The 144,179-nt window shown below is 35.1% G+C and overlaps 3 protein-coding genes and 1 non-coding gene across 11 annotated transcripts; 3 read left to right on the top strand and 1 right to left on the bottom strand.

Annotated features, from left to right (window-relative positions):
• The first annotated feature begins 28,424 nt into the window (after positions 1–28,424).
• LOC136798957 (intraflagellar transport protein 122 homolog) lies at positions 28,425–57,926 on the top strand. 3 transcript variants are annotated; one of them, XM_067055640.1, is made up of 46 exons: positions 28,431–28,517; positions 28,756–28,822; positions 29,463–29,547; positions 31,243–31,321; positions 31,547–31,623; positions 31,809–31,875; positions 32,150–32,216; positions 32,306–32,379; positions 32,506–32,578; positions 32,777–32,869; positions 33,235–33,333; positions 34,543–34,619; positions 34,990–35,100; positions 36,027–36,088; positions 36,396–36,454; positions 36,858–36,932; positions 37,138–37,206; positions 38,480–38,523; positions 38,832–38,925; positions 40,333–40,418; positions 40,666–40,744; positions 40,970–41,197; positions 41,416–41,457; positions 42,075–42,152; positions 42,401–42,478; positions 42,725–42,765; positions 43,216–43,315; positions 43,641–43,694; positions 43,920–43,982; positions 44,653–44,706; positions 47,712–47,851; positions 48,667–48,738; positions 49,239–49,410; positions 49,810–49,845; positions 50,057–50,123; positions 50,452–50,530; positions 50,659–50,732; positions 51,743–51,843; positions 52,165–52,265; positions 52,492–52,573; positions 52,956–53,039; positions 53,406–53,517; positions 53,875–53,917; positions 54,279–54,364; positions 55,326–55,576; positions 57,107–57,270. In XM_067055640.1, the coding sequence occupies exons 1-46, from the start codon at positions 28,459–28,461 to the stop codon at positions 57,179–57,181; spliced, it is 3,909 nt and encodes a 1,302-aa protein (XP_066911741.1). In that variant the 5' UTR covers positions 28,431–28,458; the 3' UTR covers positions 57,182–57,270. The 3 variants fall into 3 exon arrangements, with proteins under 3 accessions (XP_066911743.1, XP_066911741.1, XP_066911742.1); XM_067055641.1 differs by lacking the exon at positions 34,990–35,100; XM_067055642.1 differs by lacking the exons at positions 34,990–35,100; positions 40,970–41,197 and having other exon boundaries at positions 28,425–28,517; positions 57,107–57,926.
• On the bottom strand, positions 55,858–55,929 carry Trnap-ugg (transfer RNA proline (anticodon UGG)). Its single transcript has one exon. It is a non-coding gene; the product is annotated as a tRNA-Pro (tRNA).
• Positions 57,927–58,554: 628 nt separating the features above from the next.
• On the top strand, positions 58,555–66,804 carry LOC136798955 (tRNA-dihydrouridine(20a/20b) synthase [NAD(P)+]-like). 4 transcript variants are annotated; one of them, XM_067055638.1, is made up of 11 exons: positions 58,555–58,710; positions 59,011–59,037; positions 59,412–59,506; positions 59,934–60,009; positions 60,331–60,510; positions 61,011–61,125; positions 61,396–61,489; positions 64,281–64,366; positions 65,093–65,180; positions 65,448–65,549; positions 66,736–66,804. In XM_067055638.1, the coding sequence occupies exons 1-10, from the start codon at positions 58,640–58,642 to the stop codon at positions 65,522–65,524; spliced, it is 909 nt and encodes a 302-aa protein (XP_066911739.1). In that variant the 5' UTR covers positions 58,555–58,639; the 3' UTR covers positions 65,525–65,549; positions 66,736–66,804. The 4 variants fall into 4 exon arrangements, with proteins under 4 accessions (XP_066911739.1, XP_066911740.1, XP_066911738.1 ...); XM_067055639.1 differs by lacking the exon at positions 66,736–66,804 and adding an exon at positions 65,888–66,330; XM_067055637.1 differs by lacking the exon at positions 66,736–66,804 and adding an exon at positions 65,772–66,330.
• LOC136798954 (uncharacterized) lies at positions 66,759–139,577 on the top strand. Of its 3 annotated transcripts, XM_067055633.1 has the most exons (5): positions 66,759–66,844; positions 85,481–85,541; positions 85,975–86,075; positions 135,556–135,718; positions 136,495–139,577. In XM_067055633.1, the coding sequence occupies exons 4-5, from the start codon at positions 135,650–135,652 to the stop codon at positions 138,949–138,951; spliced, it is 2,526 nt and encodes an 841-aa protein (XP_066911734.1). In that variant the 5' UTR covers positions 66,759–66,844; positions 85,481–85,541; positions 85,975–86,075; positions 135,556–135,649; the 3' UTR covers positions 138,952–139,577. The 3 variants fall into 3 exon arrangements, with proteins under 3 accessions (XP_066911734.1, XP_066911736.1, XP_066911735.1); XM_067055635.1 differs by lacking the exons at positions 66,759–66,844; positions 85,481–85,541 and adding an exon at positions 85,595–85,723; XM_067055634.1 differs by lacking the exons at positions 66,759–66,844; positions 85,481–85,541; positions 85,975–86,075 and adding an exon at positions 109,559–109,611.
• The last annotated feature ends 4,602 nt before the right edge of the window (positions 139,578–144,179 follow it).

The raw sequence follows: 144,179 nt of genomic DNA, 5'->3' as shown, positions 1-144,179 counted from the left end.
CGAAAACTATGAGAATTTTGTCCACTAGCCTTAGTAACTATGTTTTGTTTCACTTGCAAAATCAATGATTGTGAACAACCTTTATGGTTATTTTATATTATTCAGACAAAGATATATAAATATAAAACAATTAAAAAGATAATTATAATACAAGTTACTTCTGATAACCTTCCTAATAGTCTGATTTGATAATGGGCTTTTCCAGAAAAAGTTTTAATGGAGGATATAACATTTTTTGGAAATCTACCATTGTGACATTGAGACTTTTGAACCCCTGGACAGCAGGTCTAACCCCCAGACAAGCATCAGTTGATCCCACAGACAATCAAAATTACCCTCAAACATTACCCCCTAGACAAGGCACATTTTGTAGATTTTTCACAACGGATAATTTCTGGAAGAGCCCAATGATGATTGTTCCCATATCTCAACTGACAGTGATAGTGAAATTAGGTATGGTAAAAAGCTTTTGCAGATAATTATGTAAAATATGGAGGTTTTTTAACATGTACTCCGTATTCATTCAATGCAGGGCTCAAATCATCCATTGATAAAGTATATCTCTTATCTTTTCCTGATTTACGGGAGCTCTGTCCACTTTGACCACGCATTTTACAATGTTGCAACGCATCGTGAGCAATGTCTGATACAAACTTTTGAGATGCTAATGATATCAATCTTACTATACGTGGATCAATATTCTCAAAACCAGCTCTTTGCATATAACTGACAGTGACTGCATCTGGCACTGTTGGTACATAATCTTCAAGCTGGTTAACAAATTCTGATAAATTGGTTCCACTTGTTGGCATCTGTTCCTCTTCCTTCGGTTCAACCTTCACTGTAGCCGTGGGAGTAATTGGACCGGCAAAACTTTGGGCAGTTTTAAGTTGTTGTGTTAAGATATTGATATCTGGTTTCCTGTCTTGCATCTGGTTTATTGGTGTTTGTGACATTGTGATATTATATTTCTAATCAAATGTTATGAAAATATTAATATGCTCTTACATAGCTATTGACTATGAAGCCAGTATCATATCACCAAGACTGTCTGCTTACAAAAGCTTGCATAGTTTGATAAAAATTTGCACCCCCAGTCAAGAACTGATTAATTTCCCAAGAATTATAAAAACAATCGAAAAAATTGTTTTTCGCAGGAACACTTTTTCATTATTTGCTAGGGATTTTTCAAAATTTGGTTGCATAATGGCCAATTTTGTAATTTGCGGGTTTTCTAAATTTCAGGGTTTTGTTGAAAAATTGCAAAAAAAGTGGAAATTAACAGTTCCCTTTAAGGTAGTACGTGAGTAGAGAAAAAATTGTAATCATTTTTAATAGAAAAAAGAAGGTGTTTTACCAGGTTTTACTTTTGAGAAAAAGCCTGATGGAGTTTTGAAAAAACTTTGAAAAAAACAAACTTTGAGAGAACACACAAAAATGGACATATCAAATTAAACAATTACCGTATTACTTTGAATAAACATTATTTATTTATTTCTCTTTGCCTCGGTGCAGTTGTTAAAATTCAAGTTCTGTAGGTTGTGTCTCGAGTTTTGCTAAATTAATTCTATCCTAATACCAACTTATTAATCAATCCCCTTGTTCCTGTGTCTGGTCTAGTCAGGACAATCTTAAACTAATAAATCCAGGTTTTATATACTTTTTTATAAAGACTTTAATACTAATTGATTTTAACATATTTATACAATTACTTATTTTATTCGAATCATGCAATAAATATCATCCATTTATTTATATTTTCATAACTATCTTATATTTTATTTTACAATTTTACTAAGTCCACATCAGTATTTTACTGCATTGTATATATTACAAAACTTAGAGACCTTTTTTACCAAATAAATTAACAATAATAATAATAATAATAATAATAAACACCCCCTTCTTTTAAACGCCCCCTCGAATAAACGCCCCTCCTAAAAGGAAAATTATTTCATAAACGCCCCCCTCAAATAAACACCCCCTTCGAATAAACGCCCCCTCTAGGGGAGGGGGGTTTATTAAAAACTTGTGACTTTAATACTTCAGTACCAGTATTGATTGGGTTTGAAAAGGAAGATTTTAGTCATTTCTTGTAACCTGACAGAGCAGTTTTCGATGCAATTTTATCTGTTGAGCCTAAGAAATTTTGAACTAAAATCCTATAATCCAAAGGATATAATTGCTCTAAATATTTGACTTTTTAAAAATAATTTAATAAACGCCCCTTCTTTTAAACGCCCCCTCAAATAAACGCCCCTCCTAAAATCGAAAAAATTTAATAAACACCCCGGGCGTTTATTCGAAGTAATACGGTAAGCATTGATTGCACAACATGGCACAGAATGGGATTTCCTAATTTTGATATGTTAAAAAACACTGGGTTAAATGCCTGAAATGTGGGAACATTTAACAATTTACCGTCAACTACTCTAACTTGGGACTATCTGACAAAACATGGGATGGCAATACACAGCCACCATTTCATCAAACCTCCAAAGGCATTTGATTTGAGTTAATGAACGGTGTATTAAAAAATACACAATTTCTGTTTCTCACCAAGTAGGCTTTTAAATAGCAATATGAAAAAAATCCGTAGTGGAACACACCCAAGTGTCTTGAACGAGAAAGACCAAATAAGTGGCAAAACAAAAAAGTTAAAAAGGGCGCGCTATCAGTAAAAGTTATCGTGACATGTTATGACAGAAAGTATGATTGATAAACTTAGTGGAGTTACAGTTAATCACACTATAAAATCATGCTTTCAGAAAAACAACATCTGTCATCTACAGGATGTATTTTCCAACAACAAGGATGAGTTACCTGAATCAAGTTCAAGTTCCTTAGACAATTAATTAAAACTTGTAAACTTAAAATGATATGTGGGTAAAGGCCAAATTTTTGGTACACTGTCCCTTTCGTTACGTTTTTAAACTTATTACCTAGTCAAGTTTACTTTTTGGGCCTCTTCTTGTCAATTTATCATTGGGATGTTCCTAGATTCCATTTTCATGCTCTCATCTAATTTCTAAGCTCAGTTTTTTCAAAAATTGTGCCTGACATGGAAGATGGTCACCAAATTTGGCCCTTCCGTTACGCATGTATAATTTGAAATATTTAGTCAACTGATTCGCAAGAATCATTTTCCTTTGGTGTATATAGTTTCTATACCCATAGGACTACTTATTTTCACAAAAGCATTTCTGAATTAGAATTTGTCTCCAATGGAGATACTGTGAAGTGAATCTTGTTGTCCCTTCCGTAACGAATGTCCCTTTCGTTACTGCATTTTTTTATAAATGCTAATATAATAAAAATTCTGAGACTTTTTTGTTTTTTCTGTTTTCAAAACTAAGGTATTTGAAGACATTGCAATGTGTCTCGAGCTGAAAAGGTTTGAAACACTTCAATGAAATTTGATGAAATATAAGCAGAAAAGTGTCCCTCATCCGTTACGCTTTTATCATTTAGTTGGTAATTTATGATAGTATTTACAATTTAGTAATCATAGTTTTGGTAGATTTGTTAGACCCTTTGATTAGCTTCCTTCTACTATACCCAAAAAAGATATTCCATTGTTAAAAAGAAGTTAAATATAAAAAAAAGACATATTACAAAATAATTTACACATCAACTGATAATTTGTCCCTTCTGTTATTCAAAATACACCCTACCGTCAACTTGAAAAATATTTATTCAAATTTTATTTGGAGCTAAACCTTAGCTCAGGTTAATTCCAAGTCGAATGAAGTACATCCCGCCACCGCACCGAGGCGGCTATGAAATAGTATATTTCGGCTGCCGGTTATTCTTTCCTTCGCCTATATATATCCTACCGTCAAGCCCCTTTCAGCGCAGTTCAGCTCAGTCTCAATTGATCACAACTTCAATCTTTCATCATCTGAATAACGAACAACACGACGAACAACGACCACCATTTCAGCCATTTTGCCGCTATATCTGCTACACGTGTCAACAACAACGCTGGTTGTCAACCAGCGTTGAATCCAACGGCTCGCCCAAACTTTACAATTCCATCAACAGTGCCAGTTTCTTCAGTAGGCGATGAAACCAATATCCTGGTAACACTATTCGAAAGCATCCAGCGAGCTGGCTTCGTCCATCCAAATAACGAACGAACTACAACCTCTTCACCCGCTACCGCCTCAAACGCCCTCACAGGAGCGATCAACAACAATAATGGTAGCCTCGCTACGAGTAAAAACGTCCATCAACTCTCACTGCCACCCCTCCTTTAATTTTCGGTATGATATGAATCTTTGTATTGTTTTCTCTTTTCGTCTGGATTTAGATAGTCTTAAAAGGCTGGTAAAGTTATTGAGGCAAGTTTATCAGTATTCACCTGAATATGTGGCATTTTAAATTCAATCTTTGACATGATTGTTTGCTTCTTCTGGCTTTTGTTGTTCCTTTGGTTTGTTTTGAGGAGTCGTGTCGGTCTTGAATCAAGATAATTTCTGGCACTAGAATTTTGTTCAAGGCTTAAAAGATTTTCCTGCATTCTGAGTGATTTGTGGCTGGAGTGACACTTGTCATCGTTTCTGGAGTTGTGACTGTTGGTCGTTGTGCTGCTTCATTTAGCCTTTTGAGAGTTGGGGATAGGGGCCTGTTATCCAGTGTTATGGTTATGTATTTTTTATTCATAATTGTTAAAAATTAACCGGTCAATGAGCTATGAAACAATTGTCAAGTTGTTTTGGGATTTGATATGATGGGACAAGTTCTTTGAGAAAGATGTCAGATTTAATGATTGTTTTGATTTTGACACGTACGTGGTATACAAGCCTGGTGCAATTGAATATTTGTATCTGCTTTCTCAAAGTTGAAATGACAAATTGGTGTTGTTACTTGTGACTTGAAGAATGAGGGTAGTGATCCAGTTTTTGCTTTTCGTCTTTTGCTTTAATAAGATCAAATTAAATGCTTGTTATAGTGGATTTTTGACTGGATTGATGTGTCATTTTGCATGTGTTTTGATTTTTGAGATGTTGTCATAAACTTTTTGCAGTTCCAAAATCACCCAAACATTTTCTCTTCTTGTTTTATTATTGATTTAAACGACAGCGAGTCAAAAAGGAGGCTGTTCTCTAACTATCATTTCTTCCATTGTTCTGGGGACTGGTCGGTTTTTATTTAAAAAATTTTCAATGGCCTGAATTTATCATTCTTAACGTTTAACTAATATCCTACATTTGAGGTAACAACATTTGACCTTTTTAAGCAAGGGTAGACATTCAGGGTAAATTTATCAATTCTTTGCTAATGTTTTGAAATTATATAATCATTTTATAGTGTTGTGTCAAATTTGATTGATCGATATTCGTTGACTACTATCGGAAGTGTCTATCCTTTTGGGACAATGGGTTGAAACTTTATAATAAGGGATAAGAAGACAAGTTTGACTGGCAGGTTCACTGCTCCAATTTGCAGCCAAATGTTTTGTGACTAAATGCTAAACAGGTTTTTTGGAAATACTTGATAAGTCAAATTATTTTCGCTATAGGAGTTGACGGAGAAAAGGGCTTCACAAAATGACTTAGTCATCCAGTATCTTAAATGGAATCACAACCTAACTGTAATGGTATGGAGTACTTTGAAATTTTAGTGCTGTGCTTTCGAGACAAATACTTGCAGAATTTGTATTAAAAGCTTGTGGCTCCTGAGTAGCTCAACAATGATTATTGTTTCAACTTGATAGAGTCAGTGGCTAAGACAATGACAGTAATGAATTTCAATAGATTTCTCGAGCATGGATACTTTTGAATAATCAAAGGACCAAGTTCAAGTCATTTATGAAAATATTATAAGTTAATGGCTAACAGATGATATGTTTTGAACCGTTCGTAATCTCCAAGTTTAGTTTGCAGCGTACATTCACTACAAACCAAATCTTAATTAGGATGTCTTATTTCCGTTTCATGTCACATATCTGCAAGAGACTTGAATCACATTGTACAGATCTCGAATCAACAGCTTAAATTCAGATCTTTTAAAGCTCTCTTAAAACTCAAATTTAGTTCTTCAATTTTCCACATGATTGTATTTAGTTTCCCAGCTGATTTTCTTAATGCTGATGCTTTTTGAATATTTTCTCTCTTTCTATTTTGTTGCTGTCATTATTTTCCGATTTTTTTTTTATATCTTTGTTTATAACTCTTCCTACTCCTTTTTTTAAATTTACAGACTACAATTTCTAAGACACATTTCTTCGTAGAGATTCCTTTTCACAATAATATATGGAAATTCATGGATGGCAAACTTATATTTTGAAGGAAAGTCCATACCCTGCTCAAGCTCCTTCCTCTTGAACACTGTTTAAATACCCTAAGTTTTTGCATGGGTGGAGCCTCCGCTGCCCTCTCCGCATGTGTGTCTGACTCAATGATACACATTATGGGTAGACAGTCTAGGGATTGCTATCTTAGGTATCTCAAATCTCTGACCAACATATTTCTAAGTTTAATTCTAACTTGGCCAAGGTAAAATTTTACATCACTATTTGCAACCTACCTAATGTCATTATGTGTCTAGAATTTCCTCAGATTAATCTCTTTACCCTCCTTTTAATGTTATTCTTTGGATTTGGGTGACGTTGGGGTGTAGGGTTACTCCGTAACCGTTGCATGTCAGTAGTCAGTTACTTAGATTAATCCCCTAAGGTCAAGGATCCAGTTAGATCTGGATTAGGTTCGCACACTGTAGTCCCAACGGTGTTAAGGTTCGCCAGGGCAACCTCCCTGTTTATTTTTTAGCCTCCGTCTTATACGGGGCGTATAAGTCTCCGTCATCAAAACGGGGCTTATCAACCTCCGTCATCAAAACGGGGCTAGGCGACACCTGTCATCAAAACAGGCTAAGTAAGACCCCCGTCATATATAAATACGGGTTACACAGGACACCCGTCGTCAAAACGGGTTAGGCTCTCAGTTATATATATATCTTGATGCATCCCCAATGTCATCCCAAGTTCTATTATACATTTTCGGCATTCTTGTTTACGTTTCGAAATATACTGTTTCCATTACTGCACACTTATGTCTCTATACATTTCCTCTGTTGCTCATATCCTTTGGTACCTAGATCAGTGTATTTCGACCACTTTCAAAAACTTCTCACCTTGCCTCCTTAGTCTGCCTTTTTTGTGTTTTTATTCCTAGGGCCTTATACTTTAATTGCATCTGAGACGTGGGAATTAATTGGAGCTAAACCTTAGCTCAGGTTAATTCCAAGTCGAATGAAGTACATCCCGCCACCGCACCGAGGCGGCTATGAAATAGTATATTTCGGCTGCCGGTTATTCTTTCCTTCGCCTATATATATCCTACCGTCAAGCCCCTTTCAGCGCAGTTCAGCTCAGTCTCAATTGATCACAACTTCAATCTTTCCCTCCCACCCTCTCCTTAACCCCTGTATTTTGGTTCTGCTTTCTGCTTCTTCCTTTTCTTTTTTTTAGTTACCAACTGCGTTCTCATCCAAGCGTGGTGATTGCTGCTGCGACGGATCCTGATCTCGTGGTTTCTCCTGGGCAAGGCTGTTAACCAGAGATTAGGTCATTTGGGATGCATCATGATACGTTTAGTTCTAGTGTAGGGTTACTCCGTAACCGTTGCATGTCAGTAGTCAGTTACTTAGATTAATCCCCTAAGGTCAAGGATCCAGTTAGATCTGGATTAGGTTCGCACACTGTAGTCCCAACGGTGTTAAGGTTCGCCAGGGCAACCTCCCTGTTTATTTTTTAGCCTCCGTCTTATACGGGGCGTATAAGTCTCCGTCATCAAAACGGGGCTTATCAACCTCCGTCATCAAAACGGGGCTAGGCGACACCTGTCATCAAAACAGGCTAAGTAAGACCCCCGTCATATATAAATACGGGTTACACAGGACACCCGTCGTCAAAACGGGTTAGGCTCTCAGTTATATATATATCTTGATGCATCCCCAATGTCATCCCAAGTTCTATTATACATTTTCGGCATTCTTGTTTACGTTTCGAAATATACTGTTTCCATTACTGCACACTTATGTCTCTATACATTTCCTCTGTTGCTCATATCCTTTGGTACCTAGATCAGTGTATTTCGACCACTTTCAAAAACTTCTCACCTTGCCTCCTTAGTCTGCCTTTTTTGTGTTTTTATTCCTAGGGCCTTATACTTTAATTGCATCTGAGACGTGGGAATTAACAGTGGGATTGATTCAACATCTCTGAAGTTAAGCATTTTTTGAAAATTTTCTTGAAATTGCAATATATAGGGAGAAACACCTAGTCTCCATTGGTTTATTGATAAGGGTTTAAAAACTTGACCGGTTGGCAATTAGAGCTACAAACCTTTTATAAAACAATGTTATTGAGGGGCACGCAATTGATTATCATGGTAGAACCATTACTTAATACAAATAAATAAGTTTAGAAGCTTTTTGAGGATAAATATTTTTTAGTGTAACGGAAGGGACAGGTGTACCAAAAATGTGGCCTTTACCCATGTGTATCAACCAACCAAATTTTGTCATTCAATTCCTGACAGCGCTTCGATTTTTTAAAGCCTTGTTTATACGCTAAAGTAAAGTAATTCCCTACATGTAAATGGGTCAGTGTTTGAGGTCCGGCAAAAATTTCCAGGAAATAGTCTATCTGACGGTGCGCGGATCTAGGTAGGTTCCGTCTCCCTCGTAGATCTTTTTCTTGGGTAGTTGATCTTCAAATTTAGTTTTCAAGTTTTGCTTGGCTCAAATTTTTTCATCTATGGCTCAAATTTTAGGCAATTTCTCATTGTTTTTGGAAATGTTAATTTCATTAAAAAGCGCCAGGTTATTTTTTCATGAATCACTACAGTGCTTTCATAGCATTAATCTTTGATACTGTATGCATTTCGACGGGACGCTAGTGTGACTTAACTGAGTTACCAAAACAAATTTGTTGTCAAAGAGATTTAAGTAAAAATACAGGAAAGAATATTAACAGTACCATGTTTCGACCAATCGTCCCAACATCCCAAGTTAGAGCAGTTGATAGTAACGCTTTGTAATCTCACTTATTTTATATTTAGATACTCTAAAATCTCTCTTTACTACAAAATACAATGTATACTATAAGGGAACTAATTTTCCAGTAACTAATTTTTGCAGTAACTAATCTGAACTAATTTGTATTTTTGAGTGTGTATAGCAAAAATAATTCATCAAAAAAGAAAATGAAGATTTTGAGCAAAAGCTGAGTGTCAACTGCAAAAATTAGTTCCGCAAAAAAAACACCAGTTTTATATACAGTGGTCAAAGTAAGATTTTTTGTATGAAACGGAAAAGGACTTTTCTGGGCGTCATCCGAGCGGATTTTATCTAAACCGCCGGGATGTGCGTCCGGGCGGCATTTTTCATTAAGCCTTTTTTACGATCTCGGTCCTAATTCAGATAAAAAGTCATCTAAAATAACTTAAAATCAGTTTTTCTAAAGAAATTTATTTACTGGAGAAGTGGACATTGTTAAGTCGTTAAGTGAACTCTAGCTGCATAACTTTTTTGTGTGTTTTTCGAGGGATTCCAAGAATGATTCCAAGAGGAAATCACGCACTGGATAAACACTCCCTTGTGTGTAATGTCAGGACCAAAATATCTTCGAAAAAATCTGGCTTTATTTTATTAAATATATAAAGCTCAAAAACATCAAAAAATTGAAAAAATTGAAAAAAAGATACAATAAATTTACAACTTTAATCAAAATCATAACTATAATTGTCTTGATACAAAGTTAGCATACTGCACAGGTCTTTAATCTTATTCAATGTTGAGCGCCTGGTTTCCACCCGGCACCCGGGAGCAGTGTGTGTGTCCAGACGTAATTAATCGAACCAATCGAACCGTATTTTTAATCGAACTTTGTCGAACTTAATCGAACTTTGTTGGCCGATTGATGTTCGACTAAGTTTGGTTGTTGAAATTTAATCGAATACTCACAAATTTCTCAAAATACAAAGTTCGATTAATTTCGATTACTGAAATCGAACTTAATCGAACTTTTTTTAAAGAGACCTCGACAGTTCGATTAGTTCGATTACATTATTCGAACTTAATCGAACTAGTGTAATCGAACTTTGTCAAGTTTAATCAAACAAAAATTTGAGAAAACCCGAGCAACTGAAGGCCGCTCCACTTGCGCGTAATTTGATTGCACTTTTTGCCGGCCTTTGACGACACTTTAAGCAACTTTGAAGCACTCCCGCTGGTGCAGGCGTGTACCCTCACATCCCCCTGACCAGTGGGCACCGATCAAACCTCCCGGAACCCCGGCCGGGACCCCCAGGGGCCGTCCACGGTGGTACCCAAATGATGAGGTCATTTTTCCCAATTTTTCCCAATTTTCCCCAATTTTCCAATGTTTGCCGGCTTTTGACGACACTTTGAGGAACTTTGAAGCACCCCAACCGGTTCAGGGGAGTACCTTTACATCCCCCCTAACCATCGAACTCCCGGAAATCCCTGTCGGGACCCCCAAAAGCGTTCCACGGTGGTACCCGAAGGAAGTCATTTTTTCAAATTTTGACCGATTTTTGCCAATTTTCAAGCATTTCTGAGCCTTTTAAAGGCTTCGGAGCACTGATGGAGGGTGCTGGCATTGAGGGAGAGCAAGGCTGAGGGTATCCGAAGGGGTCCGAAGGGATACGGGGGGCTGTGGAGGGATGCAGAGGCCTCAATCGGTCCTACGGGCGAATTTTGCTGGTGAGAAAGGGGTGTAACATTCTCAATTGAGGAGGTCGTTTTCGGCAATTTTCGCCGGCTTTTGACGGCACTTTGAGGAACAGCGTGTACTCTCACATCCCCCTGACCAGTGAGCACCGATCCGACCCCCTGGCACACGTCTGCAGTGGTACCCAAAGGAGGTCATTTTTTTCAAATTTTGACCAATTTTCAAACCTTTCCGCCTTTCCAAGCCTTTTATAGGCTTCGGATGACTGATGGAGGGTGCTGGCTTTGAGGGAAAGGAAGGCAGAGGGTATCCAAAGCGGTCCGGAGGGCTGTGGGGGGCTGTAGAGGCCTCGATTGGTCCCACCGGGGCCGGTACCTAAAGGAGGTCATTTTTCGTAATTTTTGCCAGCTTTTGACAACACTTTGAGGAACTTTGAAGGACCCCCAACGGTGCAGACGTGTACCCTCACATCCCCCTGACCAGTAGGGCACCAATTGGACCCCTCCAGACCTTGGCCGGGACCCCCAGGGGCCGTCCACGGTAGTACCCAAAGGAGGTCATTTTTTGTTGTCAAACTTTATCGAACGGAGTTTTTTGTCAAATTTGTCGAACCTTTCTTGTTGTCGAACTTTGTCGAACTTAATAGACCTTTTTTCAAAGAGGCCACCCTGTTGAATAATTATGTAGTCCAGCAGAAAAACAATGATACACCCATGCATAAATATTACAATATGCATGAAACAGTAATTATGCATTGCTGTATCATTGTTTGTATGGCTGGACTACATAATTATTCAACAGGGTTGCCCCTTTGAAAAAAGGTCTATATGTTTTGTCGAACTTAATCGAATACTCACAATTTTAGCAACTTTTGAAAAGTTCGATTAAAGAATTTAATCGAACTTTCGTCGTTCGATTAAGTTCGACAAAGTTCGATTAGTTCGGTAATCGAACTGTTAGATTAATTACGTCTGGGTGTGTGTGCGTGTAGGCAGAAAAGGGGCGTTTTCAACCTTTAAATTTTTACCGCCCGGAGATTGCCCGGATGCGTCTGAGCGGAGTGCGGGTGGTATCCGGGCGTTTTTGACTATCTATTTATTTTTTCCACCCCGGTCCAGACGCACCCAGAAAAATCTTGACGTCACCGGGGGTCCTAACAGAAAATGGAATTTACGTATATTCTTCGAATCAAGCACATTACTGTGTCTTCAATTTTTGGTAAAAGATGTAGAATTCTGAGCCTCTTCATATAGAAATCCTTCTAAGTAAGTTAAGAGGGAAGAACTTTTTAACATGGTATAATACACTTGCCAAGGCTGCAAGGGCAAGGCAAAAATTAGCTCCAACTTCACTTCTGAAGAAATTTTAGTTCTTGCAAAAATTAGTTCCCTTTTAAGGTAAAATATCTTTCAAAAATCCAATAAAGTTTTCTACCTTTTAGTTTTAACAAATATCCAAACTCCAAACAATTGCATACTTTTGTATTCATACATTTTCTTCTTTCGCCTTAAAAATTCTGGAATGGCTCAAAGTACAGTACTTTTAGAATAGAAAAATCAGTCAGTATTTTACAATACCTATCCTGAAGCCTAAATCCCTTTTCAATAGCATAGCAAAAATACAAAGTCTTTATTCAGTGCATGTTTCGTGCTTGGAACGCCGCCATTTTCTTTATTTTGATCCGCTCGGCCATCTCTAACCGCACACTTCGCCAAAAGTTCGAATCTGAAATGGCAGACCATGTAGTGAAGCGAGAAATCGCATTTATTTTTTGTCTCGGTTTCCCAGTTTTCTTGTAATAAAATAAGTCAAACTGCCTCAACATTTTGCTTGGGTAACAAAGCTAATTACTAGGGAAGCCACAGGCAAGAATGTGGAGTTTTTTTTGAGAGTGAGCCATGTCATTCTCTTCTTGTGCTGTTGGATTGTTGGTATTTCACAGTTAAGTTTTCTATGAAATAAAATGTAAGAGTTTTTTTTGCAGTCCCTTTTTATATATACCCATCATTATAGACCTTTTTTCAAAGAGGACGTCCTGTTGAATAATTATGTAGTCCAGCAGCCATAAAACCAGACGATCTCAATCGAACGGAATCAATGATCGAACCAGTCGAACCAAATCGAACGCAATCGACCGATTGAAATTCGATTGTCGAACGCAATCGAATCTCAATCGAAGGTTAAAATTCTGGGTAATATTCGATTGGTTCGATTGTTGTTCGACTGGTTCGATCGTCGATTCCGTTCGATTGAGATTGTCTGGCTTTATTCTTGCAGCTTCCCAACATCCAAGATCTCAAACATCACAAGCCAAATGAAATTACTTTCGATTTCCCGTAGAAATTATGCGATGAACAATCCGGGGGTCAATGAATCGACGATCGAACGCAATCGAACGCAATCGAACATCAATCAAACGCAATCGAATATCAATCGAATCTGAAAATTGAGGTAATATTCGATTGAGATTCGATTGCGTTCGACAATCGAATTTCAATCGGTCGATTGCGTTCGATTTGGTTCGACTGGTTCGATCGTCGATTCCGTTCGATTGAGATCGTCTGGATAAAAACAATGATAGAGCCATGCATGATTACTGTATCGTGCATATTGTAATAATTATGCGTGGTTTTATCATTGTTTTTCTGCTGGACTACATAATTATTCAACAGGGTGGCCTCTTTGAGAAAAGGTCTATTTCCCAGAGGTAGCCATTCCACAGGGTCAAATTGAAACTATTCTGGTGGCAATCAAACCTAGTTCATCTTGTAGAGCTTCAAAAAGGAAAAAAAATGAGGGGTCATATATCTCCTAATGATAAGCAGTTCCGGAAATATTGAGATTTTGGTTCCGCTAAAATAGCACCTTTTTAGACATTTGAGGTTGAAAATTTAGCCCAGAAATGGCATATAAAATGGCACCGAAATATAAACTTTTTGATGGTTTTCCAATTTCAAAATCCAATAAAAATAATCCAGATATCTTCATTGTGACTGCAGACTTTTATCAAATTCTTTTTGTAACATGGCTTGCTAACACTTCAAGGAAGAAATGAAAAGACATTCTTTTGAAAAAGAAGACATTGCATTGCAAAAAACAATAAAAACGTTATAAAGCGGAAGTTAAAATTGCTGAACCTACCTAACTTTGTAATGAAAGCGACGACCCTTGACATGGCCCGAGAATTCTCGGGCCAAAACTTTTATTGGAATTCGCGTAAAGCCCGAGTATGGCCCGAGAATTCAGGCTGTGTTCGGGCCACACGCGGGCCACGCACGGGCCACACTCGGGCCAATTTTTGAAAACATGACTTAAACAGGCGTGTAATTTCAGGACTGAATTTTTTTAACATTTTCTTTGAGAAAAACTTGGTTTCTCTTAATTATATTAAATTTAAATATATGAATGTTGTAAATTCATATAAATATTAAATGTCTTATTTGGTATGAAAACATAGTTATAAATATACTTAGGGTGGAAATATTTGCTAGTAAACTGGTCCTGGTTTTAAACTGAAGCGTGTCCACGGGAAGCTCGTAAAAATTTTTTGAGCGATATAAACAAAACAGACAAATCTTATTTTGTGGACAGTTGTCAATTTCATGGCATGGGTTGTTTCTTGATTTCTTGAGTCTTTAAAAGGTAGGAAATAAAAAACTTGAAAAGAGCACCGCCCTCTAAAGAGCGCCGCACCTAAAATTACGAAAATTTTAAGAGCGCCGCGTCGCTTAGTTGAGGAAATACGGTACCTAACTTTGGAGTTTACTAGGCTGCTGGCACCCATTACAGTAACAGATTCGATTTGAACGATGTGATAACGATTAGAATCTAGATCAAAACATTGGAAAGAGAATTCGTCACTGTGATGTCTTCAATTTTTCTCAATCGAATGCGAGAAGACAGGATACCGTCTATATCGCACCTCAACGTCTTTTGACCAATTAAATCGCTAGAATCTTACTGACGCGCTGTCTTAATTTTTCATCTTTAATCTGCTCTTCCGCAATCGATTGAACTCATCGTTAATCTATAAGAGAAAAGGTTTATAGGATTCAGTACTTCGCCCCTACTCTGTACTTAGATTAGACTCAATGGACCCAGCCAGACAGGCTTAAAAGCGAATGAAAAAGGAGGCCCAAACATGGCCCGACACTGCTGTTATGGTGTCCATTCCAGCCAAGCCATATTTTATCATTCTACAGAAATCCCCGCTTGAAAAATCAAAATATTGATATGTGGTCGAGTTTACTAAACTTTGCCGAATTAAAACACGGGAAAATATCATATGACGTATGACCATGGCTTCCATTCACTCCGATCATGATTCTGATCACGTGATGTTTTGACTTTTTTAAACCAATGAAATCATTTGTTTATACCGCACTAAAGGCCTTTCTAGATTACCGCGCAAAAAAAAACGGGGGTCAGCATGAACTTTAAAGCCTGCTGCGGGAAAGGGAAATGGTTTTGAAGAACCAAATATATGCAAAAAGGTTTTAATATTATCCAAATATTACAAAAACAAGTGACATTTACATGGCTGATCTTTATAAAGTTTGATCTGATGGTTTGTTGTAAAAAAAGTTCGATTTCACGGTGGGATTCAACTTCGTTGGAGATTGGAAGCACCAGGTAGGAATAATGAATAATAAAATTTTGCCACATCAAATATTTTTTGAAACGCGACGGTAAACAGAACATCAAATTCCCATCGCCTAAAGGTCAAAAATGGGATTTTTTACAACTTCTATCAATCATTATGACCAGACGATGTCAATCGAACGAATCGAACGCTGAATCAATTAACGCAATTGAACACAATCGAATAATTGCAATTCGATTGTCGAACGCAATCGAATTGCAATGGAATATTACCCAGGATTTGCCGTTCGATTGCTTCAATTACGTTCGATTGTATTCGATTGCGTTCGATTGTATTCCATTATGTTAGACTGATTCAATAGTACTAGATTTTATTCACTTTCGTACGGGACTTAAGCGCTCGGCCGCCCACGCTAAAAAGCTCTAACGGGGTAATCCAATTTAATTTAATCGCAATCAAACTCATCGAACATAATCGTAATCGAACGAAATCGAATGTAATTGACAATCAATCGAACCAATTGAATATAGTCAACTATCAATCGAACCAATCTAACCTTACTCGAACGCAATCGAACACAATCGAATATTACCCAGGATTCCGCCGTTCGATTAAGATTCGATTATGTTCGACAATCGAATCGCAATTATTCGATCGCGTTCGATTACGTTCAATTGGTTCGATTGCGATTTTTGTTCGAAGTTGTTCGATTGACACCGTCTGGTTATGATTTTTCTATGTGAAGGCTAATCAAACAATTCTTTTTTCAGTTAGTAGATACTGTTGTGCCAAACATTTATCAGAAGAATGAATGGGTTTAAATCATTTTTTTCATGAAAATAATTATCATTGAATGGAAAAAAATTGCTGTTTTCTCAATTTTTTTTTGCCTTTCTCTGGTCACGTGACACGCTGATGGATGATTTTGCAAATTTCTTTCTATCAAAGTGATCATCACACACACTAAAAGTGAAAAGGGTTTAAACTTGAGAGGCCTAGGTTGTTAAGTTAATGTTTGAATCTGTATATATAAAAAAAAATTTAAAATCAAAACAAAACAAAAATTTTATAATTTATGCAATTTCAGTAAAATCTATTCAATTTAATTTAATTTATTCATGACATCATAATTTATTTTCATTAGCTAATTATTTATACTAATTTATTCATTACATCATAATTTATTTGACCTTTGACCTTGACCTCACTTCTTAGGCTACCATTATGATGAGTCATCATGTTGGAATTGGCATGCCAACCTGTGCCAACATGGTAGACTTATGCATAAAAGGTGTGTCTCAAAGTCAGTCTTGCTAATGCCACTAGACAGTAAGCATCATGCAACTTAGTCATTCATAAATTCAACATGGCTACCATTGTTCCATGTGGCACTCAGTGAGCACGCATTCAGTCTCAGCCTCTGCTCACATTTTGATTTGGATTTGATTTATTCATGGTTCATTCTGTTTGTTTAGGGATCTTCTCAAAAATAAATTCGCTTAAATAATCGAATTTAAGCGAAAAATTCGCTTAAATAATCGAAGCACTTCGATTATTTAACAATCGAAATTCGACTATTTAGTCACCTCAATTCGATTATTTAGTCCCCTCGGTTCGATTATTTAGTCCCATCGGTTCGACTATTTAATCTTATTATTCGATTAATTAATCCTTTTGATTCCAAAATATAATCGAATTTTCTCCAAAACATAGTCGAATATCGGTTATTTTTCTTACGTAGATCGAAAACAGCGCAAACAAGCCTTTGTCTACTGTGGATTTGAAAGACAGAAGAAAAAATATTTTCAAAAAGCCGTAGTCAAATCAACCAATGACTGCATAATTCTTCTTACCTTTAAGGATTTTTGATCTACCAACGGGGCATCATAAATTATGAAATGATAGAATAATCCTTTTGCGAATCACATCATCGCATCATCTTTAACTTAAGTTTCTTAATGTTTGGATAACAATTCCACGATCTCTCCACGATAAAGTACTTCTATCTTTTTCTATCTTTTTAATTTCTACACACTTTCCTCTGTTATCAACCTCTCAACACAGTTGCTTCTTTGTTATTGTTTTTCGATTCGAAAATAGCACTCCATCGTTGTGTTCATGTTCAAATCAAAAAGGGCAAAACAAAAAAAAGATAAAAGGATAAAAGGGAGAGCGCTCACAAGATCAAGAATACGTCATTACGTCATATAAAAGCAGGAAGAAAGCATTCTTTTGCTCTATTGTTTTGTTCGCAAACGTCAATCATGGCGTTTTGATTGGTCAATGCAACATTTTTTTCTTACAAGTGACGTCATGCTCTATTATTCTGTTTGCAAAAATGGATTCAAATTTTACATTCAGGTTTTTTTTAATGGCTAGATAAGAGATCGAATCATCGCACAGAATTGATGCTGCACTTTTTTTCATCTAAAAAATGAAGTCGTTGCATTGTTTTTCGCGCGAGTCCTATTTTCTGCAAATCAAATTGCGTCACGCATTCGAAAGATTCGAAAATGTTTCAATCAAAACATTGAATTCATTTGTGATTTTGGTTTTGAGAAGAAAACATTTTCTAAAAAAAATTAAACCTAAAATATTGTGATCTTATTCATATTTTGAAAAGACTTTGAAAACAGAAAGTTATGAAATTTATTACATTGAGATATGGTTGTAAGAGGTATGTATGTGTGGAAATGGAATGCTTTGTTTGCTTCAGTTTTCACTACAGACTTTCCTCCCTTCGAAATTCAGTTTTCGATGGGAGCCTTATTTATCTAAACTTTGTTTTTATTAATGGTGATTCATTTTTGGATATCAAAAACTCCCAAGGATAACCAGTAAGTTTTATTTATTTTGGAGGTAAAAAATGCTAAAGAGAATGAGTAGATATGTGTCGGTGATTTGTAAAATAAAGGGATTCTTTTTCGAAATTGCGCTTATTCCATTGAAACGTGAAGTTAAAATTGACGTTACAGCATTTGAAAAAAGATATAACTTCAAGGCAAAAAAATCGGATTACAACCTGTACTTTTTTATATATCATTTTTTAGCATTTTTTATCCTCTTTCACTTGCGATGGGTGGGAAAATTGTCCAAAACAAACAGCCGAATTTAACCGAAAAACATTTTACCGAAATTCGGTATTTTTGAGAGGATCCCTAAGATATAAGCGAAAAAGGATTAATTAATCGAATACAAGGATTAAATAATCGAATAAAGGAGATTAAATAATCGAATATAGGAGATTAAATAGTCGAAGCTATTCGACTAAACGACGGCAGCTATTCGATTAAATAGTCGAATCATTAATCGAACTTAATAATCGAAAATCGATTATATTTTTGAGAAGATCCCTTATACATTTTGAGCTTTTCATTTACCTACTGGCATCATTTCACAGCATCCACATTTGGCCAGCTGGTAAGTTTCTTTGACTGAAACACCTTAAGTTAGGACTTTTTTACTTTTGTGACTTAGATATTATTCATCTCAGACATTTTATTTATTTCCTACATAATTATAGATTCACTCATAGACTTAGGCTTATTTTCTTTCATTGTCAAACTTTATACTTACGCTATTTTCATTTTACATTATTTAGTTTGGCGGTTTATCAATATCAATACAAATCGTACAAAACTCGCCTGATTAATGCCCGCCAGCACCGGTAACCCCACAGTCAAACAGATCCAATCATCAAGGCGACCAGACAATCAGACCAATTCGTCATCCATCACTCAGGCAATCAGTCATCACTTATCAACATCAAATGTCCTTACGCAGATCGACTAGAAAGACCAAAAGAATATCAGACTACAGTCTATTCAATTCACTCGGAAGGTCATCACTAGACGAATCACTGGAAACATCCAAACAACTACTGGACACATCTTACTAATCACCAGACACATCCGACAAATCACCGGACACATCCGACAAATCACCGGACACGTCCGACAAATCACCGGACACGTCCGACAAATCAGCGGACACGTCCGACAAATCACCGGACACATCTGACAAATCACCGGACACATCTGACAAATCACCGGACACATCTGACAAATCACCGGACACATCCGACAAATCACCGGACACATCCGACAAATCACTGGACACATCTTACAAATCACCAGACACATCTGATCGAAGTCAAGAGGATACCTTACCAACTGAATCATCCAATCAAGTTGACATTAAACCAAAGGTACCCCATTCAACTCAATCTGATATCAAGCTATCAAGGCACATCATGTCTCCCAAAGCTGAAGTGGAGGCAGAAATACTCCTCGAAGAGATCACGGACCTCATCATCAAGAATCCAATTTCATCAGACACCATAGCTGAGAATGACGCTATTGTCACCCAATTGCTAGACTTACGAATTCCATTACGAAACTTCAAAAAACTCTTTAAAACTGAAAATCTGAATAAAGAACTTATTGAAGGTATAGAAAAGACCCTTCAAGACATCAGAGAGTACTTCAAATTAGCTCGTGAATTCAAGCAAGCTGCGACAGCTGCTCAAGTAAAGCAAACTACAGATGCTCAAAAACGACATACCGTATCAATGGAGTTCACTGTGACTGAGATAATACGCTTGTTAACTGAACTTACCACATACTTTCAACAATCACTAGACGACATAACCGATGCTGAGCTAATCGAGATAAAGAATGACAAGTCACACAAAACAGACATCATCAACAAAGTCGTCAAAAAGTATGAAATTATTTTACAAACTGAATTTACAAAAACTGAAACAAAAACTGTAGTTTCAAATATTGGTGTCAATTACAAACTTATGACATCTTTGAAAAGTACCTTTTATGAATCACTGGACAAACAAATCAAAGATCGAGATGTATATAAGCAAAAACTTTTCAACAACTCAAAGCTCAACATCACCCTCCACAAGTTCTCTGGTGCCGACACAGACGATTTCTACACATTCAAAGACAAATTCAACAAATTGCACCTACACACGACACCAAAACACCTTCTACCAGAACTCTTAAAGAACAACTTCCTTAAAGGACCAGCACTGAGTATGGTCAAGAGCATGAACGACATCGACAACATCTGGAAGCAACTGAAGTTCGCCTACGGAGACGTCAAGATGATGCTATCAAAGAAGATCAAATATGTAGCTTCAATGGAACCATTATCTAAAAGCAAAAATCATGAGTTGGCACATTCACTAAGCCGGCTCATCACCGCCATCAAAGAGATCATCCAACTTGCCGAAATCCATGGTATCGAACAACATCTCTACTACAGTGAAGGCTTAAACCACATCTATAGTCTTCTCGGTGAACCAACACTTACAAGATGGCTACGCAAAAGTACAGATGAAGACTTCACACCAAGACAATCATGGTACCATTTTGTCAAGTATCTCGAGCAAGAACAGAAGCTACAACAAACCAAATTGACTGTCACCCAGACGTACCTCGACAAACCCAAACCACCCTGTCCCAGGACTGACAGAGGGCCTAACGGCAAAGGCAGATCAGGCTACTACAACAACCCAGACAACAGACTGTGCAATATCTGTGACTCCGAGCCTGGACAAGACAATCACCTTCCATCAAAAGGTCCAGCCGGAAAGCAAATCATCCAATACCACACATGTCACAAATTTGCTGAGTTGAGTCCTGCCAACCGTTATGCTGTTCTCCAAGCAAAAGGATACTGCTATCAATGTCTCTTCCCAGGAGCAAGCATCTCACATGGGCGACACAAAGAAGGCAAATGTCAACGTGACTTTGCATGTCCGCACGCATCACATCAAGACTACCCATGTAAACATATCCTTGTCTGTCACGATCACAAAGACACGGATGCAAACAAGAAACTCCTCGAGAAATACAAGTCGAAGTACCTGAAGAATCCAAACCTACCACCATTCACAAAGAACATAAGTCTTTCATTCCATTCGTGCTTCAAAACAACGCCTTCATCAAATCCATCCACTTCACCAGACTATCAATCAACAAGTGACGATGAAGGCATCTACCTACTTCAAAACGTTGTCATCAACCACAAGGTATTCACGATTTTCTTCGACAGTGGTTGCAGTGACTTTATTGTGAAACACAGTGCAATCAAGAAGCTTGGTACGAATGTCACTCAAGAGTCATCAGAGATCACATCAATTGGTAGAGTTGGCACCTCGGCACAATCAACACTTGGAACATACAACGTCCAGATACACATGATTAATGGCCAACTAGCATCCCTCAGAGGCGTGTGTATGGACCAGATCACATCAACCTTTCCACGATATCCATTGACTGAAGTATTCCAACAAATCTGCAAGACGTACTCAAAAGATCCGTCAACTCTTCCAAAGCCATCAGCCCATGTTGGTGGAGATGTTCATCTGATGCTTGGTATCAAATACAACAGGTATTATCCTAAACTTATATATCAACTACCTTCTGGTCTGGCAATCTATCAATCAGTCTTTCGCAACAGTGATGGAGGTTCAGGAATCATTGGTGGTCCACATCAAATTTTCACCGCCATTCACAATCAATTCTATGGCACCTCTAACATGTCAGGATTCTTCACCCGTCAATACAAAATCTACAAAGATGGAATCAACATCAACCCAGATGCATCTCATCTCTCATTTCCATCCAGAAGCATCAAACACTTCGAAACATCTGAATCAACTGGCTCTGAAATTACTTATCGCTGTGTCAGTTGTCGAAATTGTAAAGATTGCAAGAATTCAGAACACCAACGTGAAATCAGCATCAAGGAGGAAGTTGAACAGAGCATCATTGACGCTTCACTTGACATCAATCTGGACACCCAAACGATAATAGCTAAATTACCCTTTATCGACAGACCATCAAAGCTCGCTCCCATCAAAGACATTGCTTCTCGCATCTATTATCAACAACTGAAGAAACTTGATCGTCCAGAGAACAACAAAGACAAAGCCGACATCCTTGAATCGGAAGCCAAGTTGCTAAAGCTTGGGTACGTTGAGTATATCGAAAACCTTACACCTGAGCAAAAATCAACACTGAGGGAAACAACCAACCAAAATTTCATTCCATGGCGTGCAGTCTGGAAGGAGAGTTCTGTCAGCACTCCATGTCGTGTTGTATTTGATGCATCGCATCCAACATCATCTGGTGTCAGCCTCAATGACATCCTGGCCAAAGGACAAAACAACTAAACAAACTGCAAAATCTTCTCATCCGTTGGTCAACACACCTGATTGGCATCCACACTGACATCCGAAAGATGTACAACACCATTAATCTACATCAAGAGCACTGGCAATTCCAGAGGTACATATGGCAAAAAGACTTGGATCCATCAAAAATCCCTAAAGAAAAAATCATTAAGACGCTCATTTACGGAGTCCGATCATCAGGAAATCAAGCGGAATGTGGTCTGCGATCCATTGGTCAACTCTTCAGCAAGGAGTACCCTGAAGTCAACCATATCATCAAAGAAGACGTCTACGTTGACGACTGTATCACAGGAGAGTCATCCACCAAAGAAGCATTCAAACGTGCAGATGAATTACAGGCTGTCATCAACAGAGGAAATTTCACTCTCAAAGGCTTCACCTTCTCTGGAATGAAACCAACCGAAGACTTATCAGAAGACGGTTCAAGTATCTCTGTTGGAGGAATGAGATGGTTCCCTGAAACCGACGAACTCACACTCAGTATCTCAGACCTCAATTTCTCCAAGAAGAGGAGGGGAAAGAAATCTTCAAAAGCATCTAACATCATCCCGGACAAGCTAACACTTAGAGATTGTGCATCCAAAGTTGCAGAAATTTTTGATCTGACAGGGAAAATGTCACCACTCGTTGCTTCAATGAAACTCGATCTTCACGAATTAACAGCACAACAACTTGACTGGAATGATATCATTCCTGATGAACTCCGTCAAACGTGGTTGGACAACTTCAAAATGATGAAAGACCTCGGAGAAGTATGTTTCAAACGCGCCATCGTACCAGAAGATGCTCTCAACACAGACATACACACATTGGACTTTGGCGACTCAAGCAAATCATTAATCTGCACCTGCATCTATGCACGATTCCAACGGAAAAATGGTTCATTCTCCTGCCAACTTGTGTTTGCAAGAACACGCACAGTACCAAAAGGACTCTCATTGCCACGTGCTGAACTACTTGCCGCACTTATCAACACTCACACTGGTGAAGTAGTTCGTAGATCATTTGGAACACTACACAAGTCCTCACTCAAATTCACAGATTCACAAATTGCTCTCCATTGGATCTCCAATGATGAAAAGCCACTGAAGTTGTGGGTCAGAAACCGTGTGGTAGAGATCAACCGTTTCAAATCAAAAGAAGACTTGTTCTACATACCAACAAACAACATGATTGCAGATCTTGGAACCAGACATGGTGCAACCATTGCTGATGTCAGCCAAGACTCAAAGTGGATGAACGGTATGGACTGGATGAGACTTCCATCAACGGAATTTCCAATCAAATCTGCTCAAGACCTGAAAGTAACCGACTCGGAAATCAAAGAAATCGACAAAGAGAGGACAATTCTTGTTCATCATGCTTCAAGTACACCTGATCCAATTCAACTTGCAAAACAGAGGTATCAATTCTCCAAATATCTGATCGACCCTAACCATCGTAGATTTTCAATCACTGTTTGCATCTTGGCATATGTTATTCGATTTTGCAAAAGTTTCATATCAAAATGGAAACAAAAGAAAAGGTTGATTGTCCAAACTTCCAAACCACTCATCCTATCAAATGAAGAAATTATCAGAGCTGAAAAGTATTTCTATCAAAAGGCAAGGCTGCAAATAAGCGTCGGTCATCGGTCAATGTCCGACTGAAAAAGCCATTTGACCGACTGAAAATCTTTTGTGTCGGTCATGATGTCCGAATGAAAAAAGGAATAAACCATTAACTTGAGAGTTGAAAATAGATCTCTTACACCCCTGTCTCTTACTTAGCCTATTCTTTTAATACTAGCTTCCTTTGTGGCTTTCAGGGTGTTTCTAAGTTTTTTTACTTTTATCGACTTGCTTTCTTCCAGTTTCTTCATTACTTTCTTTGTTTCTAAGATCACTTTTATCAACCCGCTTTCTTTGTAACTTTTGAGGGTGTTTCTAAAACTACTTTTGTCAACTTGCTTTCTTCATAACCTTCTTTGTTTCTAAGATCACTTTTATCAATTTGCTTTCTTTGTAACTTTCAAGGGTGTTTCAAAGTTAACTTTAATCGACTCGCTTTCTTTATAACTTTCAAGAGTGTTTCTAAGATCACTTTTATCAATTCGCTTTCTTCGTAACTTTCAAGGGTGTTTCTAAGATCACTCTTATCAATTCGCTTTCTTTGTAACTTTCAAGGTTGTTTCAAAGTTAACTTTTATCGACTCGCTTTCTTCATAACTTTCAAGAGTGTTTCTAAGATCACTTTTATCACTTCGCTTTCTTCGTAACTTTCAAGGGTGTTTCTAAGATCACTTTTATCAATTCAATTTCTCTGTTACTGTATATACAGTACAAACTGTTCCAAGGTAACTTTTATTTTACCTACTCGCTTTCTCCGTAACTTTCAAGACTGCATAATTAAAAAAATATATACACTGAATGACCGGCAGGATTTTGAGTTTGACCGACAGGATTTCATATCTGTCGGACATGATGTCCGATTGACTAAAAATATTTATTTGCAGCCCTGAAAAGAGCACAATGGAAGTACAACATTTTTTACCAAAATCAAAGTATGACAAAATCTCACAAGTCAAGGACGACATTCTGATGTACACTGGCAGAATCTTGCCAACAACACAAGTTTCTGTCATTGGACGTTACACTGACACCTTGAAAGACCTCACATCAACGACATTTATGGTTCCAATCCTAGACAACAACTTACCAATTGCTTACAGCATTGCTTCAGAAGTTCATTGGCACGATCCAAACACTCAGCATTGTGGCATCGAAACAACTCTACGACACGTTCTTGGATGATTACTCAACAACACCCTTCATCCAAGCCATTACACGCTTTGCTGCAGATCATGGATTCCCAAAACGACTAATGTGTGATGAAGGAAGCCAATTGGTTAAGGGCTGCAAAGAAATGAATATCAACCTACTTGATTTGCAGCACCATCTCAGCAAGACGAAAGTCGATTTCCAAGTATGCCCCGTTCAAGGACATAATATGAATGGGAAAGTTGAACGGAAGATACAAGAAATAAACAATTCCATCAGTAAATCACTCAACAACCAAAGATTATCTATTCTCCAGTGGGAGACATTAACAGCTTCAATTGCTAACCAAATCAACAACTTACCCTTAGCTATTGGAGATGTCACCGGAGATTTCGAATGCCTAGACCTCATTACACCAAATCGATTAATGCTAGGCAGAAACAACGACAGAGCAATCGACGGGCTCATACTATGCGATCATCCCACCAAGATCCTGAAGGATAACGAAAAGGTATTCGATACATGGTTTGACGTTTGGCTCACCGTTCATGTTCCAAAATTGGTCAAGCAAACGAAATGGTACGTAAGTGATCAAATTAGTGTTGGAGACATTGTTTTGTTCATTAAACATGAATCATCATTATCAAACAAATATACATACGGTTTGGTAAAGGAATTGGAGTTTGGAGATGATTTGTTGCCACGAAAGGCAAAAATTGTATATAGAAACGAAAATGAAACTGTTATGCGAGAAACCCATCGTGCTGTACGTGGACTGGTAATAATTCATCATGTAGATGAATGTGATTATTTACATGAACTTGGCATACTAGCCAAAAATATAGACTTCACTTCCAAAGTTTAATTTTCATTTGGGGGAGTGTTAAGTTAATGTTTGAATCTGTATATATAAAAAAAAATTAAAATCAAAACAAAACAAAAATTTTATAATTTATGCAATTTCAGTAAAATTTATTCAATTTAATTTAATTTATTCATGACATCATAATTTATTTTCATTAGCTAATTATTTATACTAATTTATTCATGACATCATAATTTATTTGACCTTTGACCTTGACCTCACTTCTTAGGCTACCATTCATTATGATGAGTCATCATGTTGGAATTGGCATGCCAACCTGTGCCAACATGGTAGACTTATGCATAAAAGGTGTGTCTCAAAGTCAGTCTTGCTAATGCCACTAGACAGTAAGCATCATGCAACTTAGTCATTCATAAATTCAACATGGCTACCATTGTTCCATGTGGCACTCAGTGAGCACGCATTCAGTCTCAGCCTCTGCTCACATTTTGATTTTGGATTTGATTTATTCATGGTTCATTCTGTTTGTTTATACATTTTGAGCTTTTCATTTACCTACTGGCATCATTTCACAGCATCCACATTTGGCCAGCTGGTAAGTTTCTTTCACTGACACACCTTAAGTTAGGACTTTTTTACTTTTGTGACTTAGATATTATTCATCTCAGACATTTTATTTATTTCCTACATGATTATAGATTCACTCATAGACTTAGGCTTATTTTCTTTCATTGTCAAACTTTATACTTACGCTATTTTTATTTTACATTATTTAGTTTGACGGTTTATCAATATCAATACAAATCGTACAAAACTCGCCTGATTAATGCCCGCCAGCACCGGTAACCCCACATAGGTTTAGTGATTCCAAGATTTTGAAGCATAAGTAAACGCATTCAAAAACTCATTTTACAGCTCTGGGAATGTAGCTGTGAAAACTCCGGGACTGAAAGGGTTAAACCATGGCTGAAAGAGTTTTAAACCATGACTTACCGTAAGTTGGTCTAATATCAACATCCTTCGTCTATTTCTGACACCCTTTTTTAGAGACAGGAATAATATGAAAGTTTGAATCACTGATTGAAAAAGGATTATTCCTCTGTGACCACTAAGCCAAGAAAAACAGTTTCAACCTTTCTATCAATTTCAGCTGATAAAAAGGGTGTCGGGATTAGAGGAGGGATGTCAACATTAGACCAAGTTACGGTAATTTGTTGCGAATAAATTGTCAACTAAGCTTTGCAAAAATCCTTGAATAGAAGACAAATATACAATCATTTTATATTTCTATTTTAAAGAATAGTCGTTTTGGAGAATGACAGTCTTTTGAATAACTAATTACTCCAGGAGAATTTTTTTCGTGACTTAAACGTCGTATTATTGATTTGTCTTTTATATACAACAGATAATTTATCTGCTTCAGTAATTTGTTATTCAATAGGCCATCGTGCTCTCCCAATAGTCCATTTCCATCCGCCATGTTGAATTGTATGCAATAATACAGGTACAAAAAAGTTGTGGTTGGATTTAGTTGGAAAGCAGGACTCGAAATAACAGTCCGACATCGGACATTGTCCAACCCAAATAGCTTCATGTCCAATCGAATAATGATATTTTTCAAGCTAAAGCAACCCTGATCGGACATTTTGTCCGACCCACTTGAAATCGTTATTTTGAGTCTTAATTGAGTTATTTTGAGTCTTGGAAAGTATGCAAAACATAATACAAGTTTACAAACACAAAGTTTAAAAAGACAACAAAGCATCTTATTAATAAATATTAGGCAAAGGGAAGTTAGGTATTAGATTACCGTTACAATGAATTCAAAATTGGATGCAGCAAAATTAATTATTCATTATTCATTATTTTACAGCTATACAAACCTCTAAAGTAAAATGCCATTGGGTTTTTCCTATCTGCCATTCTGCCTTTCAAAAGGTGTTGGGTGGGTATTGGGTACCATTACTAGTGACTGCTAGTGAAAGTTATGTTTGGAGCTTGAGAGTCACTTAAATAAAGAACCAAAGCAAAGGTCCTCTTAGGGGCACTCGTACCCAGTAACTGTGGAGGTTAGAACATAATGATATATCCTGCTAGTTGAAAATTAAGATAATTTTAGGAAAAAGAATGACTGACTGGATTTTGAGTATGATTAGGTGGATTTGATTTCAGTCAGACATAATTGTCCCAATGACTAAAGATATTTATTTGTATGTAGATGACTCTTTTTCTTTCTTTTTCATCCCTAAAGAAGGATGTTAGAATTAGCAGGGGGTTGTTGACATTAGAAAAATATCTGGAATGTAATGCATCTTTCTAGATATAAGAATTAAAAAGCCAAGCAAATAAAATATGAGATCCACTCCTACTTGGGTTGATAAAGTTCATGATAAAGACCAAGTTCCTGTTGTGTGAGTTTAAAAAAAATATATCAGTAGATTCTTAAATTTAATTTCTTTACACTTATTCAAAATCTTTTCCCTTTAGTAACAAACTTTTCCCCGTCTGGCTCTTGTCCTTTTATCTAAGCTTAAAGGTTTAAAATACCTCAGTTCAAAGAATTTTTCAAAGATTTTGTTTTGGTATCAATACATATATCATCCATTTCAATATTTTTGCATCACTTCCTTCATTTTCTTTTATTTTTAGTATTTATGATCTTGCCTTCAGTCCAGATGGGGCACAGCTGATTGTTGCTGCTGGAAACAAAGTTCTTGTAAATACAATCCTTGAAATTTTATCGAGCCATTTTCTTTTCATAATTAGTTTCCCCTCCCACATTCTGCTAGGGGTATAGGTTCAGCTGCTTTCCAAAGAGTAGAAAAATATAAAAAAAATCGTTTGAAAAGGAACCAATAAATCTTATGGGGATTTTTCCGAAATTTAAGAAAAGTACAAAATAATTTAGAAAAACAAATGTTATGTCAAAATAGACCTCAGAGTGGAGCAACCCATTGTAAGGGAAGAAAATCCTATAATTCAATTAAAGATGCCAAACATTTGTTTTAGCTTATGCTTGTACAGTAAAATGTTTTAAGAATATTCTGCTAAGTTTCTAGGGGGGTCAAGAACTGCCAAAGGTAGGAAATCCCCCTTACTCCCTTATAAAAATTCGTTTGAAATTTTAGACCCCCCCCCCCATGAAAAGTGCACATTTTGAAAAGTGCACACCTTCTTTAGCAATAGCTCCTTGAAGAAAATATGAAATCAAATAATCATCCTTACAATAGAAAGGTTTTTCAAAACCCCTGACCCCTTCCTCCCCCAAGGCTAGGAAGTAAAACTCTATTTACTCTGTTTATTTTATATGTAGGACTTAGAAAATTTATTAAATCATTTGTTTTGATATTCTCCAGGTTTATGACACTGCTAATGGCTCACTTGTGCGGCCACTTAAAGGACACAAAGAAAATGTTTACTGTGTGGCTTATGCTAAAAATGGTAATTGATCAAGTCTTTCTTTACTCAGGCATTCTACAATTGTGTCATCACACTCCTTTTTTTACTAGTTTATGGATGTCGTAGAACGTTCAGATGTCTTAGAACTACATTTTTCTTAGGGTCATGATAATGCTAAATTTTTGCCATATATTCTGAGCCTGCTTATAAATGCACTGCTAGCAAAAAAATCAAAAGGAAACATTTATATTAGGGTGGGGCGTCAAATGTCAAAGTCAAAGTCAAAAAATTCAAGATGTGTGTGACTAGATGTGTGTGACTAGATGTTTTTTTATGAAATTTCTTAACCTATTGTGAGGCATTCTGCGCAATTTTTAAGGCCAGAAGTCCAAAATTGGCCAAACCCCCCTGGGGGTTCAGAATACTATCACTACTATCGCCCAAAAGATTTTGATTTCCCTGGAGTATTTCCAGAAGGCTATCACTGCAAAAAGATTTTAGGTTCATGTTTATTGCCATTTTTAAGATTTTTCCATTCAAAAATAAGATTTTTGCCTGAAATATTGCGTTTTAGCAGGAATTTCAATTCCAAAATGGTTGATATACCCAAATCCCCAACCCAAATGACTTTGATTTTCCTGCAGTATACTATCATAGAGATTTTTTCAGTTCAAATTTGGGTTTTTGCCTGAAAAATGGCTCTTACAATAGCAGGGATTTTATTTCCATAATGGCGGACATAGACGCATCCCAGACCCAAATGATTTTGATTTCCCTGGAGTATCTCCAGAATACTATCACTGCAAAAAAAATAAAATCAGTCAGCATTCAAACTCAGTTTGTAGAAGCTTGCCTTAAAAATGCTATTTTTTGATAAATATGATTTTTTTTGCTAAAAAGCGATTTTTTAAAACGCCATTATAAATTTATGAAAAAAGAGAAAAACTTGAAATTCATTTTGCTTAAAGACTTTATTGAAGACTTCCATCTCTGAAAATTCCAGACATGTGAATTAATCAGTTTAAAAGTTTATGAACTTGCAAAATTGGCCTTTAATAAAAGCATTTTGCTACCCAAAATTGAATTTTTTGACTTAGCACCAAAAATGACTGTTGACGCCCTACCCTATTTATATGCAGTATTGTTTGAATATTTTAAGTCATTTAGGCCATTTTTTTCCTTTCCAAGTTCTGATATTATTTCATTGCTGTATCTATATGATATGTGACTTCCCAAGCAATTTAATGTACCTGAAAATCAGACCGGTCTTGGTCCTGTATTACGAGCGGTCTAGTAGCGGTCAAATTTTTGTTTTAGATCGGCGTCCAGACTTTCTAGAAACGTGATCTCTAACGGTCGTGGTCGCTTCTAGACGCTCGTGGCCGATCGTTAGACCGGTCGTGGCTGCTCACTAGACCGGTCCTGACCGCTCGTTGGACCGGTCCGGGCTGTTCGTTAGACCGGTCCAGGCCGCTAGTTAGTGATTTTTAGTAACAATTACATCAAAAAAATGTTGTAAAAGGATGTCAACCGAGCGATCGGGGCCGGTCCCCTAAACTCGTAGTGGCCTTTTGGTAAATTTTTACCGGTCATTTACCGGCCCTTAAAAGACCGTCTATTTTGGACCGTCTAAAGACCGGTCCCATTTTCAGGTACTTTACATCGCTTGGGGAGTCACATATAGTCCAGGTAGACAGAAGAGTGCAAATAACTAACTGTTTTGCTTAAAATCTGCAGGAAAAAGATTTGCATCTGGAGGAGCCGATAAATGTGTGATCATATGGACAAATAAATTAGAAGGAATCTTAAAATACACGTAATAAGCTGTTCACTGTTTCAATTTAAACCTAGTTTTTAACGCTTTTTCATTTTTTATTATTCCCTCAATTGCGTATGGTACTTTTTAGGCAATTTAATTCAAGCTTTTAAGCTACATTAACAATAATAATTATAATTTTGACAAAGTATCTACTCTAACATAATGTTAAGGAACTGTCTTACCTTCAATGAGATTGTATAATACACTTTCTTTAATTTTTAGACATAACAGTGCAATTCAATGTGTTAGCTATAACCCATTCACTCATCAACTAGCCAGTTGTGCTGCAGATGATATAGGTGAGCCTTCTTCTTGATGCAGTTCTATTCCAAAATTATTGTTTCCATTTTCTTTGATATTGTTACTGGTCAAATGATAACATTTATTTAAAATGATATTTGAACTATAATATTCTTGTTAAAATTAAATTTTGTCATTTTGCTAACCTTATGACCTATTTACAAAACAATATCTCTCCTCGTAGGATTATGGTCTACGGAACAAAAATCAGTATCAAAACATAAAATACCCTCCAGAGCTTTATGCTGCAGGTAATATTTTTAATAACTTGTAGAAAGATTTCTAACCTTTAATTTCAACTCAATAATTTTGGTGATCAATCAGACCCTCTGCATTCCACCTGGTTAGAATTTTGTCTTGTGTGAATATAGGCTGAGTTTAGTGCCCTGTTTCAACTTATTGCTTTGAATCTGAGAACAAAATTTTCAAAGTAAAGTCATCTTTATCGATTTATTTGGTTGATTGATAATGTTATTTCATTTTAAGCTTTTTCTTGTACACATGTTTATTTTTATTTTTGTGTAGTTGGACAAATGATGGACAGTACATTGCAGTAGGTTTGTTCAGTGGGCTTATCACTGTTCGAAATAAGGTAGGTAACACTTTTTTGACAAACATCTTGATAGTAAAATTGAAAGATAAATCTGATAACTTAAATTCAAATGTATTTCCTTTCCCTAGCTTGGAGAAGAAAAGATGAAAATAGACAGACCTGGAGGACATCCTGTATGGACACTAAGCTGGAACCCTGGAGCGTAAGTCATTTGAAATTTTAGAATTTGAAAATAAATTGTAAAAGCCGGTCAGTCTCTGATTTCGAAGTTTTAGCCAAATTTAAGAAAGATATAAGAAAAAATGAAATTGTTTATTAACTTTTATAGAGATGAAAATGACATTCTTGCAGTTGGAGACTGGGGACAACGTTTATCATTTTACACGTTAAATGGAAAACAGGTAAGTTTATATGTGACATAAATATCAAAGCTCAATTTTTACATAATTGTTCAAGGGTATGGCGTTTAACAATTCAGGACGCGTTTCCAACAGCAAGTTATTTTTAATTTTTTGGGTTTCCTTCCTAGTTTCAGTTTCAAGTCTTTCTCTCAGAAATTTTAAATACTGACCCTTATTCAAAATTTCATTTCTCCATAGATTGGGAAAGACCGCTCTTTAGGATTTGATCCCTGTTCACTAAGCTATTTCCCTCGTGGTGAATTCCTGATTATTGGCGGCTCTGATAAAAAGGTATAATGCCATTCAGCTTACTTTTTCAGTAACTGTTAGAATAACAAATAAACAGTGTTGCAATTTTTGCACTGTAGCAATATTTTGGTTAATTTTCTAAAAGTCTTTGTCCCAATAGCAATCTATTTTCCTATTTTTAAAGCTTATTCTAGACATTCGTTTTAAACTAATCAGTATGTTTAATTTGTATAGTATTGGCCAAGGGATGAAAAGAAATTCTACAGATAGTAGCACTTTTGAACCCCATGAACCTGCATTCTAAATCGTTTTTTGTGATCTAATAATTACATGAGGCTTGAAAATTTTGGCCAAACGTTTCTAACCCTTATCGCATTTATGTTTAACACTTTCCTACACATTTTTAGTGCTACTTGTACACAAAAGAGGGGGTTCGGCTATCTGTGATTGGTGAACAAGATAGTTGGATATGGTCCTGTAAAGCTAGACCTGAAGGAAATTATGTGGTATGCTTGTATTTTTTCAAATTATTCTTTATACCTCAAATGCAAATGTGCTTTATGCTGCAAAAAAGGCAGGCTCATAAATTCATTTGCAATTCTTTCTATAGATGGTAAGTGAAAAGTGTCAGAAACACACTTAAATCTATGAACCAAAGTTAGATTTTTGGACCTACCTCCGGGTGCCCCGGTGGAGGTCCTATAAATTAACCCATGTCCGTTCGTTCGTTCGTCCGTCCGTCTGTTACCAGCTTTTCTCAGGATTGGCTCATTAGTTTTTTCTGATTTTTTGCACAATGATGCAAAATGGCAATGCCCAGAACGTGACGGAGCCCGATTTTTGAGAAAAAAATTATTTGGGCAAATTTGGGCCAAAAACTACCTAAAAATAGGGTTTTTTGGACTTTGTGCAAAATCCTGTCATTACTTTTTCCTGATTTTTTGTACAAAGATGGAGGGCAAGATTCTCTAAAGAATGGCTGAAGTGGTTTTTCCCGGAAAATTCTTATTCGCCTTAAAAACGGATTTTCGTATTTTGGGGGAAATTCCCTTTAACCAAATAAGAAAATATACCTCTTAACAATGTTGACTCATAATTTTTTTCTGATTTTTTGCACAATGATGCAAAATGGCAATGCCTAAAATGTGTCGGAGCCCGATTTTCGAAAAAAAATATATTTGGGCAAATTTGGGCAAAAAACAGCTTAAAAGGTTTTTTGGGCCTGAATGGTTCAAGTGATTTTCGTATTTGGGGAAATTCCTTTTTACCATTTTACATTATCCAACACACAAGCTTTATTTTTCCATTCTGAATTTTTGTACAATTATTGTCACTTTTTTCTTATTTTCATCTGATGTTAATCATTAGGTAGGTCCATTCAGCATGTTGCTTGTTATTTTATTTTTTGCACTGGATATCCTCACCTTGGTACACAGTATTGAAAAAAATGGCGTTTTACGTCACTAGTGACGCTTATCTATTATTAGTCACTCACATGGGTTTAATTTCTAGATCATCTTTGTACTCACTAGAAGCTTTTTAGAACACATTCATCATAAAAAAAGAAGTAAAAACGAAACAAAAGTGAAAGCAAAACGCTAGTGTTAAACGCCATTTTTTATACCGAAGTACCAAGCTTTAATAGTCAATGATTTTCTACTAAAGATTTGCTTTTAATCGACTGTATTTGCAATATTTATTGTTCCTTTTTTTAGGCTTGTGGAAGTCAAGATGGTACAATCGCATTCTATTTGCTCATATTCAGCACTGTACATGGTCTTTATAAAGACAGGTATATAAAAGAAATATAGTCTATTGATTAGTTTACTGTCAAAGAGACCCTTTTTTATCAAAATATTTATAATAATTTTCCCTCAGTCTGTTAACTCCTTGGCTCAAAAATCAGCCAGCAATATACCTTTTCTTAAATTACGGTACAAACATCACTTGCCTCATATTCAAACAATTTCCATGGTGATCTAATCCCTTGAGATATTAAATGATGTTTTTATGAATTGAAAGTAGTTCTAAAAAAATCTGCTGGGATTTAATCACCATGGCAATAATTTCAAAACGAGGCTAGTGATGTTCGTGACGTAATTTATGAAAAGGTCTATCCCTTTTTTTTTGCTCTTAGAGTTTCGATCTAATTTTTTTAATAGGAGTCACAGTTTTGTAAAGACTTCAGATGTAAACAGTAGACACCAGTTAGATGCAGCAGATCTCTATGAAAGTGATGTTGAACAGCTGAAATACCAGCCAGGACACCCAGTGTATTTCTTGTCTTATTTTGTTTTGTTTTTTTGTATTTGTCTCATAGGTTTAGCAATATCAGATAATCCCTCCCTTTCCTAGAGTCGTAGTGGTATAGTGGTTATTATCCTTCACTCCCATCTGGGAGGCCCGAGTTCAATACTCACCGTGTCACTACGATTCACTTGGCAAGTGAATGTAACGTCGCCCGGGTCAACCCATGCCATGTGAGAGGAAGTAGGTACCATTACTCTGATACAAGAGTGTGGGTAGATTAGACAGGCATTGTGACGTGCTGTGGCACTCACGAGGCTCATATCTATCTATCCTAGGGTCTTTCTTGATCAAATTTTAATTGGTCAAAATTTACAGTTTTGCAGAATATTCAATTATGTCTAGAATCTTAGCAAGATAGTGCTAGCTGTGTTGATGTTTTTAAAGCTTTCAAGGTAGGAGACTTGGATATCAATTTTGTTAATTGTCTTGTTAATGCTTCAATAGGAATAAGCAAAATAAGAAGGAAATTTAAGCCAAATATTTATACTTCTACCATACATTAATTATAGTTTCTATGATATGAGCATTTGAACATTTAAGTCATCAAACAAAACGTTTCCATTAAAATTTTGAGAAGCTAATATACAATGTACAGCAATGTGCCCTCCCGGTTATTTACCATAATGGCTTTATGGCAACTCCTGAACTTGGGCACAGGATGTACGGTTACACATTTTATGGATTGTATTGTGGAGTCACAAGAGTGCTCAAACTGCGAGCAGCGAGCAATGCATAATGCAAATAGTGAGCGTCTTAAATGAAGACTCTCCACCCAATCCGAGAGTGCTCAAACTACAAAAGCAGTGAGCCAATAGAAGCTAATATATAAATACTGACGAAGAACTCTTTCCTTAACAGTTTCTAGTTGAGAATTGAATTTTTTTTTTAGATATGCATATCGTGATAACATGACTGATGTTATAATCCAACATTTAATCACTGAGCAAAAAGGTATATAAAAAAGATTTGTTAATTATTCTGCTTACAATAGTATGTATGGTGACAAGACATAGTTAGTCCGCAGATACTCCAGGATTTTCAATTTGATAAGAAACCGTCATCCTTTTGGCTTGTTGATATGAAATTAAAAGAAAGAGACTTTGATTTATTATTTAGAACTTTATAAGTTTCATGCCGCTGTATGGACGACGATCATCAGCTAAATGATGCTAATACTATGGCTTGATATATAAAACTTTGATACAGTATAATGAAAACAATACCCCTTTTACTACCAATACCTTTTTTTCCATTTTAGTTCGAATCAAATGCAGAGAATTGGTCAAAAGGATAGCCATTTACCGACACAAGCTTGCAGTAAGGCTAAAGTAGTTATGTGGATTATGCTTATAATCATGCTAATACTGTGCTTTGTAGAAAATAATTTAATTTTCAAATGTTGTCTTTTGTCCCTTGCTTTTCGCGATTAATGTATTCTCACTTTGCTGATTGTTTTTTGAGAGTAGATACCAAAGATTCTATAAAGCCCGAAGAGCTTGATGTCGTGCTTTAAGCTATCGCAGGCAAAAAAATTGATTGATCAAGCGCTGAAATTCTAATTTAATGTCACGTAACCTAGGTAGGATTTCCTACTTATAACCACGGCACACTTTTCAGCCTAAGTACGACGTCTAGCCCAATCTATGGTTGATACCATCAAAATACTTTGAAAATATATTACTTCTCGTTTAAAACTGAATTGTTCTGTTTGATTTTGTAGGTTCAAATGCCAGAGAAAATATTGATTTATGAGATTTTCTCCAACGATTCTTCTGATATGACTTACAAAATCAAGGTATTCTTTCAAATTCTATATTGTTTGTTGTATCCATTGTATCAGTGGTAAGTGGTAAATCATTTACAATAAAATAAAAAAAAATCCATTTGAAACTGTTCCTAAAAGGTAAGGTGCCCCAATTGGGGCCCCATTTGGGGTCCTATCTTTTTGGAACACCCATTCGAAACTCTATTTGAAATTTTCTTGTTTCTAATATTCACAGGAAAAGATCAACAAAAAAGTGGATTGTAATTTACTGGTCGTGACTGGGAATAACCTCATCCTGTGCCAAGTAAGTCACACCCTGAAGAATTGGGTGTCGTAATTACTGGTATAAAAATATATGAAGGGTAAATTATTTTGATCAGCATTGAAAATGGTTCCTTTTAAAGATAATGTTTGGGATAGATAGATGAAAGCCATTTATTTACGCAAAGATATCTTCCAAGTAAAATTAAAAATTGAACTTTGTTTTCGAGCATTCGAAAAAGTGTCGGTAAAGGTTCCTTTGTGTGAGAAATTTTTCTTTATTCAAACCTTTTTCTAATCTTGTTTCATGTGTGCTTTTTGTTTTGACCTGTATAAATTTATCGATTTTTACGATTATTGTAGCGTAGTACACTCTGTGTGCATTGTCTGTTTGATAAGAAATTTCCTCTGCGATGAAGTATGATTTTAAAATTAAATGGCAGCCAAAGAAAGGTACGACAATTGTAAACAAAGGGATGGGGTCTATGATTGAGGGTCACTTTCTAAGCATGTTTTGGCTGCTTTTTTAATGTTTTTGAGCCAAACTAAAAGCTGAAAAGTAACAAAGACATATTCAAAAAATATACAGAAAATTATTTTCCCATTACCCTATATTTTCCATGTAGTCCGCCAAAGACAAATATAAACATTTTTTACAAAAGTTATGCCAACAAAACAAACTATTACCACTCTACATAGATCAAATGCAGTAAAAAAATACTGAATTGGAACATAAAAACATACAGAGATACTCTGAGTATGTTCTTTTGCAAAGAGCTGAAGCTAAAACCACTTTAAAAACAAGATTCAAATCAAACAACTTCTTTCTCATGTTCGTGAACTCAAAGATCCAAAATGTAAACAAAAAACATTCGATTGTGCAAAAAGAATTATTTTGCAATAGAATGTCTTTATTTGGAGCTCTCTTTTCCAATCATTAAAAAATAAGAAGCCAGTTTTTTTAATGAAAACATTTTTTTTTTCGACAAACTTCTATATTTCTGACAATTCTGACGGCCATTTTCTCTTATCGCCTCCGATTTCTCGTCAAACTCCAACAGCACTCCCTCGCAGCGGTTGGTTTGAGAAATCTCAAACCAGAAAAGACAATGACAACAGACCCTCTACGGCAATGAATTTTTAAATTAGCCGTAGATATCGGGTTTGTGTACAGACAAGTATAAATTGGCCTTACTGTATATGAAACTGTGATACTCCATTAAAAACCGTAGAATCAAAATAGAACTGAACTCACAATTCTTGTATTGTATGCGATTATAAACATTCTTCACTCGAATATTTTGTTATTGTTATAGGAAAAACGTTTGCAATGTCTTGCATTTGATGGCACTAAAGAGAGGTAAAGTCTCCTTCATTTTTCGGTAAAAAATGTATCCTTGATGAATCAATATTTTTAGTTGTACACAATATGTTCACACTTCACTGGATTCGAAGTTTTGCCCCTTTCGTATTTGGTGTTTAAGTTTTTTCGTATTTATTCAGAAAGAACAGAAAGATGAATACATGTTCCTTGCTTTTCAATCTATTTTGTATGATAAAGCTGATACTTTTTAGTGAATAAAAGCCAAGGTCAACTTCATTCATTTATCATATAACTAGACAACAACACTGAACAACATTGTTATTTTATCATTGCTCTTTCTATAGAGAATGGGAAATGGAGTCGTTGATTCGTTACATCAAAGTCATTGGTGGTCCCATCGGACGTGAAGGCCTTCTTGTTGGTCTTAAAAGTGGACAAGTATTATACTCATATCTTTTTCGTCTCGGATAATTTGATATCAAAACAATTACTGATATCTCTAATGTGCCTTTACTTGGAAATGAAACAAAAGCTTTTGGCTGAAATGATGCATTATTAGCATGTTCCTATAGTTGGTCTTGTCACCTATACAAGACATACATTCCTACAATGTCTCCCGGTTGGTTGCTAGTGATTTGTTGGGTAAAAAAACAAACCAAAAAAGCTACATAATATCTTGAACTCGTTGGAGTGCTATGGAGTGTAACATTAATACAATAATGACCGGTTAGTGAGGGCTGTACTAATACAATAATGACCGGTTAGTGAGGGCTGTACTGAGAAATATTGCCCGAGGTCAAGTAACGACCGAGCTTGCGAGGTTGTTGCGTTGACCGAGGGCAATATTTTCAGTACAGCCCGAAAAAAACCGGTCATTATTGTATTTGTTAACCGTTTCCTTCAACTTTGATTGATTTTTAGCGCTTTATCCAGGAAAAATAGCGAAATAAAGCAGAAAAAAACAAGCGAAAAGAGATAAAAAATTGCTATAATTTCTGACGTCAGAAATAAAAAATGAGAGAAATGATGTCAACGCATTGTTCATTTTCCTTTGAAAAAGTGACGTCACAATGAATTTTCCTAACGACGGGCAACTCTGGACAATGTAGGCCCGTCGTCATGCAAAAAGAACCAATTGCATTGCGCAAAAAGCCATGTAGCCCGCTTCGAAAAAGTAACCGGTTAACAATGAGAAATATTGCCCGAGGTCAAGTAACGACCGAGCTTGCGAGGTTGTTGCGTTGACCGAGGGCAATATTTTCAGTACAGCCCGAAAAAAACCGGTCATTATTGTATTTGTTAACCGTTTCCTTCAAGCTTTGATTAATTTTTAGCGCTTTATCCAGGAAAAATAGCGAAATAAAGCAGAAAAAACAAGCGAAAAGTCATAAATAATTGCTATAATTTCTGACGTCAGAAATAAAAAATGAGAGAAATGATGTCAACGCATTGTTCATTTTCCTTTGAAAAAGTGACGTCACAATGAATTTTCCTAACGACGGGCAACTCTGGACAATGTAGGCCCGTCGTCATGCGAAAAGAACCAATTGCATTGCGCAAAAAGCCATGTAGCCCGCTTCGGAAAAGTAACCGGTTAACAATGGAGTGTACAAGTTTCGTCGCTGAAATAATTCATATTTTTAAGCATCGTCGCTTAGTTAGCTATTTTGATGTATATCTATCAAGGTTTTTTACTGATTTACTATACAAGAACTGGTGCAAATTCATGTTAGGAGCCACCACTATCTTCTTTTCGTGTGTGTGATGTTGTTTGCTTGAGCGTTACAGTCTTGTCAACTGCCTTTGCCCCTTCTCACTATGTTTCTCTGATTTTTCCTTTTGTAGATTTTGAAGATTTTTGTCGACAATCAGTTTCCTATTCCAATCTTGAAGCAGCAAACCAGCGTTCGCTGTCTTGATTTATCTTGCAGGTAATTTATCAAAGGCACTTGATTCAGTTCCATTTAAGTAATATTTGTCTCGTGTATTGCTTTGATATATTATTCATTAATAATATATAATAAACGGTAAATGAGTAATCTGCACATTTCGTCTCTCTGTTCGGAGGCAAACTTACTGGACTTCACATAAGATAAACCTTGGTATCAGATTTAAAAAGACTTGGCTTACGAATATCTAATGTTTTGAAAGCTGAAGAATTGTCCCTTCATTTTTCAGCCGTAAGAAGATTGCAGTGGTTGACGAAAACAATACAGTCCTTGTTTATGATGTTGATACGAAGGAACTCCTATTCCAGGTAAGATAGGAAAACTAAAAAGGCAACTATTTTTATCTTTGAAGAATATGTTTTCAAGCTATTTTGATAGAGAAGTCAAATTTTCCTTCTGAAAGATACAACTACGTATCAACCAACCTAACATCATTATTAAGATATAGATTGATAGACTAAAACTACTGTTTTTCTCTATCGACTTTAAAGTTATTTCTCGATGTTATCAAATTGCGTGTTTTTGTGTTTCAGTGTAGAAAATGGGAGATTTGTGATCCAGCAGATGCCAGTGAGGAGATCTACATTTTTGATGGTCCAATCTCGAACAGTTACAAACAGACTAGAATGAAAACTCCGACAGAGAAAGCCTTACAGTCTCCTCTTTCTAATATAGTATGCTCAGAAGAGTTAGCTTCTAACAGTCAAGACAGGCTAGATTTTTACCAAGGTTATTTGTTCAAGCCAGATGATTTTATTCCAGTAAGTATTGTCTATGCTAGTTTGAATTTATGTATGCTAATTTATTCTCTTTAGACTAGACTAATAGGTTAAAGGCTGAGAATATCATTCGCCATTTCTATTGAACTGATAAGTTGAGGAGAAAAACTTTCGGAGAAAAATTAATGGTTTTGTTCAACTTTCGAAAAATTGGAATTGGTGGAATTTTCCCTAAAGAATATTTTCTTTTTTTTCTGAAGGAACCAAATGGAAATAGCGTCGCATGGAATACACACAACGACGTAAGTTTATTTCTTCGTTCTTCGTTCTTTGGTTGACTAATATTTTTCACTATATACATACATAACACTACTACTACAAGTTGTTTCATGCTGGTGCAATTTTCAGGCGATTTAGTGTATTATTGACTCTATTTCAACATATACAAATTGTGTGTGTCGTTTGTATTGAAATAAATCTACAATACACTGCATTGCCTGAAGAGGTTGCCAGTATGAAGCACTGAGAAGCAATTGTAAGTTCTTAAAATTCTCGAAATTCTCGTAAGAATTCTTACTGATTTGCTTGAGCATTTTTTTGTGATTCTATTTACCTCACTGTAACTACAATCAGTCATTGACTTTTTCTTTGAAATATAGAGGTGTGACATCTCGACATCGTTTTGAATGCCTATTAAAGAAAACGTGTCCTTTAAATGGGCTCTTCCAGAAAAAATTTGAATATGGGGGATGGATGATATAACGTTTTTTGGAAATTTACTCCCCGGACATTGTGAATTTTGACCCCCCGGTCACTCAAAATCACCCCTAATCAGACAAGTTTGCCCCCACTACCCCCCGGACAAAATATCCTCCACCGCCCACCCAATGTTTGGATTACTTTTCTCTTTTTTTTACAGGATATGTTGTGTTTCTCTGGCGCTGGTATGTTGAACATTAAGGCTGGTAATTTCCCTGTCCATCAACAGAAAGTTCCAGTAAGTGTTTGAACGACGAGATCGATTTGTTTTCATAATTTCACTAAGTGTACTCTTTTCGATTAAGGAACTTTAAATTAACCAGAAAGGCCTCTTTTAGAAAATTTTCTTACGCAAAAATTTCATTTTTGAAGGAAAGAAAACAAGTTCTTTAAATTCCAATAAATCAGAATGAAAATTTAATTAATTTTAACTTTAAAGAACTGTATTTTACAATAAATTATTTTTTCGTCTTATCTTTTTCAAAGGGGTTCGTTGTTGGGTTTTGTGGATCGAAGATTTTTTGTTTACACGTTTACAACATGAGCTCCGTCGAAGTTCCACAGGTAACCCTGACGCGCGCAGTTTCAAACCACATCGTCTTATTTATTTATTACTATTAGAGCAAACGCAAGCTAATTTTCAAAAATTGGTCAATTATTTTAAAGGTGTTTCGCTGCCTTTGCGGATTGAAAATTGGCTCTCAAAGTCTCCAAACTAATATATCCGCTTGATATAGCAAACTCCAGCTTTGAAGATGTTCGCTGCCTTGTAGGCTGAAATTTAGATTTATCATCTCCCTTTGTTTTTAGTCGACACCCATGTACCAATATTTGGAAAAGAAAATGTTTCAGTAAGTTTATCAAAGCTCTGCAGATTGAAAAGGAATTTCATGTCAACCAAAGTCATCTTAAAGTAAAGTCTGTCTCAATATAATCTTTAGCAGAGACAAAAATGGCTGTATTTTTTAATAGAATATGAAATAGATAGCGGTTTTGCTCTTGCTTAGCAGATATTGACAAAGACTTTACTCTGTTTCCTTTCTAATCCCGGTGCTGATTCCAACACCCCTCAAACGTTGCGTCTGTAGAGCATTCCCAAAGCGTAAGATCTTTCTCCTCGTCCTTCCCTTCGAAAAAATGTTCCTGAGGAAGATATCTCAATTAACGCAAATCTCTTCACCCTAAAGCCACAACAAGTTTGAGGTCCCTAATGTAGTTTCAAAACTAGTCACTGTGAGTAGTATTTGTAGTAAACGTCTTGTATTTTGCGTGAAATATCATATATACAACATTTTTTATAGAGAGGCATATAAAGTGGCGTGCTTGGGCGTAACAGATGGTGATTGGAGGGCGTTAGCCATGTCAGCACTTGAAGGACTCCAATTCAACATAGCGAAATTGGTAATACCTGGTGTTGACTGTTGTATTCAGACCATTTGAATTGTTGTTTAATAATAATGTTCTTTGAATGTCCGCTTAATCTCCATAACCCTTTTGCGTTTGCGTTTTTATGTTCGAGTTTACCGAGTTGAGTGGTGTCGATGTCTGAACTTATTGCATTTACGCGTTCACAACACAGATATTTCATATAAAACACTACTCCGTCCCTTGCTGAAATAAAATATGTGCGTTTTTTCGACCCAAGTATACTCGAACCCAACCCCTTTTATAGAAACTTTTTTCAACACGGTTGACAGGTTAATTCGTCTTATTTTTGTTGTTGTAGGCGTTCGTTCGAGTTCGTGATCTGAGGTATCTGGAACTGATTCATAATATTGAGGTAAGAGTTGTCCATAATGATACAATTAACAGACCCTTTTGCTAGATCAGCAGGGTTTTGCTCTTTTTTGATTGGCCTGCGGATTCAAGATTATCTCCACCGAATGATAATGTTCTTAACTCGCCAATTCTGAGTGTATTGGTTTCCATCAATGTCAAAGGCAAAAAATATTTAGACAGCGAATTTTCCTGATTTGAAAATTCCCTCTTTTTCTTTTTTTACTAGGAGCGCAAGAAACGTGGTGAAAATATCAACCATTTGTTTTTGGCTGACATTTATGCATATCAGGTACGTCTCAGTGAAATAAATTATTAAAAATCTAGTAACTTTTTGTTTTGAATTTCGTGCCGTTTTAACAGTACACAACTGACCTTTATATATCCCTTGATAATGCTATATTCGCCATCTTTGATGGTCCAGGGTATATAAAGGTCAGCAGAGTACACTATTGTTTCTTTCCTGTGCTTCCAATGAAAGCTATGGTTCTTGGCAGGGCACGTGGCATGTTCAGTAATTGCAGTGATATTTCTTTATCTAAAGCAGAGATAGTTAATGTTAAATTTGATTGTAACATTATTTTCAGTTTCTCTCTATCTTTCTCTTAGTGAGTCTTATTCCTAGAAGTATAAGCCCGAAGGGCTAGAATCGAATCTCCTTGGTAGGATTTGAAGCCAACAAATTCTACCAAATTTTCGCAGCCTAGCGCAGCCCGCCTGGTTTTTACACAAATTGTAGATTGAAACTAAAATTTACCGCTAAATTTCGAAAAAAATACCAATTGTAAACAAAAGAATTGCTACATTCAATCTGCCGTCGGCGTCGGCGCATATTTTAAGGCTTCCCTTTTTCTTGCCTGGGAGAGCATAGAGATCCGATTCTAGCTCTTCGGGCTTATACTTCATTGGTCTTAGTCCCTTGTCTCACTCTCTTCAAGCGAGTATGTTTTCTTTGTTCTTAGGGACGATTCCACGAAGCAGCAAACTTTTACAAGAAGACAAATAACGAAGATAAGGTTTGAAAATTAATTATTTTCTTTTTGGACCTACCCCGGTGGAGGTCCTATAAATTAACCTTTGTCCGTCCGTCCGTTAGTTACCAGCTTTTCTCGAGATTGGCTCATTAGTTTTTTCTGATTTTTTGCACAATGATGCAAAATGGCAATGCCCAAAATGTGACGGAGTCCGATTTTCGAAAAAAAAATTTTGGGGGCAAATTTGGGCCAAAAAACGGCTAAAAAACGGGTTTTTTGGACTTTGTGAAAAATTGGATCATTAATTTTTTCTGATTTTTTGCACGAAAGTAGGGTACCATCATAGGTATAAGATGGCTTAAGCAGATTTTTGCAAAAAAATTTGTTGGCTCAAAAAACGCATGTTTATCTATAAGAATCACTATTAATAAGCATACATCAATGTTCTTAGTCAAATTACTCAATTTTTTATGAGATAGATGTTTTTTTCTGCTCAAGAGGGCTTACTTTTGAAGAATATGTGTGTTTAGACAGGAAATTTGGGTTGCTTGGCGTTTTTTTATAGAAAAACTGGCCAAATTCGATATTTTTTATAAGCACATTATCAATTACTTAGGTATTGGCTTTTCTCGAGATTGGCTCTTTCATTCTTTATGATTTTTACACAAAGATGCATAACTATAAACCCTTGAATGTGACAGAACCCGATTTTCGAAAAAAAATGTTTTTGGGCAAATTTGGGCCAAAAAACGGCTAAAAAACAGGTTTTTTGGACTTTGTGAAAAATTTGATCATTAATTTTTTCTGATTTTTTGCACGAAAGTAGGGTACCATCATAGGTATAAAATGGCTCAAGCAGATTTTTGCAAAAAATTTTGTTGGCTCAAAAAACGCATGTTTATCTATAAGAATCACTATTAATAAGCATACATCAATGTTCTTAGTCAAATTACTCAATTTTTTTATGAGATAGATGTTTTTTTCTGCTCAAGAGGGCTTACTTTTGAAGAATATGTGTGTTTAGACAGGAAATGTGGGTTGCTTGGCGTTTTTTTATAGAAAAACTGGCCAAATTCGATATTTTTTTATAAGCACATTATCAATTACTTAGGTATTGGCTTTTCTCGAGATTGGCTCTTTCATTCTTTATGATTTTTTACACAAAGATGCATAACTATAAACCCTTGAATGTGAAAGAACCCGATTTTCGAAAAAAAATGTTTTTGGGCAAATTTGGGCCAAAAAACGGCTAAAAAACAGGTTTTTGGACTTTGTGAAAAAATTTGATCATTAATTTTTCTGATTTTTTGCACGAAAGTAGGGTACCATCATAGGTATAAAATGGCTCAAGCAGATTTTTGCAAAAAAATTTTGTTGGCTCAAAAAACGCATGTTTATCTATAAGAATCACTATTAATAAGCATACATCAATGTTCTTAGTCAAATTACTCAATTTTTTTATGAGATAGATGTTTTTTTCTGCTCAAGAGGGCTTACTTTTGAAGAATATGTGTGTTTAGACAGGAAATGTGGGTTGCTTGGCGTTTTTTATAGAAAAACTGGCCAAATTCGATATTTTTTTATAAGCACATTATCAATTACTTAGGTATTGGCTTTTCTCGAGATTGGCTCTTTCATTCTTTATGATTTTTTACACAAAGATGCATAACTATAAACCCTTGAATGTGACAGAACCTGATTTTCGAAAAAAAATGTTTTTGGGCAAATTTGGGCCAAAAAACGGCTAAAAAACAGGTTTTTGGACTTTGTGAAAAATTTGATCATAATTTTTTCTGATTTTTTGCACGAAAGTAGGGTACCATCATAGTATAAAATGGCTCAAGCAGATTTTTGCAAAAAAATTTTGTTGGCTCAAAAAACGCATGTTTATCTATAAGAATCACTATTAATAAGCATTCATCTATGTTCTTAGTCAATTACTCAATTTTTTATGAGATAGATGTTTTATCTGCTCAAGAGGGCTTACTTTTGAAGAATATATGTGTTTAGACAGGAAATTTGGGTTGGTTGGCGTTTTTTATAGAAAACTGGCCAAATTCGATATTTTTTTATAAGCACATTATCAATTACTTAGGTATTGGCTTTTCTCGAGATTGGCTCTTTCATTCTTTATGATTTTTTACACAAAGATGCATAACTAATAACCCTTGAATGTGACAGAACCCGATTTTCGAAAAAAAATGTTTTGGGCAAATTTGGGCCAAAAAACGGCTAAAAACAGGTTTTTAGACTTGTGAAAAATTGGATCATTAATTTTTTCTAATTTTCTGCATAAAAGTAGGGTACCATCATAGGTAAAAGATGGCTTAAGCAGATTTTTGCAAAAAAATTTGTTGGCTCAAAAACGCATGTTTATCTATAAGAATCACTATTAATAAGCATACATCAATGTTCTTAGTCAAATTACTCAATTTTTTTATGAGATAGATGTTTTTCTTTTCTCACGAGTGTTTAGACAGGAAATTTTGGTTGTTTGGCATGTTTTTATAGAAAAACTGGCCAAATTCGATATTTTTTTATAAGCACATTATCAATTACTTAGGTATTAGATTGATTGGCTCTTTCATTTTCTACGATTTTTTGCATAAAGATTCATAATTATAAACCCTCAAATGTGACGGAGCCCGATTTTTGGAGAAAAAAATTTTGGGGTATATTTCAGCTAAAAAAACGTGACCTAACTTATAAACGTGTTAAATGCATAATCCAGGTAGGTCCATCAAAGTATCACTTGTAATTCTGTGAAATCGCCGAGAAGCTCTCACCCCAGCCTTCTGTAAATGGGTGGTCGGTATTGAATTGAGGTAGTTGGCCTTCTTAAATAAACGCAGTATATTCGACTACAGTTTGTCTTCTTTTTCTCTATGAAGATATGATAAAATACCCAATTTTGAAAGCTTTGTTGCTCCTTCAACCTTGTCTGAAAAACAGACAGCAAAATCATTTATCAACGAATAAACAGCTATTATTTTGATCATCGTACGTTTTAGTTACGTTTTCAACGTTTTTTGCTCCATCTTGTATAGGCATTGGAGATGTTCACAGACCTCCGTCAATTCGAATACGCGAAAGAGTTTTTGAGTAGCAGTGACCAACGTAACGTCAAACAATTGATCAAGAAACAAGCAGAATGGTGTCGCACAACCAACGACCCGCAAGCTGCAGCGTATGTCTCTATATAGCATTTCACTAGTCTCTTGAACTGGTCGCTAAAAAGATTGAAATTACGCCGAATTACATTCCCCCTAAAAAGGATTTTTGACTATCCGCCCAATTAAAATCCTGTCAAAATTTCTTCCTTTATAAAAGATATTATACGAGGTTCAGTTTGTCACGCGGTTAATTCTGTATTAAACTTTTTTCCCGCAAGTATCAGAATAACCCAGCAAAGTGGTTTCTCCGCATCATTGGAATTGACCCTTTCCCCAAAGAAGCTGCTAATCCTTAGATATAGGGAAGTGTTTGTCATAACATTCTTGAAGTCTGTGGCGTATTGGAAAAGATACCGGAGAGGCGGAAGAGCATTGCGTCCGCTCAAGTACTGAACAATTAGTTTTGCGTCACCATCCGACACAATGACGCTCTTAGTATACTTCCCCGTACTCCTGTGTAAGAGTATGTTACCCAATTCCCCTTCCGAAACATAGGTTGACCCGGGCAAAGTTACATTCACTTGCCAAGTGATTATCAGGAGTGAACGAAAATCGAACTCCGCTTATCTGCACGGTTGTCAAGGATAATAACCACTACACTACTGTACTACTGCAACTTTATACTTTTTCGAAATCTTAGAAAGTCTACTTACTAGCCTCTGTGAATGTGTGATTTATACTGCTGTTCTTATAGGAGGGAGTTTTTTTAAGTAACTGTAAATTATTTCTGGTGCCCTCTGCTGCTATTTTTATTTTATAATGTCAAAATTTTACGATTAAGCAACTAATTTAAAGTCAGTACCAAGGCATTTTTCTTGTTTCATTTTAGTGACATGTACATTGCAGCTGGGGAATTCATCAAAGCTATTGAGATCCTTGGTGATAATGGATGGGCTGAAAAGTAAGATTCATTAACTTACTCCCTGGACACCAATAGTGTCTTTGACCTAAACTGACCTTTATATATCCCTGGACCAAGCTACTCAATGTCGGCCAAGCAAAATAATATAATCGGAGTTTTTATGAAATTGATAACCGTGGAGAGATATAGCGCCGTTTGTCTGTAGGCAAAGTTTCAAACACTACAATGGCTTCTTTACGGGTACCAACTTTCAAAAAACTTCTATCAAAGATGGTGGATATAGCTTGGTCCATGGATATATAAAGGTCAGTGCTTGTACCAGACTCTTCTTCAAAAGAGCACTACCGTGCACCTGTTTTTCGACGATTCTATTTAGACTTAAGGGATGGGGCAGGCTAGTGCGACTTTGAAGGGACTTTTCTTACACCCAGCCCAGCTAGCACAATCGTCTAATCATGTTTTCCTGTCCTCCACCAAATCATGTAACAGATGATGCCAGCTAGGAAGCACACATCTACAATTTTCTTTACTTCTTCTAGATTAATCGAACTTGGACGAAATTTGAACAAAGCAGACACAGAACCGCTTGAAAAGTGTGCTCATTACCTTACAAAGTTACAAAAGTACCAGATGGCTGGAGAAATTTTGCAAAAACTTGGTGATAACAAGAAATTGATCAAACTTTACGTTGAATCACAACAATGGGAGGAGGTAAGAATTTTTTTCCAGTTAATATTTCTATCTTTTTATTTGATCCTTCTTTGAACATGACCCAAGAATTTATAGTAAAGGGCTTTTCCGATGCTTCAGACTGTTTTTCTTTGCGACTGTTATCGAGGGGGACTGAAATTCCCCCTTTTTAAAGGTGTTTTCTTCAGAAAGGTCGGGGAGGTTGGTGCTCTCCCCCTGGATTCCCTCGCTTACCCTTGACTTATCACCTCTATTGTTGAACATTTTTAAAAGCAGAGAGCTTTAATTACCGTTATGAGCCAGCTTTAGGGTAAACTCACAACCTCATGTACTGTATTTTCATGCTCTACCTTGTAATGCTACGATCATCTCGATTCATTTCTTATTTTAAGAATAACACTACCTTTCTTCTCTTTTTAGGCGTTCATTCTTGTTGAAACACATCAAAACTTGAAGGTTTAATCAAAAATTTATTAACTTTCGTGTCTCTATTAGCGCATCCTGCCTATTTATTATACACCTTCCCATTGTTTTCAAGGTCTTGAAAATCCACATTCTTTCTGAAAATAGTTCCTAGCGATTTCAGTATATCTATCTCAAAACTAACATTCTACAGAGAATAACGGCTGCAATATTTTTTTCTATACAACCGAATATTTATTTCTAGGATGAAGTCTACGTACCATATGCTAATTGGTTGGCGGAAAATGACCGCTTTGACGAGGCACAAGAAGGTACATAGCATAATTGAATACCATATTAGAAATGTCAATGATTATAAAATAACATGAACTAACCCTCATGATCCGTAAAATCTCTCATGGTAACAGACCACTTGTGGTTTTGTTCGATAAAAAAAGAATAAACTTTAAGACTTATTTAACAATTCAGCTTGGCAAACTTGTTGACTTTAATTTTTCAAATTTGGAACTGGAGCTTGGCTGAATTTAGCCTTGATCTTACATCGTGTTCTATGGGACTCCCTAATATCGCTAAAAAAAATTCACACAAATTGCTATCGAATAGTTCATTGTTTGAGTGTAAAGTAATTTATTTTCATAGCTTTCCACAAAGCTGGCAAGAGGGCAGACGCTGTCAAAGTATTGGAACAACTTACACTAAATGCTGTCGTTGAAAACAGGTATTTTGTGAAATTCTAATTTCTAACAAGCTGAAAAAGAAAATTTTCCTTTGCTCGCTTTTATTTTAATGAACTCGATTGTAAATTGTTTATAGACTGACAATTGTTATTACAAATTTTTCTCGTAGGTTCAACGATGCAGGTTATTACTTCTGGCAACTTTCGATGCAGTGTCTTGATCTAGCGAGTCAAAAAATGAAAGGTATTTAATAAAGCCTGTCTCGTATTACATAAATTGTTTTTATTCAATTATCCTTTGTCAAATGATCGTATCATGGATTCGAAAATTAATTGCAATCACAGTAGCTAACTACTTTGGGCGTACAAACTTTCGCGAGCAGAAACTTTCTCGAGGTCGAAAAATCGCGAAATTTGCAACATTTACTTTCGCGAATTTGAGGAAAAAATTTTTTCGCGAGCATAAACTTTCGCGAATCGACTTTAAAAAGGCATTATAAAGGATAATAGTATGCCGAAAATTAGATATTTATTACGATTTCGAGGTTTTATAGATTTCCAATTCTTTTGAGAATTTTTCGCGAGCATAAACTTTCGCAAATTGCCATGTTAAGAATTTTCAAAGACATTTACTTTCGCGAAAAAGGCCCAAATTCGTGAAAATTGCGAAAGTTTCTGCTCGTGAAAGTTTATACGCCTAAAATAAGCGGCTCATATCAAACTATGTCCATAATTTGGATGGATGTCTAAGGATGCCGAAACAGAACATTAGCATCATTCCCTAAAGAGACGATTCTCTTGAAGTTAGTTAGTTGTTTTACCGGTCCGACCCACCCTGAAATTCCAAAAATTGAAATAAGAATAGAATTGATTTTGGCAGTACATTTTTATTTTCATTGCTTTACAGACTGACAAATTTTCAAAAAATTTTTAAGGTTCGAGAATTTTATGTTCAATTTTTCAATTTATCCATGAATTCGAGCTTTTTGTGTCTTTTTATTTTCTATTTCGCACATTTGTCAAGAGGAAGTAGTTTTTGCTGCCTTTTTAGTAGATTTTATAGGTAAAATTCTACTTTTATTTTCATTTTTTCGCCGACCGACCGACCCTCATTTTTGGGTAGCTTGGCCCGTAAAACAACAAATTAAATTGGCCTCGCCTTATAACCATTTTTAACCTAATACTGCTCCGGTTATTGGTTTGGCACAACTTCCCGAAGAGAAGGATTACTTTTGATTCTTCTTTTACTCATAGGCGATGCAAAAGACGTGGAAGAGAACATTCTCGACAAATTCTTTGAATTTCAAAGGAAAGCTGATATTTATTACGCCTATCATCCCATCGCTAAGTACATGGTAAAATATACATAGTTATTTTTTTTTTCTGAGGGGGTTTGACTGTGTGTAGGTAAGCCTTTATACACAGCTGTCATGTTACGTCATTTTTTGCACGCAATTCTCGTTCCAGCGAAGGGTTGCAACAAGAAAGGCAGAAGAAAAAGCTGAAAAATTCATGTAAATTACACTTCGACCAAGGCGAATTCTCTAGAGGACTAATTTGTTTTAATTCCAACTAAAACCTAGGACGAAACGATGATACTTTCAAGGTACTTGTTATTCTAAAAGCCTTAAAATCTTCAGACTTTCTAATCCTTTTCCTCTCTTTCCTCATATTAGTCTGAGCCTTTCACAGCGGAGATGCCAGAAGCTCTTTTCAATATGGGACGGTTTTTGTTACATTCTTCCATCAATGAAACACCACACGGAGTCTCCAGACTGTATCTTTTCATTTGTATCTCGGGTCAGAGAGGGATTTGAGTTGGGTTGAAATTTAGCTCCTTTCTCATGATTCAGCTATCCTGTTATCATAAGTAATGAAATATGAACATCGCCTTTTTTTATAATGAAGAACAATGCTGTAAGTCTAGGGTTAGAGTGAAATTTTAACTATCAGTTTTTTCTCTTTAACCTAAATTTTCTTGACATTCAAAATATTATGTACAGACATGCTTTATTGACTGTTGCTAAACAAGGCAAAACACTCGGTGCATACAAGTTATCCAGATATGCTTTTGATAAACTTCAGGTATGTCCTCATTTTTAATAATACTCTCACACTACTACTCTGCTTAGATTCCTACCAAAATAAACAGCGGTAATATTCAGCAACATCTACAGTATTTTCAGGTGCTTAAAAGAGTTTGTTGACTTAATTCTAACTAAAGACCTTGCACCTATAAGTCCAAGGCTTTTGTGGCTTTTCTTCCAGACCATTCTTCTATATGGAGAAACTCTGAAATTAAGATCAGCTGTGTAACTCAGGCCAAATTCTAGAAAGGCAGGAAACTGTCCGTTGTTGACCATAAAAATGGCCTGTAAGTTTTCTTGTGGTAATAATAAAATTATCATTTTTTAATAAATTTGTATTTTGTATGTTTTATCAAAATTTTGTATGTCTTACCAAACAGACGATGAGAGTACCACAACGTTTCCAACAAAACATTGATGTTGGTAGTATGACCATCCGATCAAAACCTTTCCAAGATAACCAGGTAATAATCAAACACCATATGATGACCATGATAGCCGCTCAATGTTTCTTTGGAAAAAACTGATTACTGGTGTTCTCTTTATATATCCTAGTACATATAATTTTTGAAAGAAAAATTGAAGAAGAGAGTTGCCTCTGTTTTTAGTCTGGCCTTGCAGGGCCTCAAAGGCTTTCTTGAAAATATTTTTTATGAAATAGAAAGAAGGCGCCTCTATGCTGACAAGGCAGAATTTCTCATCGTTTTGTTATCAAAATTACTGCGTAAGCAAATGGTGGGAGACACCTTAAATGATGTCTTTTATGAGAGAGATGTGTCTTTATTCGTAAGAAACTGATAACTGAACAATATTTCATTCAACCTCTTAAGGATTTACTTTCGATGTGTTATCGATGCTCAACGACTAACCCATTGTTAAATAACAAAGGGAATCAATGCATCAATTGTTCTCAACCATTCATCCATTCATTCATTGGATTTGGTATGTCATTCACTCCTTAAATACCTTTTTTAGTCTATTTAATTATTTTTTTATTTGCATTGAGGTTAGCTCATAGTTAAATATCTAACAGACCAAGCTCCCCCGACATTCACCGAGATTTTTTTGTAGATTGCTATAGTAATCGGTCCGAGAGTTTACCACCCCGAATATGGGCAATTTTAGAAAATCTTGCTGTAACAAACTGCATTGTAAAGTGACGTGCTTTACATGAAGAATATCTGGACTGAGGTTGTCAAAAAGGGATAACCCTTGTTGGTGGAGAACCGCTCTGTGTGCAAAAAAAACGATAACTGTTCCAACGAGGTTACCTTCTTAATTTTGCTTTTTTCTTTGCAGAGGTGTTACCACTGGTTGAGTTCATTTTGGAAGATGGTATCAGGTATCTCCTATCATTTACACCCCGCTGCTCTTTATAATTACCACTGATTTTTGCTCCTAATGAAGTAAATGATTTGAAGCTAGTAAACCACCGGTTGATACACGAATATTGAAAAGAGAATTTCGTAAAAAATTAGATTGTTACGGAACAGCCAGACACAAAATTCTTTTTTTTTCACGGGCCACCGAGTAGTAATAATTCAAGTTTATTAAATTGGTATTATTTTTCTCTGGGCTTACCATAAAGCAGCGCTTTTTAACCAAACAAGACTAGTACAGATAGTTTTATTGTCCACTGATTTACTGTGTCAAATGTCTTCGTTTCATCAACTAACTTATTCCATTTCATTATATTCACCCAGTGATGAAGAGGCAGTACGTTTGATCAAGATGGACTCACTTTCCGGAAGCTCACCGCGTGATCACTGGCAGGAGTCTGGAAACGACCGTGAGTCACATTTCATTGGTTAAAATAGGTCACAGTGTGGATCTAAACCACACTGAAACGACCGCCTTCCATCACGCATCACGCTCGCAAAAGAGCGCGCGCACATTATTAACGCCTACATGTCATCTCCAGTACATTTTAGATTATTCATTGAAAACAGATTACGTAATATAGTCATTTTTTATGTCTCGATTATTCAATTCCGAATAAAAGACATTCAGGGAAAAAAAGAGAAACACCTGGGCAATCTAGTTAAAAAAACCGAAAGTAAATGGCAGACAAAGTAATGAGCCAAGGCAAAACGAGATTAGCGTACCACTATGAAAGAAACCGCCTTCGGCGGTCGATTATTTATGGAACAAGGAAACTTTCAACTTACCTAAACCTTTCATTTTTTTATCAACCATATCTGGTACCGGGTGTGTCAAAAAATGTCCCTATTTTTTCGGTCCTTGACAAATTACTATCGAACAAAGACAAATTAAATTTTCAGGGAAAATTTAAAATTTAATTTTTATGTTCACGAAATAATGCGAAATACGTTTGACGGAATGAAAAATTGAGATAAGATCCCGAGTAGTAGTCGAGGTCCGAAATTTTTTCAAAATCTAATAAACGGGAGTGGCGAAATTTTATCTCCAAAAAACTCAAAATAAGGTAATTTTTAAGCTACAACCAGGCTATTTAGAGCAACTAAGCTTGTGATAGCTTAAAATCTTTTCAAAAATTCATAAGCGGTGTGAAACGTTTATTCGGGACATTAGAGTAGATAACTTGTTCAATTCAAACTAGTTACTTTTACATGGGTAATTTTGATTTTGATATGTTTTTTGGGTACGAACACATGATTATAATTTCTCTCTTCGAAACTAAGACTTTAGCCCTCATGCTTCGAGATCCTTATCTTGTTACAATCAATAATTGTTTAACTTTAACATAACAAATATTGTCTATTTCACAGAATCACAAAGCATGCGTTTAGAAAACGATACAGGTGGTCTTGACGAAGATGATGACCCATTCACTTCCAAACTCATGTCTTTTGATCAAGGTGGTGGCCAGTACCAACCAGTGGTCATTGGTCAAAACACCCTCAAAAAGTTGTCTCGAACAACGGTCTTTATCAAGGAATGGCAAGCACCGCTGAGATATCAATATTACAGGAATTTGATTCCAGAGATTTCGATTACTATGTGTAAATCGTGTTGGAGGGTAGGTCTTTTTTATGTTCTTTCTTCCTGTTTAGGTTTTTGGAATAAACTTGGATTTTGGTACCATTCTGGGCATTCAGTATATTTTACTGTAAATATTACCGCATTTTTGAGGAGTGATGGCCGAAAGGTCAAGTCCTATATTGCTTGCTACCCACGATAAATATCGACTCCACCTAATATCGACTATCTTTATAGATTCTATGAAATTTTAGGTTCACCTTATAAAAATTAGCTTTCGAACTTTTTAAATATTTGATTAGTTGAAAATGAAAAATATTCGGGCTCAACCGGGATTCGAACCCGGGGCCTCTCGCACCCAAAGCGAGAATCATACCACTAGACCATTGAGCCACACTTTCAGAAATCGATACATTCGATTTTAAAATGTTTCAACTCTACACATTTTGAGCATGATATGGTTGCTCGAACACGTTCGATTTTTCATGTTTGATAAACTTAAGCATAAGAACGAACACTACATTCAAACAAGCTTACTTTTCTCTTACATGGATTTCAAACTCAAAGCCAGTATAAGAAAAAAGCCAAACATTATCATATCATTGTTCAATCTATTCGCCATAGTTTTATTAAAAAATCAAATTTTTTTTCATAGTACTATGAAATAAATTTTGATTTTTTAATATCATATCATTATCAAAAGCTTCTTTAGCGCTAACAATGTTACTGTCAGCAAGGCTGAGATTTTAGCTCAGTATATTTAGGATTTTCGAAGTATGGGATGCTAAATATTCGAGCTGCGGTTTTCTGCAACTTTCTGAATTGTCACTCTCGCTGCTAACGCTTTATGCTATTGGCCCGTTAAGAGGATTAAGAGATTGGAAAATTGACGAATGGTTTGATAGGCTTCTGACTTTTAGCATTGACACGGAGAAAAAGGGGTATTATTAGATTTTTTTTCAGTTTTTCAGGACCCCCCCCCCCCCCCTCAGGACTTTCAACTTAATTTTACTGACCACCCTGGATGAAAAACCAAACCCTCTGGATTTTTTTTTTGTTTCTAACACCACCCTGTACGTCATACCTTTTCAACACAAGGGGTAGAGACTTTTATGGAATAGCCAATTACGATCAAAGTTCAGCATAAGTGGCACACCTTCTTTCTATATCATAAAAGATGAATATCTTACTTTGTTGAGTTGATGTTGATACTTTTGCAACGATTTCAATGATACCCTATCGTTGAAATTACAAAATTGCGGTTCTTAAGACAATCATTTCCAGCATGTTCATACAGCAATAACAAGATTTTTTTGTTTTCGTACTAGAAAAATGGCCGCTATACAGCGGAAGCTCTTTAACGAATCTCTATAACTCGAACAAGTTTGTTAGTCTCTTCAGTTGAAAATGCCTTGTAAGCCTTAGTCTGTATCTCGAAATTCTCTTAACTTGAACAAATTTGTGACACCCCCCCCCCGGTTTGCGTGTTTGATTTATAGAGACACTGCATACTTAGAGACACTGTGCATTATGCCATTCCTCTGAACTTGAATGTTTCGTGTATTTTTAGATGTACCACGCAGAAGATTTCGAATTGCTGATGCTTCAAAATGGTTGTTGTCCTTTCTGCCGTGGTAAACAATAAAATAAGATGATTAAGTGCTTTTACTACATTTTCTTCAAAACACTTTGTCTGTACTTTTTGCTTAAAATTTCAGGGTTAAGAATCCATGGTGATGGTGATGAACAATCTTCCTGAATAAGAATGAATAAAGTTTGAGGGATCAGTTCTCTTTTTTTTGAAAATCTTGGAAACTCATTTTTATACAAATTTTATAATCAATCAGCCTCTCTGTCAATCAGTACTCAAAAGTTCATTTCATATCCAACCCAATTCTAGGGAGAGAAGCTTATAGGGAATTAGATTGTTACCAAAGTGAGAGGGTAGACTTCCTTGAATTTCAAATATTAAAAATATCAATATAATAGTATCAATACTAAGGGATGGTGGTGTCAGGTAGTACCTAAGGCTCGGTTGTCTTTTCAAACTACAAGACCGTATGATCGGCTCCAAGAATAGGAATGCTAAGAGCCTTCATTGTTAAACACTGAATATAGAAGGGTACATCTTCCCATCCAATTATATCGTTAATTTTGTCTGTATATAATGGTAAATAAGGGGAGTTTTTATTGTATCATAATTAAAAATATTGATATTGATTTTAAATGATTAGAAAGGTAAAATGGCGATGTTTTTTTTATATATTCAATTGCATGGCGAATATGTATTGTATAAACCTAACTTTGTGTAATTAGTTTTTTTCTCTGTCATGTACAATTTTAAATTATAAGTATGAAATAAGATATTGCCCGTAAGCGGTAAATGTTCTAAGAAAGCGTTGTTTTTTTTTACCACACTTAACTACACCCTACAGTTTAACCATGGGCAATGCAAAGTCTTCTGCTACTAACTTTTTCATTAAGCATGATGACTTTTCTAACGCCCTAGATTATAACTTTCTTGGTTGTACAGAGTCATAGACTTAAAAGCTTTTAGTGGTTAAAAGTACCACAAACATGTTTTTATGCTATTTATTTCTTTTATAATACTCTTAGCACTGCTATGTTAGTCTTTATTGATTGAGTCATTTGATTAACTACTGTATTGTTCAAATTTAGGATAGAATGCGAATGAATGTAAGGATATGTTTTTGACTTAAAGCAAGTCTTCACATAATGAATCTGTGTACTTATCTTGCAAAAAGCAATGCAAAATTTCTTCTTTTACAATATGAACCGTTCGTGTCTATTTCTTGCTTAACACTTTTAACGTCACAATTCGAAATTAATGCTCTGCATTGTGTGATTTTGAAAAAAAGATATTCTATTCTACAATAAAAAGCGCGCGCTGTTTTGCTGCGATGAATCGTTTAAAAAACTGCAATGTTTTTGCAAGGTCAGCATTTTTTCATATCAATTTAGACCTCATTTTTTATATTGCCAAGTCTGTCTTCAAAGTAGATCCTACTTCTATTTTAGTAAAATAAAGAAAAATCAAGGACTGCATTTATCCTTATCACTGCTTGAATTCACTGGAATAAAAATGTCAGTGTTGGATTTGTTTGAAGAGAAAGATGTCGTTAAAGTATGTGCACCCATGGTTAGATATTCAAAGTAGGTACATTCGAATGAGACCTTCTATTTCAATCTAAGTGCGTGCTCATAATCAAAACGAACCTGATTTCCCCTAAATTGGCTTGCTTTTTTAAACCAACTTCCAACTATTAAAATGTACACAGTTGACTTAAAAATTGGGCCTAAATCAGCATTTTTGTAGTCATTCCTAAATTCTAAGGCTCGGATTGTTCTTATTTAGTTCTTAAGTTTTACCCAAAAGTGAGTCTCGTGATTTGAAAAATTTTGTTATAAAACAGCACATGAAAGTAATTGTTTTTTCTAATTCTTTTTTTCCAGACAAGCGTTCCGTCACTTAGTTCGAAGGTACGATCCATTCCCGATTTTTTCATTTTTATTTATTTCATGATGAACAATTTATCAAAACAAACCCTATACACTCTAGTTAGAAAGAATTGGAATTGAAAGAATTCATCAGATATTTAAAAATCAGCCATTTTAGGCTTTGAATCGGTCCTAAATTCTTCTGTTCTTTGGGGTTTTTGAGCCACATTGATCTTCAAATTGTTCTAAAACAAAGGATTGTATTGAAAATAAGGAAAATATACTGTAAGAGCGTAATCACATATCTTCTGAAAATGGTTAAAGCTTCATTTTGTTCCCTAACCCCGAACTCAGAAAATTGAATCTTGTTTCTTGAAGGGAATGAGATAGCGCTCAGAATTTTTTTTTCATTACAGTTATGGTTGCGATATAGCCTATACACCGATGATCATTTCAGAATCGTTTGTCCAGTCTAAGAAAGCCAGAGATGTCGAGTTCACCACTAATGCAGGTGTGATTGATACTGCGCTTTTCCTGAAGAAAAAAACGTACATGCCCCATCAATTAAAAAAATTGCAAAAATTAACTATACTTTTTCAAATCCTACATACAGCCGTGCAGAATTCCACATTAAGCTGCCACCAAGTTTCAGTTACAACTTTTATAAAGTCTAATTTGCTGCTCTCACATAATTTGAGATACCATTGTCTTGCATTGAGAATCTAAATGCGCAATATTTTGTCATATTTTGACATGAGTGAGTTTATGTTTTGGCGCTTTTGAGGACGGCAGTGTGACTGAAGCGATTAGGAATAACCCGCTGATTTTCTGTCGTCCTCAGTTAGTCAGGATCTAGACAAGTCAGAAACGAACCGTCTCCGTCGCAGAAACACACTCATACGTAAAATCGCTAATGTTTCTTAGTTTTTTTATTTCAGAGGATCGGCCATTGATTGTGCAATTTGCAGCTTCCAAACCTAAAGATTTTGCTGATGCTGCAGAAATGGTCAAACCGTTAGTGAAAATGATAGATAGGAGGTGTTCCCCAAGTGGAGGGGTTTTTTTTGTAGAGGATTGGTTTGCATGACATCGAATATCATCAAAATATTCTTTAATTTGTTGACCGCGCATGAAGCGTTAAGGATAAGTCAATATTCGAAGCCGAGCATCTAGTCTTTACAATTCAATTATAAAACATTAAAATCTACTGTATATCTTTCTTGAAAGGAGGTGCGAGGCAAAAACTATAAGTAAAAGTGTCGACATCGATGATTTCTTCCTTTCGTTTTGTTCTTCGAATTTTTTTATATTTCCATCCTATTTTAATACATTTAGATACAGTGACGGTGTAGGTTTGAACTGTGGTTGCCCACAGCGTTGGGCAATGGCTGAAGGTTATGGATCCTATCTGATGGAGCACGGTGAATTAGTCAAAGACATTGTCCTTCAAACCAAGCAACGCGTTGGATTCGAATTCCCGTGCGAAGTGAAAATCAGAATACATAAAGATAGCAGGTATTTTGGTTTTTCATAAATTGAAATACTTTGTATCTTTAAACTAGGATAGATTTTTTAGGGTGCTGCTATAAGTATTACAAAACATCCATAGTACTACCATTTAGAGACTAAAATCTAATCAAGAATTTTTAAATAATAAAGAAACTCTCTAATAAAGAAACTAAGTATTGAGAGTTTAGTCTAATTTTCAATGAAATTCCCTCTGAAAAAACCTTTTTAACAATCCGCCAATTTAAACCCCCATTAAAGTTCTTCCTTTAAGGTCCTCACGTTATACGTGAGATGCACTTTGGTATAGATTATACTAGTAAATGGTGCTAAAATTATTATAGCTTAGTGCTAAGCTTTTGATAGGTTGGATCTTTTATAAAAGAATTGACCCCTCCCTGTCTAACGAAAAGGGAACCTCCTCTTTAGTTATCAAGTTTAGGGGAAACATTGATCACAATTTTGCAATTGTGTGACGTTTATGTTAATTTATTATTCTTTACTTACAGAAAAACCATTGAGTTTTGTCAACGAGCGGAACGTGCTGGTGCTGATTGGATCACTGTTCATGGAAGAACCCCCAAAGAACGAAAAGAACCTGTTCACTATGACGTCATTAAATTGGTGAGAGATTTACCTTATCAAATCGCCATTTTATTGGCTGGATCAGTGATTGAATTTTAATTCCATTCTTATTTAACTTTTTTTGGTTGTCAAATCTGCTAACACCACAAAGTTTACCCTTTACTAGGTTTTTTAGTACGTAGTGATGTCTTTTGCAATACAAGCAACATGTATGTTTTGTTTGGTTAGTGGTGAGGTATTCAATATACTAAGTCTAGTTCTCCAGAAATTGAACTGATCTTGTTATTTTCATAATCCCATTATCATTAGATCAAAGAATCGATCGGCATACCGGTGGTTGCTAATGGTGATATCAAATCTGAAGAAGATGTTCTCAAAGTCAAAGAGCTGACCAACGTTGATGGTAAGGGTAAAAGTGTTTGTTAAGTCTTTTTGAAGGGTGGAACCCCTCGCCTCGGATTGTCTATATATATAGACCCTTAATTATAACATTTTCGATTGTGTAACTTTTTGATGCCGTAATAACACATACAAACTTAGAAGCAGGATAGTCCAAAGATTCTTCATACTATGAAAGGATCACAAGTTAATTTTTACTTTGATTTCATTTCATTTTATAAAAATTCATGAAATTGTTAATTACTCAGGGGGGGGGGTCTTGCAGTTACTCCTTGACACTATGTGGAGTAACTGCAATTTTAGACATTTTCTACAGACACCACCACCCTTGCAGTTATTCCATAGTGTACTAACTGATTTTACCCTCAAAATTGGTGTATACCACCCCCAAAAATGCCAAATTTGGCAATTTTTTCACTGAATTCCTCATTTTTGATACCATTTTACTGCGTACTTCTTATTAACGACCGTTCAAGAGTTAAATATCCCAATCATTTTCCAAGTTTGTTAAAATATCTTTCATGCCTTGATTGAAGAAAAAAAATTGTGATTGTGATTCAATGTTTTGAATTTTTTTGCTTCCGGAATTTTTAAAAACCTAAAATTTTAAGTGAAAAATTGAAAAATATGTGCTCACTTAGTACACCATATCCTACCAAAATCGACAATTTTGGGCTTAGGCACCACCCATGTTGCAGTTAGTCCACTGGTGGAGTAACTGTTTTCCCAAATTTTGGTTTATATACCACCACGGTAGTAATTTTCATAGTGTTGATATAATAACTGCATGACCCCCCCCCTGAATTACTAAATCATTTATTGTTATTTTAGTGATCTTTTTTATGGTCTATGACTTTTTGGAACTAAGGTATTAGATGACAAATTAATGAAGGACAAAATAGTAACCAGTGTACATATAATGAATGAACTCTCAATTAGCCAAATTCTGGAGCCGCTCGCTGCGCTGCCGTGCGCAGATTGTAGGGACAAAAACTACTTTCGCTTTCGTTTTTAGGCGGCATTCGCAGATATTTGGTCAGAAAACAGTGAGACTCCCTTTCTTTTTACCAGCAAAAAAATAGGAAAATAAGATTGGATTTATGTTGGAACTTAAATTGGATTTCAAGAAAAAGCCTCTTCCAAACATGAAACGTTTTTAATCACTCATAGTTTGGGGGAATTTTCAATTATCCCGGCCTCAGTCTTTAGCCTATAGCCTATGAACTTTTTGTACTGTATATGCTTTATTTGGGCTATTACTTTTCGTAAACAGACTTTTTCTGCTCACTTTGGGCCTCAGTTGAGTATGATAGGTAGATTTTGGGTTGGGAAATAGGTAAAAAGTAAAATTATACATAAACATGTTTGAGTGTTTGAGAGTATTTTGACTTGACTTCATGTTATGTTTTTCTTATCTTTACCACCACAAAATTATCCAACAGAATAAAATTTATAAACTATTTTCAAGCATAAAAATGTTTGGCTGAAGCAAATTTTGTACAAATTTTTATATTTAATGATAAAGTAAAAACATCTCAAATTTTTTTTATTATAATCCTTTGTGGCAATACTTTTTCTGTTGGGAAGTTGGAAGCTTTTCCACCGAACAGAATTTAGCACTGATAACTAATAATCCAAATAAAAAAATAATTTCAGACAGTGCTTTAGGCATCATAACTTTGCCCGAAAATGTAATGACTACAAAGTGGATTTGTACCGTCAACGGCTCTAACTTGGGACAGTCTGACAAAACATGGGACAGCAATTCGGCAATCATTTTACCGAACCTCCAAACTCATTTAATTAACATAGTCGCAAATCATAGAAAACAAACTTGTTGTCAACAGAGATTGTCAACAGTGAAAATACAGTCCAGAAAGTCAACCATCCCAAGTTAGAGCCGTTGACGGTATGCCGGATATCCAAAATAATAACAATCCATTATATGATATACACAGTCATGTCAATGTCGTAACATACTTTCACATTTTCTTTTCCTGGATCCAATCAAAACCTGCACGTAAAATGTACCCCAAAATCAGTCACTTTTATAACATTATAACTCGGTCTTTGACGACTGGGAAGATTCGACGACAAAATTTTGAGAGTTAAAGTAAAGTTTATCCTTCAGCGCAGTCAGTGATGAATCCCATCTGACCGATGGTGTCTTTTCAGCCATTTTTTAGATGAATAAAATGAATCATGAAATTTTTGTTATCTAAAGGGATGGGTGAAACCATGTTTGAACTATCAGCCTATATCTTGGATATCTCTCTCATATCAAAACTGTTCAATGCGATCGAAAAAATCTTTCCCAGCTGAATTCCATGATAGGGAATGTTTGTGAAGCTATTATAGTCATTGTTTGCACCAATATAAAGTTACTTCTGCAAGTTAGTAGTCTCCATCAACAGCTTTTGAAAGCAGCAAAATCGACAAAACTACTTGAGTGAAGTTTGTAAACAAAAAAGCAAGTTTCACACATTCATTATGTTCAAAAAGTATTGTCTGTTATTCCAATGTATGATAGAAGTCTATTCCAATACATTTGATGTTGGTTCCAAGCAGTATTCTTCTTCTTTCTTCCCAAGAATCACCAAATCTACTCAAAAAGCACTGTTTTGCAGTGCTTCCCCAGCCAAAAATGTAAACAAAATGGCTTCCGCCTCGATTTTTGTCCCGACACGCGCATCAACTGCAGCGCAGCGAGCGGCTCCAGAATTTGGCTAATAAGCACGGTATAACCTTTTGTTTGACAAAGAACATATCATTTCCTTTTTTGATTTTTATTTTAGGAGTGATGGCAGCTCAAGGGATGCTAAACAATCCAGCAATGTATGCTGGGTATGACATCACACCAATGCAGTGCGTTGAAGACTGGGTAAGAGAGACTGAACTTCAATTCAGGCCACCACTATTTTGACCCTTTCAAACTAACATTCAAAGATCGAGCGTATTTTGAATTAACCCTTTAATTATACTTGAAGAAAGAATCCTTCCCGTTGAAGTAACCCCCTCCCTCCCTACGAAAGTAGGCGAATGAAAAAAAATTTCCCTACAAACTTTCTGAAAAAGAAAAGACAAATATGTTTTTAAAAATTATAACCAATGAAACTTGGACAAATGTCTCTCAGTTTATATTGCAGTCTCTTGTAAGAACCCCTTTTCCTCCCCTAGCAATGCTCCTCTAAAGGTACCGACCACGTTTGTAAATTGGAACTTTGAATACATCGCTTGTGTTTCGACAACATGTAAGATCATTGAGGGAGTATGAGGGCGCTCGAAAATAAACGCCGCTGCCTGATTTTATTCTTACGTTTGAAAGGTTCAGTAGGGCTGCCCTTCCTCGTTTGATTTCAAGTTTTCATCTCTTCAATTCGTAAAGAATGGATAGCTTTTTGATGGCACATCTATCAACCCTTAATTCCGCGGTCAGCTTCTAGGAGAACTGGTTGATGATTGACAAGGAAATGACGTCAGAATTTGTTGTCTTTGAGAGTTTTAATGACATGATTTCAGACATTTTGAAGTCATGGCTTCTTGTCAACCTGGAAGCCAGTCCACGCTTTAATGGTTGATGTGTGTATTGGTTACTTGATATTTTCAGATGGACATAGCATTACGATTGGGGACGCCATTTCGAACATTTCACCACCACCTTATGTACATGACAGATAGCTGGCATACTAAATCAGGTATTAACTTTTTCGTCAATTCCGAATAGATTTCAAATACTTCTGTTCTAGATTGACTGTAATGCTGCCGCCATCATAGACTTATAAAGCCCGAAGTGCTAGATGTCGTGCTTTAAGCCATCGCATGTAAAAAAAAAGTGAATATCGGAAAAAATAAAGGATTTTATGTGAATTTTACCCGCTACTGTTAATCTATCTAATGATGGCCTTGGATATCCTACCATTTCGTCAGAGTCGGTGTTTTCGTTATTTTTTAATTTTATTTAGAACGTATGGTTTTCAACAACCTTTCATCAGTTCCTGCTGTTCTTAATTTTCTCGAAGTGCATTATGGTATCACGTAATGAAAACAGAAAGAAAGTCTATAAGGTATATCTTTCAATGACATCCTAATTTTTAATTTAATGTTGGCATTGTTGTTTTTTTGTGATTTTTTTCACATCGTATTTTTTCGGGCTAAATGTTAAATGAGTCTGAGAAAAACAACATGGTGAACATATGAAGAAATTCATTGCTTTACTTGGTTTGCACGCTCAAATTTATTGGACAATACGCTGGCTTTTATTTCGCTCGTTATCTCACTTTTGATAGGAATATTAACCTATGTGGTAATGCCCTTGATATCAATATTGCTTGAATTTATTGGAACTTGTTCTACCTGGAGATTAGACTATTTGATTGATAGTTGAAATGCATTATTCAAACAGATACTTCGATCGAAATAAAGAGAATTATAATTTTCGTATTCTTACAATAAACTACTTTGGCTTTTGGTATGAAGAAAATATGGACTAGACAATCGATTTGGGTGCATCTCACTAATGCGACACTTTATAGTCCGACAACAAAACAGTCCAAATCAAGACGGATTGAAGCAGTCCGACAGTACGTTGACTCAGACAAATTTTATCATGCAAATACAATCGGACGGTCTCAAATCACGATTTTCATTTTTTTTAACGGTAAATGCTTCTTCATATTTGATCCGAGGAAACAAAATTTACTTTATCTTACAGCCAAGGATGTTTTTTCTCGAGAACACTATTATTATAGTACAATATCTTTTTTAACTTTGTACACCATTTTAATCGAACTTTTTAGATTGTTAAGAATTTTATTTTTGAAAAAAGATACCCAGCTAAAAATTCAACTGTGATTCGGAAATTCGTTCCTTTTCCTATTGAACTTACTGACACCAAACCAGCTGTCTGTTTATTTTTCAAATTTTACATTCATGTTCTAAATGGAAAGAATAAATCATACAGTGTGTCCCAAAAAAGCGGACAAATTGAAAAAATGAATGAATAGAAATTAGGAACATTGTAAGCATTTATTCTTCGAAAAACAAGACTTTGTTAGCTCTAGAACATAAACAAGAACATTTTAAGAACATGTATATATTTTAAAATTTTATTTAGACTCGCTAAACAACAATTTGTTGCACAAAGAATCTTTTTCTGTGCGATAAAATTACATTTATTAAGAGTAACCATAGTATTTTCAAAATAAAGCAATTTTTTTCGTTGAGCAGCCTCGTCTTCATTCCATTCTTCAGCACAAGCCACATGTTTGTGGGCACGCCTCTTGAGTCAAATTATCGAAGTTACCCAAACCTTTCCAGCTGTCGCACCATGAGTGTTGATCTGAACATTCGCCAACGGAAGGTAAAGTTTGTTATTTATTGCATTGCTACTTTAAACCCTTAAACTTTCATAAATCATCAAAAGGCGTCTAGAGGTCACAATCTCACTGTTTGCCTAAGTATGTGATGTATCTTCTTAGATGTCTGCTTTATGGTTTTACCTTAATGTATAAGTTAAGAATACAGTTAAATTTAAAACTGACGTTCTAGCTACCTTAAGGGAAGAAATTTTCGCGAGAAGAAATTTTCGCGGAATTTAATTTCGCGAATCAGAGTTTCAAAATGGCAAATTTCGCGAATGAGCCGATTTTAAAAGCTTCACGGATTTTAATTTCGCGATTGAGAAGAATTTATCAACTTAAATTAACTTTTAGCATCACGGAGTTGTTTATATTTGTTTATATTTTATAAAAATACACGTTATAAGGCTTAAAAATCAATCTTGCCCATCTTTTTTGGTAATACCTGGTCAAAAACAACTAAATAAAAGAAGAAGAAAAAAAAACCGAATTTCGCGGAATTTAATTTCGTGATTTAATAATTTCGCGAAAATTTCTTCCGCGAAAATTTCTTCTCGCAAAAATTTCTTCCCTTAAGGTATACACTATGTTTGCTCTAGGCTACGACCAGGTTAAGCTTGAAAAGTCTCGGGCTGTTATTGACTAAAGCAATATCATGAATATTTTATTTTACGCAGGCTCTTTGATTTAAAACAGTATACTTTCATTAACCTTTTGAACTCATTGTGGTTGTGGTTCTTGTTGTCATTGTCGTGGCGATATTGGTTATCGTGGTTGCAGTCGGTGGTCTTTTTGTTGTTTGTTCAGGTCCGCTATTGCCATCACCATTGCCTTTGTACATTAAGTTAATTTGTTGTATGTCTATTGCACTGTCTGTCTGTCTGTTGCCGATACGATTTTAATCGTTAATTTGCCTTTCTGTGAGTTAAAATTATGAAAATTGAACGCGTTTATTCTCCTGTTTACATTGCATGTATTTTAGAAATTGAAATAAAGAAAATCTGTAAATCTGCCTAAAACAGATTTGGCAACTTTAATTGCAAATGTCACTGAATTTGTCATAAGCCTATCGCTATTCTGCCATTAATTGATAATTCGCCAAAATGTCCCACAATGGCCTCCCGATATTTGACTTTGAAGATTAAATACCAAAAAGGTAACTTGCAGAAGGTCTCATAATTTTGGCAAGACTAAAACAGATTTGGCAACTTTAAGTGCAAATGTTGCCAAATCTGTAATAGGCAGAAGGTTCAATAATTTTGACAAGCCTAAAACAAATTTAGCAATTTTAATAGCAAATGTCGCCGAATCTGTAATAAGCCTATTGCTCGACTGAAATCGATTGATTCTTTACCAAAATTACCCAAAACTGCTCCTTGATAACTAAACTTGAAGATTCAATACCAAAAATGAACTTGCAGAAGGCCCAGGAAGGTCTCATAATTTTTACAAGCGTAAAACAGATTTTTCAAACTTAAGTGCAAATGTCGCCGAATCCGTAATAGGCCTATTGCTATTCTTCCATAAATTGATTATTAGCCAAAATGTCCCAAAACGGCTTCCTCATAGCTAAACTTGAAGATTCAATAACAAAAATGAACTTGCAGAAGGTCTAATAATTTTGACAAGCCTACAGCAGATTTGGCAACTTTAAGTGCAAATGTCGCTGAATCTGTAATAGGCATATTGCTTTTCTTCCATAAATTGATTATTCGCCAAAATGTCCAAAAACGGATCCCTGATATCTGACCTAGAAGATTAAATACCAAAAAGGCAATTGCAGAATGTCTCGTAATTTTGACAAGCCTAAAACAAATTTGGCAACTTTGATTGCAAATGTCACCGAATCTGTAATAGGCCTATTGCTCCACTGAAATCGATTGATTTTTACCAAAATAATCCAAAACTGATGCCTGATAACTAAACTTGAAGATTCATTACCAAAGATGATCTTGCAGAAGGTTGCATAATCTTCAAAAACCTAAAACAGCATTTGGCAACTGTAGCTGCAAATGTAGCCGAATCTGTAATAGGCCTATTGCTATTCTGCCATAAATTGATTATTCGCAAAAATGTCCCAAAACGGCTCCTTGATATCTGACCTTGAAGATTAAATACCAAAAATGAACTTGCAGAAGGTCTCATAATTTCTACAAGCCTAAATCAAAATTGGCAATTTTAATTTCAAATGTCGCCGAATCTGTAATAGGCCTATTGCTATTCTTCCATAAATTGATTATTTGCCAAAATGTCCCAAAACGGCTCCTTGATATCTGACTTTGAAGATTCAATACCAAAAAGGCAATTGCAGAAGGTCTAATAATTTTGACAAGCCTAACACAAATTTGGCAACTTTAATAGCAAATGTCGCCGAATCTGTAATAGGCCTATTGCTCGACTGAAATCGATTGATTCTTTACCAAAATTACCCAAAACTGTTCCCTGATAACTAAACTTGTAGATTCAATACCAAAAATGAACTTGCAGAAGGACTCATAATTTTTACAAGCCTAAAACAGATTTGGCAATTTTAATTGCAAATGTCACTGAATTTGTCATAAGCCTATCGCTATTCTGCCATTAATTGATAATTCGCCAAAATGTCCCACAATGGCCTCCCGATATTTGACTTTGAAGATTAAATACCAAAAAGGTAACTTGCAGAAGGTCTCATAATTTTGGCAAGACTAAAACAGATTTGGCAACTTTAAGTGCAAATGTTGCCAAATCTGTAATAGGCAGAAGGTTTAATAATTTTGACAAGCCTAAAACAAATTTAGCAATTTTAATAGCAAATGTCGCTGAATCTGTAATAAGCCTATTGCTCGACTGAAATCGATTGATTCTTTACCAAAATTACCCAAAACTGCTCCTTGATAACTAAACTTGAAGATTCAATACCAAAAATGAACTTGCAGAAGGCCCAGGAAGGTCTCATAATTTTTACAAGCGTAAAACAGATTTTTCAAACTTAAGTGCAAATGTCGCCGAATCCGTAATAGGCCTATTGCTATTCTTCCATAAATTGATTATTAGCCAAAATGTCCCAAAACGGCTTCCTCATAGCTAAACTTGAAGATTCAATAACAAAAATGAACTTGCAGAAGGTCTAATAATTTTGACAAGCCTACAGCAGATTTGGCAACTTTAAGTGCAAATGTCGCTGAATCTGTAATAGGCATATTGCTTTTCTTCCATAAATTGATTATTCGCCAAAATGTCCAAAAACGGATCCCTGATATCTGACCTAGAAGATTAAATACCAAAAAGGCAATTGCAGAATGTCTCGTAATTTTGACAAGCCTAAAACAAATTTGGCAACTTTGATTGCAAATGTCACCGAATCTGTAATAGGCCTATTGCTCCACTGAAATCGATTGATTTTTACCAAAATAATCCAAAACTGATGCCTGATAACTAAACTTGAAGATTCATTACCAAAGATGATCTTGCAGAAGGTTGCATAATCTTCAAAAACCTAAAACAGCATTTGGCAACTGTAGCTGCAAATGTAGCCGAATCTGTAATAGGCCTATTGCTATTCTGCCATAAATTGATTATTCGCAAAAATGTCCCAAAACGGCTCCTTGATATCTGACCTTGAAGATTAAATACCAAAAATGAACTTGCAGAAGGTCTCATAATTTCTACAAGCCTAAATCAAATTGGCAATTTTAATTTCAAATGTCGCCGAATCTGTAATAGGCCTATTGCTATTCTTCCATAAATTGATTATTTGCCAAAATGTCCCAAAACGGCTCCTTGATATCTGACTTTGAAGATTCAATACCAAAAAGGCAATTGCAGAAGGTCTAATAATTTTGACAAGCCTAACACAAATTTGGCAACTTTAATAGCAAATGTCGCCGAATCTGTAATAGGCCTATTGCTCGACTGAAATCGATTGATTCTTTACCAAAATTACCCAAAACTGTTCCCTGATAACTAAACTTGTAGATTCAATACCAAAAATGAACTTGCAGAAGGACTCATAATTTTTACAAGCCTAAAACAGATTTGGCAATTTTAATTGCAAATGTCACTGAATTTGTCATAAGCCTATCGCTATTCTGCCATTAATTGATAATTCGCCAAAATGTCCCACAATGGCCTCCCGATATTTGACTTTGAAGATTAAATACCAAAAGGTAACTTGCAGAAGGTCTCATAATTTGGCAAGACTAAAACAGATTTGGCAACTTTAAGTGCAAATGTTGCCAAATCTGTAATAGGCAGAAGGTTTAATAATTTTGACAAGCCTAAAACAAATTTAGCAATTTTAATAGCAAATGTCGCCGAATCTGTAATAAGCCTATTGCTCGACTGAAATCGATTGATTCTTTACCAAAATTACCCAAAACTGCTCCTTGATAACTAAACTTGAAGATTCAATACCAAAAATGAACTTGCAGAAGGCCCAGGAAGGTCTCATAATTTTTACAAGCGTAAAACAGATTTTTCAAACTTAAGTGCAAATGTCGCCGAATCCGTAATAGGCCTATTGCTATTCTTCCATAAATTGATTATTAGCCAAAATGTCCCAAAACGGCTTCCTCATAGCTAAACTTGAAGATTCAATAACAAAAATGAACTTGCAGAAGGTCTAATAATTTTGACAAGCCTACAGCAGATTTGGCAACTTTAAGTGCAAATGCCGCTGAATCTGTAATAGGCATATTGCTTTTCTTCCATAAATTGATTATTCGCCAAAATGTCCAAAAACGGATCCCTGATATCTGACCTAGAAGATTAAATACCAAAAAGGCAATTGCAGAATGTCTCGTAATTTTGACAAGCCTAAAACAATTTGGCAACTTTGATTGCAAATGTCACCGAATCTGTAATAGGCCTATTGCTCCACTGAAATCGATTGATTTTTACCAAAATAATCCAAAACTGATGCCTGATAACTAAACTTGAAGATTCATTACCAAAGATGATCTTGCAGAAGGTTGCATAATCTTCAAAAACCTAAAACAGCATTTGGCAACTGTAGCTGCAAATGTAGCCGAATCTGTAATAGGCCTATTGCTATTCTGCCATAAATTGATTATTCGCAAAAATGTCCCAAAACGGCTCCTTGATATCTGACCTTGAAGATTAAATACCAAAAATGAACTTGCAGAAGGTCTCATAATTTCTACAAGCCTAAATCAAATTTGGCAATTTTAATTTCAAATGTCGCCGAATCTGTAATAGGCCTATTGCTATTCTTCCATAAATTGATTATTTGCCAAAATGTCCCAAAACGGCTCCTTGATATCTGACCTAGAAGATTAAATACCAAAAATGAACTTGCAGAAGGTCTCATAATTTCTACAAGCCTAAATCAAAATTGGCAATTTTAATTTCAAATGTCGCCGAATCTGTAATAGGCCTATTGCTATTCTTCCATAAATTGATTATTTGCCAAAATGTCCCAAAACGGCTTCCTGATAACTAAACTGGAAGATTCAATATCAAAAATGAACTTCCAGAAGGTTTCATAAATTTTACAAGCCCAAAACAGATTTGGCAACTTTAAGTGCAAATGTCGCCGAATCTGTAATAGGCCTATTACTATGCTGCCATGAATTGAGCACTCAGCAAAATGATCAAATTTACTTGGTTGCTCTCTGAACTTTAAGAATCAATTCCAAAAAAGTAATCTTAGAAGGTTTTAAAATCTTCACAAGCCCATTACAGATTTGGCTACTTTTTGTAAAAATGTGGCTGGATTTGTCATGGGCCTATTGCTCCACTGAATTGATTTTTTACCAAAATTACCCAAAACTGTTTCCTTATAACTAACCTTGAAGATTCAATGCCAAGAATGAACTTGCAGAAGGTCTCATAATTTTGACAAGACTAAAACAGTTTTGGCAACTTTAAGTGCAAATGTTGCCAAATCTTTAAAAGGCAGAAGGTCTAATAATTTTGACGAGCCTAAAACAAATTTACCAATTTTAATAGCAAATGTCGCCGAATCTGTAATAAGCCTATTGCTCGACTGAAATGGATTGATTCTTTACTAAAATTACCCAAAACTGCTCCTTGATAACTAAACTTGAAGATTCAATACCAAAAATGAACTTGCAGAAGGCCCAGGAAGGTCTCATAATTTTTACAAGCGTAAAACTGATTTTTCAAACTTAAGTGCAAATGTCGCCGAATCCGTAATAGGCCTATTGCTATTCTTCCATAAATTGATTATTAGCTAAAATGTCCCAAAACGGCTTCCTCATAGCTAAACTTGAAGATTCAATACCAAAAATGAACTTGCAGAAGGTCTCATAATTTTGACAAGCCTACAGCAGATTAAGCAACTTTAAGTGCAAAGGTCGCTGAATCTGTAATAGGCATATTGCTTTTCTTCCATAAATTGATTATTCGCCAAAATGCCAAAAAACGGATCCCTGATATCTGACCTAGAAGATTAAATACCAAAAAGGCAATTGCAGAATGTCTCGTAATTTTGACAAGCCTAAAACAAATTTGGCAACTTTGATTGCAAATGTCACCGAATCTGTAATAGGCCTATTGCTCCACTGAAATCGATTAATTTTTACCAAAATAATCCAAAAGTGATGCCTGATAACTAAACTTGAAGATTCATTACCAAAGAGGTTGTTGCAGAAGGTTGCATAATCTCCACAAACCTAAAACAGCATTTGGCAACTGTAGCTGCAAATGTCGCCGAATCTGTAATAGGCCTATTGCTATTCTGCCATAAATTGATTATTCGCAAAAATGTCCCAAAACGGCTCCTTGATATCTGACCTTGAAGATTAAATACCAAAAATGAACTTGCAGAAGGTCTCATAATTTCTACAAGCCTAAATCAAAATTGGCAATTTTAATTTCAAATGTCGCCGAATCTGTAATAGGCCTATTGCTATTCTTCCATAAATTGATTATTTGCCAAAATGTCCCAAAACGGCTTCCTGATAACTAAACTGGAAGATTCAATATCAAAAATGAACTTGCAGAAGGTTTCATAATTTTTACAAGCCCAAAACAGATTTGGCAACTTTAAGTGCAAATGTCGCCGAATCTGTAATAGGCCTATTACTATGCTGCCATAAATTGACTCAGCAAAATGACCAAATTTACTTGGTTGCTCTCTGAACTTTAAGAATCAATTCCAAAAAAGTAATCTTAGAAGGTTTTAAAATCTTCACAAGCCCATTACAGATTTGGCTACTTTTTGTAAAAATGTGGCTGGATTTGTCATGGGCCTATTGCTCCACTGAATTGATTTTTTACCAAAATTACCCAAAACTGTTTCCTCATAACTAACCTTGAAGATTCAATGCCAAGAATGAACTTGCAGAAGGTCTCATAATTTTGACAAGACTAAAACAGTTTTGGCAACTTTAAGTGCAAATGTCGCCGAATCTGTCATAGGCCTATTGCTATTCTGCCATAAATTGATTATTCGCCAAAATGTCCCAAACGGCTTGCTGATATTTGACCTTGAAGATTAAATACTAGAAAGGCAACTGCAGAAGGTCTCATAGTTTTGGCAAGCCTAATTCAGATTTGGCAAGTTTAATTGCAAATGTCTCTGAATCTGTAATAGGCCTACTGCTCCACTGAAATTGATTGATTCTTTACCAAAATTACCCAAAACTGTTCCCTGATAACTAAAGTTCAAGATTCAATACCAAAAATGAACTAGCAGAAGGTCTCATAATTTTGACAATCCTAGAACAGATTTGGCAACTTTAAGTGCAAATGTCGCCGAATCTGTCATAGGCCTTTTGCTATTCTGCCATAAATTGATTATTCGCCAAAATGTCCCAAACGGCTTGCTGATATTTGACCTTGAAGATTAAATACTAGAAAGGCAACTGCAGAAGGTCTCATAGTTTTGGCAAGCCTACAACAGATTTGGCAACTTTAATTGCAAATGTCACCGAATCTGTAATTGGCCTATTGCTTTTCTTCCATAAATTTGTTATTCTGCCATGAATTGAGTGCTCACAAAAATGACAAAAAATATTTGGTTATTCTTTGAACTTGAAGAATCAATTCCAAAAAATAATCTTAGAAGGTTTTATAATATTCACAAGCCCAAAACAGCTTTAGCTACTTTCAGTTAAAATGTCGCCGGATTTTTCATGGGCCTATTGCTCCACTGAAATGGATTGATTCTTTACCAAAATGTCCCAAAACGGCTCCCTGATATCTGACCTAGAAGATTAAATACCAAAAAGGCAATTGCAGAAGGTCTCATAATTCTTACAAGCCTAAAACAGATTTGGCAATTTTAATTGCAAATGTTGCCGAATCTTTAATAGGACTTGCTATTCTGCCATTAATTGATTATTCGCCAAAATGTCCCAAACGGCTCCCTGATATCTGATCTTGAAGATTAAATACCAAAAAGGCAATTGCAGAAGTTCTCATAATTTTGACAAGCCTAAAACAGATTTGGCAACTTTAAGTGCAAATGTTGCCAAATCTGTAATAGGCAGAAGGTCTAATAATTTTGACAAGCCTAAAACAAATTTAGCAATTTTAATAGCAAATGTCGCCGAATCTGTAATAAGCCTATTGCTCGACTGAAATCGATTTATTCTTTACCAAAATTACCCAAAACTGCTCCTTGATAACTAAACTTGAAGATTCAATACCAAAAATGAACTTGCAGAAGGCCCAGGAAGGTCTCATAATTTTTACAAGCGTAAAACAGATTTTTCAAACTTAAGTGCAAATGTCGCCGAATCCGTAATAGGCCTATTGCTATTCTTTCATAAATTGATTATTAGCCAAAATGTCCCAAAACGGCTTCCTCATAGCTAAACTTGAAGATTCAATACCAAAAATGAACTTGCAGAAGGTCTCATAATTTTGACAAGCCTACAGCAGATTTGGCAACTTTAATTGCAAATGTCGCTGAATCTGTAATAGGCATATTGCTTTTCTTCCATAAATTGATTATTCGCCAAAATGTCCAAAAACGGATCCCTGATATCTGACCTAGAAGATTAAATACCAAAAAGGCAATAGCAGAATGTCTCGTACTTTTGACAAGCCTAATACAAATTTGGCAACTTTGATTGCAAATGTCACCAAATCTGTAATAGGCCTATTGCTCCACTGAAATCGATTGATTTTTACCAAAATAATCCAAAACTGATGCCTGTTAACTAAACTTGAAGATTCATTACCAAAGATGATCTTGCAAAAGGTTGCATAATCTTCACAAACCTAAAACATCATTTTTCAACTGTAGCTGCAAATGTCGCCGAATCTGTAATAGGCCTATTGCTATTCTGCCATTAATTGATTATTCGCAAAAATGTCTCAAAACGGCTCCTTGATATCTGACCTTGAAGATTAAATACCAAAAATGAACTTGCAGAAGGTCTCATAATTTCTACAAGCCTAAATCAAAATTGGCAATTTTAATTTCAAGTGTCGCCGAATCTGTAATAGGCCTATTGCTATTCTTCCATAAATTGATTATTTGCCAAAATGTCCCAAAACGGCTTCCTGATAACTAAACTGGAAGATTCAATATCAAAAATGAACTTGCAAAAGGTGTCATAATTTTGACAAGCGTAAAACAAATTTGGCAACTTTGATTGCAAATGTCGCCGAATCTGTAATAGGCCTATTACTATGCTGCCATGAATTGAGCACTCAGCAAAATGACCAAATTTACTTGGTTGCTCTCTGAACTTTAAGAATCAATTCCAAAAAAGTAATCTTGGAAGGATTTAAAATCTTCACACGCCCATAACAGATTTGGCTACTTTCTGTGAATATGTGGCTGGATTTGTCATGGGCCTATTGCTCCACTGAATTGACTCTTTACCAAAATTACCCAAAACTGTTTCCTGATAACTAAACTTGAAGATTAATACCAAGAATGAACTTGCAGAAGGTCTCATAAAGCCTAAATAGATTTAGCAATTTTAATAGCAAATGTCGCCGAATCTGTAATAAGCCTATTGCTCGACTGAAATCGATTGATTCTTTACCAAAAATACCCAAAACTGCTCCTTGATAACTAAACTTGAAGATTCAATACCAAAAATGAGCTTGCAGAAGGCCCATGAAGGTCTCATAATTTTTACAAGCGTAAAACAGATTTTTCAAACTTAAGTGCAAATGTCGCCGAATCCGTAATAAACCTATTGCTATTCTGCCATAAATTGATTATTCGCAAAAATGTCCCAAAACGGCTTCTTGATATCTGACCTTGAAGATTAAATACAAAAAATGAAATTGCAGAAGGTCTCATCATTTTGACAAGCCTAAAACAGATTTGGCAACTTTAAGTTCAAATGTCGCCGAATCTGTAATAGGCCTATTGCTTTTCTTCCATAAATTGATTATTTGCCAAAATATCCAAAAACGACTCCCTGATATCTGACCTAGAAGATCAAGTACGGAAAAGGCAATTCCAGAAGGTCTAATAATTTTGACAGGCTTAAAACAAATTTGGCAATTTTAATAGCAAATGTCGCCGAATCTGTAATAAGCCTATTGCTCGACTGAAATCGATTGATTCTTTACCAAAATTACCCAAAACTGTTCCCTGATAACTAAAGTTCAAGATTCAATACCAAAAATGAACTAGCAGAAGGTCTTTTAATTTTGACAATCCTAAAACAGATTTGGTAACTTTAGCTGCAAATGTCGCCGAATCTGTCATAGGTCTATTGCTATTCTGCCATAAATTGGTTATTCGCCAAAATGTCCCAAACGGCTTGCTGATATTTGACCTTGAAGATTAAATTCTAGAAAGGCAACTGCAGAAGGTCTCATAGTTTTGGCAAGCCTACAACAGATTTGGCAACTTTAATTGCAAATGTCGCCGAATCTGTAATTGGCCTATTGCTTTTCTTCCACTACTTTCTGTGAAAATGTGGCTGGATTTGGCATGGGTCTATTGCTCCACTGAATTGACTCTTTACCCAAAACAGTTTCCTGATAACTAAACTTGAAGATTAGTACCAAGAATGAACTTGCAGAAGGTCTCATAATTTTGACAAACCTAAAATAGATTTGGCAACTTTAAGTGCAAATGTCGCCAAATCTGTAATTAGCCTATTGCTAAACTAGTAAACTATTCATTTTAATTTAACGGTCGGCAATCAATTCCCAATCTGAGAACTTCTCGGGGGGTGGGGTAATAAGTCAAGCACTTATGACTGTCTTACATCTACATTGTTGCATTGGGGTAACTGGTGACTACTGTGCATCTCATCGCCGAACACCTTGAGACAACGTTGAGATAGTGCTTTTTTCTTGTCAACTAAACTTGAAGATTCAATGCCAAGAATGAAATTGCAGAAGGTCTCATAATTTTGACAAGCCTAAAAAAGATTTGGCAACTTTAATTGCAAATGTCGTCAAATCTGTAATAACCCTATTGCTATTCTGCCATGAATTGATTGTTCGCCAAAATGTCTCCCTGATATCTGAATTTGAAGATTAAATACCAAAAAGGTATCTGCAGAAGGTCTCATAGTTGTGGCAAGCCTAAAACAGATTTGGCAACTTTAATCGCAAATGTCGCCGAATCTTCAATAGACCTATTACTCCACTGAAATTGATTGATTCTTTACCAAAATTACCCAAAACTGTTCCCTGATAACTAAACTTGAAGATTCAATCCCAAAAATGAACTTGCAGAAAGTCTCATAATTTTTACAAATCTAAAACAGATTTGGCAATTTTAATTGCAAATGTCGCTGAATCTGTCATAACCCTATTGCTATTCTGCCATTAATTGATAATTTTCCAAAATGTCCCACAACGGCCTCCCGTTATTTGACTTTGAAGATTAAATACCAAAAAGGTAACTGCAAAAGGTCTCATAGTTCTGGTAAGCCTAAAACAGATATGGCAACTTTAATTGCAAATGTTGCTGAATCTGTAATAGGCGTACTGCTCCACTGAAATCGAATGATTCTTTACCAAAATTACCCAAAACTGTTCCCTGATAACTAATCTTCAAGATTCAATACCAAAAATGAACTTGCAGAAGGTCTTATAATTTTGACAATCCTAAAACAGATTTGACAACTTTAAGTGCAAATATCGCCGAATCTGTAATAGGCCTAGCCATAAATTGATTATTCGCTAAAATGTCCCGAACGGCTTGCTTATTAAATACTAGAAAGGCAACTGCATAAGGTCTCATAGTTTTGGCAAGCCTACAACAGATTTGGCAACTTTAATTGCAAATGTCGCCGAATCTGTAATAGGCCTATTGCTTTTCTTCCATAAATTGATTATTCGCCGTAATGTCCAAAAACGGCTCCCTGATATCTGACCTAGAAGAGAAAATACCAAAAAGCCTATTGCTCAACTGAAATGGATTGATTCTTTACCAAAATGTCCCAAAACGGCTCCCTGATATCTGACCTAGAAGATTAAATACCAAAATGGCAATTGCAGAAGGTCTCATCATTTTGGAAGCCTAAAACAGATTTGGCAACTTTAAGTGCAAATGTTATCGAATCTGTAATAGGCCTATTACTATGCTGCCATGAATTGAGTACTCACCAAAATGACCAAAAATATTTGCTTCTTCTTTGAACTTGAAGTATCAATTCCAAAAAAGTAATCTTAGAAGGTTTTATAATATTCACAAGCTCATAACAGATTTGCCTACTTTCAGTAAATATGTCGCTAGATCTTCCATAGGCCTATTGCTCCACTGAAATGGATTGATTCTTTACCAAAATGTCCCAAAACTGTTCCCTGATCACTTGAAGATTCAATACAAAAAATGAACTTGCAGAAGGTCTCATAATTTTGACAACCCTAAACAGATTTGGCAACTTTAAGTTCAAATGTCGCCGAATCTGTAATTGGTCAATTGTTATTCTGCCATAATTTTATTATTTGCCAAATGTCCAAAAATGGCTTTCTGATATTTGACGTAAAAGATTAAATACCGAAATAGCAACTGCAGAAGGTCTCATAGTTTGGCAAGCCTAAAACAGGTTTGCTTACTTTCAGTGAATATGTCGCTGGATTTGCCATAGGGCTATTGCTCCACTGAAATCGATTAATTCTTTACCGAAATTACCCAAAACTGTTCCCTGATAACTAAACTTGAAGATTCAATACCAAAAATGAACTTGCAGAAGGTCTCATAATTTTGACAAGGCTAAAACAGATTTGGCAACTTTAAAGGCAAATGTCGCCGAATCTGTAATAGGCCTATTGCTATTCTGCCATAAATTGATTATTTGCAAAAATCTCCCAAACCGGCTCGCTGATATTTGACCTTATAGATTAAATACTAAAAAGGCAATTGCAGAAGGTCTCATAATTTTGATAAGCCTTGAACAGATTTGGCAACTCTAATTGTTAATGTCGCCGGATCTGTCATAGGCCTAATGGTTCACTGAAATCGATTGATTTTTACCAAAATTATCCAAAACTGTTCCCTGATAGCTAAAATTGAAGATTCAATACCAAAAATGAACTTGCAGAAGGTTGCATATTCTTCCCAAGCCTATAACAGATTTGGCAACTTTAAGTTCAAATGTCGCTGAATCTGTAATAGGTCTATTGCTATTCTGCCATAAATTTATTATTTGCCAAAATATCCAAAAATAGCTTTCTGATATCTGACCTAGAAGATTAAATACCAAAAGGCAACCGCAGAAGTTCTCATAATTTTGACAAGCCTAAAACAGATTTGACACTTTTAAGTGCAAATGTCGTCGAATCTTTGATAGGCCTATTGCTATTCTGTAATAAATTGATTATTCGTTAAAATGTCCCAAAGCGGCTGTTCCCTGATATCTAAACTTAAAGATTCAATACCAAAAAGGTAATTTGAGAAGGTTTCATAATTTAGACAAGCCTGTTGCTCCACTGAAATTGATTGATTGCTCACAAAACTGACCCAAAATACTTAATGGTTCTCTGAACGAAATAGCAACTGCAGAAGGTCTCATAGTTTGGCAAGCCTAAAACAGGTTTGCTTACTTTCAGTGAATATGTCGCTGGATTTGCCATAGGGCTATTGCTCCACTGAAATCGATTAATTCTTTACCGAAATTACCCAAAACTGTTCCCTGATAACTAAACTTGAAGATTCAATACCAAAAATGAACTTGCAGAAGGTCTCATAATTTTGACAAGGCTAAAACAGATTTGGCAACTTTAAAGGCAAATGTCGCCGAATCTGTAATAGGCCTATTGCTATTCTGCCATAAATTGATTATTTGCAAAAATCTCCCAAACCGGCTCGCTGATATTTGACCTTATAGATTAAATACTAAAAAGGCAATTGCAGAAGGTCTCATAATTTTGATAAGCCTTGAACAGATTTGGCAACTCTAATTGTTAATGTCGCCGGATCTGTCATAGGCCTAATGGTTCACTGAAATCGATTGATTTTTACCAAAATTATCCAAAACTGTTCCCTGATAGCTAAAATTGAAGATTCAATACCAAAAATGAACTTGCAGAAGGTTGCATATTCTTCCCAAGCCTATAACAGATTTGGCAACTTTAAGTTCAAATGTCGCTGAATCTGTAATAGGTCTATTGCTATTCTGCCATAAATTTATTATTTGCCAAAATATCCAAAAATAGCTTTCTGATATCTGACCTAGAAGATTAAATACCAAAAAGGCAACCGCAGAAGTTCTCATAATTTTGACAAGCCTAAAACAGATTTGACACTTTTAAGTGCAAATGTCGTCGAATCTTTGATAGGCCTATTGCTATTCTGTAATAAATTGATTATTCGTTAAAATGTCCCAAAGCGGCTGTTCCCTGATATCTAAACTTAAAGATTCAATACCAAAAAGGTAATTTGAGAAGGTTTCATAATTTAGACAAGCCTGTTGCTCCACTGAAATTGATTGATTGCTCACAAAACTGACCCAAAATACTTAATGGTTCTCTGAACGAAATAGCAACTGCAGAAGGTCTCATAGTTTGGCAAGCCTAAAACAGGTTTGCTTACTTTCAGTGAATATGTCGCTGGATTTGCCATAGGGCTATTGCTCCACTGAAATCGATTAATTCTTTACCGAAATTACCCAAAACTGTTCCCTGATAACTAAACTTGAAGATTCAATACCAAAAATGAACTTGCAGAAGGTCTCATAATTTTGACAAGGCTAAAACAGATTTGGCAACTTTAAAGGCAAATGTCGCCGAATCTGTAATAGGCCTATTGCTATTCTGCCATAAATTGATTATTTGCAAAAATCTCCCAAACCGGCTCGCTGATATTTGACCTTATAGATTAAATACTAAAAAGGCAATTGCAGAAGGTCTCATAATTTTGATAAGCCTTGAACAGATTTGGCAACTCTAATTGTTAATGTCGCCGGATCTGTCATAGGCCTAATGGTTCACTGAAATCGATTGATTTTTACCAAAATTATCCAAAACTGTTCCCTGATAGCTAAAATTGAAGATTCAATACCAAAAATGAACTTGCAGAAGGTTGCATATTCTTCCCAAGCCTATAACAGATTTGGCAACTTTAAGTTCAAATGTCGCTGAATCTGTAATAGGTCTATTGCTATTCTGCCATAAATTTATTATTTGCCAAAATATCCAAAATAGCTTTCTGATATCTGACCTAGAAGATTAAATACCAAAAAGGCAACCGCAGAAGTTCTCATAATTTTGACAAGCCTAAAACAGATTTGACACTTTTAAGTGCAAATGTCGTCGAATCTTTGATAGGCCTATTGCTATTCTGTAATAAATTGATTATTCGTTAAAATGTCCCAAAGCGGCTGTTCCCTGATATCTAAACTTAAAGATTCAATACCAAAAAGGTAATTTGAGAAGGTTTCATAATTTAGACAAGCCTGTTGCTCCACTGAAATTGATTGATTGCTCACAAAACTGACCCAAAATACTTAATGGTTCTCTGAACTCGAAGATTTCATTCCAAAAAAGTTATTCTAGAAGGTTCTATAATCTACACAAGCCTATAACAAATTTGGTTTCTTTTAGTTGAAGTGTCTTTTAATCTGTCGTAGACTTATTGCTAAACTGAAATCGATGGTTTTTTACCAAAACAACCCAGAGCTGTTCCCTGATATCTAAACTTGAAGATTCAATACCAAAAAGGTAATTTGAGAAGGTCTCATAAATTTGACAAGCTTTAAACAGATTTGGCGACTTTAAGTGCAAATGTTGCCAAATCTGTAAGGCCCCCCCCCTAGCGGTTTGCGTGAATGCGTGAATGGGCTTTTTTGGTTGCGTGAATGCGTGGAAATCGAAAAAAAATTGCGTGAATGCGTGAATTGAAAAAACTTGCGTGAACGTGAAAATCCATATTTCTATTGCCTGAATGCGTGAATCTGCCCTGTTTTTTGCGTAAACGCGTGAATTTTTCCTTCTCACAAAGGTGCGCACCTATTCCAAATTCAAGGGATGCCAGGTGAAGGTGTACAAAAAAATCAGCAACTTTCAAATATATTCTCTATTTTATAAGACGATTCATGATTTAGATGCGCTTTCTAGCAATCTAGACACCTTAAATTTCCAGATTTTTTCGCTCGGGCCAAACATGTATTGGCCCTCGAATCATAAATAACTCTAGTTTGCCCCCTTGGAAGTGTTTGTTTAAGATAAAACCATGGTTATGCATGATGAGTGATCAAGGGCCAGGGCCAGCCAGGGCCAGAGCCACTGGGGGCAGGAGGCGGCCATGACTTCACCACGTTTTTGCGAAGGGTTAAAATAGAAATTTTCTCCTGTCGGCGCAAAACATGGTTGCGCCTCCTGAGTCACTATGTTTTCGGCCCCTCCACGTTAGGAAATTAATTCGCGAGCCCTGATTGAAATTTTTTTTTTTTTTTTTTTTGATCGCTTCGCTCGCAACAAAATGTTCATTCTTTTACCTCATTTCACACGCTATCAAGCGATCGTACCTCTAACGAATTTAGACTACATTCTTTTTCAATGGTGTTAAAGAGAGCATTTTTAGCCGAACGCGAGTGACAGAAATGCAACGAAAATTTCCTCTCTGCGTAAACCATGGTTGCGCCTCCTTACCCCTGAGCTAAGCATCATGGTGTCATACTCGAGTACCTATTTTTGATAATGTTTAAGCTATTTTCTGTACAAAAATTCGCCTGCGGCGCATATCTTTTCACTTACTATCGCGATACGTTAACTGCAGAAGCTTCACCTTTTCTAAACGATCGTGACAAGTTAGAAGAATCAAATATTTTGCGTGATGGCATGTGATTAAAGTTGAAAAATTACGTAACGCTTTCTATTTGGGGGCTTCTTATGACGCTACCAAACACGGTGTTTTATAGTCAGGTCTACAGGAAAAAATCACTACTGAGTTAAGTTTTTCTCAAGTGCATGACCAGATCCGGTCGAATAATATTTCGAGTACAACCTTGTCATACTTTTTTATGCAAATCGAACGTTTTACTCCATAATGGCGGAAATTACGTAAATTACGTAACTTAGCGAAATATGCAAGACCTCTATTTTTGACATTTTCCCCGATTTTTTCCGAAAATCTCCCCGATTTCCCAAAAAATTGGGTTTGCGTGAATTTCGAGAAAAACTTGCGTGAATGCGTGAATTGCGAAAATTTTTTGCGTGAATGCGTGAAATTTGGGTCCGCTGGGGGGGGGGCTCCTGTAACAGGCCTATTGTTACGCTATCATAAATCGATTACTCGCCAAACTGACACAAAACATTCGAACGTTCTCTAAACTTGAAGGTCTAATTTCAGAAAAGCAATTCTAGAAGGACCTTCACAAGACTATAATAGATTCGGCTACTTTTAGTACAAACGTTGATACGTGATTAGAGACCACGTGAGCCTTTTCAAGGGCCAAAATAATCTCACAGTAGATGTTGATAACTCAGCAACATCCGTAATTTGTGGAGACAAAGTGCTCTATACCGAGGTAGAGCTATATTATTGCACTTTCGAAGGCTTTTGCTTTCAGGTTTTTGAAGTTTTTCCTGAACGAGCAAGTTAAGATCTTCACATTAGCCATGTCCCTTTAAAGAAGAACGTGGTATGTGCAGAAAGGATGATCTGTTATGAGATTAGCTTGGATTGGAAATCTTTACTGATACTGATAACTCCACACTGGAACGTATGTACCACAGTAAAGGCCATGGCTCTGTAATAGAATCTGCCCAGGTCGGCGCAACGCTTTGATTTTTTTATTCAGATCCAAATTTGAGAGCCAATCATAGGAATAAATATTTAAATCCAGTTGCTTTCGCTTTCAAGCAAAAAGCGCCACGGTTTTGAATGTTTTGCCAGTACGACCAGTTCGGATTGTCACACTCGCTATATCCCGCTTTAAGAGCAGAGCGTGGTATGCGGTATGCGCAGAATGAGTGTGATCTGTTATTAGATTAAGAGCTTAAATAGCTAGAATTCGAACCTACTTGGCTAACATTTTCTATCATGTTTCCACCTCGAAAAATGTCTCTTTAGAATTTGGAAATCCTAGTTCCGGTAAAGTTTTTCGAGCTGAAAATCGCTGCACAAAATTGTTTACTGTTTCTAACGTTAGTTTACTTATAAAATGCATGGAAATTGCGCAATCTTTAAAACGTGAAACAAAACTATGCACCGGCTTTTTTGTAATATGAATATAATGTGCTCAATGTGTGCCCATGCTCAAAATGTGTTTTTAATTGTTCTATTCATATTTTAGATTCGCTCCATTAAACGAGACCGTGAGTACGTGATGTTAATTGTTTCCTTTTCGAACAAAGGTGAGCTCATTTGGAAATAATTAAACAGTTTTTAAGTGTTTTTGTTCCACCGTTTATAATATAGGTCATTCGATATTTTCGAATCTTTACTTTTTCTTGAGGTTTGCTTTTCGTTGTATTTTGCTGCTTTTTGCTTTGTTTTGATTGATTTTTGGTTATTCTTTTTAGGGTTAACATCAAAGGTTAGAAATTGGTTATTCCTTTCAAATTTTGTATCAATTTATGCTTAACATCGATATTATTTATATTTCTGGGTTTCTGGGACCTCATCGACAAAATAAGTTTTAACGAAAATCGTGAAAATGATGATGAGAATCGTCCAATTTTTTTAGCGGGTATTTCTCCTGATAACGTCCAGGAACAAATACCTACTAATTATTGTTGTATAAATCTCAACCTTAAAAAATATCATTCGCATTGTCTTTTTTTTCAGGCAAGGAAGAAATACTGGGGTGACACTAGCATTGAAGACAACAAAGAATCGCAAAATAGAAGAAATTATAAGGACTTGCATCTAAACTTTGTAACCTTTCGGTGAGTGCCATTTCTTTTCATTACTACAGAACTCTCGGTCAAGCATTTGTTATAATTTCTTAGTCCTTAAAAATGTTCTTTTCGTGTAATTTTTATGAAACATGTTCTTCCTTCATATCCGGAAAAAGTCACCGTTCGCTGCGCCTAAATAAACCCTTGCGTACCAGATATTTTTCAAAACGCATTAAAATTTAAAACTGTTATGGTGATCGCTAGATTTGCTTACTACCCGTACCAGACTTTGAAAGCTTCACGGCTTTTTCTAGTGACGTAACTTTGGATATAAATTTATTCGTCGCTAGTTATCTTACCGATTATTAACTTCGAATTAGAAAAAAGAAGGAGTTATAAGTTTTTTTATAAAGATAAGTTAAATAAGAACAGGCTTCGATGACCAAAATATTAGGAACATTTTAAGGCTTCACGGACTCTAAAACACTCTATTTCTTAGGAAAAAGCACAAAAATACTCACGAAATGCGTTGAAAATGAGAACAACTCAATAACAACTCAAAAAGTTAATACATCTGAAAGCTTCGGAAAATTTTCATGTTCTCATAAAAAACGTATTTCCTTTAAAAGTTGTTAAAGGTACACGCTTTTTTTATAAGAATGGTGTTTTTTCATTTCATTTCATCATGGATGTTCTTAACTTTTTTGGGAAAAATCATCCGAAAATACTCTAACCGTATTCTTGTTAGACTATATAAGATTTAACCTAAATCCCGGGGGGGGCAGCTGGGCAAAAGGACCGACGGGTATGTGCGGGTCCTAAGGGTACCTTTTCCAATATGTTTAAAATGCACTGTAAGGGTCGGAAAAACTAGAGATGCACTGTAAGGGTAGAAATTTCAGAAAATTCTTGAAAAATCTAGATATTTTGACCAAAAATGCTAGAATTTTGACCATTTTTTGCACGAAAGGGATCGAAAATTTGGGGGAAAATGCACTCTAAGGGTATGATTTTCACTGATTTTTGCTGCACTGTAAGGGTGCAATTTTAAAAGCCAATTTTTGGCCCGCACATACCGTCAGTCCGCAAACCCAGTGCCCCCCCCCCGGGACCTAAATGTAACATTAATACATACCTGAAGTATAAAATGACATTTTTGTGAGAATATTGAGCCTTATTTGTGTTTAATTGACAATTTACAGTTAAAAATGTTCTAAAAATGGCATTCTTAGGTTCTGTTGTCGAATTCCATAATGGTGATATTCTTAGCAGATTCTTAATTTTGAATATTCTTATAAAGTATTCTTATAAAAAAGAAGCGTATGTTCAGGAATTTTAGCTTCCCTCCTCCCCCAATTGACGTGAAAAGGAAAATAGGTTGCTTCATATTTTTAATCCAACACCCTCGTCTTTTTGCACGTTTAGTAATTCAGGATTCCCTTTTTTCTTCTTTTTCTTTTTTTCACATCTGTATTATTTTTCTGGGAATGCCAAATCTTGATACCAAGCGTTGTTTTTAACGAGTATCTTTCTATCAGGGAAAATAAAGCCGTAGGGGTAAGTGACAAATTGTTTGCGTGTGACAAAATGTCTCTCGAAGTTGTTTCTTTCTTTATTTTCAAAAAAAACCGCACCCCTAGATTTTTTGACGTAACTTTACTTTTATTCATCCTATCGAAGTTTCACACTCTTCCTTAGTATATTTAAAGTCTATGTGTGAAATTTGAATGTTATAGCTAATATAGTTATGAAGAATCGGAAGTTTGAAGAAAAAGCACTAGTGAACGGGGAATTTAATTTGACGTCAAAAATAGAGAAATACAAGTTTTTCAGTTAATGTGAAATACCTTTAAACATGTCTTTTTAAACCAATAAGTGAATGCCTTGGCCCAACCACATTTTTCAAAGCAAAAAGAAAATTTACTGATTCAGCTAAATTCTGCGTAAAAACCTTGAAAAAGACCTGTTTTAGGCGGTCTGGAAGGGCTAATTTTCAAAAATTTCTCCCTTCGGTACTAACCATGGTGGCACCTCTTTAGACACAAAACCTGGTGATTAGGGGGGGCTTGGCCCGACCACATTTTTCAAAGCAAAAAGAAAATTTACTGATTCAGCTAAATTCTGCGTAAAAACCTTGAAAAAGACCTGTTTTAGGCAGTCTGGAAGGGCTAATTTTCAAAAATTTCTCCCTTCGGTGCTAACCATGGTGGCACCTCCTTAGACACAAAACCTGGTGATTAGGGGGGGGGGCTTGGCCCGACCACATTTTTCAAAGCAAAAAGAAAATTTACTGATTCAGCTAAATTCTGCGTAAAAACCTTGAAAAAGACCTGTTTTAGGCAGTCTGGAAGGGCTAATTTTCAAAAATTTCTCCCTTCGGTGCTAACCATGGTGGCACCTCCTTAGACACTAAACCTGGTGATTAGGGGGGGGCTTGGCCCGACCACATTTTTCAAAGCAAAAAGAAAATTTACTGATTCAGCTAAATTCTGCGTAAAAACCTTGAAAAAGACCTGTTTTAGGCAGTCTGGAAGGGCTAATTTTCAAAAATTTCTCCCTTCGGTGCTAACCATGGTGGCACCTCCTTAGACACAAAACCTGGTGATTAGGGGGGGGCTTGGCCCGACCACATTTTTCAAAGCAAAAAGAAAATTTACTGATTCAGCTAAATTCTGCGTAAAAACCTTGAAAAAGACCTGTTTTAGGCAGTCTGGAAGTGCTAATTTTCAAAAATTTCTCCCTTCGGTGTTAACCATGGTGGCACCTCCTTAGACACAAAACCTGGTGATTAGGTCTTTGCGTGGATGAAGAGGCGACTTGGGCGTTGAAAAAGCGAAGTAGAGCTAATGGATGAAATAAGCAAGGGTGTGATTTTCACAAAGAGAAGGGGATGAAATAGATGAAAAGGTGTGAAACTCAAAGTAGAAAGAGGGCTGGAGGAGATGAAGTATTGATTAAATTTGATGGGGCAGGGATGAGGTTGATGAAATAGACAAGGGTGTAATTTTCACACAAAGAGGGAAACGGGTGGGATGAAACTCAAGTAAAAAGAAGGCCTTGAATAAATGATTGATGAAACACGAAGATAAGGGTGAGATGACGCGAAAAGATGAAACTCCATAACTCTATTAGAATTTTATTTTTAAATCCAAAAGATCCATGCCGGGACAGGCTCCGGTATATAGTATATTTTATATTTTTCAATACCAAATTGTATTTAATTTCTCTAGTATATTGCGTTCAGAAAATGCTTGAACAATTAAAATAAAAAAGACAAAGGTATACACGAAGACAGGGGTGGGATAGATGCAAAGGGAGGGTGAAATAAGGGAATCGTCGGTCTATGCACCCCTCTAAGGACTTCTTACATGATATCACTTTTTATAACATCTTATTGGTTACAACATAGTATAAGAAAGCCGCCGCTGGAATGATAACATTTGAATTTCTGTTGTTCTATCTCTGTCGTATTGGATGACTATTTGTTGATCAAGAAATAAGTAATGTAATAAGCATCTTTAATGGTAAATTTTATTAGTTTGTCGTTAATACTTACTTCTCAGTGCGTTTTAGACATTAATGATATGATAATACATAAATTTATTTCAATACTCAAGAGAATATGGCTATGACGAGATCTCAAGGGAATTCTACGTTTTCAACCTTCAATGATCTGTTAACTACTTGTCTCTAAGGAGCAGCTTTTGTTAACGTTTTTTGATTAACGTTTTGAAACCTGACTAATTCCTTTGGGGAATTCAAAATCTTTTTAAAAAACAGAGAATATTTTAGAAACTTCACATTAGCTACTGAACCGTTTATGTGTAATGAAGGCATACTTTCACAGTGTTCATTCTCAGCTTATCACTAGATCTATTGTTATACTTATCTATCTGTAAAATGTTTTTATTATGTTTTTATAAAATATACGATTGGTGTTGAAATAAATATGTTATTTTCGTTTGAGGTACGAATTAGAAAATAAACTTGTATTATGAAATCATTGTAAAGGAAAAATCAACACTAAGAAATTTAAACAAGCACAAAATGGCTGGGCTGAAAGAACTCAAAAATTAATGAGGTGCCTCGGAATGCCTTCACAATATTTCAGTGAAATCTTTTTAGAAATCAATGAAAAAGTACATCAAAATAATACTGTGAAAATTTCAAGCCAGCACCTTCAAAATTTATCATTTAAACTGACAGGAAAGTTGTCATCTTGAATGTAGTTCTTATAATTTCAATTTTGGCGAAAAACTATTGTTTCCACAAAATACCCCTAAATATGTCCAAAATTAGTTCAAGTGTTCTATTGGGTACAGATTCAAAGATATCTAGCAACAAAAAAACTTTTTGTGAAGGAAAATAAGAGAAAAATTTCAAAAACTATCTACCAATAATAAACTGAGCATCTTGATGTTCTTATAAAGCTCGGCGACAGAGATGGAACAGCAATCAACTGAAAAGACAATGCGGTACATATTCCAGCCGCGGTTTTCTTATACTATGGTTACAAGCATAGAGGTATAAAGAAAAACAGGAGTTGAATGTGTCGGTAATTGGTCGTTAAAGTCTTTTGATTTCTTTCATAAAATGTATCAAAAGAAATTCTAAGCTCGCCCGATGAAATTAGACTTTTTAGTAGAACTCAAGTTTGCTCTAAACATTCTAATTATCAATATTGAAGATTCTAGCCTTTTAATATACGAAAATTAAATAAAACTTCGTCCACGAAACAAGTTTATGTTTCATCTCGTTATCCGTTCAATTTTGTTTTGAAAAGATATTTTCTGAACCCAGAAAATGAAAAGTTCTTTATAAAGCACACACGATTTCAGACTCAATTTGTAGACATAAAGTCACTGGAGAATTTTGGAGGAAAGTATCAAGCAATAGAGTTCACCTTGAAGAAAACATTGATCGAAAAATCTTATTATTTGACGAGGGATTGCCAAGTTTGCAGGCCTTTTTTTAGTCCAAATTTCAGAAACAATGAATCTCGTCTCATCTAATTACTAAAGGCCGCTACCCACTCAGCATTTTATGGTCGGCGAACAAGGCGCACGGCTCAGGCGCTTTGGTCGCTGAACGCTTTTCTCATTCCACTGATCCAAAATAAAGGGGAGATATGCTGCACAATTTTTCTTTTTTCTATTGTTGATATTTTTGCACACGGTACAAGAGAGTTAAATGTCTCGTCTGATTGGCTACTTTAAAAAGAACAATAGGGAAGCTGCACAGCTTAGCGAAAAAAGTTGAAAAGTTTCAACTCTTGTCGCGCTCAAAGCGACAACCTTTGAAGGCTTGATTTATGTAATTTATGGAATAATCAAGCCGTGCACCTTGTTTGCCGACCATAAAATGCTGAGTGGGTAGCGGCCTTAAATCTTAAATGAGCCAATAAGATTTCACCAAAGGATAAAAAAGCTCATTAAAAATGCACGATATATGAGATTATATGCATACATCGTAACTTTTTTAATCGTAGGGCGAGCTTGGTTACAATAGCATACTTCTCCTCTTTCTTTATACCTCCATGTTACAAGTGTGAAGTATTAGGTAGAAAAAACGAGTTTTCCTAAAGTGATGTAATTTTGTAGTCATAGCAGATATTTCATACTCGGATATTTTGTTTCAAGACTTAGTAGCAGAAATACACAAAATGCAAATGCATTGATTTTGTTATCTTGGGTCTATCGGGAATTCGAATTGAAGCTGATATCGAAGAAAGATCTTAAATAAAAAGCACTTAAATTTATACTCGATGTGATTATAACGCTTTTCTTGGCAAGCTCGCAATGTATGGGCAGGCGAAATCGTCGGCCTTTTCAATACACGTCAGATCTGAATCCGACGGTATTCCAAAAAACATTAGACGTATTATAGAGTAGTATGGTTGTAACATGATATATAATATACTATTTAAACATATTACATCAGACATTAGGCATAGGTAGTCTGGTGTTTTTAAGAGATATTGGCCGTTCTAGGGTTAGGGCTAGGCCAAAATACTTTTCTGGTTTCAATGGTTTTGTATGTACTTCAGTGTTTTTCCTTGTTTTTACAAGACATCGGCAGATTGGCCCGGCTACTAGCTAAGCAAGAGAAGGGTTATGTCGAACTATTTGTCTGGTTTCACTGGTTTCATAGGTACTCCAGTGTTTTCACTTGTTTTTACGAGACATTGCCTTTTCCTAGCTAAGCAAGTGGAGCTAAGCAGAACTATTTTTCTGGTTTCAATGCTTTTATATGTACACCAGTGTTTTTGCTTGTTGTTAAGAGCTATTGGCCGTTCTAAGCAAGTAGGGCTAGGCCCAACTATTTTTCTGGTTTCAATGGTTTCATAGGTACTCCAGTGTTTTCGCTTGTTTTTAAGAGATATAGGCCGTTCTAAGCAAGTAGGGCTAGGCCTAACTATTTTTCTGGTTTCAATGGTTTCATATGTACTCCAGTGTTTTCCCTTGTTTTTAAGAGATATAGGCCGTTCTAAGCAAGAAGGGCTAGGTCGAACTATTTTTCTGGTTTCAATGGTTTCATAGGTACTCAAGTGTTTTTGCTTGTTTTTAAGAGATATAGGCCGTTCTAAGCAAGTAGGGCTAGACCTACCTATTTTTCTGGTTTCAATGGTTTCATATGTACTCCAGTGTTTTCCCTTGTTTTTAAGAGATATAGGCCGTTCTAAGCAAGAAGGGCTAGGTCGAACTATTTTTCTGGTTTCAATGGTTTCATAGGTACTCAAGTGTTTTCGCTTGTTTTTAAGAGATAAAGGCCGTTCTAAGCAAGTAGGGCTAACCTGCCTATTTTTCTGGTTTCATTGGTTTCATATGTACTCCAGTGTTTTCACTTGTTTTTAAGAGATATAGGCCGTTCTAAGCAAGAAGGGCTGGATCGAACTATTTTTCTGGTTTCAATGGTTTCATAGGTACTCAAGTGTTTTTGCTTGTTTTTAAGAGATATAGGCCGTTCTAAGCAAGTAGGGCTAACCTACCTATTTTTCTGGTTTCAATGGTTTCATATGTACTCCAGTGTTTTCACTTGTTTTTAAGAGATATAGGCCGTTCTAAGCAAGAAGGGCTAGATCGAACTATTTTTCTGGTTTCAATGGTTTCATAGGTTCTCCAGTGTTTTCGCTTGTTTTTAAGAGCTATTGGCCGTTCTAAGCAAGTAGGGCTAGGCCTAACTATTTTTCTGGTTTCAATGGTTTCATATGTACTCCAGTGGTTTCGCTTGTTTTCATTCTAGCTAAGCAAGAAGGGCTAGGCCTAACTATTTTTCTGGTTTCAATGGTTTCATATGTACTCCAGTGTTTTCCCTTGTTTTTAAGAGATCGCTTAAAACACAATCTGAGAGAACTCACTAGCTTCTGAATTCAGTCAATCTATATCCGCTTTTATTATTAACATCACTTTGAGTATGCTTGCAATTTTTGGTGATTTCTTATCTTAAGATATCATATTTTGCTAATCCATAATTATTTTGATTAATTTATGTCATTTTGTCATGAAAATAATGATAGGATAATGATCACGCTCGTCTTTCTAAAACCTGCCTTTCTGAGACCTGCTTCTGATTGATGCAATTTTATATCCAGCCACACTTTTTGCATCACATTCGGTATGCCAAATATTTTTACTATAATTGTCTTTTTAGGCGTCATATTTTGTGATTTTGTCAATATTTTTGTCAATAACTATCATTAAGTCATGTTAAAGTAACAATGGAAATTGTTAGATTAATTTCCTCTCTTGAAACCACTCTCTCAGAGACCTTACAAGCTTCTGACAGACTCTCAGAGACTATACAAGCTTCTGACATACTCTCAGAGACCTTACAAGCTTCTGACAGATTCAACTTTATATCCTTTCGCACTACTGAGATCACATTGAGTATAATGAATATTTTTTGTGTTTTTGTATTGGTAGGTATTATAATTTATCTTTTTGTTAATATTTTTATCAAAATGTCAACATGGTCTCAGTGATTTGCCAAATTATCACTTGGCTGTATATCAGTGAAAGTTACAAGTGCAAAGAGTTACATGTGTTACGAGTACTGGTAACTAGATATGTAATGTTAGGTTTACCGACCCAGGTTACCTACAATGCCGATAAAAACAAAGGAAAACACTGGAGTACCTATGAAACCATTGAAACCAGAAAAACAGTTCGGCCTAGCCCTACTTGCTTAGAACGGCCATTATCTCTTGAAAACAAGCGAAAACACTGGAGAACCTATGAAACCATTGGGACCAGAAAAATAGTTCGGCCTAGCTCCACTTGCTTGGCTAGAACGGCCAATATCTCTTAAAAACAAGTGAAAACACTGGAGTACCTATGAAACCATTGAAACCAGAAAAATAGTTCGACCTAGCCCTTCTTGCTTAGAACGGCCTATATCTCTTAAAAATAAGGGAAAACACTGGAGTACATATGAAACCATTGAAACCAGAAAAATAGTTCGGCATAGCCCTTCTTGCTTAGCTAGAATAAAAACAAGCGAAACCACTGGAGTACATATAAAACCATTGAAACCAAAATAAATAGTACGGCCTAGCTCCACTTGCTTAGCTAGAACGGCCTATCTCTTAAAAACAAGCGAAAACACTGGAGTACATATGAAACCATTGAAACCAGAAATTAGTTCGGCCTGCTCCACTTGCTCAGCTAGAACGGCCTATATCTCTTGAAAACAAGCGAAAACACTGGAGTACCTATGAAACCATTGAGACCAGAAAAATAGTTTGGCCTAGCTCTACTTGCTTAGCTAAAATGGGCAGTGGCTTGTAAAAACAAGCGAAAACACTGGAGAACCTATAAAACCATTGAAACCAGAAAAATAGTTGGACCTAGCCCTACTTGCTTAGAACGGCCTATATCTCTTAAAAACAAGCGAAAACAGTGGAGTACCTATGAAACCATTGAAACCAGAAAAATAGTTAGGCCTAGCCCTACTTGCTTAGAACGGCCTATATCTCTTAAAAACAAGCGAAAACAGTGGAGTACCTATGAAACCATTGAAACCAGAAAAGTAGTTAGGCCTAGCCCTACTTGCTTAGAACGGCCTATATCTCTTAAAAACAAGCGAAAACAGTGGAGTACCTATGAAACCATTGAAACCAGAAAAATAGTCCGGGACAGCCCTACTTGCTTAGAACGGCCTATATCTCTTAAAAACAAGCGAAAACAGTGGAGTACCTATGAAACCATTGAAACCAGAAAAATAGTCCGGGCCAGCCCTACTTGCTTAGAACGGCCTATATCTCTTAAAAACAAGCGAAGACACTGGAGTACCTATGAAACCATTGAAACCAGAAAAATAGTCCGGGCCAGCCCTACTTGCTTAGAACGGCCTATATCTCTTAAAAACAAGCGAAGACGCTGGAGTACCTATGAAACCATTGAAACCAGAAAAATAGTCCGGGCCAGCCCTAATTGCTTAGAACGGCCTATATCTCTTAAAAACAAGCGAAGACACTGGAGTACCTATGAAACCATTGAAACCAGAAAAATAGTCCGGGCCAGCCCTACTTGCTTAGAACGGCCTATATCTCTTAAAAACAAGCGAAGACACTGGAGAACCTATGAAACCATTGAAACCAGAAAAATAGTTCGGCCTAGCCCTACTTGCTTAGAACGGCCAATTTCTTGTAAAAACAAGGGAAAACACTGGAGTACCTATGAAACCATTGAAACCAGAAAAATAGTTCGGCCTAGCTCCACTTGTTTAGCTAGAACGGCCAATATCTCTTAAAAACAAGTGAAAACACTGGAGTACCTATGAAACCATTGAAACCAGAAAAATAGTTCGACCTAACCCTTCTTCCTTAGCCAGCAGCAGGGCCAATCTGCCGATGTCTTGTAAAAACAAGTAAAGGGAAAACTGATCCGTCTGATGTAATATGTTTAAATAGTATATTATATATCATGTTACAACCATACTACTCTATAATACGTCTAATGTTTTTTGGAATACCGTCAGATTCAGATCTGACGTGTATTGAAAAGGCCGACGATTTCGCCTGCCCATACATTGCGAGCTTGCCCTTTTCTTCTGGTCAATATTGTGTAATACTGTATCCAGGGGGGGGGGACTTAAGCAAATAGAGGGTATGGTATGTGCCTCCCTTCCCTTCCAAAGTCCCGCTAAGGGTCGGAAAAATAAGGAAATCAAATTTCAGTCCCACTAAGGGTCGGATAAATAGGAAAATTTCAATTTGGTCAAATTTGTCCTAATAAAAGGTCGTAAAATTCACAAAATTTTCCTTTGTTTTCTCCTTTTTAGTCCCGGTAAGGGTCCAAGGTCGAAAGTCGGGCGACACACCCCCTCCCCCAGCTTGCAACCCTGATAACCCCCTCCCCCCGGGACTGTATCTTTGTACTTCAAACTTGATTTCCATTTTTAAAGATGTGAATTAATTATATAATTTGAGTACTCACATGTCTTGTCACGACTTCTCGCGTTTTCATTTATGAGTGGAGCAAAAAAATGTGTTTTTAGAATTATATAAGTTAAGAATGCACTATCATTGTACTCGCCCTCAAAATTGCTTCTAATTAAGTAGCATGATGTAACTTTATTAAGTTTTCTCATTCAAAAATCTCTATATTGGCACATTTATGTCAAAATATTAGGTTGCATTTTTTAAAGTTCTGTTTGTGTTCCAATAAAAAACACAGTTAAGCACGGTTCTTTCACACGGCACACTGTCACTGTTTTTGTAATCGCTCTCCGCCACTGTGTTTGCTCTTTTTAAATCGCATTTTCTTATAAGAACCAGGTAAGAACCAAATGACGATCCATTTATTGTCAAGAATATTTTTCAGTTTTATGGAGCTTGCAAATCGGGAAAACAATTTTGAGAAGTCTATTGTTTATTATCTACTTTGTCAGCATAGAGATGCACCTCCTTTCTATATTGTAAAAAATAATATTCTTTAATTGTTCAAGAAAATCTTGAATATACTTTAGAGTTTCCTTTAAAAAAATGTTCTTATAAAACATAACGTGTCGCGATTGATCTCGTTTGTTTTTCCCATCACACATAAAAAAAAACGTACACACCACCACAATGACCTAGCAGAAATATTTTTTTTATCATTTTATTCAATGATGATGTTTAGGGTGATGATGCTTAAGCTTGGTGCTGGATAATGGTGGCAGGTAAAAATAATTTTAATTTTAATCCATTTTTTGTACGCATCGAGACCAATTAGTTGACATTATTGGTGGTCTGTTTTAAACACGTGTAGTATTATCGACAGATTTACTGTAGGTGAATTTGGAATCAATATGATAGTACTTTCCAGTTCCTGATAATGCAAAAAGAACATTGGCTTTATTTCAGTTTATTTATCTCTAAGGTAGAAGTTGTTTGAAAAAATTATACTATTTTTGAAGTTATTTTTGTAGTGGTTGCAGAGAAAACCGACAGACCGAAAGACAATGCAGACAATGCATAGGCGGTTTTAGACCACGTCGAACGCCTTTCGGAGAGATTTGTAATTGTAATTCCATTGTATTTTAACGAGCCTTGCACGCGTTCGCATGTTTCTGACGTACTTGTGCTCTATTGACTTAAATCCACCAGTGGGTAATGGATTATTATGAAGGAAAAATATTGGTTCGATATTGCAGTTGATTCTGTTTATGCAACTTAGCCATTTAGCTAGCTTTGTTCGTTTATTATTAGACTCTTCCAGGAAAAATTACTCTGTATTTGGAATTTGTGGGGGGTACTGCTCGGGTAACTTAATGCATGTCCCAGAATTGCATTAATTTTTCCGCCCCAGTTCCAGTCCCTAAAACATAATAAACTATACATTTTTGAAAGCGTATTTGGATGTAGAATACCGTATTCGGTGTAACTTAAATTCTTTCTCAGTATAATTAGAGACATCTTAAGAAAACCTGATTATGACGTCATGATTGATGACGTCATAAATACAAAAAGTTGAATATCTCGAGAAATATAAATCAAAACTTTATGAAATTTGGACCAGTGGTAGAGTACATTGAGATGTTTCAAAAAATTTTAAAAAAATTTCACAAAATTAATGACATCAGCAGAAATTGCAAGAATTCGAATTTTTGCGATAAAATGCTGACATCAGCAAATTTTCAAATTTTTTAAAAAATTTTCTCCTCCTCTTGATGAGTTCTATCATTGGTCCAAATTTTATAAAGTTTTGAGTATTAGTTCTTGAGATATTTAACTTTTTAAAATTATGACGTCATAAATAATGACGTCATAATCAAGTTTTCTTAAAAAAACTCAAATTCTGCTGTGAAAGAATTTAAGTTACACCGAATACGGTATTCTACATCCAAATACGCTTCCAAAAATGTATAGATTGTTATGGTTTAAGGACTGGAACTGGGGCGGAAAAATTAATGCATTTTTGGGACATGCATTAAGTTACCCGAGTGCTAAAAGAATTGCAGAATTTAGGATGCTCTTAAGATTTTGTACCAAACTTCAAGAGTTCTTTGGTTATCTTATCGGGGAAAACTTCGTCGGGGAAAAGTGACGAAATTTTGGCCAAGTGACGAATATTTTTCCCCGACGAAAAATTTTCCCCGGCCTTAATGCGTTTACCAACTACCAGCAAGTGACGAATATTTTTCCCCGACGAAAATTTTTCCCGACGAAAATTTTCCCGGACGAAGTTTTCCCCGACGAAGTTTCTCGCAAATTTCTCAAAAAATATAGAGAGTGGTAGGTAGGGGGGACTCAGGGAAATGACCTACCATACGTGCGAATACGTGCCCTTAAGGGTATATTTTCCAAGCTTCCCAAAAAGTGCACTGCAAGGGTCGAAACTCACCAAAGATAAGAAACATTGCACTCTAAGGATGTAAAATCTTGAAAATCTGACCATATTTTACCTGAAAATGGTCGAAAATATTTAAGAAAATACACCCTAAGAGTCGATTTTTCGTTCTAATTTGCAAAATTTTGCAAAATTTTCTCTGCATTGTAAGGGTATTTTTTCAAAGGCCTAATTTTGGGCCACACGTATGGTCGTTTTTTAATCGAGCCCCCCCCCCCCCGGGTAGGGGTATTATAAGAAAAAAAGGTGGGTCTTTTTTCAGGGATCCCGCCCTTCCGAGAAACATATATAAGGTAATGTCTTTTTTAGGATAACCCAATACATTCCATTATGTCTCATAGCTCTGGTGTTTGATGTTGATGTAAGGTTTTCTTTACCGGTGTTAGCCCTTTGCATTCATTTTCAAAGAACGCGTATAGTAGCTTTTAAAAGCTATAGCTGTTTTTAAAAAATGCTATTTGTTATTTAGATACCGCATTCGACTGTGGGATGACGACAATAGTAATATTACAAGTTCTCTTTACAGGCTAATGCTGAGTTTTTTGGACCTACCCCGGTGGGGTGGAGGTCCTATGAATTAACCTGTTTTAGTCCGTCCGTCCGTCCGTCCGTCCGTTCGTTCGTTCGTCTGTTACCAACTTTTCTCAGGATTGAATCATAGGAATCTTTTGATTTTTGGTACAAAGGTGCAAAATGGTAGTGGCCAAAATGTGACGGAGCCCGATTTTCGAAAAAAAAGATTTTTGGGCAAATTTGGACTTTGTGAAAAATTAGATCATTAATTTTTTCTGATTTTTTGCATGAAAGTAGGCTAACATCATTGGTAAAAGATGGCTCAAGCAGATTTTTGCAAAAAAATTTTGTTGGCTCAAAAAACGCATGTTTATCTATAAGAATCACTATTAATAAGCATGCATCAATGTTCTTAGTCAAATTACTCAATTTTTTTATGAGATAGATGCTTTTTTTGCTCACAAAGTCTAAAATATGAAAGAATATTTCACGATCATGAAGTTTTGGTTTCTAAACGTTTTTTTATAAGAAAGAAACGACTAATTTTAATAGATCGTCACTATTTGTGTTCTGAATGATTTTTTGACGGTCATGCTTATGTATATATCAATTATATGTGTTAAATCCATAACCAAGTAGGTCCATAAAAGTATCACTTGTTTTTGTAAGAACAAACCTTATAAGCACAAGTTTTGGAAACATTTTATGACCCTAGAGGGTCAAATGCTAAATTCTTTAGGAGATTGCACTAAAGTTCTAAAAACAAATGGTGAGAATAGCAACAGCTTGAGAACATTTTAGGCTTGAAAAATCAAAACATTAGTACGGGGTCCTCCTTCTCAAAAATATCTTGTAATATACTGTTCTTTGGAATAGACTAAAAATCGCTAGGTCGTAAAAAAGATGTCACGGGACCCTAAGCTTGGCCCCTACTAAAAAATGTGTAGCAGTTTTAAGAAAGATCAACAAAAACATCTTCAGAATGAAAATCAAGCATTCTTTTCTTAAAAAGTTAACTTAAAAAGTTCATCAATCAATATTTTCTCCAATTATTTTTGAATTATATTATTGCATTGCAGAGTTTTCTAACAAATTTAATGTCAATCTATTTTTACTAATTAGAAAATTCCTTCTTTATTTTAATTATTTAATGATCACATCATTTGAAAATCACAGGAAATGTAGATGATTGACTGCCCGATTAATATTAAATTCTTTTAACCAATTAGGACTCAACCTGATCTGTGATGTGGCATTGCAGTAATAGGTATTGGCTCGTTTTAATTGCGTATTAATTTTTCGGGACAATTATTGATGAATGCTTTTTTAGAATTTGTAACTGTTTCACATTTCCTTACAGAAATGGGGTATGGTACTGTGGGGGTTTCGGTTCAAAATGCAACATTTGAATTAAATCAGTAGTATTTACACGCTTTTTTTATAAAAGAATACACTTCATAAGAATGTCCATGATGAAAATGGCCAAAAAATTAAGAATATGCTAAGAATATCACCATCATTGAATTTTGAGACGTATGTACTAAATGTTGAATCTAGTCTGAATTAGGATCCTAACCTAAGAATGATGTATGAAAATTTTAGGATGATTTTCCCAAAAAAGTTAAGAATATCCATGATGAAATGGATTTACACCATTCTTATAAAAAAAAAAGCGTGTACCCTTAAAGGTAAAATTTTCAAAAGAAATTGAAAAGATATGACGTTTTCGGGGTGAAATTGGGCAGAATCTCAACATGGGAAAGTAACTGTAATTTTGAAATCCCTACTGGATAAAAGTTGCAAACAAAAAAAAATACCCACCTATATAAAGCAGGTGGTTTAGCTCCTTTTATTTTAACTAAAAAGTTTTCCACCTGATCATTGCGAGACAGAGGTGTTTCATTATTCTTGGCTAAGGTGGAGAATTTTTATTTTGTGACTATATGGCATAAAACAATAGGTTCTACCCTTCACTATCTATGACAGTGTAGTTATAAAATAGTCGATTAAAACGGGGAGGGGGTTGCGAAATATGGACCAAACAAAAGTCAAATATATTCTCTTGATTTAATGTTAATTGGTTTTTAAGTTAAGTGTCTCATGTCCTTATTACCGGATATGGCATTATTACAATTATTTTGATATTTTTGCGAATAATTTTTGCACTCATTAAATATTTGCGATTATCTTTATATAAAGAAACAGTAAATTTTTGGCAGAGTGATTTTTAGGCTATGTTTTTAAAATGTTTTAATATATGCTTACTTTATTCAGTTATCGACAAAAGAGGGGCTTGAAATCATTTTTATTTTTGTCATTCCTGTAACCTGGGGCTTCTTAGGTATTTTGTTCTTAGGTATTTTGTTCTTAGGCATTTGCCAAAATAGAGCCTCGTGTACTGATAAAATTGTTCTTAAAAAAAAGCGTGTCAAGCGATTAGCGAGATCCAATTTTTGCTCGTAAAATTGTTTGCATTTGCCCTTTTTTGATTAAAAAACGAGCTCTTTAAGAATGTACAGCGAAACACTCATAAATAACTGTAACTCCAAAATTTCTGCCTATAAGTGGACAGATGTTGAATCTTGAAGTAAAAAGGAATCAGTCATTCAGTATCAGAGGGCTCAAAAATTCAAAAGAACAAAAGTTTCAATACATTTTTAGACATTTGGAGCAAAAACCTCAGTTCACATGAGCCTCTGAAAGTCAAACTTCAAATAAAATGAAATAGTGAAGGTAGTGAGAGTATTAATGTAGGACAGTGTAATAATTTGTAAGCACAGTTCTTCCAAATGTTTGTCGGTTCCATGGCGAGTTTTTCAAAAATAAATAAAGTTACATAGAATTTGTTGGTTTGCATCGTAACAGTTGCTAGGCAACTGATTTCATTAGGGTAGGCCTCTTGTGGTTGGCCCTCTTCAGCCAACTGCTTGAGGCTTTCACAGGCAAAGTAAAAAATATAAAGAATTTGAAAAATAAATTTGGCTTTAGAATTCACCAGAATTCATTTTCATTTTAAAGAAATGCCAACTGTCATATTTCCAAATTTTAACTAAAACTTTGAAGGGGATCTTGATGAGTCTATTGCACTTTCTGACAATTTTTTTATTTTTTTGGTTTTCGCTGCTGTTTTAGCATATTTCTTTTGCCGACTGACTTGCCGAGTGTGCTACGTATTTACGTTCATTTTTTTTCTAAATTGGTTCTCTCTTTAGACATTGTTTGGCATTTTTTTCAGTAGCTTCAATATCTAAATTATATGAGAATTGATTTTGGCCAGAACAAATTTTTTCACTCAGAAAAAATCCTGAAAATTTGTTATTTTTATTAAACAGAAAATTAGTTTCATTATTAAGGTACCCATAATTTTCATTTTCATGACAAGCTAGTTTGGCTCGTGACCTAGAAGCACGATTTTTTTAGAAGCGTTGATTATTTTTGTTTATTTAAAAGATCAATTTTCACCCATGAGTGTTAGAGATGCTTAGGAAAACACTTACAGAAGTAAGCTCAATTTTAAGAAACAACCGTGCTACCTTCCCAAAGTGCACTGTAATGGCCGAAATGAGCAAAGATGAGACAAAGTGCACTTTAAGGGTATAAATTAGGAAAATCTGACCATATTTTGACTTAAAATGTTCAAAAACTTTCAAGAAAATGGACAGTAAAGGATTTTAAAGGCCTAACTTTGGCCTGCACGTACGTTCGTTCTTTGAATCGAGTGACCCCTCCCCCCTGGTCATATCCAAATATTTCAACGACTTTTTCTTATAAATGAAATAAGAACTTGAAGTGTAACCATTACGTTACGTTTGTTTTGAGTTCCATCTGATCACGCGTGCGTCAAGACACATAACGCCAGCTTTTCCCTTTTTGTTGTTCTAGTTGTCTGAGACATGGTTTTGTTGACTTATCTGTCATGATGATGGAAATGATGTCTTCTTTTCCAATGTTTGTTTGAAGTGTTTCAAATTTCAGAGTAGGTCACTCCAAACTTGAACTTTTTCCTCAGTGAGGACAAAAATTGGAGTATAATTTTGCACCGGGGACGATATTTTGTACAATTTTTCCAGTGGAAAGGGGTCCCAGGGGGTCTGTGAGAAGGGAGAAGCAAAAGAAATTATGCTCGCATGGCGCGAGAGGGGAAAAGCTGTTCTTTCTTGTTGAAAAAAATTCTCTGTAAAGAACTGGTAGGTGGGAAAATTTAATGTATAGGGGTGGGATATAGAATAGCCTGACGTTTGCTTTTTATTTCAAAGTACCAAATGGCTTCATGTACGAAATATACTTTTCTAATTCGCATTCCCCATATATCCGACAGGAATGATATATATACCAAACGTCAAAACGACGCCCATATGACATTCAAAACAACCTTTGTGTGTCGGCTAAATCCTGTAGATTGGTAGGGAGGCCCGGGGGGGTACTAGGGTTGGCGGATGATGGGTATGTGCGGACGGGACCTCCGAAAACCGACCCTTACAGAGACTACTTTTTGCTGAAAAGGTGACCCTTAGAGAGGCTTTTTAAAAATTTTCTTTGATTTTTGAAAACAGTGGTACCCTTAGAGATACTTTCTTTACAGTTTTTTCACTTAAAATCAAAGAAATTTCCTAAAATCATAATTTTCCGACCCTTAGAGAGACTTTGAAGGGGGAAAAACCGACCGTTACCGTCCGCACATACCCAGCACCCATTTTTGCCTAAGTATCCCCCCCCTGAGTAGGGGGAGAATCGTTTGAACCTTGGAGCTAAGTTTTTCGAAACCTTTAAAAAACAAAGGGGAGCTATATTGCGTGAAAGTCTGATACAAATCCCAATCTCATTCAATGCTTTGTTGTTTATATAATGTCTGTTCGTTTCAGCACACGCAAACACATTTATGATTAAAGTGCGTAACAAAGGTCACCCAGGGCCCACAGTAGCTGATTCATTATCACGCCAACCCATCGAGTCTAATGACCGAAATCTGCAACAAAAAAAAGTGTAGCCTCAAGATTTGCGCCGCTTTTGAATGACGCATTTAATCAAGTGCTTGTTTTTTTTTTCAAGCGGTATAAAAATCCATCAGCTATCAGATTTCAATCATCTCGAAGTGTATGTTTGAACACACCCCCTTCTCACAGACCCGGTAGGATTTTTTCAGCCAGTGGTTGTAAAAATAACTAACCAAAACTTGATCGGGATTGATATTCCCATATATTTAATGGCTGGACATTTAAATTACATTGTTTTTAGATCAGAGAATTCAGTGGGGATGGAAAATATAGCACATACTTTGCAGTGAGGATTTGTTAATTTGATTATTTTCAGAGGGGACAAAAAATTAGGAGCATAATTTTCCACTTGAGACAATATTACGGCGAATTTTTCCAGTGGGAAGGGGTCCCAGTGGGTCTGTGAGACGGGGTGTTTGTACGCACGCGATTTTTCTTGGAGATCCTTATTTCCTCTCTTTTTTTTGCACACGACCGTGTATCAATCTCGTTTCAGCACACGAAAGATAAAACAAGGTCACAGCTTTCCTTTACCAAAGTGTCTCAAGTCTCGTCTATTTTTCGTGATCTGTTCGCTAAAAATCTACACGTTTTTTTTTAAGAACATCCAAAATTTTTGAAGCCTTCAGATGTTCTTAACTTTTTGAGTTTTAAGCCTAAGCTAAAATTGTTCTTAACATGTTCTTATTCACCATTTTGTGAGCATTTTTGGCCATTTACCTAAGAAATTTGGTATTTTAGAGCCCTCAAAGCCTTAACATGTTCGTAACTTGCTCTTAATATTTTGGCCATCGAAGCCTTATCTTTTTATATAGTTTGTTCCTCAAAAAAACGTGTATGTGTTTAGCTTGAAGAATATTTATACATTAAAGCAATCGTATTGTTTAAATTTCTTTTTTCTACTCTACAGCGGAGTCTTGACAACTCGGACACGCGCAGTACACATACATTACGTTATGGAGTAAGGTTTATAAGGCATTGTTAACAAAATGTACAAATCTTTCTATCAAACAGAAAATATTACATTTGAATAGCATAGAATAGAGAGACTTGTTCGTTTATGTTGTTGAGAATGGTCACTGAAACTTTCTGTTTGAAATATTTTTATTTTTATTTACTTCTGACCTGAAAAGTGATGTATGATTTAGGATGGTATTCACTTCACTTCGAGATCAATAACGCTAATTCGAAAATAAAAAAATTGAACTCTCTCGTCAAATGAGGATGAAAATATTTTGCAATTGTAGGATGCGTTGGGGTATAGTTATCTTTTATGTTATTCATATCAGGGTAGTGGGCTGTAGTTTCCTTGAGCCAACTATTTGGACGTTAAAGGGCCCACTTTCCCAGTTGGCATGGAAACATTAACACAACACAAGGGTAAATACGAATGTACGTTTTTTAAGAACAAAATCTATAAGAACATAAGGCTTCGATGGCCTAAATATTAAGAATACAACCCCCAATTTTTTTAGGTAATCGCACCGCGAAAATACAAACAAATTGGTGAAAATAAGAACATTTCAAGAACATTTTTAGGCTTAGAGCTCAGAGAACTAAGAATATCCCAGGGCTTCAAAAATTGTTCTTATAAAAAAACGTGTAGGAAAAGAAACATTCCAACAAGTCTTTTAGAGACTTTCATTGCCCTCTATAAATTCCTGATAATCTTGTTCTCTTTTGTACTATTGTGTGGCAATAATTCACTATATCCTGGCAATATATCTTCATTTCATAACCGGCGTATCTTGTTAATGTCTTGTATCCCCCTGTATTTCTCACTTTTCCCCTCACCAAAACATTTCCCTATTTTTATGTCCCCCTCAAAACACCTTAAAATTTACTCCTCACTTTTATTAGAACAATTTAATAAGAACAGCTAGACCTCGAAATATAAGAGCAATTTAAAAACAAACTCGAGCCTGGCTGGAATGGCTAAATTTTAAGCAAAGCACAGTACTATAGAAGTAAAGTTCAACTTCAAAAAATCAAGCATTATAAAATCAGTCGAGCCTCTTCAAATCTTCTAATAAGAAAATAGTGTATTGAAATAAAAATAAGAAGACAACAGGATTCTTCTTCTTCCTCTTCTTCTTCTGACTCATTCACGAAGACGCCTACACTATTCTTCAAAGTGTATAAAAGGCAAGGCATTTAGAATCTCTAAGATTCACGTTTTCAGAGGTTAGATAAAGATTATACAACGCGTCAAATTCTCAGAGCTTCGAAAACATCAACCTAATGGATTTGGTAAGAAAAATGTTCATCGTTATTATTATTATTGTGCGATTGTGAAGAACTACGAAGAAACAAGAGCCTCATATTCTAAGATTTTGAATAAAACTGATAAGTTCATCATAGAAAAATGTTCTTTAAAATTAACGAATGTACACCAAATATCTGAAGTCGTTACATTTATTTCTCGTTGAAAACTCCCTTCTTACAGACCCGGTAGGATTTTTCGAGCCAGTAGGAGTAATACTAACTCGATAGAGGAGATTGATATTCTTATGTTTTTTTTATGGCTGGGTATTTGAATTCCATTGTTTTTAAGTCAAAAGAAAATTCAGTGAAGATGGAAAAAATAGCACAATACTTTGCAGTAAGGATTTGTTTATTTGATTATTTCCTCTGGGGCTGATATTTTGGCCAATTTTTCCTGTTGGAGGGGGGCCACTGGGTCTCTGAGAGGGGAGTGACACAGAATAATCCTACCTATTAAACTCTAACCCAGCTTCGTCAGGCTTTAAAGGTTGATAGGTATTGTACAAGGTATCTTCAGGCCCGGTGGAAGCGAGCAAATGAGATTTTTCTCTCAAATTTCTAGCGAATATTATCTCATTTTGAGCTTTCAGCCTTCCCTTTTTTACGGTTGTTCCACCGGGTCTGATCTTCTACTTACATTGCTTCACCAGGGGCATTTCTTAAATCACATACTTTGTGATTATCAATAACCGGGTACTAAGAAATATCTTGAAGTATACTTAAAGAAAAACCCTTTTAAAATCAATTCGCTTTTAGTGTGCCATTCGGGGGTTTCCATGATCAGATTTTATCCGTCGGTGCTAGAAACTCCATTTTTGGTACAAATATACTTTTTTATCTCCTGCTTTCAACTATTTCATTACTTTTTCAAAGTATATTTTTATTAGTTGTAGTGTTTGGAAGTGAGCTTCTTTTAAATCTTAAACCCAAGTTTATTTTCTGAGTCTGAGGACTGAGGTATCAGTACCGACTCCTTATCCCTTGATATGACCTAGCTCGAAATCTTTGACACGATTTTCTTAAGAGACGTGTTTATTTTTCCATCTTTCCTAATGCTCACCATGGTGATTTGATCATGCGCCATTATTAAAGTAATAGAATACTTGAGATGAATTTCCTTTAATTATCATTCCTTTGGATGGAAAGCGAATTATCAAATCATTCAAAGTGCAAAATGGTAAAATGGTAAAATCACGTATTAAAGAGTTTTTGTGATATAAATGGATACAACAATAACATCAATAAAACGATGAAATGTATTATCTTTTCAAATCAGGCAAACTAACTTATCACGAAAATTTAATTCCGCGAAAATTGGAAATGGACCATTCGCGAAAATTGTAACAATTCCTGTTAATTACTATATACAAATTTTTAAGCAAATTTTTAAATATACACAGTGTTTGCAATTGCATATTTCGGCGAAAATTTCGCAGTACTTTAGAGGTTAGTCAGGACTGTTATTATTATTGCCGCAAGAACGCACGAAACGAAATTAGTCACTTCTCGAGAGTTTAATTGGAATATTTCTTTGATTAAACGTTGGAATATTTCTTTGATTAAACGATACCGTAATACCGCAAACTGCTATCGTTACTCCTTTTCATTCTCTTAGCCCAGAAGTATTTTATGTCCTAACACATTTTTAAAAGTCACGACTTCATTCTGGTTTTATGTCAAGTGAACACCAATAAAGTTGCGATATATTTAACTACCATCCTTTTGAAAACACAATCAATTTCTTTTATCCGTGTAAAAGACAGTTATAAGACAAGCTACAAGTTTTGACAGACATAAAAAACTTTTGAAGGTGGATTTGACCCAAAATATAAGAACCAAGTCCTGCAATTTGTGAGTTGCTCTGCTTGATCAACATAAGGATTTTTTTTTAGTTCCAGGTTATGAATTTTTCCCATATTCACGATTCAACTCAATCAAATATCTCAAGATCTTTTCCGTATTGGCTTACTTTGTACAAAAAGGAAAATTTTAGAAATTACGGAAAAATATCTTTAAGTGTTTATAAATGTTTGTTTGAAAAGTTTTCCTTGATAGTAGGTTTCTTAAATTTCCTCTTTAGTGCCCAGGGAAGTACTGCGTTCCTTCTTTTTACCGTCTTTCTTTAAAGTGTCTTTCAAATTTCCACGGGGGGGGGTATTATGAAAAAGAAGCAAAACATGTGATTGTTGAATTTCTCTAAGAAATGTTTCAAGACATCCAAAGGCAAAGTGAATTTTAAATTTATAATGATTTTCTATGATTGGCATACCTCGAAGTTTTGTCGTTAAAATGTCTTCCAAATTTAAAAAAAAAAGTCAAAAAATAGTTTTTGGCCTTTTTAAGACAAACGAGGTTCTTTGTGGGAAAAATACCGAATTTCAAAATTGTCTGAGTTATCGGATCTTTCGATTTGGTTGTGCATATAAGCACTCTTTTGGCACGTCAACCTTTTATTTAAATACCTCTATTTTACATCAAATTCAATCTACGCAATATAAAGCTCATTAAAAGTCTTGGAGTGGTTATTTAGATAAATATATGACGTCATTGGGAGACAGAGTTTTGCCAGTTGTGGATTGCCCATTCAAGTCAACATGGCTCAGTACACGACTTATATTTCAATCTGTGCAAGCATTCACGGATTTTAAACAAAAAAAAACGAAAACAATAGAAATTATTCGATAAATTTTAATTGCGTATCCGCCTGCATAATAAAACATAAACAAAAGGCTGGTCAACCAGACCTTGCGTCATTTTCATTGTGCAATTGCTATTACCGACAAAACAATAACGTTTTTTTTATTATGCATTATTATGATTGATGCATAGTATAGATCACGGTCACACTACATTTTCACATTAATGTACTGATCGGTTCCTAACTTTCGTAATCTTGTTTCTAAATTTATTTCGAATCGTCTTATTTGCGCAATGAACAGACTTACTACTGATCATAGTATCGAGCAAGCTCACCTTAAAAATGTAAGTAAAATTTTCTTATTTTTACTTTTTAAAGGTCTATCCTGTCCATTGTACTTTATAATCGATGATGTTCCTGTTATCGATCGCCTAATGAAATTGCTTTACGATCTTCTGTTGCAATCTCATGTTTTCATCTCGGCTAATATTCCTGCATAGACACAGCCGCATCCAAGATATCCATATCGTAGACTATATTATTAAGATTTTATTCCTGCTATAAAAAATCGAATGATCTTTTATTTGTAATGAATTCCATAAGATGAGAAATGCCTAAAAAGTTACAAAATATACCTTAAAAACCTAATCAAGTTGTAGCAAAAAAGGCTCACAAAATTTGTGTATGATGTCAACGAGATCAAAGTCCAATAGAAAGGGTACCGAGTGCAATTTTCCTACAATTTTTAAAGACGATGTTATTACTGCACGACACGAAACCTATTAAATAAGCGAGACGATTAGACTATTTTCTTCTAATTGACTCGATTACTTCGAGATTATGATTGGAAAGTTTATGTTTATTTTATTCGTTCTATAACGGCTTATCTTTTAATTTTCGGACAAGTCATGCAGTTTTTTGTGATTATTCGGATTGGAGTATTAGTATTGATTATATTATATGTGATCGGCTATTAAGATGTTGTTTTCATTTTTCTTACTCTTTGGAAATTTCTTGTTTTATTTTCTCAAGGCCTGTTTTGGAAACTGTCAAAATCCTGAAAGTTTTGAATTGAAGTTAGTTCAAGAACAGGGTAAATTATCCTCAAATTCTAGGATTATTTTTTCCCTCTTTAAATTTATCCACCATTACAGAAAATTATTTAAGCAAAGAAACAGTGAAATTTACCCTAGTTGTACTACTTCAGATTACTTCAAATACCTGGTCAATTTCTTTGGTAAAATTAAGAAAAAAACTACTAAAATTGGATTTGACTTTGTTTTTATTTTAATTATAGAGTTTTTCCAAATAAAAGAATAAGCTAATTTAGCATTGAAAAGTAAATAGTCAATAAATAATATCATCAAATAATTAATCAATTGCAAAATTTAAGCCAATTTAGACAATTGCCATCAACCTTACTTTAGATTTTGTGAAAACACTCTAAATATCCACAGCAGCCATTCCAGTCATGAATAGACTGATTTTGTTTGAAAACTGTATAATAAAAACGAAATTTAAGCCAACTCGGGCAATCGTCATCAACCTTATTCTGAATCTTAGGTAAATAATCTGAAAATCCACATTAGCCATTCCAGTCATGGACAAAAAAAATGAACTTTTCATCTTTGGAAAACTATAAACAAATACAAAATTTAGTCCAATTGAAACAATTGTCCTTAGCCTTACTTTATATTTTACTAACACAATCAGAATATCCAGCTTTGAGCCATTCCATGAAGTCATGAGTAAAAAAATAAACTAATTTTGTTGGGATGTGTACACAATTTTATGATAATAATCTGAACATCCTCTAGCCATTCTTGTCATGAACAAACGAACAAACTAATTCTATCTTGAAAATCATTTCAATAGATACGAAATTTAAGCCAACTTAGCCAATTGTCGTCAACCTAACTTTACTCCTGAAAACAATCTGAATATCCTCAGTAGCCATTTTAGTCATTGGCAAAAATGTAAATTTATTATTTTTGGAAAAACTGTATCATCATTATTATGCAAAGTTGAAGCCAATTGGAACAATTGTCTTAACCTTACTTTCAATTTTTTGGAAACCATTTGAACATCCTGAGTAGCCATTCCAGTAATGAATAAAATGATAAACTGACTGTGTTTGGAAAACTGCATCAATGAATACAAAGTTTGAGCCAATTGAAACAATTGTCATTGTCATCAACTTTATTTTAAATTTTTTTTAACAATTTGAACATCCTCAGTAACCATTCGGTTAATAACGGTTCTGGTCGAGCACTTTGTTTGTTTTCAACATGGAAAAAATAAACTTTGCTTATTCATTGAAAAACATTCCAGTTCCAGACATGGAATCGTACAAGTTGACATTTAAAAAAAAGTTTTGACTCGTCATTATTAAATTGCTCCTTTACGCAGAGCACTGTCTTTGGTGAATCAAACCCACCTTTATCGCTACTAACATCCTCAGTAGCCATTCCAGTAATGAATAAAATAATAAACTTACTGTGTTTGGAAGACTAAGTAATCAATTGCAAAATTTAAGCCAATTTAGAGAATTGCCATCAACCTTACATTAAATTTTTTGAAAATACCCCGAACATTCTCAAGAATTGAATTCATTATGTTTATCGAAACCCTCATAAATAAACGGGACGGGATGGAGTTTTTGCAAACTCTTAATCTATTTGGTTGGTCGTTAACCAGTAATAAAACTATTTTGTTACTTTTTCTAAAGAACGCGTCATTTTTATTACTTCAAATGATCAATTATTAAAGTATCTTATAAAAACTCCATCTCATCTGAAATAAACATTAAGTTTAGATTGTTTTGACTCTTGCCCAAGAAATCACCCAGATAATTGAAGTATTCTAGATCGATCAAACTACGTCTACTTTCAGAAAGCTAAACTATAAAAACTAAACACAAAAACAAGCCAAACACTTTCACTGTAGATTTTAGCATGCGACATTTATTATGGTTTGGTACGCGTTTTATTTATAAGAGCATCCAAAAGTTTTGAAGGCTTCGGATGTTTTTAACTTTTTGAGTTTCAAGTCTAAAATTGTTCTGAAAATGTTCTCAATTTCATTATTATGTGAGTGTATTTTTATGCAATTTTTAAGAAATTATGGGTTTTAAAGTACATTGAAGTTTTATTTTCTTACGTAGTTTGTTTCTATAAAAAACTTATATGGCGTAGATACGTAAATAATAATATATCTAAAATTAACAGGCTAAACTCACCAATTGCAAATATACATTTTATGGCTTTATTAACTTATCTTAAAACAATAATTCTGAGATACACGTTTTCTTGTAAAAAGAACATCCAAAATTTTTGAAGCCCCTGAATTAAATTTTTTGAGTTTCAAGCCAAAAAATTTTTTTAACATGTTTGTATTTTCCCAATTTTATGAGTATTTTTGTCCATTTTCGCAAGAAATTGGGTGTTTTTGAGTCCGCAAAACTTTAAATGCCCTTAATATTTTGGCCATCGAAGCCTTGTGATCTTATATAATTTGTTCTTATAAAAAAACGTGCAATATAATTTTTACGGCAACGATAATTATAAAATAATTCATCCTATATAAATGGTAAGACTTAAAATATCCCAAAACAAAATACTAAAAAAAATAAGCCAAAGCTAAGCCAACGTTTACTGTTTCTAGCTTCACGCAAATTATTCAATAATTCAATAAATGAAGTATCGCTGCCTTTACAACATAAAACATTTTAACGAATGGTCTTCAAAATACCCACACCCTGGATATTTTATTACCAATTATTTAAGAAACATACAATTTATTCAACCCACGGGCATTTATATTTCCATCATCCTTGATGCACATTATCGACGAGATGGAGTTTTTACAAGCTCTTATTTGATTTAGTTGGTCGTTAACAAGTAATAAAACAACTTTGTTACTTTCACTAAAGAATGCGTCATTTTTATTACTTCAAATGACCAATTATTAAAGTATCTTATAAAAACTTCATGTCATCTGTGGCTGCGTTTAGACCAGCCTGGCATTTGTAATTGCTTGCAGTATTCTTTTGAATTCTATTGTTCCGCGCAATTGTTCGGTTTGTCAAATGCCTAATGATGCCAGCGTGTTGGCATTACGTTGGCATTTGAAATGCCATTTTGAGCAAAGGAATCCCCTTTTCTGGCATTTCAAATCAAACAAAGAAACCAAAACAAAGAGAAAAAATGACATTTTTGATTTTTTAAAGTATTTGCACGTTTTTTATTCAGTTCTTTCTATAGATTGTAAAATTTGCAAAATTTGCCATGGCCTAGCCCTACGGCAAAAAGTTTCAGTCTTAATGACTGCAGTTTTTTGAGAAATTCCATGCTTTTCATTGTTTGATCTGTCAAAGTTGAACTTGAGGGAATCACCTTTTCAGTAATGACTCTAAAAAGACGATTCCTTAAATGCCATGACAGAAAATACAACGGAAAAGCTATTAAAATCGAATCCCTCATGAGCAAATGCCAAATTACAAATGCCAGTTGGTCTAAACGCAGCCTGTATCTTTCTAACGCCCTATGTGATATAACGTAGTGCACGCTTCTTTTTAAGAACAATTTTATAAGAGCACGGAAATAGTTTTTGACAAAACCTAAGAATAAATTAAGAAAACAATTCCTCGGATTTCAGAATGGTTGAAAAATGCTGAATTTCAGCGCGTTTTAACCCGATAACTGAATGTAATAAGCGTATCCTGAGAATCTCAAAATAATAAGAATAACTGAGCTTTAGGAAAAATTTACGGGCTCTCAGTAGCGTGGACAAGGGGGGGCGCAAATTTTTTGTAGGAGAGCAGATTTAATGACACAGTAATTATTTTGTCATAAAATCTGCTCTCCTAAACAAAATTTTGCGCTCCTACTGTCTTTGCTACTGCTTTTATAAAAATATGTACAGTATTCGCTAAATGGCACCGTGCGCGTAAGAAAATTATTTACTAGAGTAGATTTTAAATAGTTTTTTTCAATTGCCTTGTTTATATCTGCAAGAATTTGGTTTTAGTTAAATGACGTCCTTTAAGTTACACAAGCAATATGCACCTTTAGTCAATTTCACATTTTTGTTTAAATGCCACGTCAACGACAATTCAATTTGCAGTATTTTCATCATCCGGCCATTAATTACCAAGTCGTTAATTACCACCAAAGATGCCTCTTCTTTTCGGTTACATAATTATAATACAACTACGGGCCTGATATTGTAAGAGATTCTATTTTACGAGAATCCCTTTGACAATATCCTTTGTCCACTTACGTCAATTTTTGATTTGGTCTTAAAAAAATTATACATATCTTATACTAGATGGATATCCAAGCTAATCTTATACAGACAGATGCTCATCTTAGTCACAGCCTGCTACTTTCGGTTTTTGCAGAAATGCAAAAAAACTTTTTTCGCGAGGACTAAATTTCGCGATTTCCTAGAAATCGTCATATTTTGGCAAAAAGAAAGTTAGGGTAGCTCTAAATTGCTTAAAATGTATAATGGCATTGTATTATTGCATCATTTTACAAGATAGGGAAAAAATTTAGCTGAACCCCCCCCCCCCATCTAGGAGCCAGGTATTTTATTTGAGTTTGAGTGCAAGAAGTAGAGTTAGTAAAATTCAGTTATAGGTTTTCACAGTTGCCCAATGTTTGTTATTTTTAGCTATTTTTCGCTGATTTTACAGGTGGTCTTTACAAGCTAATCCTTATCAAAAGTCTTTTCAAAACATGTACTCCCATTTGTATCAACTTTTTCAGTATTGTGTAGCTCAGTTGAATTACGTTTATATTTGGATGATTACACGTTTTTTATATGAACAAACTATCTAAGAACATAAGGCTTCGATGGTCAAAATGTTAAGAACACATTAACAACAGTTCGAGGCTTCACCAACTTAAAACTTTACTCAAAATTTCTTGGAAAATTGCACAAGAATACTCCACAAAATGTTAAGAACATTTTTAGGCTTAAAACTCTGAAAGTTAAGAACATCCAAAGGTTTCAACAATTTTAGATGTTCTTATAAAAAACGTGTACTTTGGCAGCTGGTAATGTTGGCTAATTATTTAAAAGGTGGCTGAAAAATTAGAAATGGCGATTTTTAAGTTAAAATAAGACTTTACTATATTTTTGTTCCCTTTGCTGTCAAGGGGTCAATGTCCTGGACGATGACCGGTTCTACATGCTGAAATCTTCATTTTATTGTTAACTACAGAATAAGAAATTTAAGAAATAAAGAAGCCACTGGTGGATTTAAGACTAATAGAGCAACTACGTCGGTAACATGCGAAGGAGTGCAACGCTCGTTAAAAGACAATAAAATTACAATACACCTTTTTCCGGTTAGCCGTTTCGTATGAAAAGTCACCAAAATTTCGAGTAAACAAACCATCCCATTTGCTAAAAGCAAAAACATAAGCAAAACAATGTGCAGAGTATGAGAAAAATGTTCTTTCTATGCTCTTACTGTGGACAATTCTTTGTTTATGTTTTTGCTTTTAGCCAATGAAATGGTTTGTTTACTCGAAATTTTGGTGACTTTTTATACGAAGTAGCTAACCGTAAAAAGGTGCATTACAAATCTCTTCTTCTGATAAGTTTGACGTGGTCTAAAACCGCCTACAGAAGCAACACTTTCAAATGCATCTTCTCTGGTTTGAAATATTCTTGATGGCACAATTTTACAAGTCCAGAACTTATATTTCTGGTCAATTGAAGATTTTTCAAATTTAGCTGAAATTAAGTACACTTTTGACTTGAAGTTGAGCCTATGGCGTCGCGCACACTCTATTATTTTTCCAATAATATTAAATGTACAAAAGAATGTACGATACGAAACCGGAAAACTAAAAAGGTACACGTTTTTTTTTATAAGAACAAACTATATAAGAACATAAGGCTTCGAGGCCCAAAAATTTAAGAACATTCTAAGAACATACTAAGGCTTTGGAGACTTAAAAACATGCAATTTCTTAAGAAATTACATCAAAATGCTCAAAAAAAATGCTGAAAATAAGACATTTTAAGAACATTTTTAGGCTTCAATTCCAAAAAACTAAGAACATCCGAAGGCTTCGAAAATCTTTGACGTTCTTATAAAAAAAAAAAACGTGTAACGGGAAAAGTGTAAAGAAGATGGTATTTAGAAGATGATAGGCTCTTTGTTGACAAAAATACAAAAAAGCTGAATTCCTGCAAAGCCCATTCAGAAATTGAAAGCTGTCAGAAAAAAATAATGAATCCCACAAGAGTACTGAAAGCAGTGAAGCAAATCTAGAAAATATTAAAAGTTTTAAAATTATGGGAATTTGATAAATAATAGAAAAAATTTGGAAATTAGAAGAAAAATAGCTTGTTACAATTAGAATTATATTAGTATTTTCAAACGTTCGAAAGGAGGAAGGAAACAAAACCTAATACTGTAATTTAAAATTTTGAAAGCTCGAAATGAGCATGATTTATATTTTACATAAACTAAAAAATATTGCGCTTCCTATTACCTGAAAACAAAAGTGAAAGGTGAAAACGATTAAGTTCTAGCCCATTTGAATGAGAAAATTAAAAGCGAATTCTCTTACTACCTTGTGGACAGTTAGTAACCTATGATCTTTTTATTGATTGGAAAAATCTAAGAATAAAACACAAAATGGTGAGATTCATAGTTTAAGAACGAATCCAGACGATCCCAGCCTCGAATTTCAGAATTTCAGAATTGTTTCTTTTTATATAAAACAAATTTTGAGAACAATTTAAGAGCTGCTGGGCCTGGAACGACTATAATTTAACCAAATTATGGGTAAATTAAACCTAAAATCGAGAAATAAGATTATGATAAAAACAATTTTAGATTCAAAGTGTTTGGCATTAGTATATATCAGAACAACCGAGCCTCATAAAAAATCAACGGTTCTTATAAAAAATAGTTTATTCTTGTTTCGAAAAATCAGAGCCATAGAATGCCTCATTTCAAAAATTAGGTGTTTTTGTTTTAGAACTATTACTTACTTAACGAATTATCATACATTCGGGAGTCGAAAGGAGTTTTTTTACAAACTGCGTGCTTAGCAAGCTTGTTTATTATTGGTTCGTCGCCTGTTGCCATGGTAACATAATTGACCTTAGACATACCGTGTCGGTCTATAGCGGATCTTTGCTTGTGTAATATACCGAACATAGTTGATAAATCTTATTGTCTTTTGTTTTTGATACTATGCCATAACGTGCAATAATCAACGTGCACGTCTGATAAAGAAAATTTCAGTCCACTTGTTTACGTGTGTTTGTTTAATGACAAAAAGGTTAAGGATTCTTTTTTCGCATTATCTCTAATATTGTGCTTTATACCTTTCGTTTTAAAACCGTCTTCGATTCAGACGTGTTTCAGACGAATATAATCGCTTGGATTTGTTTAGATTGTTCAATTTGTTTTTTAAAAAGATAGCGAGAATCTTGTTTGTGGTGTTTGTTTCATTTACAAAAAACACCCCTTTCTCGCAGACCCAGTAGGATTCTTTCAGGCAGTGGGGATAAAAATAACGGACTGAAACTCGATGGGGATTGAAATTCCTATATTTTTTATGGCTGGCGATTTCAATTCCTTTTGTTTTCAGGTCAGAAAACTCTGTGGGGATAGGAAAGTAGCACGGTATTTGAGGATAATTTCCCACCATTTTGGACAATTTTTTCAGTAGGAAGGGTTCCCAGTAAGTCTGTGAGAAGGGGGTGTCAAAATATTTTGCACCCTAAACTTTAATTCAATATATTCAATCCAAGAGGATTCACTTGCCATTACCAGGAAAGTGGATACCCCTTAACTTAAAACCTACAAAAAAATGGTACCCCCTATATCCTGATAACGAAAACAGTAAGGGCTGAAACTTTTTCTGGTGAGTCTAGGCTACCTATGGATTTCTTCCCTAGGTATGTCTTTTTGGAAAAGCTACTTAATAAATTTCTATTGCTTCGTGAAAAAAATGCCCTTCTAGCTATTTACTCCTTAAAACCAATAAAATGGCTTTTCTTGAATAACTTTTTATAAAATAGCCCTTTTGGTCTCAAATTTTGAACAGTGATTCGCTACAAACATACTTATGCTGCAATTAGATCAATGGTACCTATTTTCTAGAACTGTACGTTAAAATCAAATACACCTTGAAAGCTAGACACTATTTTACACACCTAACCAAAATCTAAATTTTTAGGTTACCAAGGGGTATGTGGTTTTTAGGTAGTTGCATTTTTGCACCAGCTTCTACAATCTCAAATTCTTTTAGGAATGACAATTGTACCTAGGTCAACGAAATCGAAGGATACTCTTCAAGTATGGTTGACTTTGAGGACTTTGGCTTCGTTATGTTTGTTTTGAAAACAATTTTTTTTTCTTTTTTGGAAAAATGTAGACCATTTTGCTTTCATATAATGCGCTGATTCTTGTTTTATAGTTCCCATCCGCTTTCATCTTGGTAATGGTATTGTTTTTTCAAACCTTGCGACTAAACACTTTGTTTTCTGTTTGCAGTGTACTTGAAAATATCGTCAACGATTTCCCAGAAGGTAGCAGGTTGACTAAACAGCAAATCAGGAAATAGCCAAGAACAATGTGGTGCGTTATTACAACCCTTTCTCACAGCTCCGTCGGAACTTTTTTCTTCAGTGGGGATAAAATTCCCTATTGGAATCTCAATTGGGTTAGATTGTTCCAAGGTTGAAAAAATCCAGTGCGGATGGTTTTGGATTGCAATTTTTAGACAATAATTTTCGAGTGGGGATGAACGATGAAATCAAAGTCAATTTCCCAGTGGGGCTGAAATTCCAGGGTATTTTCCCACCGGGAACCAAATTTTTACCAAATTTTCCAGTGGGGCTGGGATCCCAGTGGGTCTGACACAGGGGTTTATCATTGTTTCGCTACAATTTCAAGATTTAATTCGCCAAGGACACTTGTATAGCGAATATATATTATTACGACGACACACATGGGTCAAAGAAAATAAATTTGTGCTCAGTCCAGCTACGCTATACAAGTGTCCTTAAATTCACCCTGGAAAAAATGGTGTTCTGTATATTAATTCGACTTTGAATAGAATGTATTTTTTAAAGCTATTGACACTTCACTTTATACATATTGTTTTTGGTTGCAATTGGAAACTTTTATCATCAGTACTTCACACAGCTCAAAATTAGTATTATTGGACCTACCCCGGTGGAGGTCCTTTAAATTAACCTTTATTAGTTCGTACGTTCTTCTGTTACCAACTTTTCTCAGGATTGAATAATAGGAATCTTTTGATTTTTGGTACAAAGGTGCGAAATGGTAGTGGCCAAAATGTGACAGAGCCCGATTTTCGAAAAAAACATTTTCCGGCAAATTCCGGCCAAAAAAACTGCTAAAAATCGTGTTTTTTGGACTTTGTAAAAAATTGGATCATTAATTTTTTCTGATTTTTTGCATGGAAGTAGGCTAACACCATTGGTAAAAGACGATTCAAGCAGATTTTTGCAAAAAAATTTTGCTGGCTCAAAAAACGCATGTTTATCTATAAGAATCACTATTAATAAGCATGCATCAATGTTCTTAGTCAAATTACTCAATTTTTTTATAAGATAGAAGTTTTTTTTGCTCATGAGGGTTTACTTTTAAAGAATATGTATGTTTAGACATGAAATTTTGGTTGCTTGGCGTGTTTTTGTAGAAAACTGGCCAAATTCGATATTTTTCTATAAGCACATTAGCAATTACTTAGGTATTATCTTTTCTCGAGATTGGCTCTTTCATTCTTTATGATTTTATGCACAAAGATGCATAATTATAAACCCTCGAATGTGACGGAGCTCGATTTTCGAAAGAAAATTTTTCGGGCAAATTCCGGCCAAAAAACTGCTAAAAATCGTGTTTTTTGGACTTTGTAAAAAATTGGATCATTAATTTTTTCTGATTTTTTGCATGGAAGTAGGCTAACACCATTGGTAAAAGACGACTCAAGCAGATTTTTGCAAAAAAATTTTGTTGGCTCAAAAAACGCATCTTTATCCATTAGAATCACTATTAATAAGCATACATCAATGTTCTTAGCAAAATTACTCATTTCTTTGACGAGATAGATGTTTTTTTTGCTCACGAAGTCTTGAATATGAAAGAATTTTCAAGAGCATGAAATTTTGGTTTCAAAACGTTTTTTTATAAGAAACCAGCGACTAATTTTAATTGATCGTCACTATTTGTGTTCTGAATGATTGTTCAACGGTCATGCTCACGTAGATATCAATTATATTTGTGTTAAATGCATTAACCAGGTAGGTCAATAAAAGTATCACTTGTGAAAGTTTCAATTTAGTTTTGGATATAGGATGACTTTTTAATTTTTCTTGAGCCCTTGATTTCTTGATCATGTCAATGATTGATAGATATGTAAAAACTGTAAACTAAAAAAATAGAACGAGAGCAAGGGAATAGTTCTTTTATTCGTATATACAAGGTCATGTAGAAAACTTCAAAGTGGTATTTATTATTTTATTCCCAATGTATTCTATTCAGCAGTTTGTCGTAATTGGAAACATTGCTTTTGAAAAGGGTATTGAACATCAATCAACAATTTCCATTTTTCTCAAACTCTCAGTCAAAATGATTTTTAGTCAAATGCTTAAGTTTTGAAATTTTTTTGATTGGTATTCTGATCACATTGCAAAACGTTCAATTGCTTTTGCATATTTGGTGTTGGTTGGATGGCTTCAAATTTGATTTGGTTAGTCTTACATATTCCAATGCTGGAAAAATTAGATGTATAAAAATTGTGCATTTCACTTTCAGTTCTATGATTTTGGAGAACTCGCCAGGTTTTCATAATACTAGGATGAAACTTTGATTCGAGAACTGAATAATTTCATTGATCATTGAAAGGATGAGATTCATCTACGTCGATAACCCGGTGAACAAATTGCCAAAAATGGTCTAATTTTAAGCCCCGATGGAAGAATGAGTAAACTCTGTCATAATTCGTTCGTTTTTTATTGTTTTATCGCACTAATTAGGGCAACCCGGTCAAAAGAAAAAAAACATCTTCAATGCCATCCCAGTAGATTTCAAAACTTCACTGGATCGCTGTACTGAGTATGGCTGGCTAGAAATTCTATTGCTCTGTTAAAACTTCTAAACTTCTAAAACCATTTTTCTTCAAATGAAATAACATCAATGTATTACCACAATTCCGTTCTATTACCTAGATCCATTTTAGACCACTTAAAACCCTTTATTTTTCAACAAATGCAAATTTCAATGTAGTAAACATACTGACTGTATGTTTTTAATCAAAAATATTAAAACCTTAAAAACACCCCTGTTTCAGTTATGATGGCTGGCCGTATGTAGCAAAATTCAATACTGACATATTTATATTCAATTTCCATATCTATTATATATTCAATTTCCAATATTTATATTCAATTTTCCATATTGGAAATTCGATAGAAATTTCTATCTCCGCTGTGGGAAAAAATTCCACCGGGGCTGTGAGACAGGGGTGTATTCAAACAAAAGAATCTTCCATGTTTTCTCTTGTTGTTGACTTAAGTAATTTTGATGCTTCTTTTGCATTTACTTTGCTCTAGATCTTATCGCGTGTTATAAAACGCTTTCTATATTTAAAACACGAGTTTACTCTGCTTAATTTTTTTTATAAACTGCGTAAAAATACATTATGGTAGCAATCTTGTAATGATTGATTTATTTTTATAAAAAAAAATAATTATTATATAAAAATTCTTGTATCACAATTTAAAAGACCGGTTGATTTAACTTTGTTGTTATGGCAAGAGCTATCAAATGTACGTCCAAAAGACGATAAGCTTTTCGTTCTCAGTCAGTGAGAAAAATTCTTAACGTGACAAAAATTATCTCTTGCATAAAGTAGACCATCTATCAAAGTATTTTTCTAAAATAGGATCTACTAAAGAGAATTACATAAAAATCACCATAATTTCAGATTTCTATTTTTTCGAGATCAGTTTTCGAATACATTATTTATTTTTAGACCGTGTTGTATAAATCTCTTCGAATAATATGAGGTTTTATTATTAACATTGACCTTTTTTGACATACTTTTATAACGCTTAACCCTTGAACAGCGCCGAGCTTTTCTGTTCAGCTGACTGACTGACTTATTCAACATGTGACGTCAAAATTTGTGTAAGTCTAACGCTAAATAATCTAACGAGTAGCAAAAATAGTAATCTTATGTCATGGCCCTGACTGTTTTTATCATTTATCCAATTTATTCTTTGGTCTATTTTCGTTTCGGTAATATAATATCAAAAATCATTTTCCTCTTTTCCATAACGTTTGCAAAAAAATAAACTTTTTAAATAAGCTAACACAGTGAGCACACTTTTCATTTTGAGCTCAGCGATCGAGTAGTGTGCAACTATCAAAATAGAGAGATTTGAAAGCGTGTACAAGGATCTAACCATTGCTTTAAATCGACTGTCAATTGTTGTTTGCATTTTTGTTTGCTTGTTTGTTTATTTATTTGATGTGGTATTAAACTCAGTAAGTAGTTTTCTTACCTATTCAGGACCTATCCTACCTTTTTTACCACGATTAATAAAGACCTGGGAAAACTTCTAGCCATATCTGTTTCATTATTCACGGCTTATATTTTGAATATAGGGTGTCTCCAAAAAAATGGTCCTCTGATTTTATAATTCAAATCTTGCGAATTTATTTTTTAACTCAGAATTTTATACAATATCTATCGAATAGATGAAAAATGTTTGCTCATACTTTGATAATGTGAGTCAAAATAAGAGGGGGAGGGGGGTAAAAAGACTTATAACTTGGATGATTTTTTTTTTGAAAAGATTCTGCTCAGTCTACTTGCGGACACACTGTATAATTATTGCCAATTTGGAAATGTCATTGACAATCTCACGTTTGAAGTCAAGATGTTTGCAAAGCTCCTACACGTTTTTTTATAAGAACAAACTGTAAGAACAAAAGGCTTCGATGGCCAAAATACTAAGAACAACGTTTTTAAGTCTTTGCAGTCTCTTCAAGAAAAAGGAAAATTGCTAAATTAATTACAAAATGATGAAAATGAAAAAGCTTTTAGGTTTAAAAAAGGCTCAAAAAGTAAAAGATATCGATAGGTTTCAGAAATTTTGGATGCTCTTATAAAAACGTGTATTCAATTCCTTTTTGATAATATTAAAAGCATTTTTTTTTTGCAATCCTTAAGCTTGTGGATGTACTTATCTTTTTAAGTTTTATGCCAAATGTTGAAATCTTAAAATGCTTTTAATTTAACCTTTTTGTGAGTATTTTTGTGCATTTTCCTAAGAAATTGGTTGTCTACATCAATGAATGAAACTTGTTCTTTTGGCCATTGAAGCCTTGTGCCTTGTGTTCTTATATAAAAAAAAGTTTATTCTACATTGGCTACAGACGCTGCCACCCGGGGGGGGGGGCACTGGGTTTGCGGACTGACGGTATATGTGCGGGCCAACAATTGGCTTTTAAAATTGCACCCTTACAGTGCAGCAAAAATCAGTGAAAATCATACCCTTAGGGTGCATTTTCGCCCAAATTTTCGATCCCTTTCGTGTAAAAAACGGTCAAAATTCTAGCATTTTTAGTCAAAATATCTAGATTTTTCAAGAATTTTCTGAAATTTCTACCTTTACAGTGCATCTCTAGTTTTTCCGACCCTTACAGTGCATTTTAAACATATTCGAAAAGGTACCCTTAGGACCCGCACATACCCGTCGGTCCTTTTGCCCAGCTGCCCCCCCCCCGGGTGCTGCCAAAATGCTTATACATTGTTTTGTTCACACTTCGTGTGGACACATAGAGTGTACATGGGTTAACAGTCGAGCAAAATGTACGTAAAGTAAAATCCTCAAAGTTCATCTCAATCTTAAAGATATAATAACTTAAAATGAAAATGTTGGACTTTTTTATAAGAACAAACTATATAAGAACATAAGGCTTTGATAGCCAAAATGTTAAGAACAAGTTAAGAACATTTTAAGGCTCTTTGCGGACCTCAAAACACCCGATTTCAAAGTAAAATAGACAAAAATATTCAAAAAATGGCGAAAATAAGAACATGTTAAGAACATTTTTAGGCTGAAAATTCAAAAAATTAAGAACACCCCGAGACTTCAAAAATTTTGGATGCTCTTATAAAAAAATGTGTAAACCTTAAATGCTAGCAAGAGTTAATCGCTTGATTATATTGTCTCGTTAAAACCTTACGTGTCTTTTAAGAGGTGTTTCAGTTATAATTAATTCTTAATTATGTTTATGCAATTTTCTAAAGAGCGGTAATTCTCATTCCAGACAACGTGCTCTAAACGGAGATGATTAAGTTATACAGTTTTGCTAACACACACACCCTCAAAGTTGATATATAAACATTAGAAAAGGCCCGGGGTAACTAGGGTCGGGAAATGTCAAGTATGTGCGAACTAGACTCTGTCTAGACATCCAAATCCTGACACTTAGACTAACTAACCGTACTACCGTACACGTTTTTTTATAAGAAAATCTAAAATTTTTGAAGCCTTTGGATGTTCTTAACTTTTTGATTTTTAAGCCTTAAAATGTTCTTAACATGGTCTTAACATTTTTTCTATATATGTACCTATTTATTACCCTCAGAGAATTTCGGCATATTTTGTGGTTTTCCTAATCTTCAGAGATTCAGCTTTCAGTGCAAATTGTTCTGTTAAAGTGAATCCAATTTAAATGCGACACGCTTGGAATTTTATAGAAGTAGCCGAGATATTTTTGCTTCAGCGCCAAAAATTGCGGAATAAATTTGTTATTGCTATTGTGTAGTTCGCAAAATTTTACAGCATTACATCATTGATTGCCTTTTTGCTCACAGTCACAAACGTAAGGTAATTTCTTATATTTGCAACATTCTTTTTTATAAGAACCAGAAAATTTTTTATGAGGCTCAGCTGTTCTTTTTTTTGTTCTTTTTTTTGTTCTCGTCCTCTTCTTATTTATTGGGTGAATTGATTTATTGCAGGATTCATACCCAATGTCTACTACTCTGCATTACCCCTACTTTGACCCCTGAGTTATTTGAGATTGAGTAATTCCAGGCTCAGCATTATTCTTAAATTGTTCTTATTTCTTGGCGACCATTGTTCTTAAAAGATTGTTCTGATAAAAGAAAAGAGTGTAACGTTTTCGGCTGCCAATTGCGAAACCACACGTTATCGATCACGTTCGCACTCTGTGACAGTTATAAAAAAACAAGATATCAAAAGTTGTCAAGGATTTTACTTTGTTTTGTTTTGTTGTGTTGTTGTTGTTGTTGTTGTTGTTGTTGACGCCTTTATCGTGTATCTAGGTTTGATTTATAGCTCTATTCCCGACACTTATAATTTTTTATATTCTCTTATCGTGCTACTGCAGCACTACTATTGTTTATTTTAAACGTATAGATATGGTTCAATGAAATTCAAGACTATGTTAAACTTATAGCCAAACTAAAACTTTACAAGCTAGTCTTTATATATTTGGTTTTGTGATCTTTGGTATTGGGTGTTCTTAACTTGGGTTTCAAGCCTTAAGATGTTCTTAACGTGTTCTTTTTTTCAGAATTTGTTTCCACTTTCCTAAGAAAACAGGTGTTTTTAGAGCCCATCAAAGCCTAAAAATAATCTTAACTTGTTCGTAAGATTTTTTGCCGCCGAAGCCTTATGTTCTTATATATTTTGTTCTTATAAAAAACGTGTATGCTTTTTACTCTCTCTCCACGTTCCTATAATACCTGGTAGAAAATTTGGCTATAGTGGAATTACAAAACAATATAGGTGTAACCTCACTCTCTATCCCTGGTAAGATGTATGTTTTGTACAGTATGTTTGAAATCTTGTTTATGCACGTTTTTTTATAACAACAAACTATATAAGAACTGAAGGCCATCGATGGCTAAAATATTAAGAACAAGTTAAGAATATTTTAAAGCTTTGAGGAAGGTAGGAGGACTATAAAGCACCTATTTTCTGAGGAAAATTGACAAAAACACTCACAAAATGGTGAAAAAAGGAACACAAATTTTTAAAAAGGAAAGACGAAGAAAACTTTAATGCTTAAAACTCAAAAAGTTAAGAACACCTGAAGGCCTCAAATTTTTTGGATATTCTTATAAAAAACGTGTATAATCAGCGGCAAAATTCAATTAGAGTGTTTTGGCTATAACACGAACAACATCGTGAACAAAAGGTCACCAGGTCATGGGGCAATCTGATTAATGAAGCCTCTCTAATTGCATTTTTCCTCTAATCTCGCACGTGTTTTGAAACTTTGGACATTTTTTTTCATGGGAATAATTGCTTGCTTAATTGGGTTGTTTTCCTATCATGACTTAAAGAATTCCTTTCCCCCTTGAGGTATTTCTTCTCAGCTCTTTAGTAAAGCTCGTTTAGGGTTCGGGATAAGGAAGAATCGGAAACCTAGTTTTTTATTGTCCTTTTCAGAATCATATCTGGATAGAACATTTTGCAACGTTATATACCCCCTTCTCACAGATTCACTGGAACCCCTTCCCACTAGAAAAATTGACCAAAATATCGTCCCCGGTGTAATTCACTGGGTGGAAATTCACCGGGGGATTCACCACGGGGGAATTTTCCGGACAACTTAAAATTATCCTCCAATTTTTCTGAAGAAATCCTACCGGGTCTGTTAGAAGGGGGTATGGTTATGTTAGCTTCCTCCTAAGAGGTTTGGTGATACTGTACCGTATAGGGGGGGGGGTTCAGGGGTCTTAAATACCGTCATACCGACTAAAATTTGGGTCAAATACCGTAATACCGTCGATAAAGGAAGCCTAACTACCTAATTACCGATACCGGTAGAAAATGAAATACCGTAATCCCGTCGTTTTTTTCTAGTAATACCGATTTACCGGGGGGAAAAAGGCCCAATACCGTCGTACCGTAAAAGTGAAAACCCCCCTGTTAAAGATCGTGTTATATGTAGATACAAGGCTGTCCGCTTCTTTTTCCTCACGATAAGATATACCTTAGTAGCGTGACCCGCTTACAAGATTTTTTTTTGATTACAACAAAAAAAGAGAGAGAGAGGGAAAAATAGTTTCTAAGTTCGTCATGTCGTGTCATGCTTGCTGTCATTTGAGTGCTATCATCATATACCTTTATATAAGAATATTCAATTAATTTAACTGTAGATTTCTCTTAGGAAATCTGTGAACGTATACTTTATTCTTATAACAAACTTGTGAAAGGTTATCTAATTTTTTCGTGACCCTGTGAAAGAGCACGTTCACATTGGATAATGACGTCACTACTATCAATCGGTGATTGAGTTATAGATATGAGAAAAAAGAAAAGAAGCGTGAATATATACGCTGAAAACAATAACACATTTTCTATATATCAATGCTTTCTATTAATTGGTTCAAATCTTCACCTTGGTGAGTGTTATTTTATATCTCTACTTTATGGGATCGGTTCGTGCAATAGGGACACTGTGAAGGAGTTTAGCATAGGGAATCATGCACGTTCTGATGTTCACCCTTCACACACACGCGCGCTACTGTCGATTTTCTCTTTCTTTGTGATGTGACCGAAAAATATGATGTTCAACACACAGTGTAGTACACAGTGGACAAGATAGTTCTTTTCAAACTTTCGAATATTTCTCTTCTTTTTTTTGCCAAATCATAATTTTTCATGTGAATTCTATATTATTTTTCTCTTTTCATGTTCTTCCTTTTTAAATATTATATGTTATATTTTTCATAATAATATTTCTTTAAAATTCTTTATTTATGAGAACCAGGGTGAACGTGAAGGCGAAAAAAAGGTTCTTTACTATCTGCAGGAACAGGGTTTTTGCTTGCGTGCGATTTAACAAATAATTTTACTTTTTCTTTAAATTTTCTTTTGAAAATACCTTGGTAACATCTTTGGACAAGGAGGACCTCGAGTGAGTGACTAGGTAACCGCCTTGATTTTCGTGTGCGAATTTTTTCCGTTTTCTGAGTTCTAAGGATTTTTAAGTTTCGAGTCTTTTGTATTTCTTTATAGTTAGTAAAGAGTGTTCGAGTAGTAGTTATAACAGCTGGTTTTCTATCTCAGTTCCCTGTTTGCTAGCTTTAGAACATTTATATTAATACAAAGCAATTTCATTTGCTAGTTTATTTGGAGATCAGCTTCTGGCGGACCTGGTTGGTTTGAAAAGCTGCTTTAAAATCTAATGGACATTGAAAAGTAAAATGGATCTTATATTACAGAACTAATGTTCATCAGCAGTTTATAAATTGCAATAAACAATTGTTATATACGCTGTTTTTATATATATATAATATGTTATATAATTGGTCACGCGCTTTTTATCTATGAGAATGCAGTTTTTCCATTTCATCACTTCTTGGGGGAAATTATCCTAGAAATAGTCTTGCGTTATTCTTAGGTCATGGTTTAAATCAACCTAAATTTTATATGCCTGAAACAAAAAGTGGCATTTTTGTGAGAGTGTGATAATTGGCAATTTACAATTAAAATGGCATTTTTTTTGCCGAATTCCATAATGGCGAGACAGTTCTTAACATATTCTTAAATTTTTGGGTGTGTAACGAGGGATGTTTTAATTTATTTCGACACAACGAAATGAATGGTTGTGTGAACACTACTCGTTAATTTCGTACTCGGTTTACTCCGCCGTTTTAAAGATTCAGACACCCCCTTTTCACAAACCCGGTGGGGGTAAAATTAACGAACTAAAGCTCGATGGGGATTAGACATTCCTATGTTTTTTCATGGCTGAGGATTTGAATTCCGTTGTTTTCGAGCCAGAAAATTAACCGGGGATGAAAAAATAGCACAATAATCTGCAGTGAGGATTTGCTTATCTGAACATTTTCAATGGGGACAAAAATTAGAGTATAGTTGAACACTGGAGACGATATTTTGCCCATTGGGTCTGTGAGAAGGGGGTGAATTCATACTAATTTTTCTTAAACATAACACATATTTCATCGGATTATTTCGCAATCTTCATAAAATTGGGAATGCGTGGTTTGCGTGAATGTGCGATACATGGCCCCACCGCCCCCCCCCCCAGAATATTTTGCAAAGTAATTATTTTTTTACTTTAAAAAATCTTATATATACTGTTTATAGAGGTGAAATAAGTGTAAAAAGTCAAAAATTTTCTTCGTCGCCCAACCATGGTGGGCGACATATTTTTTGGTCCCCTCAATTCGATTCGCACGCCGGGGCCATGGCAAATATAAAAAAAGAAGAGCGTGAAGTTCTGATAATGACATCTTTCCACTTGGAAATATCTTTCCCAAAGGGAATAAACTATTTAGAAACAACTTTTAAGATACATCACTTTAAAGGGTTCGAAATTGCAACACTTGAAGATCAATTGTCAAATTGTATGTCAGGACCAAAATAAAAACAACTTCTTTCTAAGTTGACGAGAATGGTGATCCCGTGGTGACTTTGTTCTAAAGAAAAGTCGTGCCTGAAACCAAAAAGAAACATTTAATTGACGAATTAGTTTGAATTGTGATTTTCCAGAATTTGTTTTTTCCCTGATATTGGATTGAAACCTTACGTTCTGTAAGATGTTGTCAGAATTATTGTTTGTTCTGTATATGTAAACAAGGTCTTGTACTTTTTTTACCAGAGGTGGTGCGATACTGTATCGCTTTTTTGAATCTATAGAACGAATACCAATAATCGCACACACCTTTGTGGATAAGATAAAAAGAAACTGAAAACTTTTTATTGACAGGTTTGGATTTAGACCCCAAGTATTGTGGTGTGATCACATAGCAAAAATGAGTGATTAGGAAGTGTTCTAAGGCCTGAATTAGGATTCAGAAGGCCTGACAAGGGAATTTGACCAATATTGGCGAAGTGGGGGCGAAGTGTGACCGAAAGTTGTTGGATCTCTTTCCTCTTTTTGGCTTAAACTGATTTTAAGGTGAAATTAATATAGTCCTCAAGAAAATTCGAAATGCGAAATTGCGAAATATCAAGAAATAAAGAACTAACTTACAATCGCTTCTCAGTGCTTCATACTGGCACAATCTTCAGGCACTGCAGAGTATTGTAGATTTTATTTCAATCTTAAGGTGTAAAAATTAGAGACAACTTTCATCGGCCACTGGTGGAGAGGGCAGTTCGTTAACCTATGAAATCATATATCTCATAAGTACCTCTTCCACGATTTTAAATTGAATGAAATTAAACAATACCTAGGCTACGTCATATCTTCTTTCGTTTCGAGCATAAAACTCCTACTCATAGCATCAGCCCCCCCCTTATTTTTTGGGGGGGCTAAGAAATATTTTGGCCTTTAAAGAGCCTGGGGGCTAAAATTACCAAAATATTTGGGGGGACCTAGATGGTTGGGGGGGACCTAGATGATCTGACTGAGACTCTGGGGGTTGTTCATCTAATTTCAAAAGATCTCTTATCTTACTATTAAATCAAATATAAAAAGCAAAAGATTTGTAAACATAAATATTAATACAAGTAAAATTGAGTTTTCATTTATCAGTACTGTACTCGCATATATTTTTTATTGACTTCTCTACAGGGGTGGGAGAACAATGTTTTCATTTTTTTCCCTAAGTGTTTAAGGGGACCTAGCACAAGGCAATTTTTTGGGGGGAGCTAAATTATTGGGGGGACCTTACTTTGTTGGGGGGACCTAGAAACCTGGCTGAAGCTATGCCTACTCTTCGGGATATGAGCACTGCTCTTGTTTTGAAAATTGAAATTCTCCGGATAAATCGCATGCGCACTGAGGTTTCAATGAAACAATAGAGAGTTTCGAAACCTAAGCCAATCAGCTGTGTTTTAAACATTCTTTTATTTTAAATCTCTATTGATAAACATCTTTTGTAGAAGTTGTCTATTATGTTTAAACCTAATAATAAGCAATCCCGGTGGGGGCTACTAGTGGCTGCCTATAACAGTGCCTATAGACCAAGAGTAAGGCCTAAAAGCCTGGATCTGTCTATTGTGTAGACTAACAATACCAGGCTTGGCTTTGTCCATTTAATAATTCTTATACTTCGGTGTTGTTGGGCGTCATTTGTTCTTATATAACAATAAATTATCATTTTGTACACTATATCATTTCGTCTTACCAAATGTTTAACTAAATTGATAAGGGATGACAATATGGGAGTTCTTGGTCATATTTCTGGTTAGGGTCCACTTTTTGTTCATTTTATTGTGGTATCTTAAATGTCGACGTGTTTTTAATTGTTTGCATAATGATAATTGGACCTCCTATCAAGTTAATGATGATGCATATGAATGGTCTTAAGAATATTTTCTAAATCACTAAAATTGCTATTAGTAATTGAAATCATTTTAAGCCACAGTCTAAGTATCAGAATAATATTTTTGGAATTTTAATGTTTTCTTATTTCGAATTTTGTTCATTGTTCATTGTGTATAGTCACGTAGAATTAGAGGGAAGTAAATTTTGCACAGATGTCCAGGAACATGTCCGCCATTATGGATTTGAGGGTTTTCCCATCTTCCTGGGGTTGGGGCTTTTTTTGGTGCTTCCTGGCATGTTCCTGGAACTACTCGGACAAAAATGGTGTTGAGATGAAATTGTGCACAGAGGTCCAGGATGAAATTGTGCACAGAGGTCCAATCTTGTCTATTTTTTCTATTGAATCTGAACCAGTCTGTTTTAAATATACGCGAAAAATAAGAACATACACCAAGCCTAGAAATTGCTGAAGTTTAAGTAAATAATCGATGAAAGTAGTAAATTAAAATTTATTGCCCTTAAATTGAGAATAGGTTTTGACAACAATTTGAGTCTCAAAGTGTCGTAAATGAGAACTGTTGTTTTAGCTTATAATAAAGACTGATGCTTTAATGAAGGCGTGTACTCATATTGTTGCGGTAATGAATTTCTACTTTTGATTATATCTTGATTAAATCAGGAATTTTTCCGGTAAACAATCGTGTTCTTGTTAATTGAACATTAAGCCATTAAGTTTTATAAATCTGCAGCTTGTCTATTACACGCTTTTTTATATAAGAACAATGTTTTACCTTTAGATGAAGCCAGGAGATTATACCCTGATTAAAAGGCCATGTTACTCTTTAGGGAAATTAAACAAACTAAATTTTAATAAGAACATCTAAAGAATATGTTATGTCTTAAGATTTCGAAATGGTTAAAGAATGTCCGAGCTTGAGCTAAAATTTACCGGTTCTTATAATACAAATGCGCATTCGAAACAGGATAATTTTTGTTTGAGGCGCAGTTGATAATTAGTTTCTCAACCAAACAAAGGGGCCACAGTAGAAATATACTTAACACATGCGTTTTGATGTAAATCCACGTTAAGGAACGACCTTTTGTAGATTGAAAAAGCTTTCTACTGATATATGTACTTATGTTGCTATTTATTTAGGATCACGGTAGCAGGGGTTTTGGTGCCCAGCCATTGTCTTGACCAAGCTTCTAACTCTTGCTCGATTTCGAGTATTTTGAGCAAAGATTTTCCGTCGATTGTTTCTGACATTTTTAACCCCATCAAACGACAGTTTTCATTTATTTTGAAGCTATGTGTATGTATCTGTTGTCAAAATAAAATCAAAATATCTTTATTATAATTAATAATTTCTGTCAATGTTTTTTCCGATTTTAGTTTTATTAGTAGTAATAATGATTAGAAGGGTACGCCTACGTAACGAGGTACTAATATCTCGCTATTTTTATAAAGCCATAAAATATAAATAATCTGGCGATTAAGCATACCAAGGAAATATCAAGAAACGTCGATTATCGACTCCTCTTGAATTCACTTTAATGATTATTTTCTGCTAAGATTACATAATTTAGGTGACGCATATTGAATTTGATTGGTGCACGCTTTTTTTATAAGAATGGTGTTTTTTTCATTTCATCGTGGATATTCTTAACTTTTTGGTGGAAAATCATCCTAAAATATCAATTTTTTGGCCAATTTTATCATGAATATTCTCATAAAGTATATTCTTATAAAAAAGCGTGTAGGTTACTTAGGTACTAAACAAATAAGTCCAAAAGAAGTCATACTGTTTTTCATTATTTTGGAATTAAGCAGTTACCGAGTCATGATATTCATGACGTAATATTTTATACAGAAGCACCCAAAAAAGACCGGGTGTTTGCCGCTAATTTCGAATTTAAACTATATAATCCGTACTTACCTATAAAAGTCCAAAAATTCTCTTAACAATCATTGAAACTTAAAATCATGTAATTGACCTAAATGAACCAATCAGAGCTCAGAAAAAGCATTTGATTGTTAAGGGAAACTTTGGATTTTTATAGGTAAGTACGGAATCTAGTGGTAAACGCCCGGACTAGTTTGGCTGATTCTGCATAAAAGATTACAAGTTATACATTTTTTAATAAGAACTTTCAAAATTTTCTAAGGGTTTGGATATTAACTGCTTGAATTTTAATAAGCTCTAAAAATGTTCTTATTTTCCCCATTGTGTGAGTATTTTTGTGCAATGCCCCCAGGAGTTGAGTGTTTTTTTAGTCTTAAATTGTACTTAACTTGTTCTTAGGCTCAATAGTATAAAAGCATAAAGAAATAACCAGCTGTTTTCGTGATAGCATTATTACATTTTCATTCACGAAAATTTGTGCTTGCGTGTCTTAGATAACTTAACATCTGAATAGCGTGTGCGTTTAATTAAACGACTGTGTTGATTGGAAAGCACATTTCTCTTGATTTCATGTTTCTCTTGATGTCGTGGTTATTTGTAAACATTGTTTATTCTATACCTTTTTCTTCATAATAACATGTAAAATTTTAGCCTTCAGATGTTCTTAACTTTTTTTCAGTTTTTAAGCCTAGTTCTTAACATGTTCTTATTTTCACCATCTTTTTAGTATTTTTACCATTTGACTGAGAAATCGGGTGTTTTGGAGTCTACAAAGCCTTAAAATGTTTTTAACTTGTTCTAAACATTTTGGCCATCGAAGCCTTATGTTCTTATATCTTATATAGATCGTGTATTCTGCATCATGAGAAGGGTAAAAATGAATGAGTACAGACGAAGAGTGAGGAAATTCTATAGTGGGCATATCTTTATGAAAATTATTTGAAATATTCCTTAATTATATTATTTGTCAGTAATATTTTCTTGACATTCGGCTGCTCTTATATTTTGGCACTGTTCTTGATTTAGAGCAACAATGAGACATTTTAGGGTACCCTATCTTATTTTACTACTTAGACCAAATTGTTACAGAGAAGCTCTTTTAGTCAAATTGACTAAAATATAGGTAGAAAATTGACACTAAAACCCCGGGGGGGGCACTCAAGGTAAATGACCTACCAGACGTTCGGCCCTTAAGGGTAGGTTTTTCATAGTTCAGCTAGTGCACTGTAAGGGTAGGAAATTACAAAACTGCACTGAACTGCACTGTAAGGGTAGGAAACTGTGATGAAAGGCCAATATTTTGGTAAAATTGGCACAAAATTGGTCAATTTTGGAGGAAAAATTCCACATTTTCTTGGAAAATTGCAAAAGTTTTCGCCCTTACGGGCGAGAAATTTTGAAAAAGTGCACTGTAAGGGTATGATTTTTTATGGAAATTCACTGCACTGTAAGGGTCCGATTTTAGAAGCCAAATTTTGGGCCGAACGTATGGTCGTTTTCAGATCGAGTGCCCCCCCCGGGACTAAAACCTAGTTCAACTGAATCTGGACTAATTACGGCGCGTTCTTGGCGCGTTTTGGATGGAATGGGAAATAAGTGACTTCACTTTTTCTTGCCTGAGAAAGGTTAGAGATTCTACTATACAATGCCGGACAAAAGGTTGTAGACAAATGGAATTTCAGTAAAAAATGATGAGAAATAGAGCAAAATGACTCTTCAATATGTCTGCAAGGGGATGGAAGTTAAGAAAAACACTTTTGAAGTCGTTGCATTGCTTTTGAATTGCTTTTGAGGGAACCACAAGCAAAAAATCAGCGTTTTGATACTGGTGTAAGCCAGTTAATCAAGCCCTTGTGGTTTGCCCTTGCGGTTAGACTGCAATGGGTGACTTTGATAGACTTTGAACAGCTTTGGATAGGTTTGGAAAGCACCCAGAGCCTCTTGGGAACTTGTTTTTGATCGATATTGAAGTATTTTGCAAATATTGCAGAAGTCTACAAACCTTTTGTCCAGCATTGTAGCCCTTCGGGCTTTAAACTCAATGATCTCGACTAATCACTTCTCTATTTGTTCTTCTTTTACAGTTAACTAAGAACACTTGGAAGAGAATCAGCAACGGATATATAGTAGTTTGCACTACTGAAGAATGTAAACAGAATTTGTTAGTGCCCTTAAAGAATGATGGCAAGTATTGAAGAACCCGTCCCTCCACCACATCTTATCGCTGCACCACAAATCGCTAACAAGGTATAAAAACATTATATGTTTTCAACAAAAAATAGTACGAATACCTTGTTTTATTTTTTATTTATTTTATTTATTAATTGTCTTTCAGGCTCTTCCATATTTTACAATGGCTATTTGTCCTATGTAAAAATAATCATATTTAAATAAAAGAAATTATATTCTATGAAAAAAATATGCTGTAGAAAGAAAACACAAAAAAAACTCAAGGATAATGACAGAGCTCACAAAATTGCAGATTGTAAAACCGTAAAACTGTAGAAACAAAACACAAAACAAACTCAAGGATAATGACAGAGCTCACAAAATTGCAGATTGTAAAACCGTAAAACTGTAGAAACAAAACACAAAACAAACTCAAGGATACTGACAGAGCTCACAAAATTGCAGGAAAAAAAACACAGAAAGTATAGCTTGTTTAAAGAAACATAGAAATATAGTTCGCAGGTGTCTATTGGCCGTTAAGATAATTTGATTTCACATTTTATGAAGTTTTTTTCTCCCATCAAACGCTCTTCAAAGACTTGAAACCAAAAATGTCTTTAGCTAATTTAGCCCAAAACTTATCAAAATTACTTCTTGATAAAATTAAAGAAATTAGAGAAATTGCTGTCTCTCCAAGATTAGCTTTTGCCGCTATTGAATCTTCTCAAGCTATTTAATCCCCTCGAAATTTATTTATGTCGACATTAGCTCAATTATTGTTTCATATTGTATTCTTCTTTTTCCAACGAAAACTTGAGAGATTTTTTAAAAATATTATTCACCTTTCTTTTAAGGTTTCTGAAGTACATTGCATCAATCAGAAGCAGCCAACGCCAGTATTAAATAGAAACCATTCTCCTCCTGGGCTGTTCATGAAAGATTTTCCTTATATCAACAACACTGTACCACCGCTTGTTGAAAAAAATAACTCTTTCTCAACAAAAACGAATTCAATCGATTTTTATCCTCAAAAAGAACGTCCACCATCTACGTCATCACCAGTAAAAGACATTGACCATTTTCTTGATTCGTCAGATTCACACAAAATAGATTCAGATAATCAAAAAGTACAGAATCTACGATCTGAAATCTCGCGCCTGCGCGAGGAAATGTTAGTCAAAATCAACGCATTAGAAAGCGAGATGTCCAATCATTTACCGAATTCAGAATCACGTGTCACAACTATCAACCAATCAGGTTCCTCGAAAGAACAATCAACACAAACCGATCCATCCAATGAAAGGCCTTCAAACGATTTTTCATTTGAGCAAAATTTAGGTCGGGCTATTGATCGGAAATTGCAGAATCTTAAGGTCGAGATTTTCGATAAAATTGACTCCGTATTTGCTACCTCAATATCTCCACCAACTGCTGATACTTCAGAAGTTAGACACAAACACCAACAACCTCAGCAAGCCTCTGCACATCATTTACAACCTGCAACGACAAAAGCCGAAGCTTCCTGGCCACCATTACGTAAACTTTCAAGAGACCACCGACCAGAACCTGAAGTAACTCGACCCGGCAGCAATCATCAACTCGAACAACCTCAACAAAGATACGAGTCATCAACTCGACCAAACAATGAACATACTAGGCAAAGACTTGAGTCAAATGCAGCTCGTTCGAATACCGATTACAAACGAATGTACGAAACGTACCATCGCAAAAGTCCAATCCAACATCATTATACAAACGCCCAAGCTCCAGTATCACGTATTATTCCAACCCTCATAAATACCGCCCCTGTGCGTCCGCCACACCCGCCCACTGCTACCATTGAATCAGCAAGCTCTATAACCTACTACGATACTTACAACCAAGCTCAGTCTTACCAAACCGCTGAACAGTTTTCACAGACGGCACGCGAAGAACTAGCACGCCATTTAGTCGATCAATTGTTTCAATATGACGATCTCGCGGACGCCAATGTACGCGGAGTTAAAGGGAAACGGTTATTAGATCCTAGCAAAATTAATAAAATTCGCGAAACTGTTTTCAGGACTTATCCAGTGCGCTCCACGGAAAATGAAGAGTATCTATGGAAATATATATGCGATAAAATAAATGCTAAATGTCGTGGAGTGACTCGCACTTTAAAACGTAAATCAGCTATCTGGGAGCTGGAGAATAGTGCACAACCTCCAACGGAGGAATATATGAAATCACACTCAATGAAAACTTTACCATACGATCATCATATACCTCCGACGACAACCAAATATCGAAAAGAATCTTTCAGTGATTATGAGCGTTGTTCCTTTGTTCCACCCTCGGGCGTCGCCAATGAGAATCGCCTTACACGCCATCAATCTTCATCGGATAGCGATACGAGTTCTGTGGAATGTGCATCAGGAGAACGATCTTGGAAATCAGTACCAGAAAGGATCAATTCTATGGTTCACCCACCTGTGGAGCGACCGACACCCGCATCTGTGTCATCCTTTTCCGGTACAAATGCTATGAAATATACGGAAACAATCACAGTTGAAGCTTCCTCAACTTCAACCCGTTACCAAGAAAGACCAGATTCATCAAATTCCATTAAATTCGAAAATGCTGATTCTTTCGCTTCGTCAATTAAAACGCCTGGTGAAACATCCGATATTGAAGTGAAAGTGATTGACGAGGATGATGATAATGGTAGTGATGACATCAGCAACGGAAACTGTGCTGACATGGATGATAATTTCGAACGTTGTGGTCTCGTATTACATAACGTGCCATCAGATCCACAATCTGTTATTGAACTTTGTGATAAACTGGCTGACAAATATATGGAAAATGTTCACCAAGATATTGGAGGTTTGCCCTGTGACATTGTGTCCGATAAGAAACGTGTACAAAGTAATCGCGAGGAGTTTACCAGGACTTTGATTGAAACATTATTCACCCGCTCAACGCTTGCTCATTCGAACGTAACAGGAGCGCGCGGGAAATTTATGCTAGATCCAGTGAAGATAGCGAAAGTCAAGGAAACAGTTTTCAGGAAATTTCCAGGCGAAAATGAAGATGAAGAGGAGACCGTATGGAAGATTTTGACCACAAAAATAAACACTAAATGTCGTGGTGTGAAACGTCTTATGAAACGGAAAGGAATCCCTTCTGACTGTATCACTAAAAGGTATCAAGGAGTTTTGGATGATGTTAATAAGCAAGTGCTCCTAGGAAAAGAAGACGCTATTTACCCACCTGTTTATGAAGGCGATTCGCGTAGTAGAGACCCGTATAGTAGTCTACATTCTAATTGATATGAACTTGTTTTTTTTAGGATTCTTTTTCTTCTGTTTTCTTTTGGATTACCTGATTTTTGATGACTGCCTGCCTGCTTTACTTGATGATTATTATAATGATGATATTACTTTTTAGAATGTTAAAATTTCTGATTTGATGAAACATTCGGGCTTTTTTACACATTATTTTTTAAGAAACTAGTTTTACCAAGTAGCCTCAATGTTTCTTAAAAAATTGGCCTTTTGAGCCTTAAATGTTTCTTACATGTTCCTAAACTGATAGTAATTTTTACCTTTAAGTTGTTGCATTTTAAGCACATAACTTTGTGACATCAATATCCACTGCGTGTTTCGCCCTAGTAATAAGCTTTGATCGCTTTCTTTGAGTTCTGAAAATGTCTTATAGTAGCAAAGAACTTTAGTTATAGAATTTATTAAGTTTCCTGCTTCTATATTTACATCTCGTTTAGGGTATATGGACATCCTATTCCTATTTTAAGGGGTTGTTTTTGAATTTGTAAATATTTATACCTTGGTCAGATAATTACTAGTGTTACAAATTTTAAACCATTTAAAACGAAAATATATTATCATGAAATCGTGTTTTAAGTTTCGTATGCTATAAATATTTCTTTTAAAATCCATTTTCCTCAAAGTGTACAGTTACTTTTTCTGGTGCCATATTTATTTGGGGTTTAATATTCTACCCCACCGCATGGACTCGTAAAAAACTATACACCCCCTTCTCACAGACCCGGTAGGATTTTTTCAGCCAGTGGGGGTAAAAATAACAGACTGAAAGTCGATGGGGATTAAAAGTCTCTTATTCTTTATGGCTGAGGATTTAAAATCCATTGTTTTCAAGTCACAAAATTCAGTGGGGATGGAAGAACTAGCATAATATTTTGCAGTGATTTGATTATTTTCAGCGGGAACAAAATTGAAGCATAATTTTCAACTGGGGACGATATTTTGGCCGATTTTTCCAGTGGGAAGGGTTCCTACCTAGTGGGTCTGTGAAAAGGGGGTGTAATTAGTATATGTAATCACATGATAACGAGTGCAATTCGAATATAATTCGCACGAGTGATTTTTTTGTTATTAATTTTCCGAGTCCGAAAGGACGAGGAAAATTCGAAACAAAAAAATCACGAGTGCAATTTTCGAATTGTACGAGTTATTATGTGATTACGAGCTAATCGCACAATGGCTGTCACTACTTTTTCCCAGTTAGGAAAGTAGATTACAGAAATTACACTGAGAGTTTTATATTTTTCTCTTCTCTTTATGTCTTTCTCTTATTGTTGTTTATTGATTTTCTTTCTCGCAAAATAAATTTCGAATGCAATTAAAACGTTCGATGCAAAAAAAAAATGGAAGAAAAACATTATAATCAATTTTGTAAACATTGGCGCGGCATTGGAGAGTGTGATTAACGATTAATTGCTCTCTACAGGATGCAATTAATGATTAATTGCTCTCTTTGAGGGCGTGCCAAATAAGAAAAAATAACCCATCGTGCGATTATGGATTTAATCATTCGCAAGTCAACTGAAATCAGCTTCAAATTTTTGCCAAACATAAAACTCTTTAGAGTGATCTGTTACCGTTTTGAAAATTCCACTAAAATTTATTTTTGCGATTTCTCGACATTTTAGCGAGTAAGGCAGAAAAATTCGCAAAAACGCTGTTCTTTTAAACTCTCAAAAAGCAATTGTATTAAATTATAGAGATATTTCATCAATGGCATGAAAAAGGTTGGCTAATTGTACCTGCTATCCGTTTTTTGTTGCAAATGCCTAAAATCTTCAATAAACAGTACGGTCATGTATGCTGGCTGTTGGAAACTAACTTTCAAATACCCTACCCCTCAAAGTAGTCTCAAACAATCAGAGGAGACAAGAAAGAATTTATTGACTTTTCATAAAATTGGATTCAAGATAGTGGGTTTTGTGCTTGTTGAAAAGATATATAAGAGTGTAATATTGTCAAATAGTGAAAATTCCAAAATGTTTGATAACTTAACAACAAGATTAACTGTTATTTATCATTTCGTGACAGGACAATTGCCCCCGGGAAATGACCCCCTGATTGTTCCTTAGGACCATTATTCCCTCCCAACAAAAAAATATAAAATCTTGCAATGTTTAATTAATTCCCTACTCCAAATATTTACTCTTTACAGTGTATGGCCCCTAAAATGTAGGTTGAATCTAAAAAAATTCTAGAGATTTTAGTAAAAAATATTTCACCGAACTTTTTGTAATGTTCAAAACTTCAGTACCTCTATTATCTTTCCCAAAAGTTGTTTTACAAAAGCTATGATTGCAACAAAATTCTTTAATCGCCCAAAGCTAGATCACTTTTTTTCAATGGCCCCTAAAATGTAGGCTTGATTTTTTGGCCATTTCTCCAAAACTACCATTGGTATCGAGCAAAAATTTTTATCATATTTTCAAAGCGTGATTTGGAAGATTACGAGCTTTAAATTTCTTTACTTATATTTTCACAGCAGCGTTCATGGTTGTTAAAATGCAGGTTTGAGGCCCCTAAAATGTAGGTTTCTTTAAATCCAAATTTTGGATTCAGAAAAACCTGTTTACATATTCTCGTTATCCGATACCGGCTGACTGGCATAAATATGATCGTTTAACGTTGAATAATTTGAGAGTTTTTTAAACGCAAAGCCAAGAAATACAGAAATAGCAATTTTTAGCGGCTGACGTCATTAAAAATTTTTGAACGAGAATTTTACTTTTATCTTGTCAAAATTCTATGCTTAACGCTTTACTCCAAAAGAAGATATCAGACTTTACTACCCATTTTCTACACAAAAATGCAAAATTTTGCTGTTTTGCCGATTCAGCAATATTTTTTCGAAAATTATATGACTTTTCTTGGGGCCCGAAAATGCTGGTTAGCTCCAAGAAGGTATTTTTTTTCATTGGCTGCATTCAGAGATAATTTTCTTTGGATTTTCTAGTAGCTATTGGATAAAGGAGCTCTCCTATACCAAATCTTAAGAACTTTTCTGCGATATTTAGGAAGCTGGAGTCAGCTTAAACACGATTTTTTGGTAATTTTTAGTTCAATTTTTGATGCAACCCACATAATTTCACATAAATGTACTATTTGAAACTAAAAGCTTCTTTAACTTATGAAATATGAAGTACCAAAAACAACTGCAGGTCAAAATACTTTGCTAAGCACCAACCTACATTTTAGGGGCCATACACTGTAGAAAAAATTTCAATTGCCGCAAATTATATCATACCAAGGAACTTTGTTATACAGGGACCATAATCAAACCACAAAGCAAAGATAAAAATAAGATAATTGTTAAGCCAAAAACGATTGGTAGCAGCATAGCTTAGCAGTTTTACTGCAATTTAAAATTATTGAAACTAAATTTGAAAAAATTATAAAACGTGTTTCCCCTATTTCTGACGTTCTGTGACTGAATGAAAGAAAAATAAGTATGGGCCCCAAAATAAAGGGGCTCTGCAGAAAAACATATTTTTTCATAAAAACATTTAATGATTTATGCCTTTTCTTTCAAAAAGTTTGAAGCCCATATTTCTTGTAATTTTTCGGATCTTTTATTTTCAATCAAGTAATTTTACTGTCAACAAATTTTGAGAAAGAATTTAAAAAAATCAAAAAATACAATGACTTTATTTGACGATAATGCAAATTCTTTAGCTCTGACATTTTACACCTAAGTATTACCTTAAGGGAAGAAATTTTCGCGGAATTTAATTTCGCGAATCAAAGTTTCAAAATGGCAAATTTCGCGGAATTTAATTTCGCGAATGAGCCGATTTCAAAAGTTTCACGGAATTTAATTTCGCGATTGAGAAGAAGTTATCAACTTAGATTAACTTTTAAGCATCACGGAGTTGTATATATTCGTTTATATTTGATAAAAAATACACGTTATAATGCTTAAAAATCAATTGTGTCCATCTTTTTTGGTAACACCTGGTCAAAAACAACAAAATAAAAGAAGAAGAAAAAAAATCGAATTTCGCGGAATTTAATTTCGCGATTTCACAATTTTGGTGTGTTTCGCGGAATTTAATTTGGCGAATTACGCCCCAATTCGCGAAATTAAATTCCGCGAAAATTTCTTCCGCGAAAATTTCTTCTCGCGAAAATTTCTTCCCTTAAGGCATATAATCAAATAGTGTTCACTTCGCGTGTGCACTGTTTGGACTGCAATGTCTGTAAAAAGAACTATCAGGAGTTCTACAGTACGAAATGCATTTAAGAACTTTTTGGTGCCGATTTTTAAAGATAAATTTTTTGTTGTTACTCTACGTTGTCTTTGGGATGTACAAGAACAAGATATAAATTTAGCAAGCTATAATATAGATAGCAAACGAGACGAACTTGAATCGATCGTGAACTTATATGACGATGTGGTAGCCTATTTTTCTTGCACGTGTGCCATGCAGTCCTCTATTTTGAGAAAAGAACTGAAAAAAACAAATGGAAATACTGAAAGTGACCAAGAATACCAACAATATGAGGATGATGACGAAGCAATGATACCAGGTACATATATTATACTTTAGTCCTCTGTGTGGCGTGTTCAATCTTTAAACCATATCTGATATTTTCTCCGACAGCTTGTGAATAAATGGTACTCTCGTTTTGCTTTTACTTTTAAAATATAACTCTTTATTTTCTCCGAACATGTGCTCATTGGAATTTTTTATATTTTTAGGCGTGTCTTTTTGGATCGCTATAACATCAACCAAACGTGGGGTGGCAAAATTTGAAACTGACATTTCCTCAAAATGATGCTTGCCGGGTTGGACGTTCTTCGTGTAAGCCGATTACAGTGAGAGGTAAGTTTTTACTTATTGGCTTGTTTATATTTTGGAATGAATACAAATGATTATGAGATGGTGGTGTCATAAAATACTTTTCATATCTCCATCATTTTTTTCTTGTCATGTCAAAAAATCTACTCCCCTTTTCTAAATTTTCTTGATTTTTACTTACTAATAAATTCAATAATGAAATGTTCTTTTAATCAGGAAGAGGCAAGATCGATACAGCCGAAGTTTATTCCAGATTGCTGTGTCAGGTTTGAAAGACCACGCTTCCACGGCCATCATCAACAAGGCATGAAATTCTTTTCGAGGCTGTCCGAAGAAAAACTGCGCAAAAGAGATGGGCTCACACTAACCGAGAATCCGATTTTTGAAGATTTTGAGGAGGGTGAACCATTTGCCAAA

This window comes from Clytia hemisphaerica, unplaced genomic scaffold (assembly GCF_902728285.1).
Source record: "Clytia hemisphaerica strain Z4C2 unplaced genomic scaffold, Clytia hemisphaerica genome assembly, whole genome shotgun sequence".
Lineage (NCBI taxonomy): Eukaryota > Metazoa > Cnidaria > Hydrozoa > Leptothecata > Clytiidae > Clytia > Clytia hemisphaerica.
Note: the sequence above shows the minus strand (reverse complement) of the source record. Positions and strands in the feature narration are given on the sequence as shown.

Coding starts and splice junctions, on each gene's coding strand:
- LOC136798957 (XM_067055640.1), top strand. CDS start 28,459: ATGAGATCCACTCCTACTTGGGTTGATAAAGTTCATGATAAAGACCAA. Junction 36,089..36,395: donor TTTAATCACTGAGCAAAAAG/GTATATAAAAAA, acceptor TTTCCATTTTAG/TTCGAATCAAATGCAGAGAA. Junction 53,918..54,278: donor ATTTTGGAAGATGGTATCAG/GTATCTCCTATC, acceptor ATATTCACCCAG/TGATGAAGAGGCAGTACGTT.
- LOC136798954 (XM_067055633.1), top strand. CDS start 135,650: ATGATGGCAAGTATTGAAGAACCCGTCCCTCCACCACATCTTATCGCT. Junction 135,719..136,494: donor CACCACAAATCGCTAACAAG/GTATAAAAACAT, acceptor CTTTCTTTTAAG/GTTTCTGAAGTACATTGCAT.
- LOC136798955 (XM_067055638.1), top strand. CDS start 58,640: ATGTCAGTGTTGGATTTGTTTGAAGAGAAAGATGTCGTTAAAGTATGT. Junction 60,511..61,010: donor AGAATACATAAAGATAGCAG/GTATTTTGGTTT, acceptor CTTTACTTACAG/AAAAACCATTGAGTTTTGTC. Junction 64,367..65,092: donor TGCAGTGCGTTGAAGACTGG/GTAAGAGAGACT, acceptor TGATATTTTCAG/ATGGACATAGCATTACGATT.